Here is a 144,179-nt window from a genome sequence, read left to right on the forward strand (position 1 = left end):
GGGGGGTCCAAGGGCCACAGACAGTTTGTGAGACGACCCCCAAACTCTGAATTCAAGCCACAGTTCACAGTGAAGACAGTGAAGCATGGTGGTGCAAGCATCATGATATGGGCATGTTTCTCCTACTATGGTGTTGGGCCTATATATCGCATACCAGGTATCAAGGATCAGTTTGGATATGTCAAAATACTTGAAGAGGTCATGTTGCCTTATGCTGAAGAGGACATGCCCTTGAAATGGGTGTTTCAACAAGACAATGACCCCAAGCACACTAGTAAACAAGCAAAATCTTGGTTCCAAACCAACAAAATTAATGCCTCACAAATGTGAAGAAATCATGAAAAACTGTGGTTATACAACTAAATACTAGTTTAGTGATTCACAGGATTGCTAAAAAAGCAGTTTGAACATAATAGTTTTGAGTTTGTAGCATCAACAGCAGATGCTACTATTATTGTGAACACCCCCTTTTCTACTTTTTTTTTACTAATAGCCCAATTTCATAGCCTTAAGAGTGTGCATATCATGAATGTCTTGTTGGATTTGTGAGAATCTACTGGTACCTTGTTTCCCATGTAACAATAAGAAATATACTGAAAACCTGGATTAATCTTTTTAGTCACATAGCACTACTATTATTCTGAACACTACTGTACTTTGCTGAAAAAATAATTGGGTGTGAATGGAGCACCATTGAAGTCAAACCACATTTCTCTGAATCTTAAAATTACATGATGTAGTTACTAAAATGTTCTGAGGTTCCTCAGTACCTCCATGAGATAAGGAGGTGGGCAACCAATATGAAGACCTGCGTTTGAATGGTTGTCTGTGTTCTTTGGCAAGACACTTCATCTCCATTATCTCAGTCCACCCAGCTTTAAATGGGTATCGGTCTTGGCTGGGTAACTAACGTGCAAAGGACTGGTATCCTGTCCAAGTGCACGTGTAGACTTGTGCGACTTGTGCTTCATGCTGCAAAATCTGGAGATTACCACCAGTACAACTGGGCCTCATGAGCTATATACTAGGATTTACTTACAACATATACTATTAAGTTTGTATGGGGACAATTTATCCACTGTGGGTACTCATACCATAAACACCCACAGAAGATTCAACATCTGCCTTTGTTCTTCATTTCCTGCTTGAGGATCCAATAATGGAGGATCCTCACCTCTGCCTCGGCTAGCAAAGCAGAGGCACACAATTAGTTGTTACTTGTGTTATTTCTATTTCGTAATTCTGGGTTTACGGTGTTATTTCTTATCCTGTGTATTCAATATATTAACTATTTTAAGAACTTAAAAAGCGACATTAGCAGTAAAAAAAATTATAATTAAAAATCTGACCACAGATCATTTCTAAAAGAGGCTTGCTATAGAGCGGTATAGCAGAAAAAATGGCACCTAGCTGGTCATATTTCTTAGGACATCATTGTACTGCAAACATACCGACAATTACACAGTTGCATGCTAGCATTATGTTGTGTTCCTGTTTTTGTTTTGTTGGTTTTTGCCATTCTTTTCAAAACTAACTTTTAAAAAAGGTTTTCTCCCACATTAAGCAATAGTCAAAGGTGACCAGAGTACAAAGATGGTTCCTTGCCAACAATTTATAATGTGACCTTTTAAATAAAGCAAACTTATCATTTAAGCATGAACTGTCATGTATGTACAGTGCATCTGGAATGTATTCAGTGCTTCACTTTTTCCACATTTTGTTATGTTACACTAAATTAATTTTTTCCCTCAAAATTCTACTCACAACACCCCTTAATGACAACATGAAAAAAGTTTTTTTTCAAAATGTATTAATAATAAAATATAATAAAACTAAGAAATGGCATGTACATAGGAATTCATACCCTTTGCACAATACTATGTTGATTGGCACCTTTGATAGCAATTACACCCTCATGTCTTCTTGAATATGATGCACAAGCTTGGTGCACCTGTCTTTGGGCAGTTTTGCCCATTCCTCTTTGCACCACCTTTCAAGCTCCATCAGGTTGGATAAGGAGTGTCGGTGCACAGCAATTTTCGAATCATTCCAGAGATGTTCAATCAGATTCAGGTCTGGGCTCTGGCTGGGCAACTCAAGGACATTCACAGAGTTGTCCTGAAGCCACTCCTTTGATATCTTGGCTGTGTGCTTAGAGTTATTGTCCTGCTGAAAGATGAACCATCACCACAGTCTGAGATCAAGAGCACTCTGGAGCAGGTTTTCATCCAGGATGTCTCTGTACAGGGCAGCATGGTGGCTTAGTGGTTAGCACTGTTGCCTCACAGCGAGAAGGTCGTGGGTTCAATTCCGGTGGCCTTTCTGTGTGGAGTTTGCATGTTCTCCCCGTGTGTGCGTGGGTTTCCTCCGGGTGCTCCGGTTTCCTCCCACATCCAAAGACATGCGGGTTACGTGGATTGGAGTCTTTAAAATTGTCCGTAGGTGTGTGTGTGTGGGTGTGCCTGTGTTTGTTTGTCTGTTTGTGGTCCTGCGACAGACTGGCATCCTGTCCCACCTCGCACTCTATGACTGCTGGGATAGGCTCCAGCCCCCCGCTACCCTTAATTGGACTAAGTGGTACACACTCAAGACACCAGGTTTTCTTCATTTTTTTCCCCCTCATACCAGTTGTTTACCTTTTTTTCCCACAGTTCTACAATTCCCCAGGTAACGGTGTGTTCAACATCACAATACTAAGAACTGTGGGTAAAAATGCGCACTTCCAGATAGTGGGCATAAAGGGCTCAAAATGTTTGTAAGATCCCTCTTGCACTTAATGAAACTTCATAAACGTAAAAACATGCCAGCCTTTAGTACGGTCTTTGTGACTTTGTGTCTCAAAAATATTTTACTGAAAAAAATACGAATATGGGAACTCTGAGTTTATTGGGATTAATGATCAAATACACATATTCCTTTTTTTAATCCCCTGCAAGTCACGCGGGGACAGACCATGCACATGTCTTGCTATCACGGTCATCTTTCAACACTATAAGATATGAACGCCTTATCCAATTCATACCATTCTCATTCATACAGCCTCAACACTGCATTTAATCTATTATTAGACTCAATTGGCTTTGCTCAAAATGTAAATGAGTCCACCCACCACTTTAATCATACTTTAGATCTTGTTTTGACTCCCCTCCCCAATCGGACCGGGAGTGACATGTTTAGCCGCATGTTCTCCTTGAATTGCTTGCTGTCTGAGTGGTGTCCAAAAAATGAGGTGGGCTTCATAGATAATTGGCAAAGCTTCTGGGGAAAACCTGGTCTTGTTAGGAGAGACGGCATCCATCCCACTTTGGATGGAGCAGCTCTCATTTCTAGAAATCTGGCTAATTTTCTTAAATCCTCCAAACCGTGACTATCCAGGGTTGGGACCAGGAAGCAGAGTTGTAGTCTTACACACCTCTCTGCAGCTTCTCTCCCCCTGCCATCCCCTCATTACCCCATCCCCGTAGAGACGGTGCCTGCTCCCAGACTACCAATAACCAGCAAAAATCTATTTAAGCATAAAAATTCAAAAAGAAAAAATAATATAGCACCTTCAACTGCACCACAGACTAAAACAGTTAAATGTGGTCTATTAAACATTAGGTCTCTCTCTTCTAAGTCCCTGTTGGTAAATGATATAATAATTGATCAACATATTGATTTATTCTGCCTAACAGAAACCTGGTTACAGCAGGATGAATATGTTAGTTTAAATGAGTCAACACCCCCGAGTCACACTAACTGTCAGAATGCTCGTAGCACGGGCCGGGGCGGTGGATTAGCAGCAATCTTCCATTCCAGCTTGTTAATTAATCAAAAACCCAGACAGAGCTTTAATTCATTTGAAAGCTTGTCTCTTAGTCTTGTCCATCCAAATTGGAAGTCCCAAAAACCAGTTTTGTTATTATCCATCGTCCACCTGGTCGTTACTGTGAGTTTCTCTGTGAATTTTCAGACCTTTTGTCTGACTTAGTGCTTAGCTCAGATAAGATAATTATAGTGGGCGATTTTAACATCCACACAGATGCTGAGAATGACAGCCTCAACACTGCATTTAATCTATTATTAGACTCTATTGGCTTTGCTCAAAAAGTAAATGAGTCCACCCACCACTTTAATCATATCTTAGATCTTGTTCTGACTTATGGTATGGAAATAGAAGACTTAATAGTATTCCCTGAAAACTCCCTTCTGTCTGATCATTTTTTAATAACATTTACATTTACTCTGATGGACTACCCAGCAGTAGGGAATAAGTTTCATTACACTAGAAGTCTTTCAGAAAGCGCTGTAACTAGGTTTCAGGATATGATTCCTTCTTTATGTTCTCTAATGCCATATAACAACACAGTGCAGAGTAGCTACCTAAACTCTGTAAGGGAGATAGAGTATCTCGTCAATAGTTTTACATCCTCATTGAAGACAACTTTGGATGCTGTAGCTCCTCTGAAAAAGAGAGCTTTAAATCAGAAGTGCCTGACTCCATGGTATAACTCTCAAACTCGTAGCTTAAAGCAGATAACCCGTAAGTTGGAGAGGAAATGGCGTCTCACTAATTTAGAAGATCTTCACTTAGCCTGGAAAAAGAGTCTGTTGCTCTATAAAAAAGCCCTCCGTAAAGCTAGGACATCTTTCTACTCATCACTAATTGAAGAAAATAAGAACAACCCCAGGTTTCTTTTCAGCACTGTAGCCAGGCTGACAAAGAGTCAGAGCTCTATTGAGCTGAGTATTCCATTAACTTTAACTAGTAATGAGTTCATGACTTTCTTTGCTAACAAAATTTTAACTATTAGAGAAAAAATTACTCATAACCATCCCAAAGACGTATCGTTATCTTTGGCTGCTTTCAGTGATGCCGGTATTTGGTTAGACTCTTTCTCTCCGATTGTTCTGTCTGAGTTATTTTCATTAGTTACTTCATCCAAACCATCAACATGTTTATTAGACCCCATTCCTACCAGGCTGCTCAAGGAAGCCCTACCATTATTTAATGCTTCGATCTTAAATATGATCAATCTATCTTTGTTAGTTGGCTATGTACCACAGGCTTTTAAGGTGGCAGTAATTAAACCATTACTTAAAAAGCCATCACTTGACCCAGCTATCTTAGCTAATTATAGGCCAATCTCCAACCTTCCTTTTCTCTCAAAAATTCTTGAAAGGGTAGTTGTAAAACAGCTAACTGATCATCTGCAGAGGAATGGTCTATTTGAAGAGTTTCAGTCAGGTTTTAGAATTCATCATAGTACAGAAACAGCATTAGTGAAGGTTACAAATGATCTTCTTATGGCCTCGGACAGTGGACTCATCTCTGTGCTTGTTCTGTTAGACCTCAGTGCTGCTTTTGATACTGTTGACCATAAAATTTTATTACAGAGATTAGAGCATGCCATAGGTATTAAAGGCACTGCGCTGCGGTGGTTTGAATCATATTTGTCTAATAGATTACAATTTGTTCATGTAAATGGGGAATCTTCTTCACAGACTAAAGTTAATTATGGAGTTCCACAAGGTTCTGTGCTAGGACCAATTTTATTCACTTTATATATGCTTCCCTTAGGCAGTATTATTAGACGGTATTGCTTAAATTTTCATTGTTACGCAGATGATACCCAGCTTTATCTATCCATGAAGCCAGACGACACACACCAATTAGCTAAACTGCAGGATTGTCTTACAGACATGAAGACATGGATGACCTCTAATTTCCTGCTTTTAAACTCAGATAAAACTGAAGTTATTGTACTTGGCCCCACAAATCTTAGAAACATGGTGTCTAACCAGATCCTTACTCTGGATGGCATTACCCTGACCTCTAGTAATACTGTGAGAAATCTTGGAGTCATTTTGATCAGGATATGTCATTCAAAGCGCATATTAAATAAATATGTAGGACTGCTTTTTTGCATTTACGCAATATCTCTAAAATCAGAAAGGTCTTGTCTCAGAGTGATGCTGAAAAACTAATTCATGCATTTATTTCCTCTAGGCTGGACTATTGTAATTCATTATTATCAGGTTGTCCTAAAAGTTCCCTAAAAAGCCTTCAGTTAATTCAAAATGCTGCAGCTAGAGTGCTGACGGGGACTAGAAGGAGAGAGCATATCTCACCCATATTGGCCTCTCTTCATTGGCTTCCTGTTAATTCTAGAATAGAATTTAAAATTCTTCTTCTTACTTATAAGGTTTTGAATAATCAGGTCCCATCTTATCTTAGGGACCTCGTAGTACCATATCACCCCAATAGAGCGCTTCGCTGTCAGACTGCAGGCTTACTTGTAGTTCCTAGGGTTTGTAAGAGTAGAATGGGAGGCAGAGCCTTCAGCTTTCAGGCTCCTCTCCTGTGGAACCAGCTCCCAATTCAGATCAGGGAGACAGACACCCTCTCTACTTTTAAGATTAGGCTTAAAACTTTCCTTTTTGCTAAAGCTTATAGTTAGGGCTGGATCAGGTGACCCTGAACCATCCCTTAGTTATGCTGCTATAGACGTAGACTGCTGGGGGGTTCCCATGATGCACTGTTTCTTTCTCTTTTTGCTCTGTATGCACCACTCTGCATTTAATCATTAGTGATCGATCTCTGCTCCCCTCCACAGCATGTCTTTTTCCTGGTTCTCTCCCTCAGCCCCAACCAGTCCCAGCAGAAGACTGCCCCTCCCTGAGCCTGGTTCTGCTGGAGGTTTCTTCCTGTTAAAAGGGAGTTTTTCCTTCCCACTGTAGCCAAGTGCTTGCTCACAGGGGGTCGTTTTGACCGTTGGGGTTTTACATCATTATTGTATGGCCTTGCCTTACAATATAAAGCGCCTTGGGGCAACTGTTTGTTGTGATTTGGCGCTATATAAAAAAAAAATTGATTGATTGATTGATTGGCTATGTACCACAGGCTTTTAAGGTGGCAGTAATTAAACCATTACTTAAAAAGCCATCACTTGACTCAGCTATCTTAGCTAATTATAGGCCAATCTCCAACCTTCCTTTTCTCTCAAAAATTCTTGAAAGGGTAGTTGTAAAACAGCTAACTGATCATCTGCAGAGGAATGGTGTATTTGAAGAGTTTCAGTCAGGTTTTAGAATTCATCATAGTACAGAAACAGCATTAGTGAAGGTTACAAATGATCTTCTTATGGCCTCAGACAGTGGAGTCATCTCTGTGCTTGTCCTGTTAGACCTCAGTGCTGCTTTTGATACTGTTGACCATAAAATTTTATTACAGAGATTAGAGCATGCCATAGGTATTAAAGGCACTGTGCTGTGGTGGTTTGAATCATATGTATCTACTAGATTACAATTTGTTCATGTAAATGGGGAGTCTTCTTCACAGACTAAGGTTAATTATGGAGTTCCACAAGGTTCTGTGCTAGGACCAATTTTATTCACTTTATACATGCTTCCCTTAGGCAGTATTATTAGAAAGCATTGCTTAAATTTTCATTGTTACGCAGATGATACCCAGCTTTATCTATCCATGAAGCCAGAGGACACACACCAATTAGTTAAACTGCAGGAATGTCTTACAGACATAAAGACATGGATGACCTCTAATTTCCTGCTTTTAAATTCAGATAAAACTGAAGTTATTGTACTTGGCCCCACAAATCTTAGAAACATGGTGTCTAACCAGATCCTTACCCTGGATGGCATTACCCTGACCTCTAGTAATACTGTGAGAAATCTTGGAGTCATTTTTGATCAGGATATGTCCTTCACTGCACTGAGTGTTTCTTTCTCTTTTTGCTCTGTATGCACCACTCTGCATTTAATCATTAGTGATTGATCTCTGCTCTCTTCCACAGCATGTCTTTTCCTGATTCTCTCCCCTCAGCCCCAACCAGTCCCAGCAGAAGACTGCCCCTCCCTGAGCCTGGTTCTGCTGGATGTTTCTTCCTGTTAAAAGGGAGTTTTTCCTTCCCACTGTCGCCAAGTGCTTGGTCATAGGGGGTCGTTTTGACCGTTGGGGTTTTTCCGTAATTATTGTATGGCTTTTGCCTTGCAATATAAAGCGCCTTGGGGCAACTGTTGTTGTGATTTGGCGCTATATAAATAAAATTGATTTGATTTGATTTGATACCAAAATTGATATACGAGGTCTCTTAGAAAACTATCCTACCTTTTTATTTTTTAAAAAAATTATATGGATTTGAATGACGTGTGATTACACCAATCATGCTTGAACCCTCATGCGCATGCGTGAGTTTTTTCACGCGTGTCGGTGACGTCATTTCCCTGTGGGCAGGCCTTGAGTGAGATGTGGTCCCGCCCTCTCAGCTGAATTCCTTTGTTTCACACGCTGCTCGAGGCGGCGCGCGTTGCTTTATCAAAATTTTTTCTGGACCTGTGAGGAATATCCGAGTGGACACTATTCGAGAAATTAAGCTGGTTTTCGGTGAAAAGTTTAACGGCTGATGAGAGATTATGGGGTGTTTCTGTCGGTGTAAGGACTTCCCACAGAGCGGGATGTCCTGCAGCGCTTCCAGGCGCCGTCCTCGGCCGGTTTCGACCTGAAAACATCCTAATTTAAGGCTTAATTCACCCAGGACGTCGTGAGAGAACAGAGAAGATTCAGAAGAGGCCGGCATGAGGACTTTATGCAGACATTCCACTGTTTAAGGACATTTTTTAATGAAAGACGTGCGCGCAAATTCGCCGAGTCGTTTTCGTGACGACTCGGCAAATCTGTGTGCGCTGCGACAGGAAAAACACCTCCGTGTTGAAAACCATTTGTAAAATTCAGGCGGCTTTTGATGGCTTTCAACAAGTAAGTAACTGAGAAATTGTTTAACAGCTTGGGCATGTTCCAACTTGCCCGTTAAGGTTTCCAACGGAGGTGTTTTTCCTGTCGCGACCCCCCGCGGTCGGGTCCGGCCCGACATGCGACTCTGCCCGCACGTTCTTTCATTACAAAATGTCCGTTAACAATGGAATGTCTGAATAAACTCCTCATGCCGACTTCTTCTGAAAGTTCTCTGTTCTCTGACGACTTACTGGGTCAACAAAGCCTGAAATGTGGAAGTTTTCAACTTGAAACGGCGAGACGCTGCCGCCTCGTAGCGCAGATCGCCGTCAGGCACCGTGGGCCATCCTTATGGCGACACTACCAGACCAAAATCTCTCATCAGCCATTAAAATTTTTACCAAAAACCAGCTGAATTTATCGAATGGTGTCCACTCAGTTGTGCCTTACAGTTTTGAAAAAATTTTGATCAAACAAAGCAGCAGTCTCTGAGCCATTCCTAAACAATGAAAAAATCGACGAGAGAGTGGGCCACTCCTCACTCAAAGACTGCCCACAGGCGAATGATGTAACCGACAGGAGTGAAAAAACTCTCGCATGCCCACGAGGGTTCAAGCATGTCTGATGTAATCACAAGTGATTCAAATCCATATGGTTTTTGAAAAAAATAATAAGGTCGGATACTTTTCTAATAGACCTCGTACACAATCACATAGTATGTTTCCTCATAAGAACTCATTTTGGATCATCTATCAATCAGGATTGTTCCAACCGAGCCACTTCACACTCTGTACCACTACTAAACAATGTCGATGATTTTTATCTGACTGATTCCCAAATTGACAGACAAAATCATACATATTTTTTTATTTCAATTTTGCTATTACTGAGTAAATACCACACAATGTCTCTGTTTAAGTTTAAATAACTTCAAAAAAATCTATGCAAATTGTTACATCATTTTCTCCACCTTATGCACTTCACACTCCATCAGTGCATGCGTGTGTCCATCATTTTGTTTATTCACATACTACCAGTGGTGGGCACAGTTCCGATAATCCAATAACCGATAATTATCGAAGCTAAAGTTTTCATTATCAGTTTTCATTATCTTTTCAGATAACTTTGAAAACCATTATCGGACTAATTATCGTTCGATAAATTTTTGTCCGATAATTTTTAGACCGCTAACGTGGTAAACAAAGCTGAACAGCTACAAACACTTATAAAATTTTAATTCAGTTGAGCACCTACCTGTTAAATGTTTGGTAGCAGATGTACGAGGTCTGTCAATAAAGTAACGGTCCTTTTTATTTTTTTCAAATACTATATGGATTTCATTCATATGTTTTTATGTCAGACATGCAACCCTCGTGCGCATGCGTGAGTTTTTCCACGCCTGTCGGTGACGTCATTCACCTGTGAGCACGCCTTGGGAAGGAGTGGTCCCGCCCCCTCGTCGTATTTTCATTGTCTGGAAATGGCGGAATGAAAAGGACTTTTTTTCCCATCAGAATTTTTTCAGAAGCTGTTAGAGACAGGCACCTGGAAACCATTCGAAAAATTTATTTGGCTTTCGGTGAAAATTTTACGGGCTTCACAGAGAATAAGGTCTGTTACTACAGCTTTAAGGACCCCTTTAAGGACGCTTGGTGCATCGCGCTCGGCGCATCGCGCTCCGAGCTGCGACGACACGGCACAAGCCACCGGACCATTTCTAAACGGATGGCTCTGTGGATACGAGACCGTCGTGTGCTCTTTCTCTGGTTATCACAAGAGCTGGACATCAGCCATTTTCCGGCAGATTTCACTTTTAACAAGAGATTTTGTCATGGAAAGCCGCGCGGAGGCTTCGCGCATAAAGACCGATTTGCTTTGGAAGCGAGACAAAGGAACACCTCCGTTTCGGCGTGTCAGAGGACAAGTTTGGACATGTCTATCTCGGCTTTCAATGCTTACCAGTCCAGTAAGTATCAGTGAAATTGTGGAAAGCTGGACATTTCCAAACTTGTCCTCTGACATGCCGAAATGGAGGTGTTCCTTTGTCTCACTTCCAAAGCAAATCGGTCTTTATGCGCGAAGCCTCCGCGCGGCTTTCCATGACAAAATCTCTTGTTAAAAGTGAAATCTGCCGGAAAATGGCTGATGTCCAGCTCTTGTGATAACCAGAGAAAGAGCACACGACGGTCTCGTATCCACAGAGCCATCCGTTTAGAAATGGTCCGGTGGCTTGTGCCGCGTCGTCGCAGCTCGGAGCGCGACGTGCTAAGCGTCCTTAAAGGAGTCCTTAAAGCTGTAGTAACAGACCTTATTCTCTGTGAAGCCCGTAAAATTTTCACCGAAAGCCAGATACATTTTTCGAATGGTTTCCAGGTGCCAGTTTCTAACAGCTTCTGAAAAAATTCTGATGGAAAAAAGTCCTTTTCATTCCGCCATTTCCAGACAATGAAAATCCGACGAGGGGGCGGGACCACTCCTTCCCAAGGTGTGCTCACAGGCGAATGACGTCACCGACAGGCATGGAAAAACTCACACATGTGCACGAGAGTTCAAGCATGTCTGACGTAAAAACATATGAATGAAATCCATATATTTTTTGAAAAAAATAAAAAGGACCGCTACTTTATTGACAGACCTCGTATAGTTCTACCCTCTGCAAACAGAGGAGAGCTACTTCTAGAAGAAACTGCTCTATCCTCTGCAGGCAAAGGAGAACTGGTCGCACACGCAACTCATTTCTTTTAACCCCATACTGATACGTGGCCAATATCACCCAAGTCATCCAGAGGCATACATTTTTAACTTATGGTTCACATTTTAACCAAACTTATTTCGGACAAGTTATTTAAATTAATGTCACATCTGAAGTTTTCTAAAGTGAAAATATCAGATATATGTTTTAGTTCTAAAGTAATGCGCGAATATGTAAGGTTTTAGTGTGGACATGCTGTGTCCAGGTACATTATGGGTATACTACCAGCAGGAAATGCTTGGCAGCAAGGTGTTTTGTTTTAATTGAAGGTATAATGATCAATTTTCAACTTTCATGTGCAAACCATGTAAATGTTTTGAGTGATCATCTTGTTAAGCCCATGAGCCATTGATGTGTTCTTTCCAACAGGATATGTCCTTTTGTCTAATTTTACTGTAACGCTTCTCTTAGTGGAAATCTTGGATAACTTTGGACAGTTTTTTGGTTTAATTTTTTTTTTATGAAGTTACTGTAGGACATATGTGGGACAGTTAATAAACACTACAGCACATGTGGTTAAAAGGTCAAAGTGGATGATGTGTGGATGTCCATGTGATATCGGCTATAAACTGTTGGTGCCGTTTTGTGCACAGGAGACGTGGTATTGGCCGGGGCAGGTGAGTGCAGATGCTGTGGTGATGAGCGGCGTTCGCTGCTCTGGTACTGAGATGTCGTTGGCCCAGTGCCTGCACCATGGTGACCACCTTAGCTGCCCTAAAGGAGGCGGGCGCAATGCCGCTGGAGTCTCCTGCTCGGAGAGTAAGACCTCTACATTTTTGTTCTGTCAGGAATAACTGTGAATGGTCATGAGAGAATGAATAAGAACAAAGAGGGAATTGACATTTCCGTTTTTAATTACGTATGCTTTGGAATGGTTCCTTTGCCGTTTAATTTAGCAGTATGCTACTGTGCACAGTCTAAGCTTTTAAATATTGCCCTGCACAGGGAGATTTATTTCAACAAACAAAATTATTTCAGCCTCTGGAGAAACTCTGGTACTGAGAAATCTTTCCATGACTGGAGCGCCAATATTCACCCCAAGAGAGCTGTAATTTCAAAATCAAACTCCTTTTTCTTTGCCGATGCCAGACAATTATGTTTGCCAGTGGGAGAATAATTTCTCTGGGTTTCTAAATTTGTTCCGTCTGCATCTGTGTGGTTTCTCCCTGGTCCTCCTGCCCGCCAGCGGCTCCTGACCTGGTGCTGAACCCTCAGGTGGTGGAGGAGACCACCTACATGGAGGACCGGCCCATGTTCATGCTGCAGTGCGCCTACGAGGAGAACTGTCTGGCCACTACCGCTACCCAGACACCTGCCAACTCATACCGCCGCCTGCTGCGCTTCTCCTCGCAGATCCACAACAACGGACTGTCTGATTTCCGACCCAAAGCCGGCCGGCATGCCTGGGTGTGGCACGATTGTCACAGGTCAGTGTCACAATGCAATTAAATAATGAAACCTACTAATTTTTTAGATGTTGGACACAAAAGCAAGATCACTATAGGTCTGTTTCCACCGACGGCCTTGAAATTGGCCTTCTCAGCCACTGTGTCTCCAAAGTGATGAAGACTCACTGGGCTTATGCAGCTACAAATTCAGTGACATAATAATTGTGGGACACATTCAGTTGCAATATAGATTTTCTCACTCCTGCCTGAGAGCTCAAACCCTCCCTGGACTTTGTCCTTTGAGAAGAAGGCCAACAGTGCCTGTACCTTCTTGTCTGTCTGTCTGTTGCCTCTACTTTCGGGGTATTCTGCTCTTGCTCTTGTTGTGCTTGTCTGACGTGGCACTTCTTGTCTTCTCAGCATGTGAATTAATGACCAATCAGCATCAAGCCCTGCCCAACAGTTTTTCACAGCCAACAAGAAGTACCTACCTTGGAGAGGGGACATAGCTCACTCCCAAAAGTCATCTTTCAGGGGTATATGTGTCAACTGCTCTTGGCGCATTACAAAGGTCCTTCCTCAGTTTTAGCTCCCTGAGGCATTTTGTGGCACTGAACTGTGCGTGAAAGCAAATATTCTCTGCAAACAAGTAATACATCTCCAAACTGAGCTCCCTTGTAACGATGAAAATGCACCATTACTCTGCCTAAAAAGTAGCATAGCATTTACTAGTTCTACAGGGAAGAACTAAATTGAAATTCTACTGTAGCGGGATGAAGGTCCCGGGTCCTGATTGAAAAGACGTTCCCGCTAGCTTGGCTAATGGGGAATTCCCCTTTGGCTGACCTGGTAAAGGAATGGTCTTTAGTGCGAGCCGTCCGGGTTCGATCCCACCGCCGTCCCGCCACGAAGGTCCTGCGGTCACACTACCACCAAAATGACAATTTATACATTAAATATCAATACATAGCCCTGTGGTACACTGGCATCCTGTCCAGGGTGAACCCCTCTCTCCCTATGCTGCTGGTATAGGCTCCAGCCCCCCCAACGTGAACCTTGATTGGAGTAAGCAGGTATAGAAAATGAATGAATGAGTGTATATCAATAAACAACTCATGTTAGAAGGAGAGAATGTGTCAAAGTACTAAAAGAAAGAAAGGAAATAAATAAAATAGCTAATCATGGAAGACACAGATTAGGAGGGATAAAGGTTCCATTAACTGTAGAACAAAAAGAAGGAAATGAGAGAATCAGCTCAGTTATTACTCAAAATTGTTGATGTTCTAATAAGCTGTCGATGTGCTGTCCACAGAACTTGTGAGTGGTAAGATGGCCGCCCTTTTGCTTCCGCGGTTTGTATGGAGTGTGTGAGTCAGTGTTATATACAGATATGTTGAAGTTTAATGGTGGTTGATAGGTGCATTACCGCCATCTACTGGACTAAAGTGTGTAACAGAAGCCTGGCAGTAACCAATCAAAAAAACCTGAATTAGTTTTCCTTAAAAATGTCAATAGTTAGCTATATGTTTGTCCCCGTGCTTCTCCGAATAGATTTAGTGATGACCTTCAACTTTATTCTTAAGTTTAAATTTATTTTATTTTTCCTTGTACAAATTTTATTCCACTACCACAAGTTGAACTGATTCTATCTGATTAAAGTGTTTTCATAATCCAGTCAGACGAAGTGAATGGTTGTCCTCCCAGAGCTGACTCAAGCCATTTTGGTGCCCTTGGCGAGATTGTGGTTTAGTGGCTCCCTGCTTGCACACACCATCCCAAACATTAGCCATATGACAGACCTTAAAAGGTTTAATTATTGATCAAACACACCAACACACCAACAAACACACACTAAAATAAATAAAAATAACACAAATAACAGTAAAAAAAAAAAATTAAATGAAATAACATTAATAAAACCAGAGTGCCTGTTCACATTTTGAGAAAATGTTTAGAAAGTCCTGACATCTCGAACAATATCAAAAATAAAAAGATGTACTGGTTTAATAAAAAAGTGCAATGTAATATAAATATAACACAAAATACCCTCAGCCTTATGAGCATTGTGTTCTTTATAATTTGCATTTGCTTCATTAATGATTAAGATCCTATTATCTTATGTACAGTTTGGACATGTTCAAATCAAATCATCATCTGTTCATGTGCAAAACAAGGAATATATGTAGATCACCCTATATGCATTTGCACATATTAATGAGACAAATTCAACTCCATATACTCATAGCTTTAAGTTACCGGAAGTTAGCATGCACGCAAAATGTCTTGTAAATGACTGCAGAGGTGTTATCAGGTTCCATAAACAGCATTTTCAGTTTTAGAAGTGTTTATTTCTCGCTAGCATTTACATAATATAGGCTTGCCTCTACTGGTGGTTGGCTCTCACTGCGGTATTGTATCACTTCCTGTTTTGCTGTATCTGTTAGCTGTTTAATCTGCGCAGTTAGATTGATCTAGTTACCTAGATAACGATTTGTTTCACAGTGTAATCTTCACGTGCCTTAACTAAAGCACTCCCTCTGCTGAATCACCTCTAAATTATTTACACATTATTCACTTTGTGTGTTTTTAGGAATCCGCTAGCTTAGCGCAGCTACTAGCTCTTAGCTGGTTTAGCATGGCGGCTTCTCCTGTCTCTCCTGCACTTTTCTGCTCTGGGCGTGAAATGTTTAGTTATTCCTCGGCCTCCTTTAGCAGTAATGGTACTTGTAATAAGTGTAGCTTATTCGTAGCTTTGGAGGCCAGGCTGGGTGAATTGGAGACTCGGCTCCGCCCCGTGGAAAATTCTACAGCTAGCCAGGCCCCTGTAGTCGGTGCGGACCAAGGTAGCTTAGCCGTCGTTAGTTTCCCTCTGGCAGATCCCGAGCAGCCGGGAAAGCAGGCCGACTGGGTGACTGTGAGGAGGAAGCGTAGTACTAAACAATAGCCCCGTGTACACCACCAACCCGTTCACATTTCTAACCGTTTTTCCCCACTCGACGACACACCCGCGGAGGATCAAACTCTGGTTATTGGCGACTCTGTTTTGCGAATTGTGAAGTTAGCGACACCAGCAACCATAGTCAATTGTCTTCCGGGGGCCAGAGCAGGCGACATTGAAGGAAATTTGAAACTGCTGGCTAAGGCTAAGCGTAAATTTGGTAAGATTGTAATTCACGTCGGCAGTAATGACACCCGGTTACGCCAATCGGAGGTCACTAAAATTAACATTGAATTGGTGTGTAACTTTGCAAAACTTTGTAACTTTCCTTGAATTGCTGTCTGTCTGAGTGGTGTCCAACTCAGACAGAACAATCGGAGAGAAAGAGTCTAACCAAATACCAGCATCACTGAAAGCAGCCAAAGATAACGATATGTCTTTGGGATGGTTATGAGTAATTTTTTCTCTAATAGTTAAAATTTTATTAGCAAAGAAAGTCATGAAGTCATTACTAGTTAAAGTTAAAGGAATACTCGGCTCAATAGAGCTCTGACTCTTTGTCAGCCTGGCTACAGTGCTGAAACTTTATTTTCTTCAATTAGTGATGAGTAGTAAGATGTCCTAGGTTTACGGAGGGCTTTTTTTATAGAGCAACAGACTCTTTTTCCAGGCTAAGTGAAGATCTTCTAAATTAGTGAGACGCCATTTCTTCTCCAACTTACGGGTTATCTGCTTTACGTTTGTGAGTTATACCACGGAGTCAGGCACTTCTGATTTAAAGCTGTCTTTTTTAGAGGAGCTACAGCATCCAAAGTTGTCTTCAATGAGGATGTAAAACTATTGACGAGATACTCTATCTCACTTACAGAGTTTAGGTAGCTACTCTGCACTGTGTTGGTATATGGCATTAGAGAACATAAAGGAGGAATCATATCCTTAAACCTAGTTACAGTGCTTTCTGAAAGACTTCTAGTGTAATGAAACTTATTCCCCACTGCTGGGTAGTCCATCAGAGTAAATGTAAATGTTATTAAGAAATGATCAGACAGAAGGGAGTTTTCAGGGAATACTGTTAAGTCTTCTATTTCCATACCATAAGTCAGAACAAGATCTAAGATATGATTAAAGTGGTGGGTGGACTCATTTACTTTTTGAGCAAAGCCAATAGAGTCTAATAATAGATTAAATGCAGTGTTAAGGCTGTCATTCTCAGCATCTGTGTGGATGTTAAAATCGCCCACTATAATTATCTTATCTGAGCTAAGCACTAAGTCAGACAAAAGGTCTGAAAATTCACAGAGAAACTCACAGTAACGACCAGGTGGACGATAGATAATAACAAATAAAACTGGTTTTTGGGACTTCCAATTTGGATGGACAAGACTAAGAGTCAAGCTTTCAAATGAATTAAAGCTCTGTCTGGGTTTTTGATTAATTAATAAGCTGGAATGGAAGATTGCTGCTAATCCTCCGCCCCGGCCCGTGCTACGAGCATTCTGACAGTTAGTGTGACTCGGGGGTGTTGACTCATTTAAACTAACATATTCATCCTGCTGTAACCAGGTTTCTGTAAGGCAGAATAAATCAATATGTTGATCAATTATTATATCATTTACTGACAGGGACTTAGAAGAGAGAGACCTAATGTTTAATAGACCACATTTAACTGTTTTAGTCTGTGGTACAGTTGAAGGTGCTATATTATTTTTTCTTTTTGAATTTTTATGCTTAAATAGATTTTTGCTGGTTATTGGTGGTCTGGGAGCAGGCACCGTCTCTACGGGGATGGGGTAATGAGGGGATGGCAGGGGGAGAGAAGCTGCAGAGAGGTGTGTAAGACTACAACTCTGCTTCCTGGTCCCAACCCTGGATAGTCACGGTTTGGAGGAATTAAGAAAATTGGCCAGATTTCTAGAAATGAGAGCTGCTCCATCCAAAGTGGGATGGATGCCGTCTCTCCTAACAAGACCAGGTTTTCCCCAGAAGCTTTGCCAATTATCTATGAAGCCCACCTCATTTTTTGGACACCACTCAGACAGCAAGCAATTCAAGGAGAACATGCGGCTAAACATGTCACTCCCGGTCCGATTGGGGAGGGGCCCAGAGAAAACTACAGAGTCCGACATTGTTTTTGCAAAGTTACACACCGATTTAATGTTAATTTTAGTGACCTCCGATTGGCGTAACCGGGTGTCATTACTGCCGACGTGAATTACAATCTTACCAAATTTACGCTTAGCCTTAGCCAGCAGTTTCAAATTTCCTTCAATGTCGCCTGCTCTGGCCCCCGGAAGACAATTGACTATGGTTGCTGGTGTCGCTAACTTCACAATTCGCAAAACAGAGTCGCCAATAACCAGAGTTTGATCCTCGGCGGGTGTGTCGTCGAGTGGGGAAAAACGGTTAGAGATGTGAACGGGTTGGCGGTGTACACGGGGCTTCTGTTTAGGGCTACGCTTCCTCCTCACAGTCACCCAGTCAGCCTGCTTTCCCGGCTGCTCGGGATCTGCCAGGGGGTAACTAACGGCGGCTAAGCTACCTTGGTCCGCACCGACTACAGGGGCCTGGCTAGCTGTAGAATTTTCCACGGTGCGGAGCCGAGTCTCCAATTCGCCCAGCCTGGCCTCCAAAGCTACGAATAAGCTACACTTATTACAAGTACCGTTACTGCTAAAGGAGGCCGAGGAATAACTAAACATTTTACACCCAGAGCAGAAAAGTGCGGGAGAGACAGGAGAAGCCGCCATGCTAAATCGGCTAAGAGCTAGTAGCTACGCTAAGCTAGCAGATTCCTAAAAACACACAAAGTGAATAATGTGTAAATAATTTAGAGGTGATTCAGCAGAGGGAGTGCTTTAGTTAAGGCACGTAAAGATTACACTGGGAAACAAATCGTAATCTAGATAACTAGATCAGTCTAACTGCGCAGATTAAACAGCTAACAGATACAGAAAAACACCGCTGTGCTCCGGAACAGGAAGTGATACAATACCGCAGTGAGAGCCAACCACCAATAGAGGCAAGGCTCCTCTCCTGTGGAACCAGCTCCCAATTCAGATCAGGGAGACAGACACCCTCTCTACTTTTAAGATTAGGCTTAAAACTTTCCTTTTTGCTAAAGCTTATAGTTAGGGCTGGATCAGGTGACCCTGAACCATCCCTTAGTTATGCTGCTATAGACTTAGACTGCTGGGGGGTTCCCATGATGCACTGAGTGCCTCTTTCCCTTTTTGCTCTTTATGCACCACTCTGCATTTAATCATTAGTGATTGATCTCTGCTCCCCTCCACAGCATGTCTTTTTTCTGGTTGTCTCCATCAGCTCCAGCAGAGCCTGGTTCTGCTGGAGGTTTCTTCCTGTTAAAAGGGAGTTTTTCCTTCCCACTGTCGCCAAGTGCTTGCTCACGGGGGGTTGTTTTGACTGTTGGGGTTTTTACGTAATTATTGTATGGCCTTGCCTTACAATATAAAGCGCCTTGGGGCAACTGTTTGTTGTGATTTGGCACTATATAAATAAAATTGATTGATTGATTGATAATATATGATACAGAGGTTATATTTATACACAAAACAGGGTTTTGCCGCTAGATACCAGCCTGTGATGTCGCTATACTAATGTCTGCGGAATGTATTGTAAATAAATTCAGAGGTGTTATTGGGCTCCATAAACAGCGTTTTCAGTTTTAGAAGTTCAAGAGAGACAAGAGAGTTTGCCAAAAGGCACCTGAAGGACAGCAATGTACAGAGACATCCTGGATTAAAAACCTGCGACACTCCCCATCCAACCTGATGGAGCTTGAGGGATGCTGCAAAGAGAAATGGGCAAAATTGCCCAGAGATAGGTGCACCAAGCTTGTGGCATCATATTCAAGAAGACTTGAGGCTGTAATTGTTGCCAAAAGTGCATCAACAAAGTATTGAGCAAAGGGTGTGAATACTTACGTACACGTGATTTCTTAGGGATTTTTTTGTTGTTGTTTTTTATAAATTAGCAAAAATAATAATAAAAATGCAGTTTCATGTTGTCATTATGGGGTGTTGTGAGTAGAATTTTGATAGAAAAAAAAAATAATTTACTCCATTTCAGAACAAGGCTGTAACATAACAAAAATGTGGAAAAAGTGAAGCACTGTGAATAATTTCTGGATGCACTGTATCTAACAGATGTACATATTCATGTCTTGGGCAGATAAAGTTCACAATTATATTTCTTTTTAATGACAGACATTAGTTATACTGTAGTGTTTTAGTTGATAAGAAACTTTTAGAAGAACTTGTAATCAAATGTTTGAAACATAAATCACAACTTAATTATAAATCACGAGAATAAAGTCATGAGGAACTTTTTATATAGAGTGCAAACAGCCTCCTTTCTGATCAGTTCAAGAGAATAAAGTGATTCAGAAATGACATCTCAAATTATGTTTGATTTAAAGACGAAAGAAAATATGACTCATCCTGCATAATGACTTGCTTCTGGAGACACCCCCCCCCCCCCCCGCAGCCTGTTCTGTACATTCTGCAGCTCTGTAATTTATTGTGCTGTACATTTAACACAAAAAGTCCCAGATTCTTGTGGCTTTGGCGGGAGGAACGGCACAATGCTGGCAGTTTTACGTGGTTACTCGCTCTTCACATGCTCCTTCTTATGAGTGATGGGCAGGTCCAAAATAAACGTGGTGGGCTAAAGTTGTGAAATAATTTGTATCTGATGTACTTTATTCAGCAGAAACTAATAGTGTGTGGATGTATTTTTGACATGATGTTTCAGCCTGTTTCTGTCTCCAGACATTATCACAGCATGGAGGTGTTCACCCTCTATGACCTGCTTGCCCTCAACGGAACCAAAGTTGCAGAGGGACACAAAGCCAGTTTTTGCCTGGAGGACTCAGAGTGTGATGAAGGTGACAACAACAGTGAAATTACTGTTTCGCTCATTTTATTATATTGTCCGGTCATTTGATTATATTGTCCACTCATTTTATTATATTGTGCGCTCGTTTTATTATATTGTGCGCTCATTTTATTATATTGTGCGCACGATTTATTATATTGTGCGCACGTTTTATAATATTGTGTGCACGTTTTAAGCATTGTTTGAGTAAAACAAGGGCACGAGCTACTTAAACGTGGCCACAATTTGTAAAATGTGCACTCAATTATTCAATATTGTCTTGACACATAAATGTTGGCCATTAGCCAATAAACCAGGAGACAGTGGAATACATTTCCCCATTAGAAATGGATCTGGTCAGGGTATATCATCATGGTTTGGGCGCACAAATACATATAGAGAACTCCAGCTGCCCAGCACGGCATCATCTGGAGTTTAAGCACATTAAAAAGGATGCTGAGGGCAAAGCGTCTCCCCATCGTGAGTATGACAGTTTAGCTCATATTATGGAGTTCATTTTGAATGAAAGGAAAACGTGCGCACATTTTATTAATTTAAAGGAAAATGTGCGCATGTTTTATTAATATGAGAGCTCAATTAAAGGAAAACATGCGCACAAATTATAACGGCCAGGAAAATGTGCACACGTTTTATTAATTTGAGAGCATGTTTTATTAATTTGTGGGCTCAATTAAAGGAAAACGTGCGCACAAATTATCATGGCCAGAAAAAAAATATCACTATGAGTGACCTCTCTCGGGTTCTGTAGTTATCGGCACTCAACAGGCAAAAACATCATTAGAAGTGTCCAGTTAGATGGACCGCACCGCTTCAGTGCATGTTACCTCACTACATGCAAACAGAATATTTAAAATGACCGATTATACTGTTAGCCTTACCTTAGCCTACCCACTGTTTTCTGTTGTGGCTCTTCAATGAGTGATTAGAAGTTGACTCTGAAGAATGGGCCATACGTACTGCAAACACCCATGGACCCACACGCACACAGACACACACTCACTCACCCACAGACCTACTCTCATAAACACCCCCCCACCCAGACAACAAACAGCCTCAAACCGCACACCACCTTAAAAGTGGCTATACTAAATACGAAATGGACGAAATGGGGCGAAATGGAGCCTGATAATCATGAAATGGGGTAAAATGTAATGAAATGGAGCAGACTGACCCAGACTGACTACAGATATGATTAAATATGATTCAGTTAAGTACTTTAATTATTTTTAAGTGAAATGGAGCAAAATGGGGACTGATAATAATGAAACGGGGTAAAACGTAGCGAAATGAAGCAGACTGACTCCAAATATGATTCCAGTAAGTACTTTTATTTAATTTTTATTTAATTTATTTTGCGAAATGGGGCGAAATGGTGACTGATAACAATGAAATGGGTGTAAAACCTTACGAAACAGAGCAGATTGACCCACTGACTGAAGTTTCCTCTCTTGAACGGCCTGCCCCTACTACATGTACTGAGCGCACCTCACAAAAAACAAAAGCTAAATAATAAAAGTACTTATTTGGAGTCAGTCTCCATTTCGTTACATTTTACCCCATTTCATGATTATCAGTCCCCATTTCGCCCCATTTCGTCCATTTTGTATTTTAGTATGGCCACCTTAAAAGCAGTGACGTCTGTGCCCCCATTTTAAGAGAATACCTTCTTTTGCTCTTGTTCTTCTTGTTCTTTTAAACAAATGCTCTGCGAGAGCACCCCCCCCCCCCCCCCCGACCATACAATGACAATAAAGACTATTCTATTCTGTTCTAAGAATGAGCTGCTATTCGACACTCGCCTTGTTTCTCTGGCCATTATCCAGAATACAGGTGTCTGTGTTAAGGACCGTAGTGGTTGGAAAAGGCCAAAGGGATACCCATGTTTCACCTGGCTGTGTCAGAACGATGGTTACCTTTGAAAGTTTGGGAATGGACCAGTTGTCTGCCTGTGTGGTTGCCATCCAAGGCCCATGTTTATTCTGTTGTGTGGTTGGTCCAGTAAGTGTGACACCAGCACAGGTTCTCAGGTGTGACTTCAATCATCAGACTTTTTATAAATCAGGTTCATAATTAATGAAGGAGCTTTTCAAAATGATTGTGTCACATCAGACTTTGTAAGCAAATAGGCTCCAGGCCTATGGGGACATACGACAGGCAAACACGCTAATTCTCAGACATCTAGTAATACTGATTATGGGAGACCTCTTTCTGTTGGCGCACCACCTGTTCCACAGGTTCAGACTCAATGCTTTATCCTTCTTCTCAGAAGAACCATCGTTATTTGCTCTTTTGTGATGTCTGATTGCAGGTATTGAGAAGAAGTATGAATGTGCTAATTTTGGAGACCAGGGTATCACTCAGGGTTGCTGGGACACCTACAGGCATGACATTGACTGCCAGTGGGTCGACATCACTGACGTCAAACCTGGGGATTATATTTTCCAGGTGATTTTTCCTGTGTTATTGTTCTAAAAGTCTTCTGATGTAAAACATGCAACCATCTACAGCCATTCATCACAGATCTAGAGAATGTTCTTAAATGATCCTCCACTGTCTCCATCTCACAGATTGTAATTAATCCAAACTATGAAGTGCCAGAGACAGACTACACCAATAACATTGTGAAATGCAGATGTCGATACGATGGCCATCGTGTGTGGATGTACAGCTGCCACAACGGTAAGACTCATGTCTACTGAGAGATACATTACAAATGCCTCAGACCCCAAATGCATAAATCACTTGAGAGGTTTATTACCTCCACCAAGGAGGTTATGTTTTCGGTCGAGTTTGTTTGTTTGTTTGTTTGTCTGTCTGTGTGTTTGTCAGCAGGATAACTCAAAAAGTTTTGAAAGGATTTTGATGAAATTTTTTGGAGTGGTTGGAAATGACAAGAGGAACAAGATATTAAATTTTAGTGTTGATCCGGATCACGATCCGGATCCAGGAATATTTTTAAAGGATTCTTCACCATTGCGGGATAGGGGGAATTTTGACATTCTAGTGTCTAACATCACTAAAACAAGGCAGAAAGTCTTGAACAAAATTAGGATGTAACATAGTCAAATGTTCTATCAAGCAACAAAGTTTGGTGATGATCGGATCTGGTGATCCTGAATATGCAAAAATATAGGGAAAATAGAAAATGTGTCAGTGTGAGGTGACAAATGAAGCTAGAGATGCACAACTAACACCAAATTGTAGCTGAATCTGTACTGAGTCAGTAAGGTGTCATCAGACTTGATGTAGCTTCAAATGTTATGGAGCTAGATCCAGAAGGAAACTGCCATTACCAAAAAATCGTTTTTATACAATAACTTTTGAAGTAATAAAGACATAAAAGTGATTTCAAGTTCTAGTGGTATGTTTTCATGGTCAAGGATGTCAAATATAAAGGAAAGAAAAGTGTATGCATCATAGTTTTGATTGTAACACTGAATTGTTGAATAGATCACTGTGCCAAGGAGGGAATCTCTTTAGGGTCAGTGACCCTATGGCCTTGTTTAGAGAAGTGTTTCATAAATGTTAAAAAATTCATATATTTGCAGTTTAGTTGAATAATAAATTGAATTTTGTCTCTTATTTGTTTTTGTCTATAAGCACATGCAATATCAATATCAGTGCTCAGATGACAGTAGCTTCTGGGAAAGGTGCAAGTTGCAATAAACTGTGATGCCAAGCGCTAAGGATACATGCTATCCAGTCACAGCAGATTAAACTTTTTTTTACTACTGAACAAACATCATTGTTAGACTTTTTAGGTTCAGTGATTCCACGGCGTGTAGATGTTATGGCATCAGTGACCCAATGGCCTTGGCGGAGGTTTGCACTCTCTGAGTGCTTCTAGTTTTCAGTCAAATATGGTTTAGGCCCATTGGGGAGGTGAGTGTTGTGGTGGGGCACATGTGATCACACTTGGGGGGGTGGACAGCTGCTGGGGGGATGGGGGCCATGGTCTCTGCGGGCGGGGGGGTGTTGTCCCGCTCTCGCTTGGGTGGTCTCCTGATCTTGGGGGGTTCCTACTGGCTGTGTTGGGGGAGTCTTGAGTGTTGGGGGAGTCTCATGTGCTTCCCGGCTCGGGGGTTTTGGTCCCGCCCCTTGTCTGGGGGCCGGATCTCTCCTTCATTGGCTCAGTGGTCCCTGCCCGGGCTTGGGATTCGGTTGTGCTGGCTCCTTGGCCCCTCATCCACGCCGCCGCTCGCTCCTCCCTTGGGGAGCCATGGCCCAGGTGGTGCAGTTCTGGGGCACCCCCTTTTGTGGGCCTTCGCCGGCACCCTTTGTGCTTCCCCTTGTGTGTGAGGTTGCTTCCTGTGCCTCTGTGGGGGGGATACGTTTTGGCTCCGCCTGGGCTGTTCCCCTGGCGCTTCGTCTGGCTTCCCCCGTGGCCCTGGTGGGTGCCCTTCTACTGTCCTTTTTCTCCTTGTTTCTCCGGGGGTTCTGCATCCTAGACCCCTTTCCATCGGTTGCATGCAATCACCTGTATGGCTCCTGGCATGCCAGAATCTTCCATGTCATATGGTAAGGTTCTGTAGCTGTGATCTGGGTCTCTGTGTGTGGATGGTTAGATGTTTGCGGCCTTCACCACAATTCAGTTTTAGGTGTTCTCAAGGGGATCAAGACTCTGGTGTCCTAGAATAGGGTATGGATGCTCACTAACTAGACAACAGACTGTTGCTGTTACATATATACATGTATATACACTCAACAAAAATATAAACGCAACACTTTTGGTTTTGCTCTTATTTTGTATGAGATGAACTCAAAGATCTAAAACTTTTTCCACATACACAATATCACCATTTCCCTCAAATATTGTTCACAAACCAGTCTAAATCTGTGATAGTGAGCACTTCTCCTTTGCTGAGATAATCCATCCCACCTCACAGTTGTGCCATATCAAGATGCTGATTAGACACCATGATTAGTGCACAGGTGTGCCTTAGACTGCCCATTGAAAGGTGCAGTTTTATCACACAGCACAATGCCACAGATGTCGCAAGATTTGAGGGAGCGTGCAATTGGCATGCTGACAGCAGGAATGTCAACCAGAGCTGTTGCTCGTGTATTGAATGTTCATTTCTCTACCATAAGCCGTCTCCAAAGGCGTTTCAGAGAATTTGGCAGTACATCCAACCAGCCTCACAACCGCAGACCACATGTAACCACAGCCCAGGACCTCCACATCCAGCATGTTCACCTCCAAGATCGTCTGAGACCAGCCACTCGGACAGCTGCTGAAACAATCGGTATGCATAACCAAAGAATTTCTGCACAAACTGTCAGAAACCGTCTCAGGGAAGCTCATCTGCATGCTCGTCGTACTCATCGGGGTCTCAACCTGACTCCAGTTCGTCGTCGTAACCGACTTGAGTGGGCAAATGCTCACATTCGCTGGCGTTTCGCACATTGGAGAGGTGTTCTCTTCACGGATGAATCCCGGTTCACACTGTTCAGGGCAGATGGCAGACAGCGTGTGTGGCGTCGTGTGGGTTAGCGGTTTTCTGATGTCAATGTTGTGGATCGAGTGGCCCATGGTGGCGGTGGGGTTATGGTATGGGCAGGCGTCTGTTATGGACGAAGAACACAGGTGCATTTTATTGATGGCATTTTGAATGCACAGAGATACCGTGACGAGATCCTGAGGCCCATTGTTATGCCATACATCCAAGAACATCACCTCATGTTGCAGCAGGATAATGCACGGCCCCATGTTGCAAGGATCTGTACACAATTCTTGGAAGCTGAAAATGTCCCAGTTCTTGCATGGCCGGCATACTCACCGGACATGTCACCGGACATGTTTGGGATGCTCTGGACCGGCATATACGACAGTGTGTACCAGTTCCTGTCAATATCCAGCAACCTCAAATAATGGATTCTGTCTTTTTGCTTGCTCTTGCTTGCCTCTACTGGTGGTTGGCTCTCACTGCGGTATTGTATCACTTCCTGTTCCGGAGCACAGCGGTGTTTTTCTGTATCTGTTAGCTGTTTAATCTGCGCAGTTAGATTGATCTAGTTATCTAGATAACGATTTGTTTCCCAGTGTAATCTTCACGTGCCTTAACTAAAGCACTCCTTCTGCTGAATCACCTCTAAATTATTTACACATTATTCACTTTGCGTGTTTTTAGAAATCTGCTAGCTTAGCGCAGCTACTAGCTCGTAGCCGATTTAGCATGGCGGCTTCTCCTGTCTCTCCCGCACTTTTCTGCTCTGGGTGTGAAATGTTTAGTTATTCCTCGGCCTCCTTTAGCAGTAACGGTACTTGTAATAAGTGTAGCTTATTCATAGCTTTGGAGGCCAGGCTGGGCGAATTGGAGACTCGGCTCCGCGCCGTGGAAAATTCTACAGCTAGCCAGGCCCCTGTAGTCGGTGCGGACCAACGTAGCTTAGCCGCCGTTAGTTCCCCTCTGGCAGATCCCGAGCAGCCGGGAAAGCAGGCCGACTGGGTGACTGTGAGGAGGAAGCATAGCCCTAAACAGAAGCCCCGTGTACACCGCCAATCCGTTCACATTTCTAACCGTTTTTCCCCACTCGACGACACACCCGCCGAGGATCAAACTCTGGTTATTGGCGACTCTGTTTTGAGAAATGTGAAGTTAGCAACACCAGCAACCATAGTCAATTGTCTTCCAGGGGCCAGAGCAGGCGATATTGAAGGAAATTTGAAACTGCTGGCTAAGGCTAAGCGTAAATTTGGTAAGATTGTAATTCACGTCGGCAGTAATGACACCCGGTTACGCCAATCGGAGGTCACTAAAATTAACATTGAATCGGTGTGTAACTTTGCAAAAACAATGTCGGACTCTGTAGTTTTCTCTGGGCCCCTCCCCAATCGGACCAGGAGTGACATGTTTAGCCGCATGTTCTCCTTGAATTGCTGGCTGTCTGAGTGGTGTCCAAAAAATGAGGTGGGCTTCATAGATAATTGGCAAAGCTTCTGGGGAAAACCTGGTCTTGTTAGGAGAGACGGCATCCATCCCACTTTGGATGGAGCAGCTCTCATTTCTAGAAATCTGGCCAATTTCCTTAAATCCTCCAAACCGTGACTATCCAGGGTTGGGACCAGGAAGCAGAGTTGTAGTCTTACACACCTCTCTGCAGCTTCTCTCCCCCTGCCATCCCCTCATTACCCCATCCCCGTAGAGACGGTGTCTGCTCCCAGACCACCAATAACCAGCAAAAATCTATTTAAGCATAAAAATTCAAAAAGAAAAAATAATATGGCACCTTCAACTGCACCACAGACTAAAACAGTTAAATGTGGTCTATTAAACATTAGGTCTCTCTCTTCTAAGTCCCTGTTGGTAAATGATATAATAATTGATCAACATATTGATTTATTCTGCCTAACAGAAACCTGGTTACAGCAGGATGAATATGTTAGTTTAAATGAGTCAACACCCCCGAGTCACACTAACTGTCAGAATGCTTGTAGCACGGGCCGAGGCGGAGGATTAGCAGCAATCTTCCATTCCAGCTTATTAATTAATCAAAAACCCAGACAGAGCTTTAATTCATTTGAAAGCTTGACTCTTAGTCTTGTCCATCCAAATTGGAAGTCCCAAAAACCAGTTTTATTTGTTATTATCTATCGTCCACCTGGTCGTTACTGTGAGTTTCTCTGTGAATTTTCAGACCTTTTGTCTGACTTAGTGCTTAGCTCAGATAAGATAATTATAGTGTGCGATTTTAACATCCACACAGATGCTGAGAATGACAGCCTCAACACTGCATTTAATCTATTATTAGACTCTATTGGCTTTGCTCAAAATGTAAATGAGTCCACCCACCACTTTAATCATATCTTAGATCTTGTTCTGACTTATGGTATGGAAATAGAAGACTTAACAGTATTCCCTGAAAACTCCCTTCTGTCTGATCATTTCTTAATAACATTTACATTTACTCTGATGGACTATCCAGCAGTGGGGAATAAGTTTCATTACACTAGAAGTCTTTCAGAAAGCGCTGTAACTAGGTTTAAGGATATGATTCCTTCTTTATGTTCTCTAATGCCATATACCAACACAGTGCAGAGTAGCTACCTAAACTCTGTAAGTGAGATAGAGTATCTCGTCAATAGTTTTACAGCCTCATTGAAGACAACTTTGGATGCTGTAGCTCCTCTGAAAAAGAGAGCTTTAAATCAGAAGTGCCTGACTCCGTGGTATAACTCACAAACTCGTAGCTTAAAGCAGTTGGAGAGGAAATGGCGTCTCACTAATTTAGAAGATCTTCACTTAGCCTGGAAAAAGAGTCTGTTGCTCTATAAAAAAGCCCTCCGTAAAGCTAGGACATCTTCCTACTCATCACTAATTGAAGAAAATAAGAACAACCCCAGGTTTCTTTTCAGCACTGTAGCCAGGCTGACAAAGAGTCAGAGCTCTATTGAGCTGAGTATTCCATTAACTTTAACTAGTAATGACTTCATGACTTTCTTTGCTAACAAAATTTTAACTATTAGAGAAAAAATTACTCATAACCATCCCAAAGACGTATCGTTATCTTTGGCTGCTTTCAGTGATGCCGGTATTTGGTTAGACTCTTTCTCTCCGATTGTTCTGTCTGAGTTATTTTCATTAGTTACTTCATCCAAACCATCAACATGTCTATTAGACCCCATTCCTACCAGGCTGCTCAAGGAAGCCCTACAATTATTTAATGCTTCGATCTTAAATATGATCAATCTATCTTTGTTAGTTGGCTATGTACCACAGGCTTTTAAGGTGGCAGTAATTAAACCATTACTTAAAAAGCCATCACTTGACCCAGCTATCTTAGCTAATTATAGGCCAATCTCCAACCTTCCTTTTCTCTCAAAAATTCTTGAAAGGGTAGTTGTAAAACAGCTAACTGATCATCTGCAGAGGAATGGTCTATTTGAAGAGTTTCAGTCAGGTTTTAGAATTCATCATAGTACAGAAACAGCATTAGTGAAGGTTACAAATGATCTTCTTATGGCCTCGGACAGTGGACTCATCTCTGTGCTTGTTCTGTTAGACCTCAGTGCTGCTTTTGATACTGTTGACCATAAAATTTTATTACAGAGATTAGAGCATGCCATAGGTATTAAAGGCACTGTGCTGCGGTGGTTTGAATCATATTTGTCTAATAGATTACAATTTGTTCATGTAAATGGGGAATCTTCTTCACAGACTAAAGTTAATTATGGAGTTCCACAAGGTTCTGTGCTAGGACCAATTTTATTCACTTTATACATGCTTCCCTTAGGCAGTATTATTAGAAAGCATTGCTTAAATTTTCATTGTTACGCAGATGATACCCAGCTTTATCTATCCATGAAGCCAGAGGACACACACCAATTAGCTAAACTGCAGGATTGTCTTACAGACATAAAGACATGGATGACCTCTAAATTCCTGCATTTAAACTCAGATAAAACTGAAGTTATTGTACTTGGCCCCACAAATCTTAGAAACATGGTGTCTAACCAGATCCTTACTCTGGATGGCATTACCCTGACCTCTAGTAATACTGTGAGAAATCTTGGAGTCATTTTTGATCAGGATATGTCATTCAAAGCACGTATTAAACAAATATGTAGGACTGCTTTTTTGCATTTACGCAATATCTCTAAAATCAGAAAGGTCTTGTCTCAGAGTGATGCTGAAAAACTAATTCATGCATTTATTTCCTCTAGGCTGGACTATTGTAATTCATTATTATCAGGTTGTCCTAAAAGTTCCCTAAAAAGCCTTCAATTAATTCAAAATGCTGCAGCTAGAGTACTGACGGGGACTAGAAGGAGAGAGCATATCTCACCCATATTGGCCTCTCTTCATTGGCTTCCTGTTAATTCTAGAATAGAATTTAAAATTCTTCTTCTTACTTATAAGGTTTTGAATAATCAGGTCCCATCTTATCTTAGGGACCTCGTAGTACCATATCACCCCAATAGAGCGCTTCGCTCTCAGACTGCAGGCTTACTTGTAGTTCCTAGGGTTTGTAAGAGTAGAATGGGAGGCAGAGCCTTCAGCTTTCAGGCTCCTCTCCTGTGGAACCAGCTCCCAATTCAGATCAGGGAGACAGACACCCTCTCTACTTTTAAGATTAGGCTTAAAACTTTCCTTTTTGCTAAAGCTTATAGTTAGGGCTGGATCAGGTGACCCTGAACCATCCCTTAGTTATGCTGCTATAGACGTAGACTGCTGGGGGGTTCCCATGATGCACTGTTTCTTTCTCTTTTTGCTCTGTATGCACCACTCTGCATTTAATCATTAGTGATCGATCTCTGCTCCCCTCCACAGCATGTCTTTTTCCTGGTTCTCTCCCTCAGCCCCAACCAGTCCCAGCAGAAGACTGCCCCTCCCTGAGCCTGGTTCTGCTGGAGGTTTCTTCCTGTTAAAAGGGAGTTTTTCCTTCCCACTGTAGCCAAGTGCTTGCTCACAGGGGGTCGTTTTGACCGTTGGGGTTTTACATAATTATTGTATGGCCTTGCCTTACAATATAAAGCGCCTTGGGGCAACTGTTTGTTGTGATTTGGCGCTATATAAAAAAAAATTGATTGATTGATATTTGGAGGAAACCAGGCGCCATCCCTACAGTGAAGCATGGTGGTGGCAGCATCACACTGTGAGAATGTTTTTCAGCAGCAGGAACTGAGAGACTAGTTCAGGATTGAGGGAAAGATGAATGTTGCAATGTACAGAGACATGACATTGCTCATAGGGGGGTCGTTTGACCGTTGGGGTGTTTCTGTAATTATTGTATGGCTTTTGTCTTACAGTATAAAGTGCCTTGGGGCAACTGTTTGTTGTGATTTGGCGCTATATAAATAAAATTGATTTGATTTGATTTTTTTTACTAGTTTCAGAGGTCCTGTGACTAATATACTGAAAAATCACACATTCTAATGATTATTTATATAGTACAATACAACAATGCACAAAGCCCCCAAATTAAAGATGTGATAATACAGATAAAAGGTGTGACTTAAAATATGGTAAATATAATAATAAGAAGTGAGTCCTATATAGACTCTGACAGCCATCAGGCCGCTGAGCTCATCCCCAGATATTGTAGAGTGAAATAGATGAGAGTCTGCGACTCCCCCAGTTCACAACAGCTTACACAGCTGGTATCCATTTACTGCTGGATGGACTATGATGATACATATCAGGCATCTTGACCAATGACATCGACTGGTAAGCTGAAGCATACACCTGGAATCAAACCTCGGTCTGTATATTGGTGGTCCAGCTCCTGTTCCATAAAGGTCACCTGCTCTGTTACACAGCTTCACTGTAAAGTGCCACAGACAAGGATTTTCTTAAAAAGATGACATGAAATTCCAACTGCAGTCTCTCAGAAGGCACATGGGACTAGAGCCTAGGTTTGATTTGATTTCTCTGCACCTGATTCCTTCTCTTCTCCACATGACACTTTATAAGTGGTGATGCATGTTTCTTCAGTCATAGTCACAGAAGCCTATAAGTCCTGTGGAGTTGACTGGATGTCTTGGTGGCTTCCCTCACTAGTTTCCTTCTTGCACTGTCATTTTTTTTTTTTTTTTGGGCGGGGGGGGGGGGTGGTAGCGGGGGACTGCCTCCTTCAGAAAGATTCACCATACAGGAACATACTGCTTGTATTTCTTAATGATTGATGTAAATGAAGTCTAAGGGCTTGCGAAATGTGCATGTATCCATCCCCTGACTTCTCAAAAAAAAAAGGCTGTACAATATCAATGTAAAATACTGTAAAATACTTTTATATACTTTGTCCATTTACTTACAGCCTCTGATGTATATGATGTATATGTAAAAAAAAAAGAAACAAAAAATAAAATAAAATCTCTCAATTTACTTTGTCCAGTTACTTATAACCTCTGAAAATTGAGGGACTGTGTATAAAATGTCTGTAATTCCCAAATGGTTGATGTGATATTTTTGTTTAAGATTAAATTCCAGACAAGCACACCTTGACTTTTTCATTTCAACTCAGTTTTGGTGGCGAGTCGAGGCAAAAAAAAAAAAAAAAGCATCACTGTCCAAACACTTATGAACCTGACTGTATTACACATCCAAAACTCCTCGTCTTCCTGTGTCACTCCAGTTTAGACATCAGCATTTAATGTTTATTTCAAATTAAAAGCTCTGAGCATCTCTCCGCCTCTTTCAAATCTCAAAGTGAGCTGAAGCTTCTATTCATTCATATTCACTCCGATGTCCTTCCCCACCCCATTTACAGCAGTTGTACATCTTGAAAAATTGGCCTCTGACAAGAAGTATTTTTTACATGCAACAGTAAACTGCAAATACTTACAAAAGGTGCTTTTATGTAAACATGAACCCAATCAGACGGAAACGACATCTGCAGAAATAATTCTGCAAGTCAGAAATCTGAATGAGTGAATGAACAGAAGAGAATCTGAAAGGTTTGACATCGTAGAGCAGAAGATCATAAATCCAGAAAGGAAGGAAGGAGAACAATTTGACAAACGCTGCACTCACAACCAGTATATTTTTATTGATATTACATATTGATGGATGAGTTTACTTTCATCAAACATAAAAGTTTGTTGTTCTGCATCTGCTGTTGAATGTGAGAAACATCTCTCCAGCTGCTGTCTGCATTATTTTGTTCTTTGTTATTTATGACTTCTTTCTTCTTCTTCTTTTTTCTTTTTTTTGCATGATTCATGGCTCCAGGGGGAGGCACAGAAGCCGTGTGAGTGGTGCGTTAGTGCCAACCATTGGCACGCTGTACTTGCCAGCTGTCTTGGTGACTGCTTTTGTGCACACGTCACGTGACTGCTGAGTGTGCGCAGAGTTCAGTTGCGTTGAACGTAGCGCATCATCTGCTGCTTCCTGATCAGTACTTTGTGAACTTTGATGGTGTGTGTGTGTGTGGGGGGGGGGGGGGAGTTAGTGGCATGTAAGAGGCAATCATGTGACAACTGAAGTTGAGTGGTGAGAGTTTTGACAGAAACACTTGCCACACCCTGGCAAGTGCTGGCAACCATGTGGTGCACCATGTGTGTTTGTGACAGATTGTGGTGAGTTGGGTGGCGAGTGCCTCGTGTGCCTCTATACACCCATCTGTGTGAGAGGGGCTTCATACTTAGGGGCAGGGTGGGAAGCTCAACTATCTGGGAGGGACTTGGCAAGCCACTGCTCCTTTGCATCAAAAGGAGCCAGCTGAGGTGGTTTGGGCATCTGGTGAGCATGGCCCCTGATTGACTCCATACAGGGGTTTTCTGGGTACGTCCAACCGTGAGCAGGTCCTGGGGAAGACCCAGGACACACTTGGGTGGGGGAGGGGGAATTGTATTTCCCAGTTAGCTTGGGAACACCACAGAATCCCCCAGGAAGAGTTAGTTGTCATTACGAGGAATTTTGAGGAAAGAATTTTATTTCATCCATTTTGGAATAAGGCTGTAACATAACCAAAATGTGTAAAAAGTGAAGCACTGTGAATACTTTCCGGATGCACCGTAGCTTTAATGTGGTGTTAAAGTGCCTGTCCTGACAGTTTAGTGACTGTTTCCTGTTGTTCTGCCAGGTGGTTCCTTAAGCATTGAAACAGAGCAGACCTTCCCCGGCCTCGTCAACAACCAGGTGACCCACAGGTAGGAACCAAAGCAGAGGAATCAAGTAACCACACACTGAAGCCCACCAGCTACGACACCATCTGTGGAGGAGACCTCCTGCCAGCCTTGTACTGGTCGAAACAGTATTTATGTGGCCCATCAGTGAGATGACAGCAGCAGCAGCCCCCCCCCCCCCCACACACACACACAGAAATGAGATTTGATCCTGTCCCACTGCACAAGACTTACGCAAAGTCACCAAGAATGCAGGACTACGAAGTGCAGCACTTTAAGAAAAACCTCCGCTGCAATAGTTTTTGCTCAGCGCTCGCCCTGAAGATTTGGGATGTCGGTGAAGAAGAATGGCCTTTCACAGTCTTTGTACATACATACAACAAAATTAGTCCCAATCCCAATTATAGTTAGACACAATCAAACCACGAGGACCAGCAGGCAGTCACAGTCCAGCACCCAGGGACCAAATCCAGGTCTAGACATGTCGCCTTTGTCAAGAGCAGAGAAATGGCATGATGCATATTTTCGATGATGGTGGTGAGAGGAAACCCAAACAGACACAAGGAGAACATGCAAATTCAACCCAGAAAGGACCTGGGCATGAGTGGAATGAAGCCATGAACCTTCTTGCTAACTCAAGGACTGCATGATTTGTCAAATCAGAGACATGTATACACACATAAATGGACAGTCCACATACCTTGTACAGTAAGTGTTGTTGACACGTGCACTCAGGTCATACCAAACAGCCAGTCCAGCTTTGGAAACTCAGTGACTTGATCTGAGGATTGTTTTCAGCTTATTCCTGACTTTTTTAAGCAGTCATTGCTAGTGGCACAGTGGTCATGTTCACAGCCTGCGAGAGCAGTCGAGTGTTGTGTGTACACAGAACAAACAAAATTGATCTGAAAATGGTTAAACTAAACTTTCAAGAATTTTTGAGAGAAAAGGAAGGTTGGAGATTGGCCTATAATTAGCTAAGATAGCTGGGTCAAGTGATGGCTTTTTATTATGTGTACACATTATGTAGAAATGCCGCAGTGACCTACAACAGAATGCCCCTTAAAAAGGCGCTCCAGAATTTTTCAACCTGGTCTCCATTTTTATGGTTATATGCTAAGAACAGGCAGCAACTTACTGCTGTCCTGTTACCATTTGACGACTCTGCTATCTATTACAGCCACACAAGTTGATTGTTGAGGAGGGGTTCGTTCTTCTGCTTACAGCAGGAATGAGCCCCGTACAAATTCGCAATTGACTTGTGCGGACAGCAATGTCAAACAGTAAGAATGCGAAGGTAAGTAGCTACTTGCATAACAAGTTGTTTTAAAAGCTTACAGTGCTGTGAAAAAGTGTTTGCCCCCTTGACCCTTTACATGTTAGATTTTTATTAGGACATCAAAAAACAAAACAAAAAAATCAGGCCTTGTATATGGCAATATTCGTCCTGAAGCTGGGCAGACACTGTATGATATTTTTAATCACTGTACTCGGTTTCAGTTCAAACTGTACCACTGTACTGCACGGTGTAAAAGTTCAGAGCGCCCGATTTATGTTCTCACACACATTGTACGTTCAAAAACCACACGTCGGACTTGTGTTTCCAGAAGCAAAACGTAAGCTTTTTTTTCAAACTTAATCTACAAAAACTCTCGATGGGAGACATCAAAGTTTAAAAACAAAACAAAACAACAACAAAAAAAATTACAAGACAGGTCTGCAGTGTTTGCACATGCACAGTGTGAGCGGTTGATCAGGAGGTGGTCGTGAGATGTTAAACGCAGCTTGTTACTCCATGTACACTACACGATGCAGGACGAGCGATTAACCTGAAACTCGGTCCAAAAAATTCTCGCACTAATGAAAAATCATCTGAAAAAGGGCCAAGACTCGCACAGTGTAAAGCCAACATTTATGTGTCAAGACAATATTGAGTGCACGTTTTACAATATAATAAAACGTGTTCACAATATAATAAAACGTGCACACATCATCATAAAACGTGCACACAATATAATAAAATGAGCACACATTCTCTCCACATGCAAAACATTTTGCGATGACACTTCCAGGACTCCGTAAAAATGCCTGTTTTTACAAATAAAAAAATGGAATATTTTACAAAAGCACATTTATTTGTAAACACCAACACATGACATACGTCACATTAACGTGTTGGTTTACATAATGAATGACTGAACCAATCAGTGTTTAGCAGAGGCACATTTTACCCAGAATCCTTTGCGATCTGACTGTGTTTGTTACAAAACCTCAGAATTAGTGCATTATTCAACATTAAAAGATATATGTTATATGTGCTGTGCTGGAAGATGTGTAGTAAACAAGAGCTTCCAGCAGGGGGCAAGATGTTCAAAGACAGAAGTGCGGGCTCATTGTTTGGGTCTGTTGTTGCTTTTGATGCTACCAAAAGCGATCGTGGTGTTAAAACTCAAATTCAGTTTGTTAGTAGTTGCAGATGTACCAGGGACAATACTGGAATTTATCGGTTATCTGTAACTTCCGATACTTTTTTGGGTGGTTTATCATTTTATCTTTATCAAAGATAACTTTTCAGTTATCTGATTATCTGTTATCAAAGTTAATTTTTTGGTTATCTGTGCCCACCACTGAGCACATGTGAACCATCACTTTTATATACAGTTTTCTTCAGACAAGTTAAAGGATGAATACGTGAACATTCCCAAGACACTGACTATGTCTTGGACATTATTTACATGACTTATGAAGAAATACAAACAGTATAGCACTCTATGGTAAATCTATGTGGAGTAGATAGTTCTCAAAAACTGACTGTATAAGAAGGTGAGGAGTGAGGAAAGCCACCAAGACACTAGGACAACCCTGAAGAAGTTATAGACTTCTGTGGCTGTGATTGAAGAGATTGTGCATAGTGCAATTTTAGCATTTTGTATCACCACTCCTGCCTTCATTAGTGGAGTTGCACAGAGAATAATTTTCTTTCAACAAAACAGCAAATCTATGTTTGAATCTCCAATGTGCCTTCTGGCAAATTGTAGCTGAACTTTCAAGTGTTTTTTTTTCCTTCTTTTTTATAGAAACCTTCTCTATACCACTTCATCATGAAGCTGTCTAACTGGTGATGCAACACTCAAAACCTGCATCTTAAATTATAATTTAAGATGGATTATAATGATTTTATAATCATCACATTTGTACCAAGTGAAAACTTGAACTCAAATAATATAAAAATGGGGGCCAAGTTGAAAAATCCCAGAGTTCCCTTTAAAGATGCTTTTGTTCTACCTGCTCATACATCTGGTGAGGACACTCTCCCCCCATCGGTTCGTCTCCCTAGGGAGGCCCCATGAAATAAAACCCATACACTTCTTGGAAAGGAATATCCATTTTTAAAAGGATCTTTTCTTGTTCCTGCTTCTTCTTCTTCTTCTTCTTCTTTTTTTGGCCATGATGAACCAGAAGAGTTCATTACCTGTTGTGGCACAGATATGACCTCACACCAGACATGGAACATAGAAAATAATTTAGACAATGAATGCATTAACTTATTATCATGAAACTCGCAGGGTTGCATTTCTCTTTAAAACTTTTTGTACAATTTTCTTTTTTTTTTTTTTTAGTAATGGTGCTATCAGTGTTCCTCTGTTTTCTGAGGGTGCTGCATGTTAATCACCTCAACATGCCACATTACGTATACTAACTGTGTACTTGAACTGAGTGTACGTAAACTATAATAAAGGTTTGAGTTATGTAGCAATTCATTTGTGTGCATGAATCTTCATATGAACATGACGTTTCCTGTGGCATAAGCCACGCCTACACAGAAGATGTGTGACACTATCCACCACAAATGCATCACTACTCACTGCAAACATGCCACATGGTTGCCAGCACATGCCACGCAATTTTACACACACGCCATCTTGTGTGACAGGCTGGAAAGCACCAGGTTATTCAACAACTCCAAATCATGACAAAAATGGAAGGATACAGAGACCAAGTTCATAAAATACTGGCCAGGAAGCAGCAGACAACTCGATAGGTTAAATGCCACACACACACACACACACACACACACACATGTATTTGCAGTACGTGCCAGCGGTTGCCACCTCATGGAAGGCAGCTTCACGTGATTTTCCCTCAATAAAAACCACTTACAAAGAAAGGTTTTTGCTGCTCTTTTGTGTCGAAAGGAGCCAGGTGAGGTAGTTCATGCATCTGGTGAGGACACTCCCCCCCCATCGGTTCGTCTCCCTAGGGAGGTCCTCCTGGCAGGGCCAGCTGGAAGGAGGCCCAAAGGAAGACCCATACGCTGGGGGGATTATATGTCAAAGCTGGCTTGGGAATGTCTCGGGATCCCCCAGGAAGAGTTAGAGGACTTGGCTGAGGATAGGGAAGTGTGGGATGAGCTGCTTGGTCTGCTGCCACAACCTGGACAAAATGAATGAAAGACTCCGGCTCCAAACAGCTTTGCTTTGGTTTGTCTGGAATGTAGCTCTTGATTCAGTGAAGAAATAACCTTTTGAATAAGAAGTCAAGCCAGTTTATTTTTATTATTACCCCATTATGGAGAATATTACGAGGGTCAACTCAAAAATTCCACCGCTTATGCAATTATTTCAATAACAAATTTTGAATATTATCCATCAGGCAGTGTCATTACTTCTCCAAATAATCATCTTCCCTTTCCACACACACCAACGTTGTACCTGGTTATGCATCCCTTCGGTGAAGAAATCAGGTGTCTTCGCTCTGTACTAGTGATCCACAGCTGCCTCCACCTTTGTGTCATCAGTGTAATGGTGTCCCTCCAGGTGTTCTTTCAGATTGCCGAAAATGAAAAAGTGGTAGGGCGAGAGAGCTGAAATGTAAGGTGGTCAGAAAATCTGAGTCGCTGCAATGCATCCTCCATTTGCTGATCTGTGTGTGGATGAGCTTCATCATACCGAGTCTTTTCCAGGATGAATCCTCTTATTTCAAATCCTGCAATTGGGGTGTCCACTAATCCTGCAAAGACCACAGTATTGTCCATGGAGTTAACGTAAGCAAAGGCATTGAACCCACTGGAGTGCACAACCCCACTTAGCAGCAAGTCCATGCAATGAACAGGAGTCAGACGTTATTCCTGTCAAACATCAAAATTCACATGGAAAAAAAGGCCCAGAGACAGTGTATTACCAAGTATGTACCAAGTTGCTATATTATATTGATATATTTTTAACTATAACTGTGTGTCATAATTAGTAGCAATAGTCATATTAATAACACCACTACATATAGCAGCAGTAATAACATTTATGCTACTTTTTGTTTAAAATGTTCAATTGAACCCTACAGTGGTACAACACTGCCCTCTTGTGGCATGAAAAGCAATTACATGTTTAATTTTTGATGAATCAGATTTTTTTCTCTATCATCTTCAAAGTGGACTGGAGACTATCCCAGCATGCACTGGGCAAAGGTGAGACACTGGACAGTTGACTGGCCAACCACAAAGCCAACATTCAAGATTCTGCAAAAGTAACGGTATCCATCAAATAATCTTATTGACCATCTGCCAAAATCTCATATCAAAGGCCGCTGGCAGGGGGCAGACTGTTTACAGTAAATTCTTTGTAATGCAACAACTAATAAACCAAAGCCAGTGAATAACTGCTGTCATCAGTGCAGTCATTTACAACATCCCCAATTCTGATGAAGTTGGGACGTTGTGTAAAATGTAAATAAAAACAGAATACAATGATTTGCAAATCCTCTTCAACCTATATTCAGTTGAATACACCACAAAGACAAGATATTTAATGTTCAAACTGATAAACTTTATTGTTTTTGTGCAAATATTTGCTCATTTTGAAATGGATGCCTGCAACACGTTTCAAAAAAGTTGGGACAGTGGTATGTTTACCACTGTGTTACATCACCTTTCCTTCTAACAACACTCAATAAGCGTTTGGGAACTGAGGACACTAATTGTTGAAGCTTTGTAGGTGGAATTCTTTCCCATTCTTGCTTGATGTACGACTTCAGTTGTTCAACAGTCCGGGGTCTCCGATGTCGTATTTTGCGCTTCATAATGCTCCACACATTTTCAAAGGGCGACAGGTCTGGACTGCAGGTAGGCCAGTCTAGTACCCGCACTCTTTTACTATGAAGCCACGCTGTTGTACCACGTGCAGAATGTGGCTTTGCATTGATGGTGCCATCACAGATGTGTAAGTTGCTCATGCCATGGGCACTAACACACCACCATACCATCACAGATGCTGGCTTTTGAACTTTGCGCTGGTAACAATCTGGATGGTCTTTTTCCTCTTTTGGCCGGAGGACACAATGTCCATGATTTACAAAAACAATTTGAAATGTGGACTCATCAGACCACAGCACACTTTTCCACTTTGTGTCTGTCCATTTCAAATGAGCTCAGGCCCAGAGAAAGCGGCGGTGTTTCTGGATGTTGTTGATGTATGGCTTTGCTTTGCATGGTAGAGTTTTAACTTGTATTTGCAGATGTAGCGACGGACTGTGTTAACTGACAATGGTTTTCTGAAGTGTTCCTGATCCCACGCGGTAAGATCCTTTACACAATGATGTCAGTTTTTAATGCAGTGCCGCCTGAGGGATTGAAGTTCACGAGCATTCAATGTTGGTTTTTCGGCCTTGCCACTTACATGTAGAAAGTTCTCCAGATTCTATGAATCTTCTGATTATATTATGGACTGCAGATGATGGAATCCCTAAATTCCTTGCAATTGAACGTTGAGAAATATTGTTCTTAAACTGTTGGACTATTTTTTCCACACAGTTGTTCACAAAGTGGTCATCATCACCCCATCCTTGCTTGTGAACAGCTGAGCCTTTTGGGAATGCTCCTTTTATACCCAATCACGACACTCACCTGTTTCCTGTTCATCTGTGGAATGTTCCAAACAGGTGTTCTTTGAGCATTCATCAACTTTCCCAGTCTTTTGTTGCCACTGTCCCAGCTTTTTTGAAACGTGTTGCAGGCATCCATTTCAAAATGAGCAAAGATTTGCACAAAAACAATAAAGTTTATCAGTTTGAACATTAAATATCTTGTCTTTGTGGTGTATTCAATTGAATATAGGTTGAAGAGGATTTGCAAATTGTTGTATTCTGTTTTAATTTACATTTCACACATCATCCCAACTTCATTGGAACTAGGGTTGTAGAACAGAGGCAATAAACTGCCCCAAGTCACTGTGTGGTTTGAAAACAATGTCTGTCTTTGCAGGACACTTCTGCTTCCCATTCCCAGAAGGCAATTAGTCCATGAGCCAATTATCAATTTTGACCTAATTGTTACCACTCAAGGGGACTAAGCAACACTTACAATCCAGCCTCAGTGTACCATGGCCTACCCAAAAATGTATGTTGGCCATCCATGGGTGGTAGCTGTAGTCAGGTAGGAGTCAATGAATTACACAGGGGTTAAAATTTAAAAATGCTCCAATCATGTTGAAAAATATTCAGCATTATTTGTCTGATCATTAACGATTCCAAAAAATGCATAGTTTGAACTAAATATGATGGAATGTTAGGGAGTTATGGGGTTAAAACAGCAAAAATTGTGACAAAGGTCAGTTTCAGTTTGTACAGGGGTCAAAAGTTAAAACTCCAATTTCAGCTAAATATTATGCAAATTATTGGTTGAAATAAAAAGAAATGGAATAGTTTGAAAGCTTGGTCTCCAAAGGTCAGCGTACATTGGATTCTACAACATATGTTATCCTGTAACACAACTATGCATGACACATGGTGTTAACTATTTCTTTTTAAAACCCTATTAACCAGTAATTTGCATCACTAATAAGCTCATTAGTAATTAAAATCTCAAATCCATGAAAATGTTCTATGCACTATCCTTAGTTCTATCAAATAAAAATCTATGAAGAATTGAAAGAAGAATTTTTGTCAGATGTGTAGGACAGATAACACCTTTCAGCCACATGACCTAAAAAGTATATAATTGTCTATTTTTTGACCATTTTCCCCCTAAACCAACCACAAATCTAAAGCTGCTTTGAAGCATTTATTAATCATAGTATGATGGTGACTTTGATGTGCAACATCAGACATTTTGATCTTTGGCTCAAATTTACATTACTGTAAATAAATTTCTACCAACATAAAAACTGATAAAGGAGCAGTTGAAAATGCCTTTCCTGCATTTATTCTGGTACACTAAAATCTGCTTGGTGATACTTGACAGGTGTAATCAATCATTGTTAAAATTGTGACTATTCATGGGTGATTCTTTAACTACGGGCACTATTGGCCTTGTAAATGTAATTTCCACCACACCATTGCCTTACAATATAAAGCACCTTGGGGCAACTGTTTGTTGTGATTTGGCACTATATACATGTGCTCTGATGTCACTGTTTATCTCCATAGAAACTACCCAAACAATCTTTCATACAAACTGTTTAGGGACATTACAGTGTTGTGGTGGAAATTACGGCAATCGTGCGGGACAACTACATTTTGTTTAAAAAAAAAATCACAACAGTTGTATGACATTGAATTCACTGATATTTTATTCAGAGATATTTTAAAACATTAGAAAAAACGTTTTTTTACCATTCATTTTTATCATTGAAGATCAAAAGTCTGGATGTGGGAAAAGCACAAAACGGCAATATTTGCATATGATGCTGAAAAAAGGTGAAAAAGTCATCACAGACTACTAGAACAAATTTCTTAAAACACTTTCATTGTAAAGATAACTATAAAAGTGTGAAATTTCCCCTTTTTTTCTGTTTTTCATACAATATGATCAAAGGACATAAGAAGTGCCCATAGTCTAAGAATCACCCTCACATTTCTATATACATATATTTTAACTTTTATTTGCAGTGGAAAGTGTCATTCAAAGGGCTTTAAAGGGCTGAATCAGTGAGCTGTTAAAGTGCCACCATAAAACACAGAACATTTCACATTCAACTGCAGTGAAGAAAAACTATGATCCAGCATGAATTCAGCATTTTTAGACTTTCTCAGAGATACAAATCTTCTCAAAAACATCAAGGGAGATCTTGGACTTTGTCACTATTTTACATCTTTGCTCCAAGTACATAACAGAAACTAACATTTGTCGTTTTTGGAAATGTCCTTAAATACAAATTTTGGTCTCAAGTAATTAATTCAAGTAATAAATAATGTAATAGTAAATAATTAGCAATGATGTGCTACTGTGGTCGATGATTATGAAACAAACCGAATGTCCTGCCACACCCTCTGCACTAAGGCAAAGAAAGCAAGAAAAATTGACAACTGCATAGTATGTGGGTGTTTACAGCCAGGTCCATAAGTATCTGGACAATGTTAATTTTGCTTTTCTGTTTTTTCTTTTAAATGAATGAAATAATTCCTCAATAAAAAAATAAAAATAATAAAAAATAAATAAATAAAAGTGTCAATTTGATTTTGCCTCTGTATACGATGATAATACTTAAAATTAACTTTCAGCTTTAATTCAAGTGAGTTTAACACAAAAATTACATTAATTATTTGGGAATTACAACCACTTATTCAACAGAGCTACTTAATTTTCAGAAGCTGTTAATAATGCCCAGGGTAATCAAAATACAAGTAGCTTTTTCAAACTTAGTAAATTTCAGACACCGTACATTTTGTATACTCAACAAAAATATAAATGCAACACTTTTGGTTTTGCTCCCATTTTGTATGAGATAAACTCAAAGATCTAAAACTTTTTCCACATACACAATATCACCATTTCCCTCAAATATTGTTCACAAACCAGTCGAAATCTGTGATAGTGAGCACTTCTCCTTTGCTGAGATAATCCATCCCACCTCACAGGTGTGCCATATCAAGATGCTGATTAGACACCATGATTAGTGCACAGGTGTGCCTTAGACTGTCCACAATAAAAGGCCACTCTGAAAGGTGCAGTTTTGTTTTATTGGGGGGGATACCAGTCAGTATCTGGTGAGACCACCATTAGCCTCATGCAGTGCAACACATATCCTTCGCATCATCCGTGAAGAGAACACCTCTCCAACGTGCCAAACGCCAGCGAATGTGAGCATTTGCCCACTCAAGTCGGTTACGATGAACTGGAGTCAGGTCGAGACCCCGATGAGGACGACGAGCATGCAGATGAGCTTCCCTGAGACGGTTTCTGACAGTTTGTGCAGAAATTCTTTGGTTATCCAAACCGATTGTTCCAGCAGCTGTCCGAGTGGCTGGTCTCAGACGATCTTGGAGGTGAACATGCTGGATGTGGAGGTCCTGGGCTGGTGTGGTTACATGTGGTCTGCGGTTGTGAGGCTGGTTGGATGTACTGCCAAATTCTCTGAAACGCCTTTGGAGACGGCTTATGGTAGAGACATGAACATTCAATACACGAGCAACAGCTCTGGTTGACATTCCTGCTGTCAGCATGCCAATTGCACGCTCCCTCAAATCTTGCGACATCTGTGGCATTGTGCTGTGATAAAACTGCACCTTTCAGAGTGGCCTTTTATTGTGAGCAGTCTAAGGCACACCTGTGCACTAATCATGGTGTCTAATCAGCATCTTGATATGGCACACCTGTGAGGTGGGATGGATTATCTCAGCAAAGGAGAAGTGCTCACTATCACAGATTTAGACTGGTTTGTGAACAATATTTGAGGGAAATGGTGATATTGTGTATGAGGAAAAAGTTTTAGATCTTTGAGTTCATCTCATACAAAATGGGAGCAAAACCAAAAGTGTGGCGTTTATATTTTTGTTGAGTGTATATACATTGCACCTGTTAAAAAAAAAAAAAAATTCTTGAAGAGGAACTAAAATACATATAATCACACCAGAGTACAAGTCATACATTTTTGTTATGAGCTTCTCAATTTGGGATTTTTATGAATTGCTGCAGTGTACTTTTTCTTATTGCCACTTATTCTTTTATTATTGTAGCTTATTTGGTTTGGTGCTTTGATTCCTGGGAAAGTACAACATAAAGTTATACTATTTAGATTTACATTTTTCAGTATACAAGTTACACCAGTCATAGGGCCTCCAAAACTAGTAAAAAACAAACAACAAAAAAACAAAACATAAAACACATGCCCTGATTTATACTCCAGAAAACACAGTAAATATTTTGTGCATCTCAAAAGGAAAAAATCCATCACGCTTGCTATTAAAGTACTGCAAAGTGGATGCGTTTAGCATATGAATTTAAATAATTCTTCTAAACATTAAATGATGTTTAACCCATTTTGGAAGTTTGTTCGCCTCTTGATTCTGTTCACCTCTAAATTTAAGTACACGAGGAACTCTATGCGAGTCACCTCATTTGTAAAACCTGAAAATTACAGTAAATGGAAAACCAAAACATTGAGAAAAAAAAAAATCAAACTACAAGGTGTAAATGAACAATTTCTTTAATTACAATTTTAAGAACACATTTACAATTTGATTGTAAAAGAAAAACAAATGTTCAAATTAAAAAAAATAAAAGATCAGGTAGAAAGACAGACTAAATAATGCAAAACAATGAAATATATTTACATAAATGATTGTCTTTTCATGACTAAATGCTGAGTTATTCTTGCTTCTGGATTAAAAATGCTTGAAATTCATGTCCCGTTTTACAACATCATCATGATTATTAAGGTGTTACCGACTCATACAGAATAATCATTCTAAGTTGTTTGGTGACTGTGAGCAACACGTGGGCACAAGCTAGGAAACATTCCAAGATAATCCAGGCACTGGCAACTAACAAGAGCACTTAATACATCAGACAATGGTGACCTCACACCGCGGTTAGTGAAGGAATCCAGCCCCAATGAAAGATTCTGAATCAGTGGTAGAGTTTGAATAATAATAACATCCACTGATTGTGAAAGATGTGAAGCAAACTGATAAAGTTTTGAACTAATTAGTCAGAATTTTAAAAAGTTTTTTATTTATTTATTTATTTTTAATCCACAAATGCAAAGCTACATAAAAAAAAGAGGACTTCAACACTGTGCTCTAAACATAAGCACAAGTTGGGCCTTTTTGCTTTGACATAAAGCTAAAGAATAACTATGGTGGCCAATAGGGACCACAACACTAGCAAATGCATTAAACTGTGACAAATACACAAAAATACCTGTATCAGCAACAGGTAGTTGTATCAGTGGTATAGCTGCTTCTGGCTACATCACAATGAACTGATTAATGCATAACGGGGTGGAGCGTGGGTGACTCAGTGTACAATGAAGGATGTATGAACACACCCCTATCTTCAAGTCTGAACCATCTCAGCCAACAGGCTAATCTAACCGTCGTTCAGGTGTTTATTAAATCATATTTTTTGGGGACCACGTGGTGTTTCTCCTAACGATTTGCTTTGGTGTGGACATTAAACGTTGCAAGCCACTTATTTTATCAACAATCATGAATTAACAGGATTTAACAGATTGTGCTACTAAACCTGCTAAAGCTGTTAACATACAACATTAAATACGATGAGTTTCACTCAGTGTGAATATTGCAGCAAGGATGTCTTAAATGATCTGTTAGGCTGTTTCACCACACAACAGGCCGTATTATGCCGTATTATTCCAGGTATTTGTAATAAAATACTCCAAACAGACACAAACTCCATAACCGCTGGTGGTCAGACTGAGTGGATACAGTTACGACAGCTATGAGGTGGAACTCTGCTCAGCTGCTGTCACTTAAAGTGACTACGCCTCTTTTCCTGGTAGGGCTTCATCTGAGCCTATTGAAGTTTATCGCTTGATTGTGATGCACTGAATGGTCCATCAGTTAATGTTCTCTGGGTAGAAGCCACCATTTGTGCTGTGAGTACTTCTGTTATGAAGCTCTGCCAAGTGTTTGTGTTTGGGTGCACTGAGTAAATTTGCAGCAGACATAATATCAAATTCACTAGTAAGTACTGCATGTTATATTTGTTTGTACTGTGTTTGCAAGCATTTTTTTAATTTGCAAGGTGTTTTTTGATGCAACTCCCTGTTGCTGAAGTAAATTTTTCACCTATCAGCCACCATAGTAATTTTAGGATAATACACAAAATTAAACACAAACTTTCTGACTGGAATGTCTGTGGAATAGGTGAGATTCATCCTGACAGTCTTCAGTGACGTCACTTCATTACAGAGTCAAACTTAAAGAGGAAACATGCTGAGCAGCGTAATAAACATTCAACGTGAGGTATGCCGCACGTGGCATTTCAGCTATACCGTATCTGTACTTTAGTTAATCCCCTAACCGCAAGGTGTGAGTTAAATTTATGACTGCGTCATATGCAGCATTTAAACATGAGTGTCCAAAAACACTAATAAATAAAGTGTTTTTGAGCCATAAATAAATAAATACAAACAAACTCAATGCTCAGATTTCACATGGGGACGGGCAGGTTACAAAACTCACCAGAGGTACGTAAATAAAGGTGAGCATGTTGGGTGACAGAATTAAACCACAGCAGGAACTGACAGACACAATGATAACGATCCTCCAGTTTCACCACGTGTGAGTTGAGCACTGGCTGACTGTACCGGGGTGATTGTAGAAACGCAGTATTGTGGGTGAAGATCCACAGCTCCACTCAGCAGAACATCTGCCTAACAAACACAAACATTAGGGCGCGCCCGCCGAATGAGATGGGGCAATGAACTCAATTCCTAGTCAGGTGTTACCCGTTTACAATGGCCTCTTCTTACTGATTTTTTTTTTTTTTTTAAATCACAAATATTATTGGTTGTACCTATAATTTAAGGTTGAATCCTTTGAGTAACAGGTCATAAATGAGGCCAATGAATTCTGAAACACTACAGGAGAATCAAATGTAAAATTCAACTTTTGCTGTATGTTACTTCTTATTTTTTGTAAACTTAAATGCAGCCCTTTTTTAATAGAAAGTTGAACAATTCATTAAATACATAACTATCAAAAAAGACTGCCAACTGCATTTTTTGGTTGAGGCTGCAATACTCCAACTTACCATTAGATGGCAATAGCATGCATAATATGCAACTGGACAGCAACTCAAATGTATTTTTAATATTAGACCAAAAACAAAAAAGCAATGCAGACACAATGTAAAAGTAATATATTGTATCATGAGGGCATTGTGAAGCGTCATATTCTAATGTGAAAATGGTTCATTTTCAGGTCTTTTCCTCTCTTTTCCTGATGAATGACTGTTAAAAGGTTTTTTTTATGTTTTGTCTATTATGTGACATTGTTTCTGCTGGCAATCACACACTTGAGGAAATAAGAGCCACATGTCTGCATGCTTTCACACTGTAAAGACAAAAATCCACATTAACCATGTGCACACTTTAAAAAATAATCTTTGGGATATGGAGAGCGTTCTGGGAAAACTGCAGAAGTGAATTCATGCCCCCCCCTCACAGTAAGCAGGTTCGACTACCTGTACATTTGAAAAAAGTTATGCATCCGTTTCTCTAACACGCCCCTCTGACAAAACATATTCAAGCCTAACTTACAGTTTTACTGGCCTGTTGTGGTCAAGTGGTGAATTTGACCATGGAGCCAAACGGCACCTTATCAAGAGCCGAATGGTTTTTGGACGAGGTGCCGGGACAGCAGCCTGACGCCATCTGTGTTGAACAACTTCTCAGCAGAGTTGACAGACGCCAAGTCTGATTTTCCTGCTGGAGTCATTCCACTCGAGCCTGGTTCATCTCACTGTTTTGACCTTCACCTGAGAAATCCCCAGCCAAAAACTTAAAAATCCTACTCTGGAGGCCTTTGGCTGGGGGAGAGGATGGGAGAGCAGGGATTTTATGGAAGCTGGCTCACCATCCATCTTGGCATTAATGTTCCTTTCAATATGTTGAAACAGGATTATGACGTGGGATACAATGGAGGGAGAAATTACAAAGTGTATATCAATTAAATATCATGACGAAAGTCTGATCAGTTTGATTGAGTCATTTGTGTTGGAATCTAGATTTATGTTTACTATAAAGCTGTGTCCATTTAATCCAGTTTTAAATTCTTTAACGTCTATGATCCGACAGGTTTCAAAGCAATGTGCGCTTGGTACTTTGCAGGAAACCAGTGCTCTGCTCCCTCTGGGTTGGATGGGAGTTGTCCCAAGTGAAAGAGTTCCGTTATCGGTCATGTATGAAGGAAAAATCAATATGTTTGATGCTGCCCCAATCCACATCTTCATTAAGGAGTAACAGGAAGACAGAGGACGGAAAGGCGACACGATTTTAAGTACCTGCTTCAGACTGTCCTCCTGAACAAGTACCTCAGCTGAGTGACACGCCCATTTTATCAAACGGTCGATACTCCAACCCTGAACTACGGCCAGAAACCACAGATACAGAAGACGGCAGCTACAAACAGCCATTATGAGTATCCTGATGGTGGTGGAACTCATATTTGGACTTGACACTGCAGGCCATGTTCCTTCAAGGCTGATCAGTCACCACAGAGTACTGCAAGTACACGCTGGAGGAACAGAGCCTCCCATCTTGCCTGGGAACACTACAAATCCTGCACAATGAAATGGATGATGTAGCTGGGGGAGACTTATTAGCTGGCTGCAACTGTGTCTCAACCCAGGATTAGAGGTTGAAAAAGGACTGATGGAATTAATAACATGTGGCCACAATAGTGTTTAAATTCTGGATCTCACACAATAACGGGATTTGTTTGCATCCAACAGTTCAGAGATGAACACTGTTAAAGATGAAAATCTGACTTTTTGATGTGTTTCTCAACCACAAGCACATGGATTATAAACTGATGTTTACTTGAGACAACAGCAGATGCTGTGGTGGGACAAAAATCACCAAGATTGACTGGCTGTATGAGTGTGCAGGGTCTGCTTCTTGGAAACCGATGAGATTTCCTCCATCTGTGGCGAAACTCCAACATGCTCCTCTCTCAGCAGCTACTTATAAAGACTGGGGTTTACATGTGTACCATAGAAGTGCTCAGCAGAAAATTTAGAAGCAGAAGATTAATCTCTAAAAGAATGTGTTTGGGAAGGAGGGCAATGGTTTATCTATCCACTGGGGTCTATGTACTTCCACGCTTGCCAAAGACAACATTCCCCGTAGAGAAGGCATTTATGGAGGATGTAGTAGCTGGCCTACCGGTGGCGTCTAAGCTACACAGAGCAAACGGAGACAAGTGCAGGATCTACACAGCATTTTTCAGTATGATACAAGTTTGTCATATATTGAGATGGCAACAAAAAGTACATGTGCTGTCATATTAAATCAAATCAATTTTATTTATATAGCGCCAAATCACAACAAACAGTTGCCCCAAGGCGCTTTATATTATAAGACAAGGCCATACAATAATTACGGAAAAACCCCAACGGTCAAAACGACCCCCTGTGAGCAAGCACTTGGCAACAGTGGGAAGGAAAAACTCCCTTTTAACATCATGGGAACCCCCCAGCAGTCTAAGTCTATAGCAGCATAACTAAGGGATGGTTCAGGGTCACCTGATCCAGCCCTAAATATAAGCTTTAGCAAAAAGGAAAGTTTTAAGCCTAATCTTAAAAGTAGAGAGGGTGTCTGTCTCCCTGATCCAAATTGGGAGCTGGTTCCACAGGAGAGGAGCGGGAAAGCTGAAGGCTCTGCCTCCCATTCTACTCTTACAAACCCTAGGAACTACAAGTAAGCCTGCAGTCAGAGCGAAGCGCTCTATTGGGGTGATATGGTACTATGAGGTCCCTAAGATAAGATGGGACCTGATTATTCAAAACCTTATAAGTAAGAAGAAGAATTTTAAATTCTATTCTAGAATTAACAGGAAGCCAATGAAGAGAGGCCAATATGGGTGAGATATGCTCTCTCCTTCTATTCCCTGTTAGCACTCTAGCTGCAGCATTTTGAATTAACTGAAGGCTTTTCAGGGAACTTTTAGGACAACCTGATAATAATGAATTACAATAGTCCAGCCTAGAGGAAATAAATGCATTAATTAGTTTTTCAGCATCACTCTGAGACAAGACCTTTCTGATTTTAGAGATATTGCGTAAATGCAAAAAAGCAGTCCTACATATTTGTTTAATATGCGCATTGAATGACATATCGTGATCAAAAATGACTCCAAGATTTCTCACAGTATTACTAGACGTCAGGATAATGCCATCCAGAGTAAGGATCTGGTTAGACACCATGTTTCTAAGATTTGTGGGGCCAAGTACAATAACTTCAGTTTTATCTGAGTTTAAAAGCAGGAAATTAGAGGTCATCCATGTCTTTATGTCTGTAAGACAATCCTGCAGTTTAGCTAATTGGTGTGTGTCCTCTGGCTTCATGGATAGATAAAGCTGGGTATCATCTGCGTAACAATGAAAATTTAAGCAATGCCGTCTAATAATACTGCCTAAGGGAAGCATGTATAAAGTGAATAAAATTGGTCCAAGCACAGAACCTTGTGGAACTCCATAATTAACCTTAGTCTGTGAAGAAGATTCCCCATTTACATGAACAAATTGTAATCTATTAGATAAATATGATTCAAACCACCGCAGCGCAGTGCCTTTAATACCTATGGCATGCGCTAATCTCTGTAATAAAATTTTATGGTCAACAGTATCAAAAGCAGCACTGAGGTCTAACAGAACAAGCAAAGAGATGAGTCCACTGTCTGAGGCCATAAGAAGATCATTTGTAACCTTCACTAATGCTGTTTCTGTACTATGATGAATTCTAAAACCTGACTGAAACTCTTCAAATAGACCATTCCTCTGCAGATGATCAGTTAGCTGTTTTACAATTACCCTTTCAAGAATTTTTGAGAGAAAAGGAAGGTTGGAGATTGGCCTATAATTAGCTAAAATAGCTGGGTCAAGTGATGGCTTTTTAAGTAATGGTTTAATTACTGCCACCTTAAAAGCCTGTGGTACATAGCCAACTAATAAAGATAGATTGATCATATTTAAGATCCAAGCATTAATTAATGGTAGGGCTTCCTTGAGCAGCCTGGTAGGAATGGGGTCTAATAGACATGTTGATGGTTTGGAGGAAGTAACTAATGAAAATAACTTAATATTAAGACCATAAGGGGAAAAGATGTGATTTACCAATGCAGTTTGAAAACGTCATAGGAAGGCATTTATTTCTGAGGCAAAAGTCACTAGAGGACTACAGTGTGAAAAATCAAGCCATGTATAACAAAGAATTCCTGATCCTGTTGGACTCGTCCACCCTCAACATCTCCCCACTCCCAAATCTACAATTAAAATGTGTAATTAGAATACCAATAATATTGGGCACATAAAACTTAAAATAAAATTTTATTGAGGAAGGCCCAGATCTGGCACTTTTAATCGCTTTTAGTTGCATGTTACTATTCAATGAATGAAAATTGCAGGTTATAATTTGCCCCAACAGACGAAAAGATTCACACTATAACAGTTGCGCTTTCATGGACAGTAAAGTTGGATGTTCACCCTACCACCTCAGTAGCATGTTCTCAGACAGAATAAGATCGGAACTGGAGTAAGGAACAAGCTAATTAAGCCATGGAGTACTTCTATCTTATATTATTAAGGTGCACTGCGTTAATCAGACCATGACATCCTGTAGGAGTTTTCATAGTATTATGCAACATAAAAGGTACAGCAGATGTAGCGTGGGCTTGAGTCAGTGAGACTGTGCTCTGTAATATGACGTAAACATCTCAAGTAAACACCATAATTAAATTATTGTCTTATCTACAAAAAGGTCAATATATTATTGTTTCAATATGTTATTGTAAAAAGAAGGAAAGAAAAATTAAAAGGCAATGCAAGGCCAAAGGAGTGGCAAAGTATGGCGCAGAAAGAGACCTGAGGATCACAGGAAGAGGTCAGGCAAGCCAGAGCTGTGCCAATGAAGCTGGACCCGGTGGGACAGTGTGCAAGAAGAACACTGGGATGGAAAGACAGAAAGATATCTGGAACACAGAGGGGCATCAACAAGTTTCTCCTCTGCGCCGACTATGCTATCCTACCAACCAATGTTAAAATTTTCTGATTTTGGACAGTTAATGTAAAGTTGCTGTTTAAATCTGGCCAACTTGAATACTAAGAAGCCTTGAAGTATCACAAGATGCCAGTTTACTTATTGTTCCCACATGAAGCTGATTCATTCACATTATTTCCACCTCACATTTTTCATCTTAGTCATGCACACCCCCCCGTTAACCATCGCCCCCAGTTTTGGAACCACTTGTGCTTGGTGCTGTGCCAATATACTTCTGACAACTCTCTAAAGTGGCCAAAAGTACATTTTAAATGTCGAATCCAAAAACCAATTAAAACATGCCCTTTCACAGAATAACACCCACAATGCAACAGTTATTGTTGAGCCACTGATTAGCTATGGCCTGTAAACCCTTTATAAAGTGGTGGTAGACCTCTTCTGTGAGTTGGGACTGTTCAGATGCTCTTCTGCATTTATTCATTATAAATTGTGCCAACGGAAACATAGCTATTAAAAAAAAAATTGTTTTTGTGTTTTGCTGGGCCCACAATCTCCCTGGGGGGCTGGGGTCAGTCGAGGAGGGGTACCCACTTGAAAGCTCCATGAAGTTGCAAAATGTCTGACTCCACAGATGATGGCCTGAGATGGAAAGGAGCGATTAAAACCCTTACTCATGTGAAGCACCTTGAGGCAGCTTGAAAGTGAACTGCAACACATAAGGTGCAGGAAACACCCCTGTCAGGTTATAGTGGTTTTGAAGTTGTGTACCTTGAAACACGCTTTATTTCAGTTCCTTTCATGTCCAAACTCTAGATCTGATAGCAACCAATGCCACAGCTGCCTGTTCTACATTTATTCTTTTAAGCGATAAAACCACTTATTGCTACAGTTTTACCCAAGCTCTTTACAATATTTGTGTAAAATCTGTTTTACCTCTGACAAAAATCATCTTAACTGGTACATTGTTCCTCCAGCCAAATTCCCACTGTAGCAATTGCTAGCGCAGCACCAAATCTGTATTCATAAATCCTTAAAATGAATTGTGAGACTCACCATGTCAATTTTTATCTCCCAAGGCTTCTGTCTTCAAAGATGGTGACCTCAATCTTGACAGGATTTAGTCAAGGCAGCAAATTTGAAGCAAGGTTGGGATTCCATTTTAGGATAAATATACAAAATAAAATGTACAACGTAGTCTGATGTGATCTTTACAGACCTCACATGCTTACACATTTAGTACAACTTATTCCAAAACATAAATTTCCATGAATATTAAAGATACAAACATATATAAGAAACATTTTCATCACTGTGTCCCACAGCAGTTTGTACTCAAGGTTGTTTAAACAAAGCAATATCTTCACCTGGTGGACATTTACGAAGACTACGGGTACTAAAGAATTTCAGCAAGAGCTTTAGTGTGTGTGTGTGTGTGTACACACACACACACACACACACACACACACACACACACACACACACACACACACACACACACACACACACACACACACACACACACACACACACACACACACACACACACACACACACAGAGAGAGAGTGGGTCCAGAAAGTATTCAAAGCGCTTCACTTCCTCCACATTGTGTTATGTTACAGCCTTATTCAAAAATAGTGTAAATTCATTCTTTTCTTTAAAATTCTACTCACAACACTCCATAATGACATTAATAAATTATATACATATATATGTATTTTTTAAATTTTGCTAATTTATTAAAAAATAAAAACTAAGAAATCACATCAATCAATCAATCAATCAATTTTTTTATATAGCGCCAAATCACAACAAACAGTTGCCCCAAGGCGCTTTATATTGTAAGGCAAGGCCATACAATAATTATGTAAAACCCCAACGGTCAAAACGACCCCCTGTGAGCAAGCACTTGGCTACAGTGGGAAGGAAAAACTCCCTTTTAACAGGAAGAAACCTCCAGCAGAACCAGGCTCAGGGAGGGGCAGTCTTCTGCTGGGACTGGTTGGGGCTGAGGGAGAGAACCAGGAAAAAGACATGCTGTGGAGGGGAGCAGAGATCGATCACTAATGATTAAATGCAGAGTGGTGCATACAGAGCAAAAAGAGAAAGAAACAGTGCATCATGGGAACCCCCCAGCAGTCTACGTCTATAGCAGCATAACTAAGGGATGGTTCAGGGTCACCTGATCCAGCCCTAACTATAAGCTTTAGCAAAAAGGAAAGTTTTAAGCCTAATCTTAAAAGTAGAGAGGGTGTCTGTCTCCCTGATCTGAATTGGGAGCTGGTTCCACAGGAGAGGAGCCTGAAAGCTGAAGGCTCTGCCTCCCATTCTACTCTTACAAACCCTAGGAACTACAAGTAAGCCTGCAGTCTGACAGCGAAGCGCTCTATTGGGGTAATATGGTACTACGAGGTCCCTAAGATAAGATGGGACCTGATTATTCAAAACCTTATAAGTAAGAAGAAGAATTTTAAATTCTATTCTAGAATTAACAGGAAGCCAATGAAGAGAGGCCAATATGGGTGAGATATGCTCTCTCCTTCTAGTCCCCGTCAGTACTCTAGCTGCAGCATTTTGAATTAACTGAAGGCTTTTTAGGGAACTTTTAGGACAACCTGATAATAATGAATTACAATAGTCCAGCCTAGAGGAAATAAATGCATGAATTAGTTTTTCAGCATCACTCTGAGACAAGACCTTTCTGATTTTAGAGATATTGCGTAAATGCAAAAAAGCAGTCCTACATATTTGTTTAATATGCGCTTTGAATTACATATCCTGATCAAAAATGACTCCAAGATTTCTCACAGTATTACTAGAGGTCAGGGTAATGCCATCCAGAGTAAGGATCTGGTTAGACACCATGTTTCTAAGATTTGTGGGGCCAAGTACAATAACTTCAGTTTTATCTGAGTTTAAAAGCAGGAAATTAGAGGTCATCCATGTCTTTATGTCTGTATCATGTTGCTCAATACTTTGTTGATGCACCTTTGGCAGCAATTACAGCCTCAGCCTTTAATATGATGCCACAAGCTTGGTGCACCTATCTTTGGGCAGTTTTGTCCATTCCTCTTTGCAGCACCTCTCAAGCTCCATCAGGTTGGATGGTGAGCGTTGGTGCACAGACATTTTCAGATCTCTCCAGAGATGTTCAATTGGATTCAGGTCTGGTCTCTGGCTAGGCCACTCAAGGACATTCACAGAGTTGTCCTGAAGCCACTCCTTTGATATCTTGGCTGTCTGCTTAGGGTCACTGTCCTGCTGAAAGATGAACTGTCACACCAGTCTGAGGCCAAGAGCACTCTGGACCAGGTTTTCATCCAGGATGTCTCTGCACATTGCTGCATTCATCTTCCCCTCAATCCTGACTAGTCTCCCAATTCCTGCTGCTGAAAAACATCCCCACAGCATGATGCTGCCACCACATGCTTCATTGTAGGGATGGTATTGGCTAGATGATGAGCGGTGCCTGGTTTCCTCCAAACATGACGCCTGGCATTCTAGCCAAAAAGATCCATCTTTGTCTCATCAGACCGAAGAATTTTGTTTCTCATGGTCTAAGAGAGTGACTATCGGTTCTACGTAGGTCACCTCCCTGTCTAAGGCTCTTCTCCCCAACCGCTCAATTCAGACAGGCGGCCAGCTCTAGGAAGAGTCCTGGTGGATATGAACTTCTTCCATTTTCAGATAATGGGAGGCCACCGTGCTAATTGGGATCTTCAAAGCAACAGAAATGTTTCTGTACCCTTCTTCAGATTTGTGCCTTTGAGACAGTAATGTCTCTGAGGTCTACAGACAATTCCTTTGACTTCATGCTTGGTTTGTGCTCTGACATGCACTGTCAACAGTGGGACCTTATATGTAGTCAGGTGTGTGCTTTTCCAAATCATGTCCAATCAACTGAATTTACCCCAGGTGGACTCTAATTAAGCTGTGGACATCACAAACATCAGTGGAAACGGGATGAACCTGAGCTCAATTTTGAGGCTGTGAATACTTATGAACATGTGAATTCTTGTTTTTGTTTTTTTTTTAATAACTTTGCAAAAATCTCGAAGAAAAAAAAAACTGTTTTCACATAGTCATTATGGGGTATTGTGTGTCAAATTTTGAGGAAAATATGAATTTCATCCATTTTAGAATAAAGCTGTAACATTAAAAAAAAAAAGGAAAACGTGCAGCACTGAATATTTTCTGGATGTACTATATTATACACACACACACACACACACACACACACACACACACACACACACACACACACACACACACACACACACACACACACACACACACACACACACACACAAACAGCACGTTGCCCGTGGGGATCCACAGGCTGTAGATTAGGTAGTGTTTATAAAATAGGTAGCTGACATTTTTCAAGGGTGGTAATAAATTATGCAAAGTTTCTATAATGATTTTAACTGAAAGTGCAGGAAATTAAAATATATTAACTGAAAGTGCAGAGAATTAAAATGAGAACATTTTGTAAATCACTATGCAACAAATTTTTATTTTTGTTTTGTTCCTGGGTACACAGTGTGTTTTCCTAACCTGTTATGCCTTAAATAAATAGAAAATAGCTGTTATGCCACAGAAACTTTGTTTCTGTAATCAGGACAATGATATTTTGAAATCTGTCTGTTTTCAAGAATATTCTCGATTCGCCTTCACTACTACTGAGTAGTCTTCTAGAATAATCTTTAACTGCTATAACTGTCCAGAATTTTCTAGAAGTTTCCAGAATTATGTAGAAATTTCAAGAATCTTTTAGAACTTTCTTGAACGTTAAAAAAAATAAAATCAAAGTTTGTGCTGAATGTAGTCATTTTTCCATAGACTTTAGACATAAGCAGTTGAAATATAACACTTAGAAGCCAGGAACAAAAATTGGGTTACATAGTATAATTGTATTTATTATTTGGCACTTTTAGTTTATATGTTTTACACCTAGCAATCTTGAGATATGTCCTTTGTTGAATGCTTGTCTGGTTACTAGGGACTGATTAATGGTGATATCAATGTCCATTGTTCACTGTTACCTATTATGCCCAATTTCTCCAAAAATGTTAGTCCTATAAACTGTTGGTTTTTGCAGCGTTTATCCCTAATCCAAAATATATAAGCATACCAGACGGCAAATGTTAGCTCTCCCTAGTTCCTCCATGATTGAAGTTATACATGCATGCGCACAAATACATAGGTCACTTTACTTTTAACATATAGAAGATACACGCACACACACACACGCACACACACACGCACACACACACACTGAACACATTAACAGAGGAACATAGATCAGAAGGACAATTTCAATCAAACAGAAACTGTAATTACTGAATTCAGATACAATAGTAACAAGCCACACTGTCAAACATTTATACAGTAAGTAATGTCATTCATTTTCCTTGGCTCAAACACTAAAACAACAGTTGAGGTGAGAGTTTGCTGTCAATCTCCCGCTTCTATAACCCCAACAGTGTGGTGCCAAAGTCAGCAAAGTGGCTCAGCGGTGTCTGAGAAATAAACCAGATCCCCCTCACCCCTATAAAATCATACACGAGAAGGGAACAAAGCTCAGCTGTGAACAATTTCTCTCATATTTTCTGATCCTTAATCGCCTATTACAGCCTAGCTACGATTAATTGGGATCTTGAGTCACAGTGGAAAAGCCAGGATGTTGCTGCCACCGTTGATTTCATGCAGATGCCGTGGATTACATACTAACTTATATCTGGTGGTTTTACAGGGTATCCCTACATCGGGCTGGATTTCCTGGAACCCAGCATGGCTGCTGTGTTCCATTTTTAAACCAGGCAATGCTGGGCATTAAAAAAATAAATAAACATGAAAGAAGCAATAGATGATGTAAATGACAACCACAATTTATTTTACACGCTTGGTCAGTGGAAGCTCATTGTCTGAAAAAGCAATGTAGTTGCGTTCTCAGTCTCATGCCTGGGTCAGTGAACTTCTACCACTGAAGGACTCACTTAGCTCATTTCATATTGATGCAAACTAAAGCATCTTTGATTGCATATTTTCTTGTGTGCATTGAGCACGAAGTATTCAAAAATGTCTCCAACAGTGGGCAAATCAGAGCCAAATTACACCCGACCTCCAAAATGATTAACATTTCAGCAACTACTTTGACAAATATGTTTATTGCTGTGTAGTGACGTCATACAAATGTGGGTAATTGTATATTATATTCAAAACGTGTACTTTTCTCATTCCAGTAAGTGTTGCCCATTCCTCGCTGTACTTTGTGCTCCTATCTTTCATCATCCCTGCAGTTCAGGTAGGTATTATACCTTGCAGGTGACTAGCATTCATTTCGGAGGATGTGCGCAAAGAAAACTTGGCATGTCTTATCACAGGTTCACAATTGCTGAATGTTAAGAAAGCTCCTGTAAAGTTGTAGAGGACGCCCAGACAGCTAAGCATCTTGGAATGACTGCAGCAAATTCTGCCAATGCAGAAATCTATTGCTCCACCATGCCTTAATAATTGGCTTGGGGGAATATCTGTTATAGAAATGAAAACACTGACTTCCTCTAAGAACATAATTTAGAGAAGGTTTGACAGATTATGGGAGCCCTTTATGATAATCTTTTACACTCTTGACAGGAGCTCAAAGTCTGTGCCTGTTGCCAACAAACCAACATTGTAGTACATTATCTGTTTGTGCAGTTGCATAGTGTGTCTAAATATTTTTGTGATTTAATGTAACAGCACCTTTAGTGATGGATGCTCCTCTTTGTTAACAACTGGCAGGAATTTGTTTTTTCCGTCTCCAACAGTACGTTTGCGTGTGCGTGCGAGGGGGATTGAATCAAATTCTTGAAATTGCAGGTAATGAGATTAATGTTGATCAGGCTCATGTAAACTTTATCTTCTAATACTGTGAGGGTACAAGATCTAAATATTAATGCTCATGTAATGGTGAGGAAAAAAAAGGTGCACTATAGCATTTTTAGTGACATTAGTGGCGAGGTTTCAGGCTGCAACCAACCTTAACCTCTCCTTTTGCAAGCATGCACATGTTCACTCCTTCACAAGTGTTTCGGTTTTGCTGAATTAGAAAGATGACGTACTGAAGACAAGATACCTGACTGAGCTGTACAGCATGTTAGACAACAGAGACAGAAAAGCTCATATATGGGAGCAGAATGGACTGACTCTCAATGACTACGTTTACATGCCATTAATATTCAGGTTATGGTCAATATTCTGGTTTCTGAATCATTAGGAATAACCCGTTTACATGCTTAAGCAGACAGAGTTACTCCTGTATATGTACATGGTCATTGGTATCATTTGGAATATCCCCATTTAAACAGTGATGCACGTCTTCCACTGGTGCTTGATTTAGTCTGGCGTTCGTGCAAATCCTGCTTTGCGTAACTTTTCGGCCACCTTCTTGTAAATGTTGCTATCTCGGTACTTTCTACCATCAATAAAAGACATATTCATGTATGTCACGATACTAATGAAGTCCAGCGGTCCCTCGTTTATCGCGGGAGTTACATTCTAAAAATAACCCGCAATAGGCGAAATCCGCAAAGTAGTCAGCGTTAGTTTTTACAATTATTATAGATGTTTTAAGGCTGTAAAACCCCTCACTACACACTTTATACACTTTTCTCAAACAGGCATTAACATGTTCTCACTTTTCTCTCCTGTGTAAACACTCTCTTTTTTCTTCTGGGCGAGAAGATTATAAACAGACACACGCAGAATACAATGCGCATGCTCTCCCTTCGCTCACTGCCTCCGGGGGTACGGATGCGGGACCCGCAAAGAATCCAAGTCATGGCCACGGAGCTCTGCAGCTGCGGTATACCGAGACCCTGCGGCGCTGTGGATTTTCCCGCGAGCGTAGTCTCTGGACCTGTTGCCAGAGTTGGCGCAGCTCCGCACAACAGAGAGGGGGGCGGTGTGAGTGGCCCACTGCGGCGTTTACCGAGTCCACAGACTCAGTAAGCACATCGGAGGCAGTGAGAGCAATCGCGGTGATACCGACCGGTGCAGCGACCGGCCCGCCAGATAAGGATGCAGAACATAATGCGCTGTTTATCTCTGCTGCTGTGGTGTCCGGTGGGTTGCACGCGCCGCATACAAGTAGTTGCCGTACTCAAAAGACCAAGATTCCTTGCAGATAGGACATGCGCAGACAAAATAATGTTCCTTTCTATGGGGATATCCTGATGCACGTTTATATGACCTGATATTTGGGTTAGAAAAGGAGTAACCCAGGGGTCATATTCGGGTTTTTAAAAACCGGAATATGAGCATATTCGGGTTTTTGCAGGTGTTTACATGGCCGTGCGCAACGGGGTTATTGCTAATGTTCTGGTTATGAAAGGGTTATTGGCTGCATGTAAACGTAGTCACTGTTGTTGGAAAGGGTTGCGCTTTTATCACTGTATGCATTGTAAACTTGTTAGCTGTATATTCAGGGGTCCACATAACTGGTACTCATGATGCTTGTGCATGCTAAAAATAAATGCATAGTAGAAAACAAGGGGAAGCACTTCATAAGAGGAAAGCAATTACAGATTGTAGAAAATGTTTTCCCTCTGCTGTGCATCAATGATGTTTAGCACACACGAGTATAATGAGTACCAGTTACGTGCACCCCGTGTATACTGTCACAGAAACAAAGCGAACTCTCTCTTTTTTCTTACATGAAATCAGCATGACAGGAAAAAAATGCAATGTGAACATGGGCCACTGTTAGCTAGCTGGTTAGCAACTGACTGGCAGTAACGGGTCAGTTAACATTGCCAAACTTTAGCCAGCCAAAACACAGAAGCACACTACATTTACATGAAAGCCAACTTTGAGTTGAGTTCGCTCCCCCACCCCCCCAAAAAACAGGGGTCCATCCATTTTTTTTTTAAAAGTTGTCCTATGTTGATCACTGCTTTTGCCCATGTCAGTCTGATTCCCTATTGGCATGAGGCACTTCAGGGGGTGACTTTTTTTTTTTTTTTGTTTGTTTTTTTTAAGACTTGGCATTCTCTCGGAGAGGGTCATTTGTTGATGTTTCTTTACTCCATATTGTTCGCTGCACCACTGATTCTAGAAAACAAACTGCAATCCTTTCTGGCTATTCTGTGAGAACAATAAACAGGCTGTTACAGGCAACCAAAAATTGGTGAATGGCATGTTTCTTTTTTAGGTGAAATGTCAACCTGTTCACACATGGCCATTAAAAAGTGATTTGTGTTTAAAATAAATAAACCACCATATTACGAGGTCTGTTAGAAAAGTATCCAACCTTTTTATTTTTTTCAAAAACCTGATGGATTTGAATCACATGTGCTTGCATGAGCCAACCTTGAATCTTCGTGCGCATGCGTGAATTTTTTTCACGCCTGTCGATTGCATCATTTGCTTGTAAGCAGCCTTTGTGTGAGGATGGGGGGAGTCTCTCGTTGTTTTTCTTTGCAAGGAAATGGCGGAACGACTGCATCAAATTTTGCCAGAAACTGGGCAACAGCCAGGTGGAAACCAAGCGGATTATTCAGACGGCTTTCGGTGGCTTTTCAGTCGTGTGACTATCCAAGAAATTGTGGAAGAGGTGAGCATGTCACAACATGTCCTGTGAGACTTCAACACGGTGGCGCTTTTGTTCCGCCATCAGCTTCGTGCCGAAGCCATCGGCATGAATTTCGCTGCAACTCTTTTCATGGCAAAATCTTCTGTCACAGTGGAATGTACCGAAAAAGTGCTGATGTCCACCTCTTCCGCAATTTATCAGATAGTCACACGACGGTCCCACATCATCACAGCGTTCACTTTGGAAATGATCCGGTCATTTCAGCATGTTGATGGCCACCCGGAGCGAGGCCCGCTCTCAACCGTTGTGCAGCCGTCTTTAAACCGGTTGTACTGCTCCTTAATCTGTGTGATGCCCATAGCATCGTCACCGAAAGCCGTCTGAATAATCCGAATGGTTTCCACCTGGCTGTCGCCCAGTTTCTGGCAAAATTTGATGCAGTCGTGGTGCTCCAGTCATTCTGCCATTTCCTTGCAAAGAAAAAATGACGAGAGACTCCACCCATCCTCACACAAAGGCTGCTTACAAGCAAATGACGCAATCGACAGGCGTGAAAAAATTTACGCATGCGCACGAAGGTTCAAGGTTGGCTCATGCAAGTGCACGTGATTCAAATCCATCAGGTTTTCGAAAAAATAAAAAGGTCGGATACTTTTCTAACAGACCTCGTAGTGCAACAGATAACAGAATATTTACAGAGGAATCCTGCAAATGGCGATAGAAGCACCAAATTCGGCACAAATACTCCTTAGACATTACTCTTTTGAAAAAAAATGATTGGCCATTTGAATTGTCAGTGGGCAGCCAGGTAGGGGTCAACTGAAGAATTACAAAGGGGTCAAAATTAAAAGATGCTCCAATCATATTGAAAACTATACCACATTATTTGTCTGATCATAAAGATTCCAAAAAGGTATGGTTTGGACAATCTGTGACTGAATGTTGTGGAGTTACGGGGTAAAAACAACAAGAATGGTGACAAAGGCCACTTTCAGTTTGTACAGGGGTCAAAAGTTAAAGTTGCTCTAATTTTGTTAAAAAGTGATGCAAACTGGTTTACTGTAGCACTTAGTGTTACTGGTTGAGTTAATAGGGTTTTAAAAAGGAATAGTTTGCATCACGAGTTAAGACATGTCACATCATAGAATCCAATGGATGGATTGTTTGACCTTTGCAGACCAAACATTCAACCGTCAAAACTATACCATTTATTCATCCTATCTGCTCAACCAATAATTTGCACAAAGATTTACCAAAATTGGAGCAAATTTAACTTTCAACCCGACCTTTGTCAACATTTTTGCTGTTTTTACCCCATAACTCTATAACATTCAGTTTCAAACAGTCCAAACTATACCTTTTTGGAATCTTTATGCTCAGACAAATAATGTGGTGTAGTTTTCAATATGATTGGAGCATCTTTTAATTTTGACCCCTGTGTAATTCTTCAATTGACCCTTACCTGGCAGTCTATTGAAAATTAAAATGGCCAATTTTTTTTTCCCAAAAAAGTAATGTCTAAGGAATATTTGTCCTGAATTTGTTGCTTCTATCACCATTTGTGATCGTATCATCTGATTTGAGGCCACATGTTCTGGACACTCGGGTGAAGAGAGGGGCAGAGCTGTCAACTGATTACCATCTGGTGGTGAGTTGGATCAGAGGGTGGAGGAGGACTTTGGACAGACCTGGTAAGCCCAAACGGATAATGCGGGTGAACTGGGAACCCTCGAACACCGTGGTGGACACCGGTGGTCAGGGAAGCCGTCCGACTGAAGGAGTCCATCTGGGATATGTTATCTCGGAGGACTCCAGAGGCAGTTGCAAGGTACCGATAGGCCCGAAGGGCAGCAGCCTCTGCTGTGGGGGAGGCAAAGCCGCGGGCGTAGGAACAGTTCAAAGCAACCATGGAGAAGGACTTTTGGTCGGCACCAAGGTGCTTCTGGCGGACCATGAGGCACCTCAGGAGGGGAAAAACGGGGAACCATCCAAGCTGTCTACAGTAAGGATGGGAATCTGTTGACCTCAACTGAGGATGTAATCCGGCGCTGGAAGGAACACTTTGAGGAACTCCTGCATCAGACCGGAGCGCCCTCTAGAGTAGGGGCAAAACTGGAAGCTGATGGAGGATTTTCATCAATTTCCCTGGTGGAAGTCACTGAGGTAGTCAAACAACTCCGCAGTGGCAAGGCCCAGGGGGTTGATGAGATCTGTCCAGAAATGCTGAAGGCTCTGGGTGTGGAGGGATGGTCTTGGATGAGATGCCTCTTCAACATTGCGTTGTGGTCTGGGACAGTGCCCAAGGAGTGGCAAACTGGGGTGGTGGTCCCCATATTTAAAAGGGGGACCAGAGAGTGTGTGCCAACTACAGGGGCATCACACTACTCAGCCTCCCTGGTAAAGTCTACTTCAGGGTGCTGGAAAGGAGGGTTTGGCCGATAGTCAAACCTCAGACTGAAGAGGAACAATGCGGGTTCCGTCCTGGTCATGGAACAACCGACCAGCTCTTTACTCTCACAAGGATCCTGGAGGGTGCCTGGGAGTATGCCTACCCAGTCTACATGTGTTTTGTGGACTTGGAGAAGGCGTACGATCGAGTACCCCGGGAGATACTGTGGTGCTGATACTGTGGGAGTATGGACTGAGGTCCCTTCTCAGGGCCATCCAATCTCTGTACTCGCAAAGCGAAAGCTGTGTTCGGGTGCTCGGCAGTAAGTCGGACTCGTTTCCGGTGGAGGTTGGCCTCTGCCAGGGCTGCGCCTTGTCACCAATCCTGTTTGTGATATTCATGGACAGGATATCGAGGCGTAGTCGGGGGAGGAGGGTTTCCGGTTTGGTGGGCTCAGGGTCTCATCACTGCTTTTTGAAGATGACGTGGTCCTGTTGGCTTCATTGGCCGGTGACCTCCAAGACTCACTGGAGCGGTTCGCAGCCGAGTGTGAAGCGGTTGGGATGAGGATCAGCACCTCTTAATCTGAGGCCATGGTTCTCAGCAGGAAACTGATGGATTGCCTACTCTGAGTAGGGAATATGGCCTTGTCCCAAGTGAAGGAGTTCAAGTACCTCGGGGTCTTGTTCATGAGTGAGGGGACAATGGAGTGTGAGATTTGCCGGAGAATCGGCGCAGCAGGGGCGGTATTGCAGTCGCTCTACCGTATTGTTGTGATGAAAAGGGAGCTAACCCAAAAGGTGAAGCTCTCGATCTACTGGTCAATCTTCGTTCCTACTCTCACCTATGGTCATGAGTGTTGGGTCATGACCGAAAGAACTAGACCGCGGGTACAAGCGGCCGAAATGGGCTTCTTCGGGAGGGGGCTGGTGTCTCCCTTAGAGACAGGGTGAGAAGTTCAGTCATCCGTGGGAGGTTCGGAATAGAGTCACTGCTCCTTCGCATTGAAAGGAGCCAGCTGAGGTGGTTCGGGCATCTGGTAAGGATGCCTCCTGGGCACCTCCCAAGGGAGGTGTTCCAGGCACATCCATCTGTGAGGAGAACCCAGGGAAGATCCAGGACTAGGTGGAGAGATTATATCTCCACACTGGCCTGGCAACGCCTCAGGATCCCCCAGTCAGAGGGGGTCAATGTGGCGCGGGAAAGGGAAGTCTGGGGTCACCTGCTGGAGCTGTGGCCCCTGCGACCCAAACCCGGAAAAGCGGTTGAAGATGAGTGAGTAAGGTTGTTCATACTGATTTTTTAACATTTTGTTTAATGCCATGAAAATGATTTTCTATTGGTATCCACTGAAATTAATACAAATCTATTTTACACATTTTCAGCTCATAAATGTGCAAACTGCAAATATTTACAGCCACTTCTTCAATACACGTCAATTTCTTAACATGTATGTAAAGTTAATCAATTATAAAGATAGTGGGTTTTGTTGTGACTGTAATTTTGGATTAATCTCGACTTTAATACTACCCTACTATAATAGTTTATGCAGATAAATTCATGTAACATCTATTTAGACAGACAACTACAGAATGGTTTTTGTTTTGGGCTAAAGAGTTAAAGCTTCAACAGATAATGCTGAGGTAAACTGTTTCTCATAGAAGTGAGTATCTTTTCCTAACTACAGACACTGAAGGGGAGGATACAACTCTCAAGCCTCTCTCGATGGGATCGGTGAGAAGGAGGCCCCGTGGTGTGTAGATCTTGTCATTCTGTTCCTGTATGTACTTTGCAATCTTCTTCAAAACCTAACAAAACAAACAAAAAAGTCCATCAAAACAGGTTTCCTATTATTCACCTGGAAAAAAAGGCAGGTCAGGTCAAACTGCAAGCACAATAACTGAACACTGTCAAAATGCTAAACAGAATATTTTAGTCCATTGCCAGTTTTTTTTTTTTTTTGTAACAATATAGAATACTGCATACTGTGGTATCAATACAAAAACTTCTAATGGTTACAATGTGCAACTACTGCCTACCTCAGCTTAAACATGTGGCACAGAAGTGAAACGTCCTTCACAGATATCAGTTTCTCTATATTGAAACTATGAAAATATTTCAGTGTTTCTGGAACATATTTTGGCTTGAAGAATTTTGGACTGCAGTGGTTGTGAGTGTAGAAACCCGATGTCTCTGGTTACTTATGTAACAACACACTGCAGGCTTCATTCACCCATACTGTGGTGTCATTTCTGTAACTAATATGGACAGATGTAAAGGGTTAACGAGTACCCTACTTGCAAATAAAATGCCAGAAAATACAAACGAATGACAAGATTCAATCACTGTGTGAAGCACTTTGGCCACCCTCTGGGCTGTGGAAAGGCTATATAAATAAACTTTGATTGATTGATTGAATCATCTAATCTCTGTGTGCTTCTTTCAGCTGAATGATGGAAAAATAAAAGGGATAAAAGTGCGATCATTACATATTAAGCTCCAAAGTTATAAACTTATTACTCATCAAATTTGATTGTTTTAAAAACAAAAATAGTGCATACATTAACTCGTATCTGAAAATCATTCAATTACCTAGTGGCTCTTGGGTACAATTTAGTGACTACATTTAAAATTATTTTTTGATGATGAAATCCAGTTCAATTTCATCTGGTCTGCTTGAGGTTTCTTCCTATAGAAGAAAAAAAAGTGCTACAAGATTTATTTTCTTGCCACTGTCGCAATTGTGTTTGCTCATGGGGTTGGTGAAGTCCTGACTCACCGATAGCACTGTGAGGTGACTTATGACTTACAGCTATATATTCAGGGATGAGAATAGGCAAAGAAAAATCTCTGAAAATCAGAGGGGCCCCGGGAGGTCGCCGTAGGCCCCCAGCAGGGTCCAGGGGCATTCGCTGATCACGAATGTGATGATTTGAGGCAGAGGCATCAGGTGTCCTCAGGAACTGCTGCAACATGTTACCACGCGTTACGACAAATGACACATGTTGCTGGAGAATTATCAGGAACCATTATGCATGGTCAAGAATAATGTTCCGTGTTGTTGCACACTATCGCTCGTAACAGCATAACGTTAAGTTCTGTCACGCTGTGAATGAGGCGAATAGTCTCCACACACACACACCACCATATCTATCCAACTGTCAGTTGCTGAACAATTCAGATTGCTCCAGTTTGCTCCTCAAAATCCACAGCAGAAGAACTTTGTGACTACATGCTGAGTTGGGCTATGTGCCATGGAGGAGGAGGAGACGGAGAGAGCCAGATGTGTGACTCCATGCGGCTCTCATCTCACGCATTTTCCACACACATCAGGCACAGCAGCAGCAGGTGGAACAACTGCAGGAGCGCACTGATGAGTATTGGAACTTAACTTTTAGCCGACTTGGCATCACTGTCCTTCAGCATAGTGCAGCAATAAAACTGAATATGGTGCAGCATGGTTTGATTTTGCGCATGTCGGAGAAGAACGCTTGTCACGCTCTATTAAGGATCACCACTAATCAAGACGGATCAACATGCTCAGTTGCAACCTCCACGACACGAGGCGAAATAAGGGTGGTGCGTGACATTCTGGAAGATTTTTTGACAACCAAAAACATGCTTCATGAAAATCATGAATATCACGCACCAACACGCACTACAACCCCTGGCAAAAATTATGGAATCACCGGCCTTGGAGGATGTTGATTCAGTCGTTTAATTTTGTAGAAAAAAAAGCAGCTCACAGACATGACACAAAATTAAAGTCATTTCAAATGGCAACTTTCTGGCTTTAAGAAACACTATAAGAAATCAGGAAAAAAAAATTGTGGCAGTCAGTAACGGTTACTTTTTTAGACCAAGCAGAAAAAAAATATGGAATCACTCAATTCTGAGGAAAAAATTATGGAATCATGAAAAACAAAAGAACGCTCCAACACATCACTAGTATTTTGTTGCACCACCTCTGGCTTTTATAACAGCTTGCAGTCTCTGAGGCATGGACCTAATGAGTGACAAACAGTACTCTTCATCAATCTGGCTCCAACTTTCTCTGATTGCTGTTGCCAGATCAGCTTTGCAGGTTGGAGCCTTGTCATGGACCATTTTCTTCAACTTCCACCAAAGATTTTCAATTGGATTAAGATCCGGACTATTTGCAGGCCATGACATTGACCCTATGTGTCTTTTTGCAAGGAATGTTTTCACAGTTTTTGCTCCATGGCAAGATGCATTATCATCTTGAAAAATGATCTCATCATCCCCAAACATCCTTTCAATTGATGTTTTGTTGTGCATTTTCAATTTTTGAGACATATTGCTTTAAGTTTTCTGTCTTGATGCTTTGATGTCTTCCTTGGTCTACCAGTATGTTTGCCTTTAACAACCTTCCCATGTTGTTTGTATTTGGTCCAGAGTTTAGACACAGCTGACTGTGAACAACCAACATCTTTTGCAACATTGCGTGATGATTTACCCTCTTTTAAGAGTTTTCTAATCCTCTCCTTTGTTTCAATTGACATCTCTCGTGTTGGAGCCATGATTCATGTCAGTCCACTTGGTGCAACAGCTCTCCAAGGTGTGATCACTCCTTTTTAGATGCAGACTAACGAGCAGATCTGATTTGATGCAGGTGTTAGTTTTGGGGATGAAAATGTACAGGGTGATTCCATAATTTATTCCTCAGAATTGAGTGAGTCCATATTTTTTTCCCCTCTGCTTGGTCTAAAAAAGTAACCGTTACTGACTGCCACAATTATTTTTCCTGATTTCTTATAGTGTTTCTTAAAGCCAGAAAGTTGCCATTTGAAATGACTTTAGTTTTGTGTCATGTCTGTGATATGCTTTTTTTTTCTACAAAATTAAACAACTGAATGAACATCCTCCGAGGCCGGTGATTCCATAATTATTGCCAGGGGTTGTATTAAGAAACCTACTCAGATGCATTAAGTCACGTTAAGAATGTCAGGAATGTGCCAAACGCTAATGGTGGTAATGTGCTATCAGTGTGTCCAAACGCACCATTAGAAGCATTTTGGGCCACTAGTGAGAACTAATTTCATTAATTTCCATTTTATATTTTTTTGTATGTTGAGGTATGTGGCAACCTAACTGTAATAAAAGAATCCGTCTATGTAGACCTTCTTTCAGTGATAACTGCCTCGTGCTGTAGCATATGTACTTACTATAAATGCCATACCACTGGGCAGATATCACTGAACTCGCCAAAACTATTCTTTAAGTGTCTTTCCTTAACTTGCAATGAGCTCTGAAATACACTGAATCTTCAAGCAAGTATGTGTACATCATTTAAAGAGATTAAAACAACATTTGTGGTATAAAACAATGACTATTAATATTTACATGTGAAATGTATGCTTACAAATTATTGCCCCATAATAAATTCTGAAATCACAACATGTTTGCAGCCCGACTAATTTATGTCAGTCACCAGCAAAACCCTACAGGCACAAACAGCATAGTAACATTAAAAAGCACACATCCTGTGCACCAGCTGAACCGTAGTCTATGAAATTCACCAAAATAAAATTGATGCAGGCCAATTTCAGCATGCAGGCAAATTATATTTTGGCATTTTTGAATGGTTTATCTGTTGAGTAAAAACTGAAAGAAATCAACTGTAATGCCTGAAAAAAGTTTCAGTAGGAACTATTTTAGCCATCAGGTCAAGTGATAGTGGGAAGTGTTGGCTTTTTAAATACTTGAAAGACACTGGACTCAGAGAGGATTTTGTACTGCTATAACAGACTGATGCAGCAGGTGGCAGCAATGTAACAATAAGGATGCCAGCGGCCCTTATACGCCACAAAAGAAGAAGGGTTTGTTTTTCTCCATACAGGTAACGTCTTCAGAAAAAGCATGTTTTGTCTCAAAATAAAGCCATTTTATATATATAGGTTAGCAGTTTTATATGAAAAAATAAACAGAGCCTGGAAACAAATTTTTGACAACAATCCGTATACAAACACTGGTTTTGCAGCACTGAATTGCACTTCATTACATGCACGGTAACTGCACCACACAAACATTTTAATTGCATGAACAAATTATTGGTCACACACCTGAGCACTGGATGTTGGGTCACTGAGCAGTATAGGTGCTGTGGGCTTTGGGGCTCACTGTGCCTCTTCTGCACTCTAGACCCGGGAAAATTAGTCTGTTTAATATTAATTTGATGACACGTTTCTTCATCATGGCCTCTACTGGTGGTTGGCTCTCACTGCGGTATTGTATCACTTCCTGTTCCGGAGCACAGCGGTGTTTTGCTGTATCTGTTAGCTGTTTAATCTGTGCAGTTAGATTGATCTATTTAACTAGATAACGATTTGTTTCACAGTGTAATCTTCACGTGCCTTAACTAAAGCACTCCCTCTGCTGAATCACCTCTAAATTATTTACACATTATTCACTTTGTGTGTTTTTAGGAATCCGCTAGCTTAGCGCAGCTACTAGCTCTTAGCCGGTTTAGCATGGCGGCTTCTCTTGTCTCTCCTGCACTTTTCTGCTCTGGGTGTGAAATGTTTAGTTATTCCTCGGCCTCCTTTAGCAGTAACGGTACTTGTAATAAGTGTAGCTTATTCGTAGCTTTGGAGGCCAGGCTGGGCGAATTGGAGACTCTGCTCCGCACCGTGGAAAATTCTACAGCTAGCCAGGCCCCTGTAGTCGGTGTGGACCAAGGTAGCTTAGCCGCCGTAAGTTTCCCTCTGGCAGATCCCGAGCAGCCGGGAAAGCAGGCCGACTGGGTGACTGTGAGGAGGAAGCGTAGTTCTAAACAGAAGCCCTGTGTACACCGCCAACCCGTTCACATCTCTAACCGTTTTTCCCCACTCGACGACACACCCGCCGAGGATCAAACTCTGGTTATTGGCGACTCTGTTTTGAGAAATGTGAAGTTAGTGACACCAGCAACCATAGTCAGTTGTCTTCCGGGGGCCAGAGCAGGCGACATTGAAGGAAATTTGAAACTGCTGGCGAAGGCTAAGCGTAAATTTGATAAGATTGTAATTCACATCGGCAGTAATGACACCCGGTTATGCCAATCGGAGGTCACTAAAATTAACATTGAATCGGTGTGTAACTTTGCAAAAACAATGTCGGACTGTAGTTTTCTCTGGGCCCCTCCCCAATCGGACCGGGAGTGACATGTTTAGCCGCATGTTCTCCTTGAATTGCTGGCTGTATGAGTAGTGTCCAAAAAATGAGGTGGGCTTCATAGATAATTGGCAAAGCTTCTGGGGAAAACCTGGTCTTGTTAGGAGAGACGGCATCCATCCCACTTTGGATGGAGCAGCTCTCATTTCTAGAAATCTGGCCAATTTTCTTAAATCCTCCAAACCGTGACTATCCAGGGTTGGGACCAGGAAGCAGAGTTGTAGTCTTACACACCTCTCTGCAGCTTCTCTCCCACTGCCATCCCCTCATTACCCCACCCCCGTAGAGACGGTGCCTGCTCCCAGACCACCAATAACCAGCAAAAATCTATTTAAGCATAAAAATTCAAAAAGAAAAAATAATATAGCACCTTCAACTGCACCACAGACTAAAACAGTTAAATGTGGTCTATTAAACATTAGGTCTCTCTCTTCTAAGTCCCTGTTAGTAAATGATATAATAATTGATCAACATATTGATTTATTCTGCCTTACAAAAACCTGGTTACAGCAGGATGAATATGTTAACATCCACACAGATGCTGAGAATGACAGCCTCAACACTGCATTTAATCTATTATTAGACTCAATTGGCTTTGCTCAAAATGTAAATGAGTCCACCCACCACTTTAATCATATCTTAGATCTTGTTCTGACTTATGGTATGGAAATTGAAGACTTAACAGTATTCCCTGAAAACTCCCTTCTGTCTGATCATTTCTTAATAACATTTACATTTACTCTGATGGACTACCCAGCAGTGGGGAATAAGTTTCATTACACTAGACGTCTTTCAGAAAGCGCTGTAACTAGGTTTAAGGATATGATTCCTTCTTTATGTTCTCTAATGCCATATACCAACACAGTGCAGAGTAGCTACCTAAACTCTGTAAGTGAGATAGAGTATCTCGTCAATAGTTTTACATCCTCATTGAAGACAACTTTGGATGCTGTAGCTCCTCTGAAAAAGAGAGCTTTAAATCAGAAGTGCCTGACTCCGTGGTATAACTCACAAACTCGCAGCTTAAAGCAGTTGGAGAGGAAATGGCGTCTCACTAATTTAGAAGATCTTCACTTAGCCTGGAAAAAGAGTCTGTTGCTCTATAAAAAAGCTCTCTGTAAAGCTAGGACATCTTACTACTCATCACTAATTGAAGAAAATAAGAACAACCCCAGGTTTCTTTTCAGCACTGTAGCCAGGCTGACAAAGAGTCAGAGCTCTATTGAGCCGAGTATTCCTTTAACTTTAACTAGTAATGACTTCATGACTTTCTTTGCTAATAAAATTTTAACTATTAGAGAAAAAATTACTCATAACCATACCAAAGACGTATCGTTATCTTTGGCTGCTTTCAGTGATGCCGGTATTTGGTTAGACTCTTTCAGATTGTTCTGTCTGAGTTATTTTCATTAGTTACTTCATCCAAACCATCAACATGTCTATTAGACCCCATTCCTACCAGGCTGCTCAAAGAAGCCCTACCATTATTTAATGCTTGGATCTTAAATATGATCAATCTATCTTTATTAGTTGGCTATGTACCACAGGCTTTTAAGGTGGCAGTAATTAAACCATTACTTAAAAAGCCATCACTTGACCCAGCTATCTTAGCTAATTATAGGCCAATCTCCAACCTTCCTTTTCTCTCAAAAATTCTTGAAAGGGTAGTTGTAAAACAGCTGACTGATCATCTGCAGAGGAATGGTCTATTTGAAGAGTTTCAGTCAGGTTTTAGAATTCATCATAGTACAGAAACAGCATTAGTGAAGGTTACAAATGATCTTCTTATGGCCTCAGACAGTGGACTCATCTCTTTGCTTGTTCTGTTAGACCTCAGTGCTGCTTTTGATACTGTTGACCATAAAATTTTATTACAGAGATTAGAGCATGCCATAGGTATTAAAGGCACTGCGCTGCGGTGGTTTGAATCATATTTATCTAATAGATTACAATTTGTTCATGTAAATGGGGAATCTTCTTCACAGACTAAGGTTAATTATGGAGTTCCACAAGGTTCTGTGCTAGGACCAATTTTATTCACTTTATACATGCTTCCTTTAGGCAGTATTATTAGACGGCACTGCTTAAATTTTCATTGTTACGCAGATGATACCCAGCTTTATCTATCCATGAAGCCAGAGGACACACACCAATTAGCTAAACTGCAGGATTGTCTTACAGACATAAAGACATGGATGACCTCTAATTTCCTGCTTTTAAACTCAGATAAAACTGAAGTTATTGTACTTGGCCCCACAAATCTTAGAAACATGGGGTCTAACCAGATCCTTACTCTGGATGGCATTATCCTGACGTCTAGTAATACTGTGAGAAATCTTAGAGTCATTTTTGATCAGGATATGTCATTTAATGCGCATATTAAACAAATATGTAGGACTGCTCTCAGGCTGCAAGCTTACTTGTAGTTCCTAGGGTTTTTAAGAGTAGAATGGGAGGCAGAGCCTTCAGCTTTCAGTCTCCTCTCCTGTGGAACCAGCTCCCAATTCAGATCAGGGAGACAGACACCCTCTCTACTTTTAAGATTAGGTTTAAAACTTTCCTTTTTGCTAAAGCTTATAGTTAGGGCTGGATCAGGTGACCCTGAACCATCCCTTAGTTATGCTGCTATAGACTTAGACTGCTGGGGGGTTCCCATGATGCACTGAGTGTTTCTTTCTCTTTTTGCTCTGTATGCACCACTCTGCATTTAATCATTAGTGATTGATCTCTGCTCCCCTCCACAGCATGTCTTTTTCCTGGTTCTCTCCCTCAGCCCCAACCAGTCCCAGCAGAAGACTGCCCCTCCCTGAGCCTGGTTCTGCTGGAGGTTTCTTCCTGTTAAAAGGGAGTTTTTCCTTCCCACTGTCGCCAAGTGCTTGCTCACAGGGGGTCGTTTTGACCGTTGGGGTTTTTACGTAATTATTGTATGGCCTTGCCTTACAATATAAAGCGCCGTGGGGCAACTGTTTGTTGTGATTTGGCGCTATATAAATAAAATTGATTGATTGATTGATCTTGCAGTGTTCTTCACAGGTTTTATTGATGAAATCTGAAAAGCGTGCAGAGGGCTTTACAGGGGAGCTCAACCTTGCGGACAAATTCAGTCTTGCCTTTGTCCACGTCCTGCTCCAAACATGTCCACGTAAACCCCCCCTTTTTTAACACCACTATCGATGTCTTTAACGCAGTCTTCATCTCTCTCAGTAATTTTGACCACGTTAAAGATGTAGCTAGACTACCCATGGATCCATGGAAAATTCTCATCCTTGTATATTAATGCATGTCTTTCATTTATTTTATTAATACATTTAAGTTTACAATTCAGAGGAAGAGGCCAGATAGTATTTGGCATGATGGCTCGATGAAAGGCAAATTTTCTTCAATCACAAAATTTACTGATCACATTTTTAAATGGTAAACAAAATCAACTTAGCACCAGTGTAATCATCACTTGCTATTTTAAATATAATATACTTCCTGGACCAAATTACCTTTCCCCAAAATTCCACTAAATTCTGTAAAGTACTTTTTGAGAAATCCTGCCTAAAAACTGAAAAATTGGTCACAATAAGTGACCACAAAAGTACAACTCCTCCTGTTGGCTGCAGGAATAAGCTTTTACACATACTAAAAATGAATGCTTAGCATAAACAATATTACAAACTAAAAAAACTGCATGAATTTAAGAAACTTTTTAACAGTACCAAATTTTACAGAGTAAAAGTTGCAGTCTTTTTACTAGTTTGGAAGGTTCTGCAACTTATACTCCGGTGCTACTTGTATACTAGCGGAGGGAGAAGACAGAGGAGAAGAAAAAAACAATCACATTTGTTGTTGATAATTACTGGGCTCTTCCTAGCAATGGAATACTGACGCTGCACCATCATGTATGTTAAGCCCCAGTCACACAGGAAACACATTCTATGTTTGTGTTTGTCCAACTTGTCCAAATTTTCCCATGTGCAAAATGCACACTCTGGCGTTGTTAGCACAGCTAAGCAGCAGCAAAAAACAGAACAGGACCTACAAAGCTTTTATTTAAAAAATAAACAAACAAAAAAAACCCACTTTGCTCCCCCCACAAACCCAAAGTCCGTTTCTGAGGATGGCACGAGATACACACATGGATAAAATCTTTTTACCCATCAATCAGATAGTGCTTTACATTAGTAAGCAAGTTTGTCCACATGTGGGTTTTCTTTCTGCTCAGAATGTGACCATCTGTGACAGAAGCGTAGGCAGCGGGTCGGGGCGTGGGAACAGCCCCCCCAACCACCTTAGAGAGTACAGATCGCCTGTGCGTCACCTGTTCAGACTCCTGTAACAAATGTTTCCTCGTCTACCCTCCGTGCCATCACAGCCTGCTTTCTAAAATCCCTACATTGCCCAGAATGTTCTCTGAACCTAAACACTGACAACACAAAATCAAAGCTGGAAAACAATATACAATGTCAAGCTAATACATCTAAAAACTATCAGTATGGAGCTCTGCTTTGAGATCTGAATCAAAACAATGCAGAGATGAGAAATGGGCACTCTCTGACTGGCAGTAGGTGGCATTTCGTAATTCGTATCAAACTGAAATTTTTCCTTTCCCCTGCCCCTCACAAAATTGTCAACCAGAAGCACTAACAAGCCAACCCACTGCATTCTTGAACAGAGACACAGCTACATGTCTGAATAATAAACTGCATGTTTTGCTTTGGGTAATGACCATACAATTTAAACGGCATAATTTTATGAGTGCTCATAAAACCCCAACCAAGCCAAATGGTTTTTGACTCTGGTCCACTAAAAGACAAATTCATATGACAGGAAAAGACCCAGATGTTCGGATTCATTTATCTTCCATATAGACCGATCAAAAAGCAATTTTACATGTCCATGAATCACATTTATTTGTAAGCTTTCAGTGAAGTCATAAAGCTATTAATTTACAGCCAATGAGAAAGGTCCAACAAGACTTCAATCATCTCCATTTAAACTCACTGTTATACATCTGTATGCGGCTGTAAAATGTCTTCAAAAGTGGACCTTCACTCAAAGACAAGGTGAGGTGAGCATGCAATGCAGTTAAACATGTGAAAACTCTTCTGTTGTACATTTGTAAAAGATTAACTCAGTTAATCTTCTTGGTGTTCAGTTATTGCACATGACTCTTAAAAGAGCTGTTCTTGTTGTTTCACATAGTCCAAATATGTTACCTTCCAAAACACCAAAAAATTAATGAAAAAGATTTACATTCCCTGTTTTTATTCAAAAGTGTGGACTTTCAGTTTAAAAATGATACATACATACACACACACATTTTTTTTTAAATTTCTTAAGAACAAAGAACAAATGAGCCTCATTCACCAATATCTTCTCAAGAATCTTCTTAGATTCCTTCTTAAGCTGTCCCTAAGAAGGTTCTTAAGCCACAGAGTTGGTCGCAGCTGTGTTATTAAATTGATGAATCCCATCTCCTCGTAAACTGAAAGCACGTGCCTGGTGAGCCTAATTAGCATATGATTAGAATAATGGTACGCTGACACTTGATGCATGCACATCGTCGTGACAATCCCACCCGCTGTGTTCCCAGCTGGACGCTGTGCTTTGCTCCACTGACTGCCACACACTAAGCGCTGGATGCTGCATATGTGAAATCATTATTTTATAGCAGAATAATCATTTTCTCTGCAAGCTGGCTGTTGAAAACTGCTGTAATCACTTCCTGAATCACAGAGGACCGCTCCAGCCGGAGCCATTCGCGTGCGCATGTCCGCCAAAGGAGCTGGAGAAAGCATTTGGAGCTGTCTAAAAAGTAATTATTTGTCATGTTTACATTGTAATGGCTTGGTAAAACAGTTGCATGTTCTTGCGTTCTTGTGCGCAGCTGTAAAAGTATGTTTATGACAGATTTAACATCTCGTTATAATCATGCAGATGAGCTGCACTCTGATGCGGTGCGCTGACGCAACCACTTTCTCTGTTCACTTCTTTACTTGATGAGCTGCACGTAGTGTTACCAAGCTGATCACACCACGCTGCAAGACATTTATGCGTGAAAATTATTTGAACATTTCAAAATTCTCATTGCGCAATTGCACGCGCTGGCGCCCCTCTCACATTCCGGCAGCACCCATTAAAGACAAGTTTACACTCCTGCACAACACAGGACATGCAAGTGTCAGTGGGCCTTAAGTAACAGCCTATGAATGCCCATAAAAAGCCACGAGACTGCATGTCATCATATGCAGATTGCATAAAGAGGATACAAAATGCCAAAAGCAAAAAGTAAATCAATTTCAGTGCAGCTGAGAGAGAGAGAGAGAGAGAGAGAAAACGAACTTTGGCAGTTCAGAGGTGGAGGTACGGCTGCAGGAAATCTGCCACAGGAAGAAAATTCTCTTCAGTAGCCTTAGTGTAGGTTACACCAACACCAACAAAAAGCAAGCATGGGAGGCCGTTACACATGCAGTATCCGGACAAGGATGTACAACGGAGGAGCTGAAAAACAAATGGTTCGATTTAAAATCAGATACCAAAAATAAAATCATCTCAAAATCCCAACGGAAGATGCAGCAGACTGAAGGGGGAAACAGCAGACACCTGAAAGCTGTCCAAGCTGGACCAGCACATTGGGGCCATCATTGAGGAGATGGCACTCTCAGGTAGGCTATGGGAAAAATCTGAATCATTTGATACCATCGACCAGTACCATCGACTGAGTGTCTGGATACAGACCTGGGCCCTGAGACAACGCTTCCATCCTCTCCCTGGGCGGCTGCTAGTCCACTTAATTAATGTTCAAGTGTTGGTACACTGTAAAAAATGATCATCACCAGCTCAGTTCACCAGGAAAACATTCATCAATGCCACAATCTTTGTAAGCAGGACTCAGGAACAAATTTGTTCTTAAGAACGGTTGGTAAATGAGGCCCATTGTTTTTCTTTTTCTTCTTGCTTCTCCTCCACACTATGTCTTTAGAAGGAGGAGAAGAAAAAGATAGCCTGCCTATGCTAATATATGAGCCCAACTGCTTTTTGTGATCAAAGGAAAGACTGGATTTATGTGAGTCTCTGTACACAGCGTGGCGTCTGCAGTTTGGGAATATTCCACTTCGTCATTTAATAATTGACAATGCATCATACGTGGATCAGGTGATTTGAGAAGAACAGTGCAGACTTTTCTTGGGAAAAATGAAGTTTCAGTTGAGGATTTCTTTTGTATGTCTAACATTCCATGATTTGACTGACAGTAGTCCAACGAAAACAGTGAGTACAGTGCTTATCCAGCTCATTGTGGCATTTAGCCGTTACTGTTTATGTTGTGCTTATGTGAGTTACAGCACAGCAAATGTATGGAATAGTGATTTTTCAGTATACAAGCCCATTTTTCCTCAGTAAATATATTTCTAAATGTGCTATTGACATGAAATTTTCACCAGATGACAGTAACAACCCAAATAATCCACACATACAAAGAAATCAAAACATAGATGTCCAATAATTGTGTGCAAAAATGTAACACGACACAGGGAAAAAGCACTGAACACCTGACGAAAGGGAGGTGTAAAAAGTCATGGAAAGCCAAGACACCAGTTGAAATCTGTCAGTTATTACAAAGCTGTCCTGCCACTTGTCAGTGCAAATTAATATCAGCTGGTTCAGTCCCATGTGATTGTCTATAAAAAGGTGTCTCATTACCAAGGTGTCACACGAGAAACATCTCATGATGGGTAAAAGCAAAGAACGCTCAAGATCTTCACAACCTTATTATTGCAAAACATACTGATGGCATTGGTTACAGAAGGATGTCTAAACTTCTGAATGTTCCACTGAGCACTGTTGGGGCCATAATCTTAAATTGGAAAGAACATCCAGCCACAGCCAGGTGTTCCTCACAAGATTTCTGAGAGAGGACCAAAAAGAATTATCAGAAGAGTTGTCCAAGAATCAAGGACCACTTCAGATAGACCTGTAATTAGCAGGTACATTTTTTTTTCAATGAAAACAATAAGTAATACACTCAACCGCCATGGCCTGTATACATGCTCAGAAGAAAGAAGAAAAAGCATGTTAAAGCTTGTTTAAAGTTTGCTGCACAACATTTAGACAAGCCTGTGAAATACTGGGAGAATATAGTTTGGCTAAATGAGATCAAAACTGAACTCTTTGGATGCCATAATACACACCATAAATGGCACTGCACATCACACCAAAAACACCAAACAGTGACGTTTGAAGGTGGAAACATTATAGTGTGGGGCTGTTTTTCTTCATACGGCACTGGCAAGCTTCATATAATTGAAGGATGGATGAATGGAAAAATGTACAGAGACATTCTTGATAAAAATCTCCCGGGATGATGTAGATGAAACGAGGGTGGACATTTCAGCAAGACAGTGATCCCAAACACAGCCAAGGAAACTCTAAACTTGTTTCAGGGAATGAAAATAAAGCTGCTAGAATGGCCCAGCCAATCAGCTGACAGGAATCCAATAATATATCTACATAAAAAACTAAAGATCAGAGTTCACAGAAGAGGTCCACGGAACATTCAAGATTTGAAAACTGTTTGTGTAGAAGAAGGGGACAAAGTCACACCTGAGGAAAAGCATGCGACTAGTTCCTCCATACAGGAGGCATCTTGAAGCTGTCATTACCAACAAAAGCTTTTGATGAAGCACAAAATACAATTCAGTAAGCATGCGCAATACTTCTCCCTGTGTCATTCCATTTTATTACACATAACTTAATTTCTGTACTGATTGTTTTGGTTTCTTTGCATGTGTGGATTACTTGGGTTGTTACCAACATCTGGTGGAAATTTCATGGTCAGTAGGATATTTAGAACATATTCACTAAGAAAAAATGTGACATGTTCACTACTTACTTTACCCACTTTGTGTGTGTAGTTGTTCCTTTTACCATCTGTATGCGTAAAGCCTCCCACCTTCTCATAGTGAGTCTCCATGCACAGGAAGATTGTGTAGGCTGTGAGGCAGGCCAGGCAGCCCTCCAAGTACGACTGGCTCCCCAGCTTCTCAGCCTCGGCATACAGATTATTGAGCGTCCGAACGGTCTCCTCAAACAGTTGTCTGTCAATCTGAAATATAGAAAAGCCATAATGTTAGGCCAAAGGGTCATGCTCATGATCAACCACTTTTAGACAAAACACAGAGCATTTTGTGGAAATACTTGTGGCCCCTGTTGGAATTTCCAAATGAAACAGCTTATTGGTAGCACTTTCTACAATTCTTTCCATAGCTAGATAAATGAGGAGATGAATTTTCTCTGACTGGTAAAACATCAAAAGAACGCTGACACTCCTTCCTGCATTGGAAACACCTGTTAGTTTTAGGATGCCTTTGCCATGTGATCCGTGTATGTTTTCACTTAATACCCAAAAGTATAAATACAACCAAAAATTGGTGCTCCTGGAACAATACCCAGAATTTTCTGTTTCTGGAGGCATTTAAAGCTTTTGAATACAACAAAGTGTATCCTAGCTGTCCTACTGAAACCTCACACAGCTTGGGGAATGCAAACTTTAACCACAGAGTGCTGATAATCAAAAACTCCTCAAATGAAGGATAGCTGCAGACTGTTGGAAGGTGGAGAACTGTTGGACTCTGAAGCTAACCTGACTCCAGTGTTGACACGGATCTCATGCAAGTGTCCAGAATGGATACGGCGATCTCTGTGCGATAGTGAGGGTTGAAGGAAAAGAATGAGACCAAGAGCCAGCCAGAAGCCTCCTAAGCTTCTGAAAAAGCCTCCAATGTTCTGCTCCCATGTGCCCGAGGAATGCAACAAGCTCCAACACATCAGTGGTTTTAGGCATGCGTGTTACCCGTCATTGAGAGGCCTTTGTTCGCCTTCTAATTTTCCAATTCAGAGTGTGCGATTCAAACCACATTTCTCTGCCTGAGCATCTTTCCATTACGTCTGACAAAGTCATTCCAGAAATGCTGCAGCTGGCCAGATGAGAATAAGCTCCACACATTGAACAGTGTTGACAAATTCAAACAAGGAAGGACAATCAGTTGCCATTAAACATGTCACAAATCTAAGATATGCAACTGAAATATTGTACACAAAGGTCAGTAAGAATTGTCCTTGTAGCAACTTGTAGAGCAGCCAATCAATCAGCCAATAAACCACTAGTGAACAACGAAGTGTTGTGAATCTCCTGCTTTTGTGTGGAGCAAACACTGGTGTGTCCTGTGAACTCTGCTTTATTTGGTTGGTGCCATCTTTAATGTGGTGTGCAGTCTGCAGTTTCAGTGAGCATATTCTTCCTCCTTCCCATCATTACTAAAAGCTACTTTACCATTACTAAAAGTTACTTTATCATTAATCTCCATCTTTACGAAAAGTTGAGGGCTCCCACTAATGATCATCATTGATTAATCTGCAAATTATTTTCTATTACTGATGAGGTGTTTTGTCCATAAAATGTCAGAAAGGGGTCAAAAATGTCCATCAGTGTTTTCCAGAGTGCAAAACGATTCTATCAAAAGTCTTGTTTTGCCCACAACCCAAAAATATTCAAGTTCAGTGTCTGAGAGGAAACAGGGGCTAATAGGGTTCTAAAAAGGAATAGTTTGCACCATCTGTCATGCTTACTTATCATGTTACAGGGTAACATATGTCACATGTCATAGAATTCAATGGATGTTGACCTTGTTTGACCTTTACTTTGGAGACAACGCATTCAACAGTCGAAACTATTCTATTTATTGATCCTTTTATTTCAACCAATAATTTGCATAATTTTTTTGCTGAAATTGGAGCAACTTTAACTTTTGACCCTTGTACAAACTGAAATTGACCTTTGTCACCATTTGTGCTGTTTTTACCCCATAACTCCAGAACATTCCATCACAGATAGTCCAAACTGGAATCGTTATGATCAGACAAGTAATGATTGGAGCATTTTTAAAATTTGACCTCTGTGTAATTCTTCAATGACCCCTACCTGGCTACAGCTACCACCCTGGGATGACTATCATACATTTTTGTGTAGGCCATGATACAGTGAGGCTGGATTCTAAGTGTCATGTACTATATGCTTTTCATCCAAATTGTAATGTTTGTGGGCAGATTTGAAAATGAAATAGTCTTGGACCTAATAAGAAAACTATTATATTGTGCCAAATAACATCTCATGAGTTTGATTTAATGTTCAACATCTTCAATGTCCCACTATCCTTTGTGCTTTTGCAGATACAGTATTCTCCTGATTCAAGCAAAATTTAGGGCTAACAGAGCTTGAGCCAGACACACACTTCCTCAGTGGCCCAGGATTACAGCTGTATTTCATCTCACACACACACACACACACACACACACACACACACACACACACACACACACACACACACACACACACACACACACACACACACACACACACACACCTTAATGTGAACATTGTAGTGGAAACCCTGAGAAATACAATCTCAGCTCACCCGCTAACTTCAGGAGCCCTGCACTACCCTTGCCGGCCCTGATGTGTTGCAAGGGTGCAGGCACATAGGGCACCCCCAAAGTCAATAATCTAGGTGAACTACAGAGATGCACCTGAGCCACTTGCCAAGCTTGCAAATGGTCCCAAAAGGATCTTTGTGGTTTTTTAAAGTGGTCAGCAGTACTTTCTCTGCAGTAACTTTCCCCAGAGTGAGTCTGAAGATGGGGTGAACAAACCTCCACCCAAACCTTAATTGCAATCTTGCATACTGTAGAAGATTCTTAAATTTTAGATAACACTGCAGCTTTCTCAGGTTTGAGAAATGGCTGATACAGGCTATATTTTACTCTAGTCAAAACATAATGATTATGTTAACAAGCTAGGCTATTCCGGCCACACTGATTAGCCTAAGCTAGCTATTCATTTCTAACATTTCGCTTTAAATGTCAGCTTGATTTTCAAGATAAATATTCATAAAGTAAATAGGACAATATTTACCTCCTCTGAGTAGTAGCACACCACATATTTAAATCCCCTGCTTGTGTGAAATTTCTTTCCACCATTCAAAGCTGTGCATGATATTCAGAGGAATCCAAGAAGTGAACTCAGCACCAGGTTATTGCAAATAAAGTACAACCCCTGCACTAAAAGACAAAAAAAAAAATCCATAATTAAGCAGTTACCCATACTTTAAATAAACAGTTGTCAGAATACAGCTGCAATGATTAATCAATTAATAATTGATTTAAATTACTGGACAATTATTTTGATAACTGATTAGTTGTTTTTAATCAGTTTTTTTAATCTGTTTGATTTCAGATTCTGAAATGTGAATATTTTCTGGATTATTTTACGAGCTTCTTTATTCCTATCTTGCAGAAAACTAAGTATCTTTGAGCTGTGGAGAAAACAAGACTTTCGAAGGTGTCATCTGGGGCTGTGAATAAGATGAATCAACATTTTATGGACTTAACTAATCAAGAAAATAATCATCAATTGATCACCTATGAAAACAATTGCCAGTTGCAGTCCTATTCTGGACTGAACACCAATACAAAGCCATCTATACAATTTTATGCACTACAGTGATGAAGCATGTCGTCAGATGTGAAAAAGACTATAAGTGGCATATCTTACCCTGGTCTCGAGCTCGGAGGGGAACTTGGTTTGGAACTGGCAGATGGTGCCATGAGTGTAATCTCTCTGAACAAAGACTTTGGCAGCAATGGCTGCCTGCTGCCTCATGTCCTGCAAGCTGTGAGTCTGTGAAAACATGAGATGACTTCAATATTTGAAGAATTTACCAGGATGAAAATTATAAAACAGTAACAGGACCACCAAACATTGCCACAGGAGGTGATGGTCTAGTGCTTAAGCCTTGGGCTTGAAACCAGAGGATCCTTGGTTCAAATCCCAGGTTGAATTGGGCAAGGTCCTTAATCCCCTAGTTGCTCCCGGTGTGTAGTAAGCACCTTGTATGGCAGCACCCTGGCATCGGGGTGAATGTGAGGCATTATTGTAAAGCACTTTGAGCGTCTGATGCACATGGAAAAGCGCTATAGAAATGCAGTCCATTTACCATGGTCCAACAGGCTTCTGAAGCTCAGCAGTAGTGAAAACGGGATTCCCTGTTTGTCTGGATCAGTCATTGCTGTATGTTTCTTTATGTTTCAGTGTTTTCTGAAAATATGGTGCCTCATAACTGGGTGGGGGCGGCAAAATGAAATTAAATCAGCCCCATGCAAAATAACCGAACACATTACTGCACTGGAAATTAAAAACAAATAATCTATTTCAGACTTTTAATGACACTGGTCAAACAAACAAAAAACTTTTTTTTTCTTGCATGGACTTTGAGAACAGATTTAGGGTCATTCTGGTGTGCTGAATCCAAATCTGAGCTCAGATTTCCTCTATCACATCACTTTTTTTGCCATCTGTATGTTCTGTTTTGATGGATTACGCAAAAGTTGCTCACCCACGAGTTTGACGTCACTAATCATACATAAAAGCAGCTTCAAAGGTATAGTTTTTAAGCCAGGTTCGCAAAATGTAAATAAGAGCCGTAATATTGTTTATGGCATGGAAAAGGTGTGCGAGACTGATGTCACTGGCAAAAACTAACACCAGATTCGGATTCAGCACCCTCAAATTACCCAAAATCCACTGAAAAACTCCATGCAAGAAAAATCGTGTTGACCAGTGTTATTGTTCCATCCATGGTAGTAAACTGGTTCATAATTATGCTGCGTTCTGTAAGAAGAACGTGCAGCGCAGCACATCCTATCACACACACGTGCGTCTGTTTAATTAGCAAACAAAGCTTGACACAATGACAGCAATGATCAGGAGTCTCACCAAAGAACACTGTGTTCGGTGCAGAACAACATAAACCTACAGTCCACCTGTTAAGCATAAAGAAATTTGTTCTTAAAGATCCCAGCATGAAGTAAATGGTTAACTCTTCAAATACACCAAACATTTACAATGATTGACTGGTTTTCTTTTTATTTCTGTGTACCAGGAGGAGGCAACATCTCTGCTGCAGGAACAACTGAAGCACAATACGTTCATGCCAAGGTTTCAATGTGCAAAATACAAACGCTATCAGCACCCACTACGTTTTCTTTTAACCTTAATAAATCGTGTGACACATGCAATTACCACCTATTTGCGGCATGTTCTCACCCAATTTTGTGCACAAACCCCAAACTGTATATTCATGAAAGCAAACGAGTTAAATGGACAGTATGTGCTATTGTATGCATCTGAAAGGCACAATCCTTGCTGCTTCGATCTATTATTTGTGGATTCATTGATTTATTTCGCTTTATCCTAATTTTTCCCCGCTAAAACCCTGAAGAGCATATGTGTTTGAGTAATATTTAATATTTTTATGTTAAACCGACCTGTTATGGTCTTCTGAAACAGTTGACAGATGTATTTCATAGCTTAAAAATGGGGCCGATGCTAACACGTTAGCATGTCTATGGCGTTTTCAGTGTTAAAGTTAGCATTAAGATGTTCGCATCAGTACGTTTGTGATGATTTGTTTTCTGTATAATTAATGGCTCAGCGTTCGTTGTCATAAAATAGTCAAATTGTAATTTTTTTAATTTATTTTTATTCATATATTAATAGCAACAACAATACTAGTCTACTTAATAGACAATAATAGTCAATAATAATAGACTAATAATGTTACAATACAATTTTAGAGAAAGAGACAAAAGAACCTAATGAAACAAAACAACAGAAAAGATAAAACCATGTAACAATGAAAATAAATAAATACATATAGAAATAAATAACTGTTTCCTGTGAACACCTAGTGAGTAGCCTACTCTCGTTTAGGTTTTGAAACCTTGTTTCTGAAGTGTTTTTGTGTGATGTGCACAATTTTCAGTATTTTGACTAATACTACCAGTCATTTACAAGCCTAGATAAACTTTGTAATTTATATATATATATATATATATATATATATAGTCCATTTTTGATTATTAACATTTACTTGTACTTTTACTTTTAATACTTTGAGTACATTTAGTTGTACATTACTTGTCATACTTAAGTACAATAAATACGAGGTCTGTCCATAAAGTATCGTACCTTTTTATTTTTTTTAAAACTATATGGATTTCATTCATATGTTTTCACGTCAGACAATCTTGAACCCTTGTGCGCATGTGTGAGTTTTTCCACGCCTGTCGGTGACGTCATTCGCCTGTGAGCACGCCTTGTGGAAGGACTGGTCCCGCCCCGTCGTCGGATTTTCATTGTCTGGAAATGGCGGAATGATTTGGGGGTTTTTTTCCCCATCAGAATTTTTTCAGAAGCTGTTAGAGACTGGCACCTGGAAACTATTCGAAAAATTTATCTGGCTTTCGGTGAAAATTTTACGGGCTTCACAGAGAATAAGGACTGTTAGTACAGCTTTATGGACCCCTTTAAGGACGCTCAGCGCGCCGTGCTCCGAGTTGCGACGACACGGCTCAAGCCACCGGACCATTTCTGAGCTGATGGCTCTGTGGATACGAGACCGTCGTGTGCTCTTTCTCTGGTTATCACAAGAGCTGGACATCAGCCATTTTCTGGCAGATTTCACTTTTAACAAGAGATTTTGTCATGGAAAGCCGCGCGGAGGCTTCGCGCGTCACGACCAATTCGCTTTGGAAGCGAGACAAAGGAACACCTCCGTTTCGGCGTGTCAGAGGACAAGTTTGGACATGTCTATCTCAGCTTTCAATGCTTACCAGTCCAGTAAGTATCAGTGAAATTGTGGAGAGCTGGACATGTCCAAACTTGTAAAAATAAAAAAGACGTCTTGGGAATGGGCGAGTTGGTAAAAAGGCGAGTTGACCCGGCACCGTGCAACTGACAGCAAGTTAGCAACACAAGATTTTTGGCATCAACTGCACGTTTGTTTTTTTTTCTGCTGAGACTGTGACATAGGAAGTAATGCTTCTCTTGATAATAAACATCCTAGTTGACCCGTGTAGAATTCAGATATTCTGCCCTCGCTCCAAACCACCATCATAGCATCTGTCAGCTACAACGATTGACAATTTGTCAGGGATTGCGTGAAATTTCACAAATGAGACACCAATTAAAATCAATTCTTGCCATTTCAAATTCATGCTGGGTTTTATTTTTTGAATCAGTTTTAAATAATACAAGTAACCATTCAGCTGTACTCTAAAATAGGTCATCTGCGTTAGGAACAGTTTAACTTTCGTAGAGTACATTTTTAGAAAAATACAAATCTGACGTCATGATAATTTGACTAAACGACACCTGCTAAACCAGCTTGCTAATTATTAGCACACTGTAATGATGGCTAATGGTGCCAGTTGGTTCCAGAAAAAATTATAGCCGTACAATTATTAATCTGTACCGCTGGTGAAAACGGTTTCTTTTATTTCTTATGTTACTCTCTCATTTGGTCGACATGGCACCGTTTGATACCAAAACCAGGTGTAGCTAGTTGCTAACAGTGGCATTAATCATACTTATCGTAACTAACAATTCCAAAACGACTTTATTCCCAGTACGACACTCACAAACGAATTCTATATTTACTGCTATATTCTTCTCATGACTAATAATGGCACGCTTCGTTTCCAAATCATCTTTAGTTTTACCTCTGCCATGTCGAACAGGCTTGTGTTATTTTCCGCACTGTTGTCCCACACTGGAATCCGACCGGCCAGGAACACGGTTTAAGAGGGGCTGCGTTCCTGGTTGGTTGGTTGGTTGGTTGTTTTTTTTTTTTCTCTCTCTCTCTCTCTCTCTCTCTCTCTCTCTCTCTCTCTCTCTCTCTCAAAAAATTAAGAAGATGTACATACAGTTACCAATGCAGTATATAAAAGTGTAAACAGGAGATGTGGAATTGAAATAATAAAAACTGTGCTTTTGGTGTAAAAGTATACCATCCTAAAAATGTGTTATGTTATACATAGATAAAATGACGTAGCAGTTTAATCTCCTGTTTTGGGTTTACAGTGGTTTGTGTCCTTTTAGGGTTGGTTGGTTGTTTCTTTCATTCTTTCTTTTTTATTAGCATTTATTTATTTACCAACCATTTTTTTTCGGGGGAGCAAAACAAATGATTCTTGGGATTTTTTTGAGCCACCAAGGATACACCTGTTCTATCCTTTGTTCTGGGGTGCAAAGAAGCCTGCATTCAAAGGAGCCTTTGAAATGAGTCAGTCTAGTCGTAACACTACAACCTATGCAGTTGACGAATGCAGGATTCAAAGGATGTAACCCCTGAATTGAGACAGAGCCATAGGTATCTCAGGGTTCTTTTTTAGGGCCTTTGTTATTGTGACTTTACATAACACATGCTGGACAGATGATGTAAAGCTATCGAATTACTTATACCGTTACATCAATGACTCTCCACTTTATATGCCCATTACCACAAATAATCTTTCTCAGAAAAAGTTTTATATGCCGGTCTGCCAACTGCATTCTCAGAATGAAGGAGTATTGTGTTTCAAAGGTAAAGAAGACATCATCACAGAACTTTTTTTTTATTGCGCATTTTTCTCTGAAATGATCTGTCTGCTGAGATAAAACAGTTTGATTTTGTTGAGTGATTTAAAGCAAAAGACTCCTCTGTTCTCATTTATCTTCCATGTGATTGGCTTGCCTCTCAGAAGCATTGGGAAAGGAATAAACATATTACACATAAGGTTATGACTACTGGTCTTAAGCATTTGTCTGTGCACCTTGAGGATTCCTTGATTGTCTGTCTGTAGCTGTACTTTGATCTGGCTCCTGGTAATCATTTGGATCTGATGGACAAAGTATTTTCACAGAGGTGATCTACAAAGGTGTTGACTGAGGATTTAATTTTGGCTAAACTTAAATTAAACAGGACTGTGAAGACCAAGTGCCTTGTAATTTTATTGATATAGTCATAATCTGAAGGCAAGAAAACTCTAATAGATGATGAAATAGAGGATGAAGTGCAGAATTATCTCATATCAGAAAAAACTGAGGAATATCTGTTAAAAAAACATAAATTGGCAGGATTTCACCACCTGTCAGAGGCTGGTGTTTACTTCAGACATCTGATTGGCTTGATTGTAAAGAATGCATTTTGAATGGCCGTTCTCTGCACCATGAGGCCTAGGCTGACTTTTTAGGGGGTAATTAGTTGACCTGTAGAAATGAAAAAAAAAAAAAACTTACTGTTCCTCCACAGAGCTTGTTTGTCACTTGACAAGGGGTGGGCCCTTAAAGCACCTCTCCTCTGTGATGACAGGCCTGGGAGAGACACTAATGAGCACCATTTGGGCCATTCATTTACAACACATGCTGGTTAATGGCCCATGACAATAGCTTTACTGCTGTTCAAGCCACTCTGGCTGAACCAGTACTATAGTGTAAGCACTTCCATAGATGAACGCTTCTTTACAGAGAAACCACAGCTGAAATCATTCAGCTCAGTAAACGTCACTTTGAGAGGGCCAATTTATGTGTCAGGATCCTTTGTAAAATCACATCAGTTAATGAGAAAATTCAATACCGGACGTTGAACCTGTGTGAAAATCTTGGCGGAGCATGAAACTGTTGCGGATTAAATTCCACTATATGCACAAAGTATGCAATGCCTTCCTGTAAACTAAATGTGAAACTGGTCACCATATGGCAGGTGTGAATGTTAGGGTCAGAGGTTAACCTCAGGCCGTGGTAGCAAAATCTACATAGAAAAATGTCTTTGTTTGTTTTCACAACTCAACTATTGAGGTTAATTGTGATCACTGCTTCTTGAGTCTGGTACGAATCCTTTATTACCAGCGACAGACATGAACTTGCATGACCCAAAATAATGCTGAAACAAACAAATAATATTTAAAAATTTCATGGATGTACTGTCATTTCCTGATATGATGTGATGCAGGTTGCCAAAAATCAAATTGAAAAACATCCTTTTCCAGGAAATCTCCTCCATATGGTTAGAGAGACAGCATCAAACTTGGTTTTAAATAGTGGCAAGAACTACACGCGACTCTGCGCACACATGAAAAAGCAAACACACGCAGCTGCAAGCAATCTACGAATGCAGTGAACATGGAAAAAGGGTGAGTACATGTGCATTTCGGGTGCATTTAAATGAAACACAATGCCGCAATACACTCTACGTCTGTGCCAGTGTGAAAGGGGCTTTATAAATTACTTGGAAAGTTCTTGTGGTTCAATATCAGCATTCATACAGTTCTTGGAAAACAGTTTGTGGAAATAGTTCTTGGAGACAGTTCTTGGAAACAGTTCTTAGTCATGCACAGTCACAGACAGGAGCTGCGTGAGAGCTGAATCTCACAGAACAAGAAGGAACTTAACTGAAGCATGGCAGAGCTACGCGCTCTGTAGCTGAGAGCCCTGGTGCAGATAGTCGTGGAGCCAGGAGCATTTGCGACATGGAAGCCCTGCAGGTGGGTGTCTGGGAACACCAGAGAAACAACAAGCTCTAATACAGGAATTAGAGTTGTCCAGGTAACCTTGAAATGAGCTGCCGAAAGCTCTGACGTCAGAGCGCATGGAAGCGGCAGGAAAGATGAGGTCAAGGTCATGGAATCTCAGTGAAGCTCTGGAAAACTCCTGGAAGAATCTGGCCTCAGGAAAAATGAAGAATCTGGAAAAAACTAAGCTTAAAGCAAGGGTTTAAGTAGCTGCTCCTGATGAGCCACTCAAAAGCTTCAGGTGTGAGGAGATGATGAGTTGCAGGTGTTCCATCCATCCATCCATCCATCCATCCATCCATCCATCCATCCATCCATCCATCCATCCATCCATCCATCCATCCATCCATCCATCTTCTTATTCCAGTTAAAGGTCATTGTAGTTCTGGAGCCTATCAGCAAGTCATTGGAATACGCCTTGTTGCTCCCGGTGTGTAGTACCTTGTATGGCAGCACCCTCACATCGGGGTGAATGTGAGGCATTACTTGTAAAGCACTTTGAGCATCTGATACAGATGGAAAAGTGCTATATAAATGCAGTCCATTTAGTTACCATTTACAGACAAGCACATTCACACTCTCACTCACACCTAAGGTGAAGTTCAAGTCACCAGCTGGACTACCCGTAGGGAACTCACATATTCTCCCACAGGAAGAATATGCAAACTCCACACAGAAAGGACCAGGAAGAAAGTGAACCTGGGACATTCTCAGTGTGAGGCAACGGTGTTAACCACTAAGACACTGTGACGAGTGTTAAACGTTTAATATACTGAAACAGCATGCATAGCCTGACCTCTTTGTCCCCCATGGGTCTTTACTGTTCTGAAACAATCCAGACTGCAGTGAGACCTTTCCAGAGTTAGCCTGAAATGTATCCATACGGGAGTCCAGACGCAAGCTAGTCCCTTTTAAACTAAGATTTATAGCCATCTGACAAACAGCTACGCTCCAACTGGAACACCACACCATTTTCAGGTTTCTTATGCTGCTGTGTTGAAATTCTTCTATCCCTTAAGGTTCTATCTGCTGCCAAATCCCCAGACTGCTTCTCTGTGCACATGCAAAGTTAGCCAAGTACAAATAGCAGCACAATAATAATGTCAAATTGTTTCTGACACCAGTCAGCATGGTCAGTTTTCCAAGATAATTCACTTCATTGTGATTTTTAAGGGTATTAAGAAATCTGTGCCTTTTATTCATGTCTGCCAGTAGACTATGGGATTTCTGACTCTAATAACAGGGCTCTGACATATGATGACCCATAACTAAGAGTGCACATGAATATAACTTGTTACTCACTTGATATACAATGACACACATGACAGTGAAGATCAAGATCCAGTGCATCCTGGATGCCATTGGTGAGGTGTAGAAGCAAATAGGTGTGGCCCTGATTTAAGACTAACAATCTGTACTGGCTCCTATCCAACAGAACAATTCCAGGCCTGTTGCATTCATCTTTGCGACTTTACTGAAACCAGACATGAAAATGTGGACCACTTCCCATACCTCCAGCATGCTACTCTTCTCCAAACCCAGCATGGTTATTGATGTACACCACCACTTAAAATCACAGAAACTCATGACCTTTAGGCCAAGACTAAATTTCAGGTCAACAAATCTGTGGATTTGCACACGCTACTGTAAGGGTCAGAAACATGGGCAATCTAATTGTCCGCATATGGATAAGTGAGTGGCACACTGGCAGAGAAATCCTAAAGATCAGCTTGGAGGAAAAGCACTCCAGTACCAGTGTCCTTCAGAAGGCAAATGTGCTTACCATCATTGCAACTACTGCACAGCATCAACCTCAGATGGACCGGCCTTGTTCTCCATATGCTTGAATCACACTTCAAAAACAAGTGACATTCAAATTTTTGAAGACATCATGGCCCTTGAGGGCAAAGGAAAATATAAGGACAACACTAAGGCAAACCTGAAACATTGCTGAAAAGTGTAGATTGTTCCCTCTGAGTAAAGGGAGAGTTATTGCCCCAAGCGGAGGAGTTAAAATATCTCAGGGTCTTCTTCACGAGTAGGGAGCGTGATATTGATAGACAGATTGGGTCTGCGTCTGATGTTTTACACGCAATTTACCAGTCTGACATCGCAGATACAAGTGGTGGAAATGAGATTCCTCCATCGGGCATTTGGGCTTACACTCCAGGACAGGGTGAGGAGTTTGACTATCTGGGAGGGACTCAGTATAGCCGTTGCTTCTTCACGTCAAAAGGAGCCATCTGGGGTGGTTTGGGCATCTGGTGACAGTGCTCCCTGGTCATATCTCTAGGGAGGTCTTCTCGAGCGATGTCCAACTAGGAGGAGGCCCTGGGGAAGACCCAGGACTTGCATTTCCCAGCTGGCCTGGGAATGCCTCTGGATCCCCCAGGAAGAGTTAAAGGACTTGACCAAGGATAGGGAAATAGAGTCTACTACAACCGTGACCCAAACCTAGGTAAGTGGCAGGAAATGAACAAATGAAACAATGCCTGAGATAAGGTTTGTAACTGCTTCTATGGTGCAGTTGTCTCATGCATACAAATGCACTTGATTAATTAACTAGTGTGTACCTAAGTTTGCAGGAGATGACATTAAGATGCCAGGAAGACACCAGTTGTCAGTGGTATAACACATTAAGGTGGAATCAGAGAGGACAAGCATCACAACACAAGAATAAGGATGTGCAAATTGAAACAGGAGACAGCAGAATCAGAGAAACAATTTTACAAGATGGTCTTGACCTAACTGAACTCAACCTGGGACAGTGGGCCAACCCAGAGAATGGGCACACCAAGGTTTCTACCAGTTGGAGGAGTGGAGCTGCCTGAAGACATAAATTACCAGTCTCAGAAAAAGAGAAAAAGAACAAATGAGAAGGAAAAAGACAATGTGATAATGTGTTTGTAAATAAAGTGCGCCATGCTTTTCTTTTTAACCATGTGTCCCATCTGTGCACTCAATGTGAATCACTTTGCAATTCCACAATGACCTCAGTATTTTGGAGCAAATGGCATACAGCAAAAAGTCTTGGAGTCAACTTCCCAGCAACAATGACCTTCAAAGGCAAAGTCAGAAAGAAGTGAACAATCAAGGATACTCACACAGGTTGTCACTCACATTATGCCTACGTGGCCTGAAAATATGAGGCCTTTGGCCTCTACACCGACTTGAAAATCCATAAGAACGTACTGTAGAGAGACAATCCAAAGGGACCAGCAATGATAATGACGATGACTTTTATGTGCCTTTGCTAGCCAGTTAACAAACAATAAACCAATGTTTTAGTGTAAGAATTCTGCAGTTTATGAAGTTTTTGTTCCAATTCAGAAACCTGGACCACCAAAATACTCAGACACTCATCTTCAACCGCTTAGTCCAAATGAGGGTCACGGGGGGCTGGAGCCTATTCCAGCAGTCATGGAGCGTGAGGTGGGGTACACCTTGGACAGGATGCCAGACTGTCGTAGGGCCACATATAGACAAACAAACACATGCACACCCACACGCACACTTACAAACAAGTTAAAGTTTCCAATCCACCTAATCTGCGTGTCTTTGGATGTGGGAGGAAGCCGGAGTACCCGGAGAGAACCCACGCAAACACGATGAAAACACGCAACCTCAACAAAGAAAGGCCACAGGCAGGAATCGAACCCATGACCTTCTCGCTGTGAGGCAACAATGCTAACCACTAAGCCACTGTGCTGCCCCCACCAAAATACTATGATCATTTAATGGTAAAAGTGCAGGGTTGGAATTGGGGGCATTAAAATGCTGCTTCTTCCATTCAATCTTGTAAATAAGAGTTTGGACATTATTGAAATAAGTCCATTTTAGGACCTGAGGCCCATTGGTGCCGGTGTGTATCCTCAGATTCTGTAGCGAAGTGGATGAGAGTTGATTCCCAGTGGATGGGACAACACTCAATGGCAGGTTATTTCCCCAGCCAAGGCTGGTATATTTATACAGCTGGTGGACTAAGACAATGCAGATGAAGGGTCTGATCGAAGGACACAGGCAGAATGACAGGGAATCAAACCGATTCTACTTATTGGTGGCCCAATAAGTAGACTTGGTGATCAAACTCAGATCTACATACTGGCAATCCATGTCCTACTATCCCACTTAATTTAATTTTCAATTTATTTTCATTTATATAGCACCAAATAACAACAGAGTTGCCTCAAAGCACTTCACACAGGTAAGGTCTAACCTTACCAACCCCCAGAGCAACAGTGGCAAGGAAAAACTGCCTCTGAGGAAGAAACCTCAAGCAGACCACACTCAAAGGGGTGACCCTCTGCTTGGGCCATGCTACAAACATAAATTACAGAACAATTCACGGACGAATATACACAAATGCTATTGGTGCACAGGACAGGAGGATCGCCAACACGAATACAACTCCCATCTCTGGATGGAGCTGCACCTTAAACAGAGAGAAAAAACAGAATCAGGCATCAGAAAGACAAAAAAAAATACTATATAATTTGCCAGCATTAAACAAAAAGAAAAACAGAGAAATACTATGGTGATCGCCGGCCACTAGCCCTAAACTTCAGTAAAAGACCCAGAATTTAGATAAAGTTGAGGCCGCAGCCCGCTCAATTACTAATAAATGAATTAAAAGAGTAAATTGCGTAAAACAAAACTGTACCAGTATACTAGCCATATGAAAGGGAAAATAAGTGTGTCTTAAATCTGGACTTAAAAACCTCCACAGAATCTGACTGTTTTATTGATGCAGGGAGATCATTCCACAGAACAGGGGCACGATAAGAGAAAGCTCTGTGACCCACAGACTTCTTATTCACCCTAGGGACACAAAGTAGTCCTGCACCTTGAGAACATAAAGCCCGGGCCGGTACGTAAGGTTTAATTAGGTCAGCTAGGTAGGGAGGTGCCAGTCCATGAATAATTTTACAGGTTAGTAGCAGAACCTTAAAATCTGATCTCACTGGGACAGGAAGCCAGTGAAGGGATGCCAAAATGGGTGTAATGTGGTCGAACTTTCTGCTTTGTGTCAAAAGTCTGGCTGAAGCATTTTGAACCAATTGGAGACCCCTAATGCTAGACTGCGGTAAACCAGAAAATAGAACATTGCAGTAGTCCAATCTAGAAGAGATAAATGCATAGATCAGGGTCTCAGCATCAGCCATAGACAGGATGGGACGAATCTTCGCTATATTTCGCAGGTGGAAGAAAGCAGTCCTAGTAATATTTCTAATGTGGAGGCCAAAGGACAATGAAGGATCAAAAATTACCCCAAGGTGTGATGTATGACACACGAGCCGAGGCTGAGCGTTAACTGGTCAAATTGATGCCGATGTCTCACTGGAGCAAGAACCATCATTTCAGTCTTATCAGAGTTTAAAAGTTGGAAGTTTCTAGACATCCAACTTCTCACTGCTGCAAGGCAATCGTCTAAGGATTTTATGTGAATGAGATTACCAGCAGTTAGCGGCATGTATAACTGAGTATCATCTCCATAGCAGTGAAAGGTAATCCCAAAACGCCGCAATATGTGCCCAAGGGGTGCTATATAAAGGGAGAAAAGCAGGGGGCCTAAGACAGACCCCTGTGGAACCCCAAATGTCATGTCACTAAGGTTAGAGGTAGTGTTACTGTACAAAACACAGTGAGAACAACTGGTCAAGTATGATGTCAGCCATGCAAGGGCACACCCAGTAATCCCAAAATGATTTTCCAGCCTATCAAGTAGAATATGATGATCCACTGTATCAAATGCAGCACTGAGATTTAACAGCAATAGAACCGTAGTGGTGTCTGAATCCATTGTAAGCAGAAGATCATTCACCACTTTAGTGAGAGCCATCTCTGTGGAATGATATTTTCTAAAAGCAGACTGCAGTGGCTCAAAGAGATTATTACAGATTTGATATTGGCCAATAGTTTGTCAATACACTAGGGTCAAGATTAGGTTTCTTAAGTAATGGTTTAATCACTGCAGATTTGAAACATTTAGGAACAGATCTAGAAGTTAAAGAAAGAATAATAATTTCCAGCACAGTTGGCCCAAGAGTGGGCCACAGGTCCTTAAACAGTTTTGTTGGTATATGATCAAATAAACAGGTTGTGCTTTTTGTTGACATTACGAGTTTTGTCAGCATGCCTAGTGAGATACTATCAAATTCTGTAAATCTAGGTAATACCTCAGTAGTGGCGCCCACCTCAATAGCAGGGTGTAGTGGCTGGGTTAAGGCATGCCGGGATATGTTTAACCTGATGTCTTCTATTTTCTTCCCAAAGTAATCCAGGAAATCTTGTGCTGTAAAAGGAGAGAGAACTACAGGTGGTTGTCCATGCATAAGTGTTGCCACCATGTCGAACAAGAACTTTGAGTTATGCTTGTTTTTGTTGATCAAATCAGAGTAGTAAGTCCGCTTTGTAGCCAGTAATGTATGCTTATAGTCTAAGATAGCATCACGCCACGCAAGGTGAAATACTTCTAATTTTGAACGATGCCATTTCCATTCTTGACCTCTTGCTTTATGCTTGAGGTCACGCAGATAATCATTGAACCAAGGTGACTGTGATTTGGGGGAGCGTGGTTTTAACACAGGAGGTGCAATCATGTCGAGTGTAGTTTTGAGCACTGAGTTTAAACTATCCACAAGTCTGTCTACTGACTGGGTATTTGTCAAATGTGAAGCTAAGACATCAGGCAGTCTAGCTTCGAGTTCAGTCTTAGTTGAGGAGTTGATGCATCGCCATAATGATATATAAGGTTGTTGTTCCACTAAACACGGCAGCGAAACTGAAAACTTAATGTGAGTGATCAGGCACCACTGATGTAAGAGGCATGATGTCAATATTTGTGACAGTAATACCACGTGCGAGAACCAGATCCAGGGTATTTCCACTAATGTGCGTCGAATCCCGAATGCATTGCCGAAATCCTAATGCATCCACAATTTCCATAAATGATTTGCAGAGGGGATCAGAAGGTTTATTTATATGAATGTTAAAGTCACCATTGTTATCTACACTAGTTGACAAGTTAGAGATGAATGCACCAAATTCATCTAAGAATTCAGAATATGGGCCAGGAGGCCTATATACAGTGACAAAGTAATACGACTGATTTTTATTCTTCTGACCTTGGCAATGTGTAATATCCTGAGCAGAGTGGAGAATCAGATGCTCAAATGAGTTATATTTGTGACCCCCAACAGCTAATAAGCTAAACCTAGATTTTTAAATAAGAGCAACACCCCAGCCTTGCTTTGCATCACGAGGGACGTGACTAAATGTATATGCTGGTGGGCAGGCATTTAAGGGGAGGACAGCTGTAGGTTTAAGCCAGGTTTCACATAGCCCAATCATATCTAAGTGATGATCAATAATTAGATCATTGATCAACAATGATTTTGAGGACAGTGATCTTATGTTAATGAGACCCAGTCTAAGGACCTCAGTGGGGTTGACAGTTGAAATGTTTGGGTTTAGGGGTGGTTCCAGAGTAGCCTATATAAGATGCCTAGAAGTAGGTTTAGGTTTGAAACATTTGACGCGCATTATAGGTAGCAGACACGAAATCTTTGCTATTGCTGGAACAACCACTGGGCCATCCTCAGTTTCAACATCATCCAATATAGTAATGGGTATTAAGTTTGGAAAGCATATCCCTCTATGATTTTTATGGACACGACTACGGAAGCAGGCCACAGTCTGAACTTGTTGAAATTCCCTCCCTGGCAAATAAACTGCACTATCACCATAGTGGATTTTCTGCACTAAATTCCCCGCTAAGCTAATCGATTCCACACCCACATTTGTCATAAGCCCTGCAGTGTCTCTAATCACCTGCTCCGTGGCCTGCTGTAGATTCCTAATGTTACCCTCCCTGTAGAGCTCTATCTATGTTCGCAGACAAGATGGAGGTGCCTTCCCCAGTAGGGTGGAGGCCGTCCGGCATCAGCAAGCCACGGCGGCCCCAGAATGAAGACCAGTTATCAATAAAGCTAAAGCCTTGCTGTCTACAAAACTGTGCCAGCCACCTATTTAATGATGTCAGCCTGCTAAATGCCTCACCAGTACCCCGGGAGGGGAGGGGACCAGAGACTATTAATCGATACCGACACATGTTTCTGGCAAGGTCACAAGTCCTCGCTATGTCCATTTTTGTGACCTCTGAGTGCTTCATCCTGATATCATTGGTGCCAATGTGAATAACTATGTGACTATATCTCATGTCATGTTCCTTCATCTGTCTTCCCTTCTGCAGCGTCAGCACCCTAAGATGAGATGCAATGTCAGGAGCTCTGGCCCCAGGAATACATTTAACGCCAGCCGGCGTCTGTAACCTGACTTTGCGGGTGATAGAATCCCCTATCACTAAAATCCAGTGTTTCGGCCTGGAGACAGGAGTGGAAGTCACTTGTGGGCTCAGAGAATTCACATCAGGCAAATCCAAGGGGGAGAACCGATTCACAGTTCGCACTGGCGAGTGTGATCGGGGTGCCACAACTGGGCACCAAGCCCTACGGGGCTTCCTCCACCTAGCCACAGCCCGAAAGCCGTTCTCCACAGCCGGCGTTTCTAAGCTGATGCTAATGGGCTCGCTAGCTGGCCCAACACTAACCTCATCTGGAGTGTCCGTAACATCTAACTCAACTGAGCTAAGAAGCTGCTCTAATTTTCGGACACGGCTCTCTAAGAGAGCCACCCTATCTTCCAACATCACGCAGGATTTATGGAGGTGTAAAGTAGAATTAGTAGTGTACTTTGTGCACTATGAAATTCAAGAATGTAGCCAAGCAAACACGACCTAACCAATAATGGATAAGCTAACCACTCCTAAGGCTCACACAGATGCAAATAAATGAATTAAAATTCACAGCAGTTACACTGAAAAACTAACAGAAGTATTAAACAGGTAAAAAAGCAGCAGCTATAAAATACACTAAACAGTTAATTAGCTAACAGGAGTGTAAAAAAATGAAATGGAAAAAATGATGACGGGGGTCCGAAATAGCTAACACAAGCTAACCGCTAGCGAAAATGCTAGCCGCTCCTAAGATTTTACACAGGAGTAAAATAATTACTTAAAATTCACAGCAATTCAACTGAAAAACGAACAGAAGTATTCAACGGGTAAAAAAGAAACAGCTGTAAAAAGTAACGACAGAGAGGGGAGGGGTCAACCTAGGTAGCGAAAGCTAACCGCTAGCGAATGCTAAGCACTAGCAAATGCTAACCACTAGCAAATGCTAACCGCTAGTGAATGCTAACTGCTAGCGATTCATAACAGGACTGTTGTTAAATAATGTTCAGAGTAGATACAATTAATAACCTGAAGAGTGCTAAACAGAAATAAAAGAAGCGTATACAACAGTGTGAAGTTCAGAGTGGCGTCACAGCAACAAACATCCGTCAGAAGCAAGTTGCCAAATTGAAATTGAAAAATTGAAATATAACCCCAGTGGCTGCGTGGTGCTGGTGTTTATCCATAGATTCTGTCGCGTTAAGTGGATGAGACTTTTACTTCCCCTGGACTGGACACAAGTCTATTGGACATTACTTCTGTCTTCAAGGCTGGCATCCATTTACAGCGGACCATACTAAAATACTAAATGGATGAAATGGGGTGAAATGGGGACTGATAATCACGAATGGGGGGTAAAAAGTAGCATAATGGAGCAGACTGACCCAGACTGACTCCAAATAAGTACTTTTATTTAATTGTTTGGCATTTGTTTTTGTGAGATGCGCTAGTACATGTACTCGGGGCAGGTGCACCATCTGGTGGTCAAGAGATGAATTTTCGGCCACTAGGTCAATCTGCTCTATTTTGTTATGTTTTACCCCCATTTCATTATTATCAGTCCCCATTTTGTTCCATTTCGCTTAAAAAAAAAAATAAAGTACTTAATTGAATCATATTTGGAGTCAGTCTGCTCTACTTCGTTACATTTTATCCCAATTTGTGATTATCAGGCTCCATTTCGCACCATTTTGCTCATTTCATATTTCGATTTACAGCTGAGTAGACTTGGACCATGTAGATGAAGTGTCTTGTCCAAGGACACACACAGGTAGCATGACCAGGAATCGAACTCAGGTTGACATATTGGCAGCCCAGCTCCTTATCCCACTGCTCTATATATGTGAACATTTAGGATAAGGAATGCATGAACTACCTCTGCAACCTATGTTGTTGTAATCACACATGGTTTATGTGCCCTGCTCAGGAGTCCCTCATGCCATCTTAAATGATCAGCATCATGACGTGATGTTATTACCTCACCTCTGTGAGTCATCAGTGTGGTCGACGGTGCACATTCAACAGCTCATGGAAATTCAAACAGTCATTTTCCTCAAGATGGCTGGTGTGGATTTAAAGGAAAACATACATGCCTCTAAATGTTTATTAGCTGTTTAATATCCTGTTTAGGGTGTATTTTATCAGTTTGGTGTTGTTAAATTCCTTGGAAAAATAATTGTTTCCTGTAGGTAAAAGTGCTGCCGTACTTTTGGGGACACGGTGTACCACTAAGATGAGAACCCCAGTTCTTTAGGTCTAAAACTGTTATTCACATTTTTTTCTAGCCTCAATAAATGAAAATCACATTTTGTAGCCTACACTAGGATGCAGAATGGTAAGCACTCTATTCCTCCAAGCAGGATGTGGGTTGCCCTTGTGTTGGGCATGTTTTGACTGAGGGTTATGGAGTCACATTACCTCATATTTCATTCAGCAGTCTGAAAGGCATTAATCATCCCGTTAAATCACAACATTTTTATAGCATTGCAAGCGAGTGCTTATAACTCGCATAACTCTACTGCACACATAAGACCAATGTACCCAAATGTCCAACTTAACAAGCAGAAGCCTTTACAGCTGGCCATTCCTTCCCCGTCTCAGTGCCCCAGTCTTACTCAGTAATAAAATTACTTTTATTTTTTATACTTGTTTACACTCCTATCAAGTTGTTTTCCCCATAAAACAATGTTTCACATGCAGAGCTTACGATTTTAAGATGGAATTGCAAAAGGCAAATGTGACAAATGAAGCCAGAATCACATTTAAATAGCCAGGCAAGAAAGCAAACAAGTTTATAAAACATGCAAGAAGTCCCCTAATTGTGGTATTGCAAAAGATACAAATAAATCTAAATTTATTTCCATAATTAAATCCACAAGGTGATGACAACAGAATAAGTAAAATACAACTTCAGAATTTAAATTTTGAATTCAATAAGAAAGTTGTTTAAGGGCCCCTTCACACATACAATAGTATGAATAAGTACAACTCAGGGCGACTCACGGCGAAATAGCTCGTATGAGCGAACCACGAAAACATCGAGCCGACGGGCAGGTGTGAACGATGCCGCTGCGACGGTTTCGTGCAAGTGGGAACACAGCGCAAGCAGCTGCTGTGAAAATAAAAATAAAAAAAATACATGCCACCCATGGGATTCAATCCTGCACTTTCCAAAAGCTCTGATTGCCAGCCAGAAACTTTACCACTGAGCTACCATCACTGTCCTGTAAAAGGTGCGGGAAAATGCCTGATATCAATAAGGACATGGACGTATTTAAGAAAAAATAAAACCACACACCATATAAAAACACGGCATTTTATTGAATCCCTCTTATCAAGCGGACAATACAAGTATAATCCGTCTGTTCCTCTGTAGATGACCCATGGTCACAGACATACAGTCATGAAATGACATGAATGAAAAGCAGAGCACTCTTATCATGTCCACATCTACTGCCGGTGTGTCCAGCGGCCCTGTGCGTGTGTCCTGCCCGACGTGTCTTATGGATGGCAAGCTGCAGGACAGACACTGTGTCATGTGGAACAGAGCTCACACGGGTGATGTGACATTCAGATCGCCCGCTTCATGTTATGGTCTGACGGTCCGTTTCACCTGGGGTAGCCTGTCAATGTGCGCACCGTCTGTGTGCACCGCTGCAGCCCATTGCAACAGAGATATAGGTTTTTATGCATGTTCACGTGAGGACAGTGAGCAGACACACGCGCGTCACAGTGGACAGTTGTTAGTTCATGTCTGTTAAAACACGGTACATGTTCCCCAGCCGTGATGTCCAGAACCACAGAGTTCTTCAGTTGCTCCTGTCGGCAGCCACGCCCCCTCTCAGTTCAGCGCACACACCAACGTCACTGTGTCTGTTTGCAAAGCCACACTCCTGGGGCAGTTAGACAAATTTCACATCCAGCTTTACAGTGATTTGTCTGCTGACTGTTTTCGTGCTGATAGTGCGAATGGCCACACATTTTCTAAGTGCCAAGCAAGTGGTGTTGGACGTTTGCATGTGTCAGCTGGAATTTGGCCGACACCTGCCGCAAGTGGGTTCGATGGGCTCTCACAGTGCACACTCTGTCTTTCAGCCATTGGTGTGCACAAATAGTTGTAGCAACAGGTTTATGAGGTGTTGGAGGCAGCTACGACTTACACATATTGCATACAATTCCTGCTTCATGCACACTTCATGTGGTGTGTTCGTTCAAGCCTCTAACACTGGCCAGTGGAAGCGAATGGAGCAGTAATGGTGTACTAGCAGAGGTGACATGGTAGCAGAGCTCAAATCTTGACAGCCTATCAGCATAAATGTCTAAAATTTTTAGCATTTTGAAAAATTTTCCGGGACCACGACGAACATCAGCATTGCCTGACTGACATCGACTTAACTCCTGCGGAGTCTGGCGAACTTCAGCAGCTGGTCGTTTAGGATCAGTGAGACATGGTTCTTAGATGGCCACTGTGAAAGCTTGTTTCCAGTTCACATTGTATTTGGTCTTTGATCCTGAACTGTAAATGTTAGAGACAGGAAGAAATTAAGAAAAGTGACCAAACTCAGCATTCTGCCATCATTAAGTATCTTATGATTTTTCTTTTTAAGTAAATGTTGTACAAATCCATGTGGCTATGGATGGTAATTTAGAAGTTATGCTTGTATGTTTGAAAGTGTGAAAATGTGAGTGGGGGCTGATGGGGGATGTTTTGGGCAGCCTTGAAGAAGTCACATAATCGACATTTGACTGTTGGTTCCATAGCTGCCGTAGCTACTACTGATAGCATTTTCAATTACATTCAGTTCAGTTTATTTATACAACCCCAAATCACGCCATAAGTTCCCCAAGGCGCTATACACGAGCAAGGTCTTGACCATGCCCACCCTGTAGGGGCAGCCTTGAAGACATCACATGATTGACATTTGACTATTGGCTTCATAGCTGCCATAGCTACAACTGATAGCATTTTCAATTAAATTCAGTTCAGTTTATTTATACAACCCAAATCATGCCATAAGTTCCCCAAGGCGCTATACGCAAGCGAGGTCTTGACCATGCCCACCCTGTAGGGGCAGCCTTGAAGGTGCCACATGATTGGCACCTGACTATTGGCTCCATAGCTGCTGTAGCTACCACTGATAGCATTTTCAATTAAATGCAGTTCAGTTTATTTATACAACCCCAAACATGCAACATAAGCCTCCCCCAAGGCACTATATACAAACAAGGTCTTGACCATGTCCACCCCATAGGGCCAGCCTTGAAAGAGTCACATGATTGATATTTGACTATTGGCTCCACAGCTGCCACAGCTACTACTGATAGCATTTTCAATTAAATTCAGTTCAGTTTATTTATACAACCCCAAATCATGCCATAAGTTCCCCAAGGCGCTATACGCAAGCGAGGTCTTGACCATGCCCACCCTGTAGGGGCAGCCTTGAAGGTGCCACATGATTGGCACCTGACTATTGGCTCCATAGCTGCTGTAGCTACTACTGATAGCATTTTCAATTAAATGCAGTTCAGTTTATTTATACAACCCCAAACATGCAACATAAGCCTCCCCCAAGGCACTATATACAAACAAGGTCTTGACCATGTCCACCCCATAGGGCCAGCCTTGAAGGAGTCACATGATTGATATTTGACTATTGGCTCCACAGCTGCCACAGCTACTACTGATAGCATTTTAAATTAAGTTCAGTTCAGTTTATTTATACAACGCCAAATTGCACCATAAGTCCCCACCCCAAGGCGCCATACACGAACAAGGTCTTGACCATGCCCACCTCGTAGGGGCAGCCTGAAGAAGTCACGTGATTGATATTTGACTATTGGCTCCATAGCTGCCACAGCTACTAATGAACGAATTTTCAGTTAAATTCTGTTCAGTTTATTTATATAACGCCAAATCACACCATAAGTCCCCCCGAGGCGCTATACACAAACAAGGGCTAGACCATACTCACCCTTTGAGCAAGGTCACTGGTGACAGTGGTATGGAAAAATTCCCTCTGAGAAAATCTCAAGCAGACCAGACCCAGTGGGGTGACCATCTGCTCTGGCCATACTGACAAATAAAAACACACAGTGAAAGAAATGTTACAGCTAAGCAATCATATATAGTCCAGTGTTCACAAAAACCAAAGTCCCAGACAAACACACTGCACTGGTAACTCACTGATTTCATTACTTTCTTTCATTCCACAGTTCACACCCCAACTCAACCCATCTTCCCCCAGAGCCTTGGGAACCTTCTGAGGAACGAACTTGTCAACCGTTGCGAGTCCTAACCAGAAGTGCACCAAGCTGATTATGTCAAAGCAGAATGTAGAGTATTATGAAGCAGAACCAGCTGATTTTTTTTTTAATGCTGTCTAACATTTTATGCCAAAAAGGCCATGTCAGTTTCAGTCATTTTCAAGGGCCAACACAAATTAGCCCATTCAAATAAACTGCAGTCTTTGTATAGAGCTTTTTCTTCACACTGTCATCATGATGAGCTCCGTAAGACAAGTGATACATCTGAATAAGCTAGAGATAGAGAGAAAGAGAGAGAATATTTTATTCACCATAAGCATAAAACAGAACATAAAAACTAGGGGTGTATAAAAATGTAACCCCCCTACCTTAAAACTCTAACTTCAAATTTTCACTTTTTTTTTTTTTACAGCATTTTTAAATAAAATGAGACTTTTAGAATTAACAATGGTTGTATCTAGTTTGTTCCAAATATTTACAATTCTACTTGTGCTGTAATATCAAGAGTTTTATCAGGTTTATTGCTCAAAAACCTCTTGATATAACATGGTCCAGGATTGCACCATCCCCTTTGTCTTCTGGTTTTGATTAACGTCACAGAAAGAACACTGTGTCTTCTGTGGGGAAATGATCCATTCCAGCTCCTTTTGAGCAGCAGCTGCAAACAAAAAGGTGCTGGAAGTCAGAGCTATCTCAAATAAAACCACCCATCCAACAAGCCACCTCCTACCCCAGTACCTTATTCACTGTTAATGTTCAGTAATTACCCTGCACATCGGTGAAGTGCAGATAGCAGGGTGTTTGTTTTAACACTGGTGTGTGTGTGTGTGTGTGTGTGTGTGTGTGTGTGTGTGTGGGTGTGTGTGTGTGTGTGTGTGTGTGTGTGTGTGTGTGTGTGCAGGATAACTCAAAAATGACAAGATGGAATTCCTTCAAATTTGGTGGTAATATTACTTGAATAGGTATCTACGGAAAATTTAATTTTGGAATAGCTTGTTCAAAGGGCATGAAAAATGTGGTCTGAAAAAAAAAATCTTTTTTTTTTTGTATATCTCAACAAGCAGCCTAGATGGTTCATCTAAAGCATATTGGTCAGCACTGCCCCATTCTTCCTGGAGACATATCTTAATGTGTGCAACAACTGCCATTTCTGAAAAAAAAAATGTTGTCTTTATGTGATCACGTTGCCAGCAAAATGACATTTATATGGCACAAAGTCTGACAGATCATCACTGATGAGAACATTAATACCAGATATGAATTTTGGTTTGGACAGTTTGTAATTACCTCCGCCAAGGAGGTTATGTTTTCGGTGGCGTTTGTTTTGTTGTCTGTCAGCAGGATAACTCAAAAAGTTTTGAACGGATTTGATGAAATTTTGTGGAGTGGTTGGAAATGACAAGAGGAACAAGTGATTAAATTTTAGTGGTGATCCAGATCACGATCCGGATCCAGGAAGTTTTTAAAGGATTCTTCACCATTGCAGGATAGGGGGAATTTGACATTCTCGTTCTAACTCCACAAAAACAAGGCAGAAAGGCTTGAAAAAAAATTAGGGTGTAACATAGTCAAATGTTCTATCAAACATCAAAGTTTGGTGATGATCGGATCCGGATTCCGGATCTGGTGATCCAGAATATGTAAAAATATAGGGAAAATAGAAAATGTGTCAGTGTGAGGTGACAAATGAAATTAGAGATGCACAACTAACACCCAATTGTAGCTGAATCTGTACTGATTCAGTAAGGTGTCATCAGATTTTATGTAGCTTCAAATGTTATGGAGCTAGATTCAGAAGAAAACAGCCATTACCGAAAAATCGTTTTTATACAATAACTTTTGAACTAATAAAGACATAAAAGTGATTCCAAGTTCTAGGGGTATGTTTTCATGGTCAAGGATGTCAAATATACAGGAAAGAAAGTGTATGTATCATAGTTTTAGTTGTAACACTGAATTGTTGAATAGATCACTGTGCCAAGGAGGGAATCTCTTTAGGGTCAGTGACCCTATGGCCTTGGTGGAGGTTTGCACTCTCTGAGTGCTTCTAGTTTCAAATGTATTATGTAAGCCAATTTAGCAGTGGACTGAGATGGCATGACAGAGAGACTGAACAGTTTTTTTTTTTTTTTTTTGTAGGATAATTAGGAGACAGTTGAACAGTGACTGTTTTTGATGCCACAAACTGTATTGTCAACCATGTTGAAGACATCTATTATCCTTAGTAAACAGAGCACTGGAAAGGGTGGGGAAAAATCCCCATCAGACTAAATATAAATAAATAAATAAATGCATATAAAATAACCTTTGATTATTTTAATAATCCATATTCTGTGAGTCACAGAGCTCTGTGTGGCTTTAGTTGCAGCAGTGATAGCATGTGAGTGTTTCCATGTGTGGAACATTCATTACTTTAGCAAACGATGTGGATAATATATGTCAGGACTGCAACACAGACACACAGATTGGATCTGGGGACATGCAATATATAATGTATACAGTCAATCAGTGACATCAGATTTGAATCAAACATGAACAAATCCGATTTGAACTGGCAGTCTGAACAAAGCCTAAAGGTGCCCTGACAGCTGCATGACTTTGATCTATGCACTTGCACGCACATTGTCGTGAGGATCCTACCCACTGTGTTCTCAGCTGGATGCCGTGCTTTGTTCCACTGGCTGCCACGCGTTCTCCTCTGGATGCTGCGTATATAAAATAATTATCTCGTAGCATATTAATCATTTTCTCCTCGAGTTAATTGTTGAAGACGGCTCTAATCGCTTCTGGAATCAAGAAGGACCACCCCAGCTTTTCTCGCACACACTGAATGAGGTGGAGAACACATGTTGAGCCATCTAAAAAGGTCATTATTTGTCATGTTTATATTGTAATGGCTTGGTAAAACAGTTGCATGTTCTTTCCTTCTTGTGTGCAGCTGTAAAAGTATGTTTATGACAGATTAACCTCTCATTCTAATCATTCAGACGAGCTGTGCGCTGATGCGGTGCACTGATGCAACCACTCGCACGCACACGCTGTGTTTTTTTTCTTGTTTGCACAATGTTCACTTGAAGTTCACATCATTAATGCGTGATGGAGAGTTTGAAGCTGTGCACAGTTTACAATGGTTTACAACAAGTTTAAGATGACTTTACTCTTGTGCATGGCAGAGTGTGTGCATGTGCACGGATCAAAGTCGTGCAAGTGTCAGGTTTAGAGGTTCAAAGTGGAAATGCTCTATAAGCATCACAGTTTGCTGTATTAAAACAGGGAGTTGATAAAAAGCACCTCAGTGGTTCAGCAAGAGTAGAAATGTCTCACTGACTGGTTAATGGAAATGCCATGTACAATGACCCTGAGATCAGCTCCCAAACAAATCCACAGGGAACTGGATAGAAGGCAGGGGGAGAAGCAGAGTAGCAGGGTGGTTATATCCATGTGAAACCAGGCCAGACAATGACTCCCTGTTTCTGGGGCCAGACAACCCCACCTCTTCAAGCAAGATAAATAAATAAATACAAATGGCAACAGAAACCATATACGCCCCCTGAAAGGGCCTGTAAGAGAGTGACTGACAGACAATTGAAAAGACAAATTGTTGCATTGTCTTTGGGTGGGGTGGCCAAAGGGTTGATGTGCAACGGTAATTATGAGGAGATGTGATCCAAGAGGTCAGAGGTCAGAATATGTGTCTGACCCCAGGTTTTCCGCAATCACAAGTAAAGAAAGAGTCTCTGAATTGCACCAGTGTCTCTCTTACCCCTTTGCCTACCCCTTGTTTTGGCCACCCGGTAACACAAAATGTCTTAGCTCTCTTTCGGAGGGGTTTTCTTTTCCACTTACAATACTTTCAATACCCATTCTTTGAAAAAAAAGCAGCCTTTCTGAGGCTGAGCTGAAAAAAAAAACCAACAAACTGCTGACGAGGCATTTGTCCTGCAGCTACTCACCCATATTTGATTTAATTGTTTTTTCCACCCCTCTGTGCTGCGGCTCTCAGCAGTCCCACCCTGATGACAGTGGTACTGTTATTTGACAGTCAGGATAGGAGACAAGGCTGACCTGACCTAAACTCACTTGGCTGACTTTCCCATGGCGCTAAAGAGCTGAGAAATAGACGGCGAGGACTCGGTGCAGTTTTGTCAACGCACCTCTGCTGCTTGGATTTAAAGGGCATACTCAGGTTAAAGGGAAGCCTAAATTAATTACCACTACAATACCGTCTTGACTTTCTTAATGATGTTTTGAGCAAACAAGAGAAAGTGAGAATCAAGCAAACACTTAGGGAATAACCCTTTGTGTCTGATGATTTGTGGACGTTAATGCTGGATTTTACGGTCGCAAATTGAGTTTTACCGGTGACGCGTTAGCAGAGCTGGTAAAATGGATATTTGTCGGCAAATCATTAGAAACAAGGGGGTTATTCTCATTCTAATCCAATTCCATCGTTTGCACGGTTTAACCTTTCTGTAAGTAATTCGGTCGGAGCATCTTCGTGCCAAACTGGAAATTCCGTGAGCAGACCCACAGATTTCTCCATCTCGTCAACTGCATTTGAATAATTCCGTATCAGAATCCACATCATACTTTCATGTGATAGATTAAATTCACCCATTTCATCATCGTCATCGCTGCACTAGTTTCTCTCACTCTCAGCTGAAAGCGCCATTATTGACATCTGCGTAGCATGTGGTCAGGGTGCGGAGTAATACATCAAATGTGAAAATGCGAATATTTTGCCACCTGGTCAATGTGATATTTTATGGTCTGAAATCTCACACGATTAACCAATCAGATTTGCGGAACAAATGTACTTTTAGTGTTGTTAATAAAGCAATTTGAAAACAATTTTAACAAACATTTACTATATACATAAAGGGCTACGTCTGTCTGTCTGTCTGTCTGTCCGGGATAAACTCCCAAACTATAATATGTATACAGCCCTAAAAACTATATTATTCTGAATCCTCATGACATGAGGAACAAACTGGTACCATTTTTTAAAAAGTTGAACTGAAAATTATCCCCAAAATAGCCGGCTGTGGGTATGACCAGGCAGATTCAAATTTCCAGCCCTGTATATGTGTTGGCCATCTCTGTTTATTTAATCCCTTCCTTCAGCTACTTTATGTTCTCAACTGTTAAACCCTGACTGTCCTGTACAACCCAGTTTGCCTTCCTGTCTGAATACATTCATTTTATGTTTGTAAAATTGCAATGTAAAACAGTGAAATACATACACTACCTCAGTTTTGATTCATTGATATTTACATTTACTGTTACCTACCTTTTTTGTGTAATTTTGTTATAAATTTGATTGCAAAACAAAGTCTGCATGAAGGACTTCAAATGTGTTTGTCTTTTAACCAAGTTTTTCCACTTAGTTTGGGGAGTCCACCTCATAAAGTGCTGCTGGACAAACTTTAGCCCATTAACTATTATATTTCTAAGACATCAGCATTACAAAAACAAATGTTGGGCAATTGTTTTGATTAAAATGATTGACATTTGGCTTATGTCTAAAACAGATTAACCCGGGCAGCGTTGGGTACCCCAGCTAGTGTATCATATGTTAATGAGGTTACAGACATTCCACTTGTTGGTCCCTGATATGAACTCTATTGTCACATCCTATGATAGTAGCTTCACTGCAGGAACTCTGCCATGTTAAAATTCGACAGAAGTGCAGTACATGTCTGCACTCTTTGGCTTGGTGCTCGTGACTGGCATGCGCTGCAGACTAGAAAAAAATTCACATATGTGCAAGAAGGTTCCCTTTACCTCTCCACCAAATAACACCTCACATGTTGCATTTGTTTCTGTGGAATAAAAAAATGTTGGATACTTTTTGGATGCATCTCATATTCATGACCTTATGCTTTAAAACATCTTCAATTTTCAATTTATTTCATTTATATCTCACCAAATCACAACAAAGTTACCTCAAGGCACTTCACACAAGTAAGGTCTAACCTTACCAACCCCTAGAGCAACCACACAGGCGACAGTGATAAGGGAAAACTCTCTCTGATGATTTGAGGAAGAAACCTCAAGCAGACCAGACTCAAAGAGGTGACCCTCTGCTTTGGCCATGCTACCTACACACTTGACAAAAACAAATGTAAAGGAAATTTTGGGCGTCCATGCCGGTGCACAGGACGGGAAGTGTTATGTGTCGACGCGGGTTGAGGAGCGGACCTGCGTCTGACGGAACCCAGCGCTAAAACAACCAGAAAGCGGTTCCAATAACAAAACAATTTATTTTCCCCCTTTAGTGCATAACAAACTGTACAAACAAAAACTGCGTCGGTCTGGCGGAGTGAAGGACGGCACGCTCTCCAGCGCCCAAAAGGATCGAAGCCCGGCGCTTCTGGACCCACGTTCACTGCCAAACACCCCCAGGTGGACACGACAAACCGACTCTGCGAAGGATAGAAAAGGTGAGGTAAGTCAGCAGCTACAACTATATCCTTCAAAAGGCGCACACTATCAGCAACACATTCAGGTCCGAATTCAAGCTTTATGTAAATGAGCAGCTTCTCACAACAGGTGGAGGATCATCAGTCCGCATGCCATGGCAGTGAGAAGCGAGCTGCACAACTCTCATCAAAGTTCAATATACTGCGTAACAAAATACCAAGTTACTGTTAACAATTATTCAGATAATCAATCACCTCTGATGTGTGCTGACAGCATGTGTCCCTCACCCTTCCTCCTTCACAGGCACGATGTGTCAAACCCAGGCGCGGTCCTCAGCGTCTCACAAACGAACATCACAAGGTCGAGTTCCCGGCAATTCTGCTCGAATCACACATGACTTAAATGCGGAACGCCATCTCATTATCTGCTTCAGCTGAAAGTCTTTAAGGTTGCACGTGAGCATCATCCACAGGTGCTGCACATCATGTTGATGAGGGTGAAGGACTCTTCTGCCAGCACCTTCTCCACAGACAATAAATCAGTTTGCATACCACCTGGAGAGCAAGAAAAGAAAAGAACACCAAAATGTCCAGCCACACCCCCCCAACACACAACAGGAAGCTTGCAGAAAAAACACCACCCCTCTGGATGGAGCCAGACCTCAAACAGAGAGAACAAACAAATCAGGCATCAGAAAGACAACAAATACAGTATAATTCATCAGCATTAAGCAACAAGAAAAACATAAGAAATATTAAGGTGATCACCGGTCACAAGCCCTAACCTTCACTAAAAAAAACCAGACTTTAAAGTTGAGGCAGTGGCCCACTCTCTTTACTAATAAAATGAACTTAAAAGGGTAGAAAGCATATTCTAACCCAATTACATTTTCTCCACAAATCTGATTGGTTAATCGTGTGAGACTTCAGACCACAAAATATTGCGTAAATGGTGGCAAAATATTAAAACCGTTTCACATTTAATGTGTTACTCTGCACCTTGTCCGTGCGCGATGCTACACAGATATCAATAATGGCGCTGTCAGCTGAGAGGGAGAGGTTGCCAACTGCCATTAAACACGAAGAAGAAGAAAAACAAAACAACAAAACACAAAAAAACAACTGGTGGAACAACAACACCGAAATGGATTAATTAAGGTACCATACGAAAGTAGTGATGTGGATTCTGCTCACAGAATTTCCAGTTTGTCACGAAGACACTGGTGCCATGGTAAGCCAACCACCCCCTTTGTCTGTGTAACATTTTTACCAAATATATTATTATGCGGATTAAGATGTAGCCTTCAGTGGTGGACACAGATCCATGAAAATGTTGGAATTGGATTAGAATGGGAATAAACCCCTTGTATCTGATGATTTGGGGCGTTAATGCTGGATTTTACGGTCGCTGGATTTTAAAACGGCTATTTACAACCAGGGTTATTCTTTAAGTACCACACTATGCCAGTATGCTAGCCATATGAAAGGGAAAATAAGAGCTTCTTAAGTCTGAACTTGAAAGTGTCTATAGAATCTGACTGTTTTATTGATGCAGGGAGATCATTCCACAAAGCAGGTGCATGAAAGAGAAAGCTCTGTGACCCCCAGACTTTTTATTCACCCTAGGGACACAAAGTAGTCCTGCACCCTGAGAACACAGAGCCCAAGCCGGTACGTAGGGTAAAAACTAAGAAGTTCTTCTTAAGCTAAGAAGTTCAGAATACCCCCACCCCCATACAGTTGACATGGAGGGGGAATAGCTATAGAGATTAAAAAAAAAGAATTGTACCATGCTATAAATGTGTTTATTTGTGCTCTAAATTTGAACATTTTAACATGGGCTTCTGTGAGAATCTGCTCTTTTCTGGAGCTAACCTCAAGTGGCCATCAGGATTTTCCTAATGTTAGACCATCAAAAACTAACTGACACACACAAGATCCCACATTGATAATGTCATGATACTGTATTTGTTTCACATTTATGGAAGCAAAAAAAATATTATCTTCATTAATGATGTAATGTAATCACCAGTGTCTTGTTGCGAGCAGGATTACTCAACAGAGAAAACTCCCACTTATTTTTAATCCTGATTCCTTTGATGATGTTTCCAGGATCCATTTAATACATAAACAGGCTCTAATTTCATGGATCAGGATCGAAGGTCATGATGATGGAAGATGAGTGACCAGTGTCAAAGACCAGTATTAAAGAAAGTGATCATGATCAAAGGGTAAGCAATCGGGATTAAAAAGTCAGATCAGGATCCAAATTCATCAATAATGATCTAAGTTCATTGATAAGTATCAAAGCTTAAGCTCAAAGACAATGATCAGAATCCAAGTTGAAAAATCTGGCTCTAAGCTCATGGATCAGGATCACGTGTGATGATGAAAGATGAGTGATCAGTATCAACAAACAGGATCAAAGTGATAAAGATCAAAGGTCAGTGTTTGGCTTCATAGTTCTGCTACCAAGATCAGACTTCAGCGTTCAGGCTCTGAGTTCAGTGATCAGGATCAAATGTCAGTGATGAGAAAGATGATCATCTTTGATCAGGACCAAAAATATAGATCCGGAAAACAGTTTGTGGAAATAGTTCTTGGAGACAGTTCTTGGAAACAGTTCTTAGTCATGCACAGTCACACAGGAGCTGCGTGAGAGCTGAATCTCACAGAACAAGAAGGAACTTAACTGAAGCATGGCAGAGCTACGCGCTCTGTAGCTGAGAGCCGGTGCAGATAGTCGTGGAGCCAGGAGCATTTGCGACATGGAAGCCCTGCAGGTGGGTGTCTGGGAACACCAGAGAAACAACTCTAATACAGGAATTAGAGTTGTCCAGGTAACCTTGAAATGAGCTGCCGAAAGCTCTGACGTCAGAGCGCATGGAAGCGGCAGGAAAGATGAGGTCAAGGTCATGGAATCTCAGTGAAGCTCTGGAAAACTCCTGGAAGAATCTGGCCTCAGGAAAAATGAAGAATCTGGAAAAAACTAAGCTTAAAGCAAGGGTTTAAGTAGCTGCTCCTGATGAGCCACTCAAAAGCTTCAGGTTGGAGGAGGATGAGTTGCAGGTGTCCATCCATCCATCCTCATCCATCCATCCATCCATCCATCCATCCATCCATCCATCCATCCATCCATCCATCCATCCATCCATCCATCTTCTTATTCCAGTTAAAGGTCATTGTAGTTCTGGAGCCTATCAGCAAGTCATTGGAATACGCCTTGTTGCTCCCGGTGTGTAGTACCTTGTATGGCAGCACCCTCACATCGGGGTGAATGTGAGGCATTACTTGTAAAGCACTTTGAGCATCTGATACAGATGGAAAAGTGCTATATAAATGCAGTCCATTTAGTTACCATTTACAGACAAGCACATTCACACTCTCACTCACACCTAAGGTGAAGTTCAAGTCACCAGCTGGACTACCCGTAGGGAACTCACATATTCTCCCACAGGAAGAATATGCAAACTCCACACAGAAAGGACCAGGAAGAAAGTGAACCTGGGACATTCTCAGTGTGAGGCAACGGTGTTAACCACTAAGACACTGTGACGAGTGTTAAACGTTTAATATACTGAAACAGCATGCATAGCCTGACCTCTTTGTTCCCCCATGGGTCTTTACTGTTCTGAAACAATCCAGACTGCAGTGAGACCTTTCCAGAGTTAGCCTGAAATGTATCCATACGGGAGTCCAGACGCAAGCTAGTCCCTTTTAAACTAAGATTTATAGCCATCTGACAAACAGCTACGCTCCAACTGGAACACCACACCATTTTCAGGTTTCTTATGCTGCTGTGTTGAAATTCTTCTATCCCTTAAGGTTCTATCTGCTGCCAAATCCCCAGACTGCTTCTCTGTGCACATGCAAAGTTAGCCAAGTACAAATAGCAGCACAATAATAATGTCAAATTGTTTCTGACACCAGTCAGCATGGTCAGTTTTCCAAGATAATTCACTTCATTGTGATTTTTAAGGGTATTAAGAAATCTGTGCCTTTTATTCATGTCTGCCAGTAGACTATGGGATTTCTGACTCTAATAACAGGGCTCTGACATATGATGACCCATAACTAAGAGTGCACATGAATATAACTTGTTACTCACTTGATATACAATGACACACATGACAGTGAAGATCAAGATCCAGTGCATCCTGGATGCCATTGGTGAGGTGTAGAAGCAAATAGGTGTGGCCCTGATTTAAGACTAACAATCTGTACTGGCTCCTATCCAACAGAACAATTCCAGGCCTGTTGCATTCATCTTTGCCGACTTTACTGAAACCAGACATGAAAATGTGGACCACTTCCCATACCTCCAGCATGCTACTCTTCTCCAAACCCAGCATGGTTATTGATGTACACCACCACTTAAAATCACAGAAACTCATGACCTTTAGGCCAAGACTAAATTTCAGGTCAACAAATCTGTGGATTTGCACACGCTACTGTAAGGGTCAGAAACATGGGCAATCTAATTGTCCGCATATGGATAAGTGAGTGGCACACTGGCAGAGAAATCCTAAAGATCAGCTTGGAGGAAAAGCACTCCAGTACCAGTGTCCTTCAGAAGGCAAATGTGCTTACCATCATTGCAACTACTGCACAGCATCAACCTCAGATGGACCGGCCTTGCTCCATATGCTTGAATCACACTTCAAAAACAAGTGACATTCAAATTTTTGAAGACATCATGGCCCTTGAGGGCAAAGGAAAATATAAGGACAACACTAAGGCAAACCTGAAACATTGCTGAAAAGTGTAGATTGTTCCCTCTGAGTAAAGGGAGAGTTATTGCCCCAAGCGGAGGAGTTAAAATATCTCAGGGTCTTCTTCACGAGTAGGGAGCGTGATATTGATAGACAGATTGGGTCTGCGTCTGATGTTTTACACGCAATTTACCAGTCTGACATCGCAGATACAAGTGGTGGAAATGAGATTCCTCCATCGGATTTGGGCTTACACTCCAGGACAGGGTGAGGAGTTTGACTATCTGGGAGGGACTCAGTATAGCCGTTGCTTCTTCACGTCAAAAGGAGCCATCTGGGGTGGTTTGGGCATCTGGTGACAGTGCTCCCTGGTCATATCTCTAGGGGTCTTCTCGAGCGATGTCCAACTAGGAGGAGGCCCTGGGGAAGACCCAGGACTTGCATTTCCCAGCTGGCCTGGGAATGCCTCTGGATCCCCCAGGAAGAGTTAAAGGACTTGACCAAGGATAGGGAAATAGAGTCTACTACAACCGTGACCCAAACCTAGTAAGTGGCAGGAAATGAACAAATGAAACATGCCTGAGATAAGGTTTGTAACTGCTTCTATGGTGCAGTTGTCTCATGCATACAAATGCACTTGATTAATTAACTAGTGTGTACCTAAGTTTGCAGGAGATGACATTAAGATGCCAGGAAGACACCAGTTGTCAGTGGTATAACACATTAAGGTGGAATCAGAGAGGACAAGCATCACACACAAGAATAAGGATGTGCAAATTGAAACAGGAGACAGCAGAATCAGAGAAACAATTTTACAAGATGGTCTTGACCTAACTGAACTCAACCTGGGACAGTGGGCCAACCCAGAGAATGGGCACACCAAGGTTTCTACCAGTTGGAGGAGTGGAGCTGCCTGAAGACATAAATTCCAGTCTCAGAAAAAGAGAAAAGAACAAATGAGAAGGAAAAAGACAATGTGATAATGTTTTGTAAATAAAGTGCGCCATGCTTTTCTTTTTAACCATGTGTCCCATCTGTGCACTCAATGTGAATCACTTTGCAATTCCACAATGACCTCAGTATTTTGGAGCAAATGGCATACAGCAAAAAGTCTTGGAGTCAACTTCCCAGCAACAATGACCTTCAAAGGCAAAGTCAGAAAGAAGTGAACAATCAAGGATACTCACACAGGTTGTCACTCACATTATGCCTACGTGGCCTGAAAATATGAGGCCTTTGGCCTCTACACCGACTTGAAAATCCATAAGAACGTACTGTAGAGAGACAATCCAAAGGGACCAGCAATGATAATGACGATGACTTTTATGTGCCTTTGCTAGCCAGTTAACAAACAATAAACCAATGTTTTAGTGTAAGAATTCTGCAGTTTATGAAGTTTTTGTTCCAATTCAGAAACCTGGACCACCAAAATACTCAGACACTCATCTTCAACCGCTTAGTCCAAATGAGGGTCACGGGGGGCTGGAGCCTATTCCAGCAGTCATGGAGCGTGAGGTGGGTACACCTTGGACAGGATGCCAGACTGTCGTAGGGCCACATATAGACAAACAAACACATGCACACCCACACGCACACTTACAAACAAGTTAAAGTTTCCAATCCACCTAATCTGCGTGTCTTTGGATGTGGGAGGAAGCCGGAGTACCCGGAGAGAACCCACGCAAACACGATGAAAACACGCAACCTCAACAAAGAAAGGCCACAGGCAGGAATCGAACCCATGACCTTCTCGCTGTGAGGCAACAATGCTAACCACTAAGCCACTGTGCTGCCCCCACCAAAATACTATGATCATTTAATGGTAAAAGTGCAGGGTTGGAATTGGGGGCATTAAAATGCTGCTTCTTCCATTCAATCTTGTAAATAAGAGTTTGGACATTATTGAAATAAGTCCATTTTAGGACCTGAGGCCCATTGGTGCCGGTGTGTATCCTCAGATTCTGTAGCGAAGTGGATGAGAGTTGATTCCCAGTGGATGGGACAACACTCAATGGCAGGTTATTTCCCCAGCCAAGGCTGGTATATTTATACAGCTGGTGGACTAAGACAATGCAGATGAAGGGTCTGATCGAAGGACACAGGCAGAATGACAGGGAATCAAACCGATTCTACTTATTGGTGGCCCAATAAGTAGACTTGGTGATCAAACTCAGATCTACATACTGGCAATCCATGTCCTACTATCCCACTTAATTTAATTTTCAATTTATTTTCATTTATATAGCACCAAATAAAACAGAGTTGCCTCAAAGCACTTCACACAGGTAAGGTCTAACCTTACCAACCCCCAGAGCAACAGTGGCAAGGAAAAACTGCCTCTGAGGAAGAAACCTCAAGCAGACCACACTCAAAGGGGTGACCCTCTGCTTGGGCCATGCTACAAACATAAATTACAGAACAATTCACGGACGAATATACACAAATGCTATTGGTGCACAGGACAGGAGGATCGCCAACACGAATACAACTCCCATCTCTGGATGGAGCTGCACCTTAAACAGAGAGAAAAAACAGAATCATCTCAGAAAGACAAAAAAAAATACTATATAATTTGCCAGCATTAAACAAAAAGAAACAGAGAAATACTATGGTGATCGCCGGCCACTAGCCCTAAACTTCAGTAAAAGACCCAGAATTTAGATAAAGTTGAGGCCAGCCCGCTCAATTACTAATAAATGAATTAAAAGAGTAAATTGCGTAAAACAAAACTGTACCAGTATACTAGCCATATGAAAGGGAAAATAAGTGTGTCTTAAATCTGGACTTAAAAACCTCCACAGAATCTGACTGTTTTATTGATGCAGGGAGATCATTCCACAGAACAGGGGCACGATAAGAGAAAGCTCTGTGACCCACAGACTTCTTATTCACCCTAGGGACACAAAGTAGTCCTGCACCTTGAGAACATAAAGCCCGGGCCGGTACGTAAGGTTTAATTAGGTCAGCTAGGTAGGGAGGTGCCAGTCCATGAATAATTTTACAGGTTAGTAGCAGAACCTTAAAATCTGATCTCACTGGGACAGGAAGCCAGTGAAGGGATGCCAAAATGGGTGTAATGTGGTCGAACTTTCTGCTTTGTGTCAAAAGTCTGGCTGAAGCATTTTGAACCAATTGGAGACCCCTAATGCTAGACTGCGGTAAACCAGAAAATAGAACATTGCAGTAGTCCAATCTAGAAGAGATAAATGCATAGATCAGGGTCTCAGCATCAGCCATAGACAGGATGGGACGAATCTTCGCTATATTTCGCAGGTGGAAGAAAGCAGTCCTAGTAATATTTCTAATGTGGAGGCCAAAGGACAATGAAGGATCAAAAATTACCCCAAGGTGATGTATGACACACGAGCCGAGGCTGAGCGTTAACTGGTCAAATTGATGCCGATGTCTCACTGGAGCAAGAACCATCATTTCAGTCTTATCAGAGTTTAAAAGTTGGAAGTTTCTAGACATCCAACTTCTCACTGCTGCAAGGCAATCGTCTAAGGATTTTATGTGAATGAGATTACCAGCAGTTAGCGGCATGTATAACTGAGTATCATCTCCATAGCAGTGAAAGGTAATCCCAAAACGCCGCAATATGTGCCCAAGGGGTGCTATATAAAGGGAGAAAAGCAGGGGCCTAAGACAGACCCCTGTGGAACCCCAAATGTCATGTCACTAAGGTTAGAGGTAGTGTTACTGTACAAAACACAGTGAGAACAACTGGTCAAGTATGATGTCAGCCATGCAAGGGCACACCCAGTAATCCCAAAATGATTTTCCAGCCTATCAAGTAGAATATGATGATCCACTGTATCAAATGCAGCACTGAGATTTAACAGCAATAGAACCGTAGTGGTGTCTGAATCCATTGTAAGCAGAAGATCATTCACCACTTTAGTGAGAGCCATCTCTGTGGAATGATATTTTCTAAAAGCAGACTGCAGTGGCTCAAAGAGATTATTACAGATTTGATATTGGCCAATAGTTTGTCAATACACTAGGGTCAAGATTAGGTTTCTTAAGTAATGGTTTCACTGCAGATTTGAAACATTTAGGAACAGATCTAGAAGTTAAAGAAAGAATAAATTTCCAGCAGTTGGCCCAAGAGTGGGCCACAGGTCCTTAAACAGTTTTGTTGGTATATGATCAAATAAACAGGTTGTGCTTTTTGTTAACATTACGAGTTTTGTCAGCATGCCTAGTGAGATACTATCAAATTCTGTAAATCTAGGTAATACCTCAGTAGTGGCGCCCACCTCAATAGCAGGGTGTAGTGGCTGGGTTAAGGCATGCCGGGATATGTTTAACCTGATGTCTTCTATTTTCTTCCCAAAGTAATCCAGGAAATCTTGTGCTGTAAAAGGAGAGAGAACTACAGGTGGTTGTCCATGCATAAGTGTTGCCACCATGTCGAACAAGAACTTTGAGTTATGCTTGTTTTTGTTGATCAAATCAGAGTAGTAAGTCCGCTTTGTAGCCAGTAATGTATGCTTATAGTCTAAGATAGCATCACGCCACGCAAGGTGAAATACTTCTAATTTTGAACGATGCCATTTCCATTCTTGACCTCTTGCTTTATGCTTGAGGTCACGCAGATAATCATTGAACCAAGGTGACTGTGATTGGGGGAGCGTGGTTTTAACACAGGAGGTGCAATCATGTCGAGTGTAGTTTTGAGCACTGAGTTTAAACTATCCACAAGTCTGTCTACTGACTGGGTATTTGTCAAATGTGAAGCTAAGACATCAGGCAGTCTAGCTTCGAGTTCAGTCTTAGTTGAGGAGTTGATGCATCGCCATAATGATATAAGGGTTGTTGTTCCACTAAACACGGCAGCGAAACTGAAAACTTAATGTGAGTGATCAGGCACCACTGATGTAAGAGGCATGATGTCAATATTTGTGACAGTAATACCACGTGCGAGAACCAGATCCAGGGTATTTCCACTAATGTGCGTCGAATCCCGAATGCATTGCCGAAATCCTAATGCATCCACAATTTCCATAAATGATTTGCAGAGGGGATCAGAAGGTTTATTTATATGAATGTTAAAGTCACCATTGTTATCTACACTAGTTGACAAGTTAGAGATGAATGCACCAAATTCATCTAAGAATTCAGAATATGGGCCAGGAGGCCTATATACAGTGACAAAGTAATACGACTGATTTTTATTCTTCTGACCTTGGCAATGTGTAATATCCTGAGCAGAGCGGAGAATCAGATGCTCAAATGAGTTATATTTGTGACCCCAACAGCTAATAAGCTAAACCTAGATTTTTAAATAAGAGCAACACCCCAGCCTTGCTTTGCATCACGAGGGACGTGACTAAATGTATATGCTGGTGGGCAGGCATTTAAGGGGAGGACAGCTGTAGGTTAGCCAGGTGTCACATAGCCCAATCATATCTAAGTGATGATCAATAATTAGATCATGATCAACAATGATTTTGAGGACAGTGATCTTATGTTAATGAGACCCAGTCTAAGGACCTCAGTGGGGTTGACAGTTGAAATGTTTGGGTTTAGGGGGTGGTTCCAGAGTAGCCTATATAAGATGCCTAGAAGTAGGTTTAGGTTTGAAACATTTGACGCGCATTATAGGTAGCAGACACGAAATCTTTGCTATTGCTGGAACAACCACTGGCCATCCTCAGTTTCAACATCATCCATATAGTAATGGGTATTAAGTTTGGAAAGCATATCCCTCTATGATTTTTATTGGACACGACTACGGAAGCAGGCCACAGTCTGAACTTGTTGAAATTCCCTCCCTGGCCAAATAAACTGCACTATCACCATAGTGGATTTTCTGCACTAAATTCCCCGCTAAGCTAATCGATTCCACACCCACATTTGTCCATAAGCCCTGCAGTGTCTCTAATCACCTGCTCCGTGGCCTGCTGTAGATTCCTAATGTTACCCTCCCTGTAGAGCTCTATCTATGTTCGCAGACAAGATGGAGGTGCCTTCCCCAGTAGGGTGGAGGCCGTCCGGCATCAGCAAGCCACGGCGGCCCCAGAATGAAGACCAGTTATCAATAAAGCTAAAGCCTGCTGTCTACAAAACTGTGCCAGCCACCTATTTAATGATGTCAGCCTGCTAAATGCCTCACCAGTACCCCGGGAGGGGAGGGGACCAGAGACTATTAATCGATACCGACACATGTTTCTGGCAAGGTCACAAGTCCTCGCTATGTCCATTTTTGTGACCTCTGAGTGCTTCATCCTGATATCATTGGTGCCAATGTGAATAACTATGTGACTATATCTCATGTCATGTTCCTTCATCTGTCTTACCCTTCTGCAGCGTCAGCACCCTAAGATGAGATGCAATGTCAGGAGCTCTGGCCCCAGGAATACATTTAACGCCAGCCGGCGTCTGTAACCTGACTTTGCGGGTGATAGAATCCCCTATCACTAAAATCCAGTGTTTCGGCCTGGAGACAGGAGTGGAAGTCACTTGTGGGCTCAGAGAATTCACATCAGGCAAATCCAAGGGGAGAACCGATTCACAGTTCGCACTGGCGAGTGTGATCGGGGTGCCACAACTGGGCACCAAGCCCTACGGGGCTTCCTCCACCTAGCCACAGCCCGAAAGCCGTTCTCCACAGCCGGCGTTTCTAAGCTGATGCTAATGGGCTCGCTAGCTGGCCCAACACTAACCTCATCTGGAGTGTCCGTAACATCTAACTCAACTGAGCTAAGAAGCTGCTCTAATTTTCGGACACGGCTCTCTAAGAGAGCCACCCTATCTTCAACATCACGCAGGATTTATGGAGGTGTAAAGTAGAATTAGTAGTGTACTTTGTGCACTATGAAATTCAAGAATGTAGCCAAGCAAACACGACCCTAACCAATAATGGATAAGCTAACCACTCCTAAGGCTCACACAGATGCAATAAATGAATTAAAATTCACAGCAGTTACACTGAAAAACTAACAGAAGTATTAAACAGGTAAAAAGCAGCAGCTATAAAATACACTAAACAGTTAATTAGCTAACAGGAGTGTAAAAAAATGAAATGGAAAAAATGATGACGGGGGTCCGAAATAGCTAACACAAGCTAACCGCTAGCGGAAAATGCTAGCCGCTCCTAAGATTTTACACAGGAGTAAAATAATACTTAAATTCACAGCAATTCAACTGAAAAACGAACAGAAGTATTCAACGGGTAAAAAAGAAACAGCTGTAAAAAGTAACGACAGAGAGGGGAGGGTCAACCCTAGGTAGCGAAAGCTAACCGCTAGCGAATGCTAAGCACTAGCAAATGCTAACCACTAGCAAATGCTAACCGCTAGTGAATGCTAACTGCTAGCGATTCATAACAGGACTGTTGTTAAATAATGTTCAGAGTAGATACAATTAATAACCTGAAGAGTGCTAAACAGAAATAAAAGAAGCGTATACACAGTGTGAAGTTCAGAGTGGCGTCACAGCAACAAACATCCGTCAGAAGCAAGTTGCCAAATTGAAATTGAAAAATTGAAATATAACCCCAGTGGCTGCGTGGTGCTGGTGTTTATCCATAGATTCTGTCGCGTTAAGTGGATGAGACTTTACTTCCCCTGGACTGGACACAAGTCTATTGGACATTACTTCTGTCTTCAAGGCTGGCATCCATTTACAGCGGACCATACTAAAATACTAAATGGATGAAATGGGGTGAAATGGGGACTGATAATCACGAAATGGGGGGTAAAAAGTAGCATAATGGAGCAGACTGACCCAGACTGACTCCAAATAAGTACTTTTATTTAATTGTTTGGCATTTGTTTTTGTGAGATGCGCTAGTACATGTACTCGGGGCAGGTGCACCATCTGGTGGTCAAGAGATGAATTTTCGGCCACTAGGTCAATCTGCTCTATTTTGTTATGTTTTACCCCCATTTCATTATTATCAGTCCCCATTTTGTTCCATTTCGCTTAAAAAAAAAAAATAAAGTACTTAATTGAATCATATTTGGAGTCAGTCTGCTCTACTTCGTTACATTTTATCCCAATTTGTGATTATCAGGCTCCATTTCGCACCATTTTGCTCATTTCATATTTCGATTTACAGCTGAGTAGACTTGGACCATGTAGATGAAGTGTCTTGTCCAAGGACACACACAGGTAGCATGACCAGGAATCGAACTCAGGTTGACATATTGGCAGCCCAGCTCCTTATCCCACTGCTCTATATATGTGAACATTTAGGATAAGGAATGCATGAACTACCTCTGCAACCTATGTTGTTGTAATCACACATGGTTTATGTGCCCTGCTCAGGAGTCCCTCATGCCATCTTAAATGATCAGCATCATGACGTGATGTTATTACCTCACCTCTGTGAGTCATCAGTGTGGTCGACGGTGCACATTCAACAGCTCATGGAAATTCAAACAGTCATTTTCCTCAAGATGGCTGGTGTGGATTTAAAGGAAAACATACATGCCTCTAAATGTTTATTAGCTGTTTAATATCCTGTTTAGGGTGTATTTTATCAGTTTGGTGTTGTTAAATTCCTTGGAAAAATAATTGTTTCCTGTAGGTAAAAGTGCTGCCGTACTTTTGGGGACACGGTGTACCACTAAGATGAGAACCCCAGTTCTTTAGGTCTAAAACTGTTATTCACATTTTTTTCTAGCCTCAATAATGAAAATCACATTTTGTAGCCTACACTAGGATGCAGAATGGTAAGCACTCTATTCCTCCAAGCAGGATGTGGGTTGCCCTGTGTTGGGCATGTTTTGACTGAGGGTTATGGAGTCACATTACCTCATATTTCATTCAGCAGTCTGAAAGGCATTAATCATCCCGTTAAATCACAACATTTTTATAGCATTGCAAGCGAGTGCTTATAACTCGCATAACTCTACTGCACACATAAGACCAATGTACCCAAATGTCCAACTTAACAAGCAGAAGCCTTTACAGCTGGCCATTCCTTCCCCGTCTCAGTGCCCCAGTCTTACTCAGTAATAAAATTACTTTTATTTTTTATACTTGTTTACACTCCTATCAAGTTGTTTTCCCCCATAAAACAATGTTTCACATGCAGAGCTTACGATTTTAAGATGGAATTGCAAAAGGCAAATGTGACAAATGAAGCCAGAATCACATTTAAATAGCCAGGCAAGAAAGCAAACAAGTTTATAAAACATGCAAGAAGTCCCCTAATTGTGGTATTGCAAAAGATACAAATAAATCTAAATTTATTTCCATAATTAAATCCACAAGGTGATGACAACAGAATAAGTAAAATACAACTTCAGAATTTAAATTTTGAATTCAATAAGAAAGTTGTTTAAGGGCCCCTTCACACATACAATAGTATGAATAAGTACAACTCAGGGCGACTCACGGCGAAATAGCTCGTATGAGCGAACCACGAAAACATCGAGCCGACGGGCAGGTGTGAACGATGCCGCTGCGACGGTTTCGTGCAAGTGGGAACACAGCGCAAGCAGCTGCTGTGAAAATAAAAATAAAAAAAATACATGCCACCCATGGGATTCAATCCTGCACTTTCCAAAAGCTCTGATTGCCAGCCAGAAACTTTACCACTGAGCTACCATCACTGTCCTGTAAAAGGTGCGGGAAAATGCCTGATATCAATAAGGACATGGACGTATTTAAGAAAAAATAAAACCACACACCATATAAAAACACGGCATTTTATTGAATCCCTCTTATCAAGCGGACAATACAAGTATAATCCGTCTGTTCCTCTGTAGATGACCCATGGTCACAGACATACAGTCATGAAATGACATGAATGAAAAGCAGAGCACTCTTATCATGTCCACATCTACTGCCGGTGTGTCCAGCGGCCCTGTGCGTGTGTCCTGCCCGACGTGTCTTATGGATGGCAAGCTGCAGGACAGACACTGTGTCATGTGGAACAGAGCTCACACGGGTGATGTGACATTCAGATCGCCCGCTTCATGTTATGGTCTGACGGTCCGTTTCACCTGGGGTAGCCTGTCAATGTGCGCACCGTCTGTGTGCACCGCTGCAGCCCATTGCAACAGAGATATAGGTTTTTATGCATGTTCACGTGAGGACAGTGAGCAGACACACGCGCGTCACAGTGGACAGTTGTTAGTTCATGTCTGTTAAAACACGGTACATGTTCCCCAGCCGTGATGTCCAGAACCACAGAGTTCTTCAGTTGCTCCTGTCGGCAGCCACGCCCCCTCTCAGTTCAGCGCACACACCAACGTCACTGTGTCTGTTTGCAAAGCCACACTCCTGGGGCAGTTAGACAAATTTCACATCCAGCTTTACAGTGATTTGTCTGCTGACTGTTTTCGTGCTGATAGTGCGAATGGCCACACATTTTCTAAGTGCCAAGCAAGTGGTGTTGGACGTTTGCATGTGTCAGCTGGAATTTGGCCGACACCTGCCGCAAGTGGGTTCGATGGGCTCTCACAGTGCACACTCTGTCTTTCAGCCATTGGTGTGCACAAATAGTTGTAGCAACAGGTTTATGAGGTGTTGGAGGCAGCTACGACTTACACATATTGCATACAATTCCTGCTTCATGCACACTTCATGTGGTGTGTTCGTTCAAGCCTCTAACACTGGCCAGTGGAAGCGAATGGAGCAGTAATGGTGTACTAGCAGAGGTGACATGGTAGCAGAGCTCAAATCTTGACAGCCTATCAGCATAAATGTCTAAAATTTTTAGCATTTTGAAAAATTTTCCGGGACCACGACAAACATCAGCATTGCCTGACTGACATCGACTTAACTCCTGCGGAGTCTGGCGAACTTCAGCAGCTGGTCGTTTAGGATCAGTGAGACATGGTTCTTAGATGGCCACTGTGAAAGCTTGTTTCCAGTTCACATTGTATTTGGTCTTTGATCCTGAACTGTAAATGTTAGAGACAGGAAGAAATTAAGAAAAGTGACCAAACTCAGCATTCTGCCATCATTAAGTATCTTATGATTTTCTTTTAAGTAAATGTTGTACAAATCCATGTGGCTATGGATGGTAATTTAGAAGTTATGCTTGTATGTTTGAAAGTGTGAAAATGTGAGTGGGGGCTGATGGGGGATGTTTGGGCAGCCTTGAAGAAGTCACATAATCGACATTTGACTGTTGGTTCCATAGCTGCCGTAGCTACTACTGATAGCATTTTCAATTACATTCAGTTCAGTTTATTTATACAACCCCAAATCACGCCATAAGTTCCCCAAGGCGCTATACACGAGCAAGGTCTTGACCATGCCCACCCTGTAGGGGCAGCCTTGAAGACATCACATGATTGACATTTGACTATTGGCTTCATAGCTGCCATAGCTACAACTGATAGCATTTTCAATTAAATTCAGTTCAGTTTATTTATACAACCCCAAATCATGCCATAAGTTCCCCAAGGCGCTATACGCAAGCGAGGTCTTGACCATGCCCACCCTGTAGGGGCAGCCTTGAAGGTGCCACATGATTGGCACCTGACTATTGGCTCCATAGCTGCTGTAGCTACCACTGATAGCATTTTCAATTAAATGCAGTTCAGTTTATTTATACAACCCCAAACATGCAACATAAGCCTCCCCCAAGGCACTATATACAAACAAGGTCTTGACCATGTCCACCCCATAGGGCCAGCCTTGAAAGAGTCACATGATTGATATTTGACTATTGGCTCCACAGCTGCCACAGCTACTACTGATAGCATTTTCAATTAAATTCAGTTCAGTTTATTTATACAACCCCAAATCATGCCATAAGTTCCCCAAGGCGCTATACGCAAGCGAGGTCTTGACCATGCCCACCCTGTAGGGGCAGCCTTGAAGGTGCCACATGATTGGCACCTGACTATTGGCTCCATAGCTGCTGTAGCTACTACTGATAGCATTTTCAATTAAATGCAGTTCAGTTTATTTATACAACCCCAAACATGCAACATAAGCCTCCCCCAAGGCACTATATACAAACAAGGTCTTGACCATGTCCACCCCATAGGGCCAGCCTTGAAGGAGTCACATGATTGATATTTGACTATTGGCTCCACAGCTGCCACAGCTACTACTGATAGCATTTTAAATTAAGTTCAGTTCAGTTTATTTATACAACGCCAAATTGCACCATAAGTCCCCACCCCAAGGCGCCATACACGAACAAGGTCTTGACCATGCCCACCTCGTAGGGGCAGCCTTGAAGAAGTCACGTGATTGATATTTGACTATTGGCTCCATAGCTGCCACAGCTACTAATGAACGAATTTTCAGTTAAATTCTGTTCAGTTTATTTATATAACGCCAAATCACACCATAAGTCCCCCCGAGGCGCTATACACAAACAAGGGCTAGACCATACTCACCCTTTGAGCAAGGTCACTGGTGACAGTGGTATGGAAAAATTCCCTCTGAGAAAATCTCAAGCAGACCAGACCCAGTGGGGTGACCATCTGCTCTGGCCATACTGACAAATAAAAACACACAGTGAAAGAAATGTTACAGCTAAGCAATCATATATAGTCCAGTGTTCACAAAAACCAAAGTCCCAGACAAACACACTGCACTGGTAACTCACTGATTTCATTACTTTCTTTCATTCCACAGTTCACACCCCAACTCAACCCATCTTCCCCCAGAGCCTTGGGAACCTTCTGAGGAACGAACTTGTTATAGGAATGGGTTGTACTCGATGGATGTCAACCGTTGCGAGTCCTAACCAGAAGTGCACCAAGCTGATTATGTCAAAGCAGAATGTAGAGTATTATGAAGCAGAACCAGCTGATTTTTTTTTTAATGCTGTCTAACATTTTATGCCAAAAAGGCCATGTCAGTTTCAGTCATTTTCAAGGGCCAACACAAATTAGCCCATTCAAATAAACTGCAGTCTTTGTATAGAGCTTTTTCTTCACACTGTCATCATGATGAGCTCCGTAAGACAAGTGATACATCTGAATAAGCTAGAGATAGAGAGAAAGAGAGAGAATATTTTATTCACCATAAGCATAAAACAGAACATAAAAACTAGGGGTGTATAAAAATGTAACCCCCCTACCTTAAAACTCTAACTTCAAATTTTCACTTTTTTTTTTTTACAGCATTTTTAAATAAAATGAGACTTTTAGAATTAACAATGGTTGTATCTAGTTTGTTCCAAATATTTACAATTCTACTTGTGCTGTAATATCAAGAGTTTTATCAGGTTTATTGCTCAAAAACCTCTTGATATAACATGGTCCAGGATTGCACCATCCCCTTTGTCTTCTGGTTTTGATTAACGTCACAGAAAGAACACTGTGTCTTCTGTGGGGAAATGATCCATTCCAGCTCCTTTTGAGCAGCAGCTGCAAACAAAAAGGTGCTGGAAGTCAGAGCTATCTCAAATAAAACCACCCATCCAACAAGCCACCTCCTACCCCAGTACCTTATTCACTGTTAATGTTCAGTAATTACCCTGCACATCGGTGAAGTGCAGATAGCAGGGTGTTTGTTTTAACACTGGTGTGTGTGTGTGTGTGTGTGTGTGTGTGTGTGTGTGTGTGTGTGTGTGTGTGTGTGTGTGTGTGTGTGTGTGTGTGTGTGTGTGTGTGTGTGTGTGTGTGCAGGATAACTCAAAAATGACGAGATGGAATTCCTTCAAATTTGGTGGTAATATTACTTGAATAGGTATCTACGGAAAATTTAATTTTGGAATAGCTTGTTCAAAGGGCATGAAAAATGTGGTCTGAAAAAAAAAATCTTTTTTTTTTTGTATATCTCAACAAGCAGCCTAGATGGTTCATCTAAAGCATATTGGTCAGCACTGCCCCATTCTTCCTGGAGACATATCTTAATGTGTGCAACAACTGCCATTTCTGAAAAAAAAAATGTTGTCTTTATGTGATCACGTTGCCAGCAAAATGACATTTATATGGCACAAAGTCTGACAGATCATCACTGATGAGAACATTAATACCAGATATGAATTTTGGTTTGGACAGTTTGTAATTACCTCCGCCAAGGAGGTTATGTTTTCGGTGGCGTTTGTTTGTTTGTCTGTCAGCAGGATAACTCAAAAAGTTTTGAACGGATTTTGATGAAATTTTGTGGAGTGGTTGGAAATGACAAGAGGAACAAGTGATTAAATTTTAGTGGTGATCCAGATCACGATCCGGATCCAGGAAGTTTTTAAAGGATTCTTCACCATTGCAGGATAGGGGGAATTTTGACATTCTCGTTTCTAACTCCACAAAAACAAGGCAGAAAGGCTTGAAAAAAAATTAGGGTGTAACATAGTCAAATGTTCTATCAAACATCAAAGTTTGGTGATGATCGGATCCGGATTCCGGATCTGGTGATCCAGAATATGTAAAAATATAGGGAAAATAGAAAATGTGTCAGTGTGAGGTGACAAATGAAATTAGAGATGCACAACTAACACCCAATTGTAGCTGAATCTGTACTGATTCAGTAAGGTGTCATCAGATTTTATGTAGCTTCAAATGTTATGGAGCTAGATTCAGAAGAAAACAGCCATTACCGAAAAATCGTTTTTATACAATAACTTTTGAACTAATAAAGACATAAAAGTGATTCCAAGTTCTAGGGGTATGTTTTCATGGTCAAGGATGTCAAATATACAGGAAAGAAAAGTGTATGTATCATAGTTTTAGTTGTAACACTGAATTGTTGAATAGATCACTGTGCCAAGGAGGGAATCTCTTTAGGGTCAGTGACCCTATGGCCTTGGTGGAGGTTTGCACTCTCTGAGTGCTTCTAGTTTCAAATGTATTATGTAAGCCAATTTAGCAGTGGACTGAGATGGCATGACAGAGAGACTGAACAGTTTTTTTTTTTTTTTTTTTTTGTAGGATAATTAGGAGACAGTTGAACAGTGACTGTTTTTGATGCCACAAACTGTATTGTCAACCATGTTGAAGACATCTATTATCCTTAGTAAACAGAGCACTGGAAAGGGTGGGGAAAAATCCCCATCAGACTAAATATAAATAAATAAATAAATGCATATAAAATAACCTTTGATTATTTTAATAATCCATATTCTGTGAGTCACAGAGCTCTGTGTGGCTTTAGTTGCAGCAGTGATAGCATGTGAGTGTTTCCATGTGTGGAACATTCATTACTTTAGCAAACGATGTGGATAATATATGTCAGGACTGCAACACAGACACACAGATTGGATCTGGTGACATGCAATATATAATGTATACAGTCAATCAGTGACATCAGATTTGAATCAAACATGAACAAATCCGATTTGAACTGGCAGTCTGAACAAAGCCTAAAGGTGCCCTGACAGCTGCATGACTTTGATCTATGCACTTGCACGCACATTGTCGTGAGGATCCTACCCACTGTGTTCTCAGCTGGATGCCGTGCTTTGTTCCACTGGCTGCCACGCGTTCTCCTCTGGATGCTGCGTATATAAAATAATTATCTCGTAGCATATTAATCATTTTCTCCTCGAGTTAATTGTTGAAGACGGCTCTAATCGCTTCTGGAATCAAGAAGGACCACCCCAGCTTTTCTCGCACACACTGAATGAGGTGGAGAACACATGTTGAGCCATCTAAAAAGGTCATTATTTGTCATGTTTATATTGTAATGGCTTGGTAAAACAGTTGCATGTTCTTTCCTTCTTGTGTGCAGCTGTAAAAGTATGTTTATGACAGATTTAACCTCTCATTCTAATCATTCAGACGAGCTGTGCGCTGATGCGGTGCACTGATGCAACCACTCGCACGCACACGCTGTGTTTTTTTCTTGTTTGCACAATGTTCACTTGAAGTTCACATCATTAATGCGTGATGGAGAGTTTGAAGCTGTGCACAGTTTACAATGGTTTACAACAAGTTTAAGATGACTTTACTCTTGTGCATGGCAGAGTGTGTGCATGTGCACGGATCAAAGTCGTGCAAGTGTCAGGTTTAGAGGTTCAAAGTGGAAATGCTCTATAAGCATCACAGTTTGCTGTATTAAAACAGGGAGTTGATAAAAAGCACCTCAGTGGTTCAGCAAGAGTAGAAATGTCTCACTGACTGGTTAATGGAAATGCCATGTACAATGACCCTGAGATCAGCTCCCAAACAAATCCACAGGGAACTGGATAGAAGGCAGGGGGAGAAGCAGAGTAGCAGGGTGGTTATATCCATGTGAAACCAGGCCAGACAATGACTCCCTGTTTCTGGGGCCAGACAACCCCCACCTCTTCAAGCAAGATAAATAAATAAATACAAATGGCAACAGAAACCATATACGCCCCCTGAAAGGGCCTGTAAGAGAGTGACTGACAGACAATTGAAAAGACAAATTGTTGCATTGTCTTTGGGTGGGGTGGCCAAAGGGTTGATGTGCAACGGTAATTATGAGGAGATGTGATCCAAGAGGTCAGAGGTCAGAATATGTGTCTGACCCCAGGTTTTCCGCAATCACAAGTAAAGAAAGAGTCTCTGAATTGCACCAGTGTCTCTCTTACCCCTTTGCCTACCCCTTGTTTTGGCCACCCGGTAACACAAAATGTCTTAGCTCTCTTTCGGAGGGGTTTTCTTTTCCACTTACAATACTTTCAATACCCATTCTTTGAAAAAAAAGCAGCCTTTCTGAGGCTGAGCTGAAAAAAAAAACAAACAAACTGCTGACGAGGCATTTGTCCTGCAGCTACTCACCCATATTTGATTTAATTGTTTTTCCACCCCTCTGTGCTGCGGCTCTCAGCAGTCCCACCCTGATGGACAGTGGTACTGTTATTTTGACAGTCAGGATAGGAGACAAGGCTGACCTGACCTAAACTCACTTGGCTGACTTTCCCATGGCGCTAAAAGAGCTGAGAAATAGACGGCGAGGACTCGGTGCAGTTTTGTCAACGCACCTCTGCTGCTTGGATTTAAAGGGCATACTCAGGTTAAAGGGAAGCCTAAATTAATTACCACTACAATACCGTCTTGACTTTCTTAATGATGTTTTGAGCAAAACAAGAGAAAGTGAGAATCAAGCAAACACTTAGGGAATAACCCTGTTGTGTCTGATGATTTGTGGACGTTAATGCTGGATTTTACGGTCGCAAATTGAGTTTTACCGGTGACGCGTTAGCAGAGCTGGTAAAATGGATATTTGTCGGCAAATCATTAGAAACAAGGGGGTTATTCTCATTCTAATCCAATTCCATCGTTTGCACGGTTTACCTTTCTGTAAGTAATTCGGTCGGAGCATCTTCGTGCCAAACTGGAAATTCCGTGAGCAGACCCACAGATTTCTCCATCTCGTCAACTGCATTTGAATAATTCCGTATCAGAATCCACATCAATACTTTCATGTGATAGATTAAATTCACCCATTTCAGCATCGTCATCGCTGCACTAGTTTCTCTCACTCTCAGCTGAAAGCGCCATTATTGACATCTGCGTAGCAATGTGGTCAGGGTGCGGAGTAATACATCAAATGTGAAAATGCGAATATTTTGCCACCGTCAATGTGATATTTTATGGTCTGAAATCTCACACGATTAACCAATCAGATTTGCGGAACAAATGTACTTTTAGTGTTGTTAATAAAGCAATTTGAAAACAATTTTAACAAACATTTAATCTATATACATAAAGGGCTACGTCTGTCTGTCTGTCTGTCTGTCCGGGATAAACTCCCAAACTATAATATGTATACAGCCCTAAAAACTATATATATTCTGAATCCTCATGACATGAGGAACAAACTGGTACCATTTTTTAAAAAGTTGAACTGAAAATTATCCCCAAAATAGCCGGCTGTGGGTATGACCAGGCAGATTCAAATTTCCAGCCCTGTATATGTGTTGGCCATCTCTGTTTATTTAATCCCTTCCTTCAGCTACTTTATGTTCTCAACTGTTAAACACCTGACTGTCCTGTACAACCCAGTTTGCCTTCCTGTCTGAATACATTCATTTTATGTTTGTAAAATTGCAATGTAAAAACAGTGAAATACACCACTACCTCAGTTTTGATTCATTGATATTTACATTTACTGTTACCTACCTTTTTTGTGTAATTTTGTTATAAATTTGATTGCAAAACAAAGTCTGCATGAAGGACTTCAAATGTGTTTGTCTTTTAACCAAGTTTTTCCACTTAGTTTGGGGAGTCCACCTCATAAAGTGCTGCTGGACAAACTTTAGCCCATTAACTATTATATTTCTAAGACATCAGCATTACAAAAACAAATGTTGGGCAATTGTTTTGATTAAAATGATTGACATTTGGCTTATGTCTAAAACAGATTAACCCGGGCAGCGTTGGGTACCCCAGCTAGTGTATCATATGTTAATGAGGTTACAGACATTCCACTTGTTGGTCCCTGATATGAACTCTATTGTCACATCCTATGATAGTAGCTTCACTGCAGGAACTCTGCCATGTTAAAATTCGACAGAAGTGCAGTACATGTCTGCACTCTTTGGCTTGGTGCTCGTGACTGGCATGCGCTGCAGACTAGAAAAAAATTCACATATGTGCAAGAAGGTTCCCTTTACCTCTCCACCAAATAACACCTCACATGTTGCATTTGTTTCTGTGGAATAAAAAAATGTTGGATACTTTTTGGATGCATCTCATATTCATGACCTTATGCTTTAAAACATCTTCAATTTTCAATTTATTTCATTTATATCTCACCAAATCACAACAAAGTTACCTCAAGGCACTTCACACAAGTAAGGTCTAACCTTACCAACCCCTAGAGCAACCACACAGGCGACAGTGATAAGGGAAAACTCTCTCTGATGATTTGAGGAAGAAACCTCAAGCAGACCAGACTCAAAGAGGTGACCCTCTGCTTTGGCCATGCTACCTACACACTTGACAAAAACAAATGTAAAGGAAATTTTGGGCGTCCATGCCGGTGCACAGGACGGGAAGTGTTATGTGTCGACGCGGGTTGAGGAGCGGACCTGCGTCTGACGGAACCCAGCGCTAAAACAACCAGAAAGCGGTTCCAATAACAAAACAATTTATTTTCCCCCTTTAGTGCATAACAAACTGTACAAACAAAAACTGCGTCGGTCTGGCGGAGTGAAGGACGGCACGCTCTCCAGCGCCCAAAAGGATCGAAGCCCGGCGCTTCTGGACCCACGTTCACTGCCAAACACCCCCAGGTGGACACGACAAACCGACTCTGCGAAGGATAGAAAAGGTGAGGTAAGTCAGCAGCTACAACTAATATCCTTCAAAAGGCGCACACTATCAGCAACACATTCAGGTCCGAATTCAAGCTTTATGTAAATGAGCAGCTTCTCACAACAGGTGGAGGATCATCAGTCCGCATGCCATGGCAGTGAGAAGCGAGCTGCACAACTCTCATCAAAGTTCAAATATACTGCGTAACAAAATACCAAGTTACTGTTAACAATTATTCAGATAATCAATCACCTCTGATGTGTGCTGACAGCATGTGTCCCTCACCCTTCCTCCTTCACAGGCACGATGTGTCAAACCCAGGCGCGGTCCTCAGCGTCTCACAAACGAACATCACAAGGTCGAGTTCCCGGCAATTCTGCTCGAATCACACATGACTTAAATGCGGAACGCCATCTCATTATCTGCTTCAGCTGAAAGTCTTTAAGGTTGCACGTGAGCATCATCCACAGGTGCTGCACATCATGTTGATGAGGGTGAAGGACTCTTCTGCCAGCACCTTCTCCACAGACAATAAATCAGTTTGCATACCACCTGGAGAGCAAAGAAAAGAAAAGAACACCAAAATGTCCAGCCACACCCCCCCAACACACAACAGGAAGCTTGCAGAAAAAACACCACCCCTCTGGATGGAGCCAGACCTCAAACAGAGAGAACAAAACAAAATCAGGCATCAGAAAGACAACAAATACAGTATAATTCATCAGCATTAAGCAACAAGAAAAACATAAGAAATATTAAGGTGATCACCGGTCACAAGCCCTAACCTTCACTAAAAAAAACCAGACTTTAAAGTTGAGGCAGTGGCCCACTCTCTTTACTAATAAAATGAACTTAAAAGGGTAGAAAGCATATTCTAACCCAATTACATTTTCTCCACAAATCTGATTGGTTAATCGTGTGAGACTTCAGACCACAAAATATTGCGTAAATGGTGGCAAAATATTAAAACCGTTTCACATTTAATGTGTTACTCTGCACCTTGTCCGTGCGCGATGCTACACAGATATCAATAATGGCGCTGTCAGCTGAGAGGGAGAGGTTGCCAACTGCCATTAAACACGAAGAAGAAGAAAAACAAAAACAAAACAAAACAAAAAAAAACAACTGGTGGAACAACAACACCGAAATGGATTAATTTAAGGTACCATACGAAAGTAGTGATGTGGATTCTGCTCACAGAATTTCCAGTTTGTCACGAAGACACTGGTGCCATGGTAAGCCAACCACCCCCTTTGTCTGTGTAACATTTTTACCAAAATATATTATTATGCGGATTAAGATGTAGCCTTCAGTGGTGGACACAGATCCATGAAAATGTTGGAATTGGATTAGAATGGGAATAAACCCCTTGTATCTGATGATTTGTGGGCGTTAATGCTGGATTTTACGGTCGCTGGATTTTAAAACGGCTATTTACAACCAGGGTTATTCTTTAAGTACCACACTATGCCAGTATGCTAGCCATATGAAAGGGAAAATAAGAGCTTCTTAAGTCTGAACTTGAAAGTGTCTATAGAATCTGACTGTTTTATTGATGCAGGGAGATCATTCCACAAAGCAGGTGCATGAAAAGAGAAAGCTCTGTGACCCCCAGACTTTTTATTCACCCTAGGGACACAAAGTAGTCCTGCACCCTGAGAACACAGAGCCCAAGCCGGTACGTAGGGTAAAAACTAAGAAGTTCTTCTTAAGCTAAGAAGTTCAGAATACCCCCACCCCCATACAGTTGACATGGAGGGGGAATAGCTATAGAGATTAAAAAAAAAAGAATTGTACCATGCTATAAATGTGTTTATTTGTGCTCTAAATTTGAACATTTTAACATGGGCTTCTGTGAGAATCTGCTCTTTTCTGGAGCTAACCTCAAGTGGCCAGTCAGGATTTTCCTAATGTTAGACCATCAAAAACTAACTGACACACACAAGAATCCCACATTGATAATGTCATGATACTGTATTTGTTTCACATTTATGGAAGCAAAAAAAAATATTATCTTCATTAATGATGTAATGTAATCACCAGTGTCTTGTTGCGAGCAGGATTACTCAACAGAGAAAACTCCCACTTATTTTTAATCCTGATTCCTTTGATGATGTTTCCAGGATCCATTTAATACATAAACAGGCTCTAATTTCATGGATCAGGATCGAAGGTCATGATGATGGAAGATGAGTGACCAGTGTCAAAGACCAGTATTAAAGAAAGTGATCATGATCAAAGGGTAAGCAATCGGGATTAAAAAGTCAGATCAGGATCCAAATTCATCAATAATGATCTAAGTTCATTGATAAGTATCAAAGCTTAAGCTCAAAGACAATGATCAGAATCCAAGTTGAAAAATCTGGCTCTAAGCTCATGGATCAGGATCACGTGTGATGATGAAAGATGAGTGATCAGTATCAACAAACAGGATCAAAGTGATAAAGATCAAAGGTCAGTGTTTGGCTTCATAGTTCTGCTACCAAGATCAGACTTCAGCGTTCAGGCTCTGAGTTCAGTGATCAGGATCAAATGTCAGTGATGAGAAAGATGATCATCTTTGATCAGGACCAAAAATATAGATCCGATCACAGGTCAGAAATAAAAGTAAGAGGTCAGGATCAATGGCTCATCAGGATCAAAGGTGACTATTCAGCATCTCCTTATTGTCTAGCCATTGGCGTAGTTTGGTCCAGACAATGTACACTGAACAAACATATAAACGCAACACTTTTGTTTTTGCTCCCATTTTTCATGAGCTGAACTCAAAGATCTAAAACATTTTCTATCTACACAAAAGACTTATTTTTCTCAAGTATTCAAGATTCAAGATTCAAAGCTTTTACTGTCATATGCACAGTAAAGAAACATGTTTCCCTGTGCAATGAAATTCTTACTTTGCTGCCCAAATATATGAGGTCTATTAGATAAGAAACCGACACTTTTATTTATTTTTTTTTAACTATATGGATTTGAATGACGTGCAATTACACCAATCATGCTTGAACCCTTGTGCGCATGCGGGAGTTTTTTCATGCGTGTCGGTGACGTAATTTCCCTGTGGGCAGGCCTTGAGTGAGATGTGGTCCCGCCCTCTCAGCTGAATTCCTTTGTTTCACATGCTGCTCGAGACGGCGCGTTGCTTTATCAACATTTTTTCTGGACCTGTGAGGAATATCCGAGTGGACACTATTCGAGAAATTAAGCTGGTTTTCAGTGAAAAGTTTAACGGCTGATGAGAGATTATGGGGTGTTTCTGTCGCTGTAAGGACTTCCCACAGAGCGGGACGTTGCGCAGCGCTTCCAGGCGCCGTCGTCGGCCTGTTTCGACCTGAAAACATCCTAATTTAAGGCTTAATTCACCCAGGACGTCGTGAGAGAACAGAGAAGATTCAGAAGAGGCCGGCATGAGGACTTTATGCGGACATTCCACTGTTTAAGGACATTTTGTAATGAAAGACGTGCGCGCAAATTCGCTGAGTCGTTTCCGTGACGACTCGGCGAATTTGCGCGCACGTCTTTCATTACAAAATGTCCTTAACAATCTGTGTGCGCCGCGACAGGAAAAACACATCCGTGTTGAAAACCATTTGTAAAATTCAGGCGGCTTTTGATGGCTTTCAACAAGTGAGTAACTGAGAAATTGTTTAACAGCTTGTGTGGCAGCAGCAGGTGTGGCATATCAAGATGCTTATTAGACAGCATGATTATTACACACGTGTGCCTTAGGCTGGCCACAATAAAAGGCCACTGAAATGTGCAGTTTTATCACACAGCACAATGCCACAGATGCCGCAGGTTTTTAGGGAGCATGCAACTGGCATGCTGACAGCAGGAATGTCCACCAGAGCTGTTGCCCTGTTATATTAAAGTTCCTAAACCAATGCCCTTTATACTCACACTGAAAACTGATCTCTCCAACATAACCTAAATAAAATGGAAAATATAACAGCCAAAACAATGGTCCACATAAGTATGCATACCTTTAACTATAACACAACCAAATCATCACTTTTACAGCCGGTTTTATTTAGACAAGTCCAGGGATTGATACATGAACATTTCCAAATTACTGAATATTTACCTTAATCTTTAAGAAATAGAAACAAACTGGCTGTGAAAGTGATCATTTAGTTGTGCTGTAGTTAAACATATACACACACACACACACACACACACACATATATATATGTGTGTGTGTGTGTGTGTGTACACCACTGTCTATGTTTTTATTTAATTTATGTCATGTTGTAGAGATTAGTTTTCACTGTGAGTGTAAATAGCATAATTTTACAAATTTTCATACAAAGAAGCCAGATTTTTTTTTAGTTACTGTAAAATTCTACCATGTGCAAAGGCACACAAAAGTTTGGCAGCACTGTACATTATCAAAGATCCTGACCTTTTGCAGGATCTACAAAAAAATGGTGTTTAATTTCGTAAAAAAGAAATAAATGAATGAATACAGTTATCTGAAATCTACATCTGGATTCCGTTCAATACTAAAAATGAGTCCTTCTTCTTGATATAATCACTTTACTAAACTATGTGGGGATTCAATGAAAACCTTGACTTTTGACCTTGCAGCTGAAAACACAACTTCTAACCATGCTACCACCTTACACAAATGACACGCTGTCATGCACATTTATGCTACTACGTCAAGTACAGAGAGAACTGTAGGGGTATGGAGTTCACAGTGGCTGTATTCCAAACACGTTTCCACGAACAGTATCTTATGGACATAGGGTAGATTAGTGGAGACCATCTCCAGTTGTGGTGGTTGGCTGAACTCTGGGCAACATGCTTTCCTAATTAATTGCTATGGCTTCCTACCCAAAGTGGGCTCGGTATGTAAAAACGAAAACAACTGGAAGGATCATCATTTGGTTATTCTAAACTACCAATGATGGATTTGGGTTGAAGCTCCCCACAAGGTCACGAAAGAAGCCTATACTGGCATTTAGATGCATTCTTGGGCACATTTAACATTTGCATTATTTTCTTGGTGTTTTTGTTGCAAAATCCTGTTTTTTTTTTTTTTATATTTCCACAACAAGATCATGCAATTTTAATAAAGTCCATAATAGCAGTTTGTGGCAACATGCCTGCAACCAGCAACATCTTTTTATTTATTTACGTTTTGCATGTGAAATAAAAGTTGGGTATTCTCAGAGGCCACAGTGTGGGCAGCTTCTTCAGAGGGATAGAGAAGTAGAAAAGGCCCCACATAATTTGGACTGAGTTATGTGTGTGTGTGTGTGTGTGTGTGTGTGTGTGTGTGTGTGTGTGTGTGTGTGTGTGTGTGTGATGTGGGGGGGGGGGGCGTGCAGCTGGGTTTGTTTATTGTTGCGCAATAAGGTTGCAGCATTACCCTCAAGGTGTGCCGGTCATAATCGATCACATGAAAAATGTCTCGAAATTTATTATTTGGAAAGTGGAGTTGCGGGCATTTGCGTGTGTGTGTATGTGTGTGCGTGCGTGTTGTCACAAAGGTTCATTAATTGTAATGTTTATGGATGGTAATGTTAGCCAGAGCCCACTGTGAGTCCTGCTTTGCGTCAAACGGACAGCGTGCACTGAAGTAGAGAGTGCGTGGGTGCACGGGAGAGCCGGGTGCCACAGAGGCCACGCCTGTGTCCGCTGTGCCTGGTGCATTCACAAAGTCCTCGGCTGCTTTCACTCAAGCGGTGTACCTACTTGAGAGAGTGAAGCAAAGATGGAAAGTTGTTAAAAGGCCCCTGTTAAGCACCTCTAGACTGTAAAATTCTTGTCTGGACTCATGATGGTTCGGTTAAAAGTTCACTTTTAAAACACTATCAATCCAATCGTGTGAAATCGCACACATGCACTTTAACAGATGGAAAGTTAATTCAAAGCAAACATTTTGTGGAAACTGATTACCTCACACTCACGAACTCAAATGATTCAATCATCAATGTTTATTTTAATTAAATCAAATAAACGTGGTTAAATTGTGATAAATTAAGGTAAATGTGCCACAGCCAGAGGCCTACAGGCATGTGATCACCATGAATCTATCTATCTATCTATATACATAGCTTGCAAAAAACTGCAAAAAAAAAATCTGATTGTGTGCAAACTGAGCAAAGTGATTCTAGGACTGGACATATTTTTTAGAGAGTGAGGTGAGGGGTGATTGAAAAGGTTTGAGCCTGACCCAGAAAACGTAGGGTATGGTTCTCCATCTTTTGCATTGTGAGAAACCAGCATTTCTCTTGAGAATGTGTGAAATTTTGACAGACACACAAGTTCAGTGAAGTGAGTAGGGGGTGTATCATATTGGTAAAATGGACAAAGCTGGTGGGCACGCTGTGAATGAGTATCTCATAGAAAAGGGAATGTCTCAGAAGGACATCCATGAGGACGGGGTAATGAGATCAAGGGGGAGGATGCCCAGTTTTATGCTACAGTTAAACGCTGGACAGCCAAATTCAAGAGGGGCGGAATAAGTGGGGAAGATGTGATCCAGAAGATGGTCCTTGCTGACAGAAGCGCAGGTGAGCGTTACATAACTGGTGCGGTAAGCATTTCCCAGGAGAATGTTCACTCAGTTCTGTCAGAAAAGCTGGGAATTATGAAAGTTTCAGCATTATGGGTCCCAAGTCCTCTCACAACCGATCACAAACACACAAGATTTCAGATGCCCAGAGAGAATCTTTGGATTTTTGAGGCAGATCCGGATAACTTCATGTGAAAATTTATGACCATGGAAGAGACCTGGGTCCATCACGTCAAACTGGTGTCCAAACAATGGCTGAAGCAATGGAAACGTGTTTGTACCCTGCCCCCCAAAAGGCCAAAGCTACTTCATCTGCTGGAAAGGTCATGACCTCTGTCTTTTGGGATGCTGAAGGCATCATAATGGTGGACTCTCTTCAGAAGGGACAGACCATCAATGGGGCCTGTTATGCTTCCCCTTTGCAGCAACAGCAGAATAGAAAATAAAGCAGAAGTGGTGTGGAATGCTCCGACGAGGTGTTCTGTTTCACCAGGACAATGCTGCGGTCCACACGTCAGACATCGCAATGGCTGCTATTCATGAATGTGGCGTCAAACTTGCTCCACAGCCACCTTATTCCCCTCATTTGACTCCTTTTGACTTCCATCTGTTTCCAAACATGAAAAAGCATCTTGCTGGAACTCATAATACTGATAATGATGTCATGTCTGCAGTGGATGACATCCTTGAGCTCCATGATAAGACCTTCTGTGAGAACGGTACGAAGGCACTGCAGCGATGTTGGAAAAGTGTGAGGACATACACGAGCGTTACATTGAAAAATAAAGCATTACATTAATTCAGTTGTGGTTTCTTGACTGGGTTCAAAACTTTTCAATTACCCATATAGATAGATAGATAGATAGATAGATAGATAGATAGATAGATAGATAGATAGATAGATAGATAGATAGATAGATAGATAGATAGATAGATAGATAGATAGATAGATAGATAGATAGATAGATAGATAGATAGATAGATAGATAGATAGATAGATAGATAGATAGATAGATAGATAGATAGAAGGAAATAATGGATGATAATCTGATTGGATGTT

The 144,179-nt window shown here is 41.3% G+C and overlaps 2 protein-coding genes and 1 long non-coding RNA gene across 5 annotated transcripts in view; 2 read left to right on the top strand and 1 right to left on the bottom strand.

The window, feature by feature from the left end:
• loxl2b (lysyl oxidase-like 2b) overlaps positions 1–35,376 on the top strand; it is a 119,646-nt gene extending 84,270 nt beyond the window's left edge. The window contains 6 exon segments of the mRNA XM_034171028.1: positions 12,077–12,242; positions 12,670–12,910; positions 20,597–20,712; positions 23,032–23,168; positions 23,291–23,402; positions 34,248–35,376. Coding sequence (XP_034026919.1) covers positions 12,077–12,242; positions 12,670–12,910; positions 20,597–20,712; positions 23,032–23,168; positions 23,291–23,402; positions 34,248–34,318 — 843 coding nt within the window. The 3' untranslated portion in view covers positions 34,319–35,376.
• Positions 35,377–45,691: 10,315 nt separating this feature from the next.
• On the bottom strand, positions 45,692–89,069 carry LOC117511073 (golgin subfamily A member 7-like). Of its 3 annotated transcripts, XM_034171031.1 has the most exons (6): positions 88,983–89,069; positions 84,976–85,101; positions 81,319–81,471; positions 66,914–67,015; positions 54,300–54,352; positions 45,692–47,896 (listed from the first exon to the last, which is right to left on the bottom strand). In XM_034171031.1, the coding sequence occupies exons 1-5, from the start codon at positions 88,989–88,991 to the stop codon at positions 54,311–54,313; spliced, it is 432 nt and encodes a 143-aa protein (XP_034026922.1). In that variant the 5' UTR covers positions 88,992–89,069; the 3' UTR covers positions 45,692–47,896; positions 54,300–54,310. The 3 variants fall into 3 exon arrangements, with proteins under 3 accessions (XP_034026922.1, XP_034026920.1, XP_034026921.1); XM_034171029.1 differs by lacking the exon at positions 88,983–89,069 and having other exon boundaries at positions 84,976–85,113; XM_034171030.1 differs by lacking the exon at positions 88,983–89,069 and having other exon boundaries at positions 45,692–47,900; positions 84,976–85,113.
• LOC117511074 lies at positions 56,466–77,797 on the top strand. The gene is made up of 3 exons (XR_004560876.1): positions 56,466–56,499; positions 62,227–62,229; positions 77,726–77,797. It is a non-coding gene; the product is annotated as an uncharacterized LOC117511074 (long non-coding RNA).
• Positions 89,070–144,179: the final 55,110 nt, after the last annotated feature.

Source organism: Thalassophryne amazonica, chromosome 5 (genome assembly GCF_902500255.1).
Source record: "Thalassophryne amazonica chromosome 5, fThaAma1.1, whole genome shotgun sequence".
Taxonomy (NCBI): Eukaryota; Metazoa; Chordata; class Actinopteri; order Batrachoidiformes; family Batrachoididae; genus Thalassophryne; species Thalassophryne amazonica.

Excerpts from the sequence above, each read along its gene's own strand:
- LOC117511073 (XM_034171029.1), bottom strand. The coding sequence starts at position 85,113 with ATGTTTTCACAGACTCACAGCTTGCAGGACATGAGGCAGCAGGCAGCC. Across the intron at positions 81,472-84,975 it reads CCTCCGAGCTCGAGACCAGG|ATTGACAGACAACTGTTTGA; the intron begins GTAAGATATGCC and ends TCTATATTTCAG. Across the intron at positions 67,016-81,318 it reads TGGAGACTCACTATGAGAAG|GTTTTGAAGAAGATTGCAAA; the intron begins GTGGGAGGCTTT and ends TTGTTTTGTTAG.